The sequence below is a fragment of the Notothenia rossii genome (assembly GCF_949606895.1).
Source record: "Notothenia rossii genome assembly, chromosome: 5".
In the NCBI taxonomy this organism is placed as follows: domain Eukaryota; kingdom Metazoa; phylum Chordata; class Actinopteri; order Perciformes; family Nototheniidae; genus Notothenia; species Notothenia rossii.
Genome location: NC_136903.1, coordinates 54,773,470 through 54,917,648, shown reverse-complemented (window position 1 = coordinate 54,917,648; position 144,179 = coordinate 54,773,470). Strand labels below are relative to the sequence as shown.

At 42.9% G+C, this 144,179-nt stretch overlaps 2 protein-coding genes, 1 long non-coding RNA gene and 1 pseudogene across 5 annotated transcripts; 1 reads left to right on the top strand and 3 right to left on the bottom strand.

Moving 5' to 3' along the window:
- Positions 1-48,359: 48,359 nt before the first annotated feature.
- Positions 48,360-118,036, bottom strand: LOC307038840 (protein-glutamine gamma-glutamyltransferase 2-like; annotated as a pseudogene). Its single transcript, XR_013810658.1, has 13 exons — positions 108,900-118,036; positions 108,031-108,267; positions 104,776-104,904; positions 103,257-103,448; positions 103,016-103,055; positions 102,195-102,329; positions 101,913-102,022; positions 101,572-101,624; positions 93,273-93,396; positions 77,128-77,399; positions 75,411-75,554; positions 50,548-50,661; positions 48,360-49,988 (listed from the first exon to the last, which is right to left on the bottom strand). The product of XR_013810658.1 is annotated as a protein-glutamine gamma-glutamyltransferase 2-like (transcript).
- LOC307038568 (uncharacterized protein) lies at positions 68,048-70,238 on the top strand. The gene is made up of 4 exons (XM_079680070.1): positions 68,048-68,247; positions 68,520-68,797; positions 68,920-69,254; positions 69,390-70,238. Exons 1-4 carry the CDS (start codon positions 68,063-68,065, stop codon positions 70,197-70,199), a joined length of 1,608 nt encoding a protein of 535 aa, XP_079536196.1. The 5' UTR covers positions 68,048-68,062; the 3' UTR covers positions 70,200-70,238.
- Positions 81,685-89,912, bottom strand: LOC307038585. Its single transcript, XR_013808039.1, has 3 exons — positions 89,896-89,912; positions 89,386-89,407; positions 81,685-81,948 (listed from the first exon to the last, which is right to left on the bottom strand). It is a non-coding gene; the product is annotated as an uncharacterized lncRNA (long non-coding RNA).
- A 107-nt stretch (positions 118,037-118,143) lies between the features above and the next one.
- Positions 118,144-132,279, bottom strand: ccndbp1 (cyclin D-type binding-protein 1). Of its 2 annotated transcripts, XM_079680075.1 has the most exons (11): positions 132,131-132,279; positions 131,424-131,483; positions 129,169-129,248; positions 128,641-128,722; positions 128,101-128,197; positions 126,325-126,398; positions 125,932-126,008; positions 125,335-125,585; positions 120,316-120,376; positions 118,832-118,878; positions 118,144-118,580 (listed from the first exon to the last, which is right to left on the bottom strand). In XM_079680075.1, exons 1-11 carry the CDS (start codon positions 132,216-132,218, stop codon positions 118,472-118,474), a joined length of 1,026 nt encoding a protein of 341 aa, XP_079536201.1. In that variant the 5' UTR covers positions 132,219-132,279; the 3' UTR covers positions 118,144-118,471. The 2 variants fall into 2 exon arrangements, with proteins under 2 accessions (XP_079536201.1, XP_079536202.1); XM_079680076.1 differs by lacking the exon at positions 120,316-120,376.
- Between the last annotated feature and the right edge of the window lie 11,900 nt (positions 132,280-144,179).

Sequence of the window (144,179 nt, the reverse complement as noted above, 5' to 3'; positions counted from 1 at the left end):
AAATCCATGAAATTCTATTTAAAATCTAAATATAATAATGAAATACTCATGTTTCTGGTAAAGAAACACACTAATGTTGTGGATTCAAAAACAACTAGAATCATGATACTATCAAATTGAATGATTTCCTGGTGATACTGCTTCTAGCTGTCAGTGCTTGGATATTATCAAGCTGAAACATGAATACAGAATTCCAACATACTGTCATCAAATGTCTTTCTATTATGAATTTAAATTGCCCTTGTTAAACTAGTCTTGTGTTCATTGCTATCCCAATAATGACCTAAACAATAAAGTCTATGGCTTTTACTTCTAATTATTTACCAGGCTAGAGAAAGAATGTTGTCTAAATTAAATTCTGTCTCATTACATTACTATATTTTAGCTTAACTGTAATATGTTCGTTTTACATTTCAAACCCCACTTACTCTAATATCTGTTAAAATATCCACATTACAAAATTGTTTCATCATCACAGGTCAACTTCTTTGGTATTCCCATTCTGGACTTACATCTCTCACAGTAGCCCCTTGGCCACTGCATCTGCGTTACCTGTTATAATTCAATCAATATTTAGAAACATGTCAGCATTCATCAAACAGTGTCTTATGGACATGGAGCAGGTTCATTCTAAAACTGTCAATCAATGGTCAGATTGAACATCCGAGTTGGGGCGGCAGGTTTCTTTCAGTCCCTAAATGACAAATGTAGATCGTGAATTTGACAGCCATGTTGATATAATACATTATACACACACTCCCCTTTTTTACACATGAACTCATGTGTAACAAAATCCTGTATGGGAAGAAAACCTTCAGGTAACCAGTGGTTATAAGAAAATACCAAACATTATTCACAAATTTACATCCATTATTTTCCGGTGAAAATAAGTGTTTCTCTCCATCTTTCAGTCCTAAAAGAAACAGAATCTTCATTTTTTTTGTTTGAGCTTCACATTTTGCAAACTGCCACTGCCTGTGGGAGTACAATAGCATCAAGTAGATTAGAAACGGGTCACATGTGCGGTTTTCCAATTTTGTGGAATTTTAGGAAACCTCTCGTTTCCCACAGAGCCCCAGAATAATGTGTTAGTCCAAAAACATGCTTGGTTAGTCATTGTTTTAAATCATGCAGTTGCAATGATCACATGCAGACATACATTCACACTCAAACTGTCAGGTTGTAAGGTCAAGTTTGGTCAGATTCACCCCAGAGTCAGTCATTGACAGTGCCTACAAGTAACACTGTCAGTCAGGGTCAAAGGTAATTTGGTCTGGGATCTTTTTGGCCATGTGTCGTGCTTTGCAGAGACTTTGATATTTCAGCATAGGCCAGTAACCTTTGTCTACAAAAATCTGTCATATATGGAGCGCCATCATTTATTAATTCACGATTACAACTATAATTTTCCAGATGTCTCTAACTTTTCATTGGGACAGCTGTTTCCCACATTTCCTGAAATTTGTTAGCCAAAAATGTAACTTCCTTATAATACTACTACTGCAGTTTATTAACACCTAATCTATATTAAAATGTCTAATAGATCTATTTCAGAAACTTGTGCATATAATTATTTTCTTGAGTCAAAACATTATTAGGATCTGTAAAGCTCTGCCATGTATTTCTTAACTCATTATATTAATTTATCTTCAATTCTGGTCCACTTGAAGAAAAACGTTTAACCTCCCTAACAGTGCGTGAAACTTTGAGTGTCCAAACATGTAACAATCACTCCTTCCTTTATCAAGGATTTAAAAACAGAAGTAATTTCATCAATGGTTTGTAGTTGAATTTAGGAATGATCATTTATGGTAGGTATGTTTTTACTTTTTAACATCTCTAAATTTCAGGTCATTTCTAATTAAATGGATGGCCATTAGGAGGTGGTAACGCTTGTCTTTTGAACTCATAATCTGGTGCCGTGCGTTCCCTGTGAAACTGTAAGTAAGATTTTAAAAACCACTCCAGGGTGGGTTGCCTTCTCCTTATTGGTTGTCAATAATATGCACCTTTACAATGGGCGATCCAAGGCCCCACATTTGTTTACTCCCAATTATATTGCTTTTTCAAAATTAAATTAGCTGTTTTTAATTTAATTTTAAACTCTAAATTTTGGACGACAAATAACAGTTATTTCCCCATAAAAAGTTCTCCTGTAGTAATATATGCTACAATGGTGAAACAAATACCTCAAATTGAAATACTATATTTTGTTTAGAACTAGCTTTCCCTTCAACATGGCCTATATAAATAAATATTTGTTTGATTTTATAGAGTGGTTACTAAAACTATTACTTTAAACTGTAGATGAAAAATGTAACAAATTAAAACACTACCAAATTCACACATGAATAAGAATGTCTTAAAGAATAATTTGTTTACATGGTGAAAAGATTGAAGAATATGTTCTACTCTGTACTCTTGACTCCAAAACACCCACTGCATACAGTGTAATGAATATTTCCATCATGTCTCCCCCTTTATCCCACAGTACCCTCAGTGTTTTAGGTTTATTTTCTCATTTTCTCATAGTTTCCTCTTTACTGCTATTTTAAATTTACCAATTGATTAATTAATGGGTAATACAACTTTTTATCTTGACTTATTTATCAAGTCAATTCAATTTCTTTAAATTTGGTTCTTTTTATGTGCCTGACTGACTGCTCCCGGCCCGCGCGGCCTTCAACACGCACATCTTCGTCCGCACCTTCGGCCAGCCCGGAGAGAACATTTTGCATGGCTTTGCTAAATGCTAGGTCAATAGCAAACAAGACGTACCCGAACGACCAATATGGTCTAGCTGCGGCCGCGGATAGTACACGACAGTACACAACACGCCCCCTACACGACACGCCCACCTGAAACGACACTACGGTGGCTGAGAGGCACTACCGTACATGGCAGATTAAAAGCGAATTGCAAATGTTATTGTAGCATTTTAAGCAACTATTAGGCAAATAAATTAATAACCTATCCGTTTGAGAAACCCTTGGAACCCCTTAACCCATTTTGATGGTTGACATCTCATTTGAACAGTGAAAGCCAAAATGACAGCAGGGGTGAATTTCATTTTATAATTTTGCAATAAGTCAAAGATATGTTCACTGTATATTATAAAAAAGCTTGTCATGTAGGCATACTGGAGATGGAAAGGCTTTAGTCAGTGTTGTAGCTGAGATTCTTACCGTTCCAATGTATGGGATGTATTAATAATAATTGGATACTTGGATTTATATAGCGCCTTTCATGAGACCGAAGGTTGCTTTAAAAAGAAGAGCAGGAGTAGAAACAAACATGACAAAAGGCAGTCAGACAAAACAACAAATAGATTTGGGGCCAAAGGCCTTGGCAGACAGATGGGACATGAGGGCCCTTTTGAAGGCGTCAAGCGTGGGGATGTTGCAGATCTCGCCAGGGAGAGCGTTCCAGAGAGTGGGGGCTGCCATACTGAAGGCTCTGTCCCCGAAGGATCGCAGGTTGGTGCGGGGGGCCAGAGTCTGAAGACTGCAGGTTCCGGGGTAGGGCGTGTGGGAATTGTATTGATTTGATACAAGCAAGCCAGTGTTTCATTGTGCACTTTCAACTACAGTATGTGGTCCGGTGAGTTCAGCATTCACTGCATTCACTGTGATGGATAAAATAAGACGCTGATACCGTTTTCCTCAATGAACATTTATTGAACAGAACATCATGTGGAAAATCAGAGGGGCACCATTCAAGCTGGTCAACTTAAAAAAATATTGACCTGCAGGAGTTTAAAGCCTATTTAAAAACTCCTCGGAATCTTTAACTGAAATCCTTCAGCCTTTGGTGCACGTCCTCACTCATGTTCTTGGTGAGGTCATGAGAACAAAGTTCCATCTCACTGATAAGACAAGATGGTATAAAGAAGTCATATATGTAATATTATAAATTCACATGCATCAGGGGTCGTTGTACACTTTAATGTGTCCATTCACTAACCGACTCTTTAGGAAGGAAGCTGTAAGGCCTCCTGTTATAGGAGTGGTCCTCGTCAGTGTCCAGGGGCATCTGTAGACAGTCAACCATTATTTTGACAGTGCTTTACATGCGCGGTTTAACTCCTCCAAAAATGATCCAGGCTCGATTCAGAATGACACAGTACCACACAAAACAAATGTTGCATGTACCATAAGTTCTATGTAGTATGTGTTTTAGGAGTCATTTCATTTCAAACCTTTATTTACCCAGGTGTATCCCATTGAGATCATTGATCTCTTTTTCAAGGGAGACCTGCTCAAGTAGGTTCCACATGAAACATAAAAACATAAACAGAACAACAAAAAGGACATCTTACAGCATCATTACAGGGATTACAATTTACAATAACTATCCACATGAGCAGGTACCAACAGTCTCCGATTGAGTAGCATCCAACCGAGCTTTAAAAACATTTAGTGGCACCAGATTGCTCAGTTTACGTTTCAATTGCAGACTATTCCAAGACAGAGGAGCTGCGCATCTAAAAGCTATCTTCCCTAAGACAGTCCTAGCAGTTGGCACATTTAATAAAACTACAGCATGCGATCTCAGGCAGTAGCCACTGACAATTCGCCGTGAGATCAGGGAGCAGATGTAGGATGGAAGTTTCCCTAACATGGCTTTGTATAAAAAAATGTACCAGTGACTGAGCCTCCGTACAGTTAGCGAAGGCAAACCAGCCCTTGCATACAGGGTACAGTGATGGGTTAATGCTTTACAGTTTGTCACAAATCTCAGTGTGCTGTGATACGCAGCATCTAACTTCAACAGGCAATTGGCAGGTGCATTCATATAAATCAAATCACCATAGTAGTAGTAACCCATTCTGAAACAGGCACACAGGGTCATAGATACGTTGAGCGATACACTGACCATGGTGCTGCTTTAGTGCTGTGTACCTGGACTCACATTCAGGTTCAGGTCCGGACTCAAGTCCAGAGGTTCAGGTTCAGGTCCGGACTTATAAGTCCGGACTTGTGTCAAGTTGTGTGAGTAACTAAAGTGAACTTATTGTGAGCTAATTATCAATTGAAAATAAACTCATAATCAACTCAAATTCAAACTCGTCAGGTTTATTGTGCTCCCTTCCAACTTGTGTCTACACCATGTCTTTTCTACAACTCTACATGTGTTACTAACTACACAAGACAACTACATACATAGTGATGTACATACAAGACTCAATATGCAAGAGTACAAGTCTATGTGTTCTTGTTCAAGAACAACAGCATATTGACATTGTCTGGGTGAAGTGTGACTCTTTCGGCAGACACTATATATCACCAGCAGTGCTAAAGACACGCTCGCTTGGTACACTCGTACCAGGAACAATCAGGTATTTCCTTGCCAATGTACTGAGCAATGGTAGCTCATCAGATTTCCCCCCCAGAAAGCAATAATATCATCTGTTGATTTCATCTTTGGCATGCATTTGAACTGAGGTTACCTACTGTAACCCCAGCTTCTATGAGTAAATGGCGCAGCCCTCTAAGGCTATCTCTATTGGGTAATCCCCCTGCGCCCCCGCGCAGCAATGAAACACTTGTAGTCCACGCCCAGCCGTAAGGTGGGCCCCACCCTCGGGCCTCCTTCCGGTATAAATAGGAAGGTGGCCCGGCAATCTGCTCCCATACAACATAACTTTTCTTCAGCTATTCGTAGAGCCAGTGGGGCCCCGCACTTAGAGGGCTGCGCTATTTACTCATAGAAGCTGGGGTTACAGTAGGTAACCTCAGTTCTATTTCCTATATGGCTTCGCCGTCTAAGGCTATCGCTATTGGGTTAAGGGCGAAGCATGATGTAGTCTGCGCCCCACTGGGTCCGCCCGGCACTGGAAGCACAGACATACCTGCTCAATAACACCCCCCTGCCTGATGTGCCATGCGTAATGGCTCATCACCGTACCTGGAACATAGCAAAACATGCCTATCTTCCCGACGGGGTGAAGGCTGGGAACAATACATACCGGCCGCTGTGAGAAAGTAGAGACGAAAGTCCCACCTTGCGCAGCGATCATAGAGGGGGAACAGCAGCTCTCTGCGTGCAGACAGGCAGGAGAGCGCACACCTGGATCCCTGACATCACTCACTCTGACCAGGCACTCCGTACAAAGTGTGTTAGAGGAAAAAGGAACATCCCTCCTATAAGAGGGGAAATGGGCCGCTCTCCGCGTGCCGAGAGGCAGGAGAGAGGCGCACAGCTGGCTCCCTGACGTCACTCATCCCGACAGGACACCCAGTACAGGGTGTGTCAGAGAGGAATGGGAGACATCCCTCAAATAAAAATGAATAAATGAACAGGGGGAAGACCAAGATGCAGCCGTGCAAATATCTTCCACTGACATTCCTCCGTGCAAAGCCGTGGAGGAGGAAATTCCTCTGGTGGAGTGCGCCTTGATGTTCTCCGGGGGCTCCACCCCAGAGGAGACATATGCCTGTGACACAGCCTCACACAGCCAGTGTGACAGCCGTTGTGCAGACAGAGGTTGCCCGATCGAGCTCTCTCTATAGTGCACAAACAGGCGCTGAGAACGGCGCCAGGCCGCCGTGTGCGCCACATAGCAGTACAGCGCGCGCACCGGACAGAGGAGATGAGATGTGGCTTCTTCCTCCGATTTATGAGGAGGCGGAAAAAACCCATCCAGGGTGATCACTCTTGACCTAAAAGAGCTTGTGATGACCTTTGGCATAAAGGCTGGGTTAGGCCGTAGCACAGCCGAACTGCCATCTCCTTGGATCCGGAGGCATGACGGGGCCACAGAGAGAGCGGATAAATCACTCACCCTTTTTGCTGATGTTAGAGCCAAAAGCAGTACTACTTTGGCTTATAACATTTTAAGGGGAACCTGCTCTAACGGTTCAAATGGGGCTTTGCTTAGTGCTCATAACACCAAAGCCAGATCCCACTGAGGCGCCAGTGCGCATGACACCGGTCTGAGTCTTCGTACCCCTTGCAGAAAACGTTTCGTCAGGGGGTGACTGAACAACGTCCCGGCTCCAAAACCCACGTGACAAGATGATATGGCAGCCGCATATACCTTGATTGTGCTGAAAGCCAAATTCCTGTCCAACAACAGCTGGAGGAATGACAGCATGTGAGGCAGGGGGCACGTAGTGGGGTCCAGGCTTATTTCTACACACCAGCGCTGGAACGCTGCCCACTTGGCTGTGTAGGTCGCTCTGGTAGACGCGGCCCTGGCGCCCTGAATGGTGCGTACAACATCTTGAGAGAGACCCAACCTCTCTCAGTGTTCCCGTTCAGGGGCCATGCCCATAGGCGCTGGCCTATCACTGGGTAACTGTAAATCGCTCCCTCCACCTGCGACAGAGCTTACCCGCGCCACGGAATTTCCCACGGTCTGCCTGACAGCGTACGCTGTAGGCATGGAAACCAGGAAGCGCCCGTGGGGCAATCAGGATCACTGACAGCCCCTCCTCCTATACTCGGTCCAGAAACCGGGGAATCAGCGGGACTGGGGGGAAGGCGTACAGCGGTCCCCTGGGCCATGGACGATGTGCGAACGCGTCCACCCCCAGGGGGGGGAGGTCCCGCGCTGACAGGGAGAACCAGAGGGCGCATTGCGCGTTCCCGCGTGCGGCGAACAGATCCGCCTCCGCCCTCCCGAACCGGCTCCAAACCTGGGAGATCAGCTCGGGATGTAGGCTCCAGTCCTCCTGGCGAGGACCTTCTCTGGACATGAGGTCTGCCCCTTTTTTCAACTCGCCGGGCACATACAGTGCTCTGATGGAGAGTAGGTGCACGCGCGCCCAGATCAACAGCCGTCTGGCTGTGTTCAGAAGCTGCGCTGAGCGTACCCCGCCCTGGCGATTGATGTAGGCTGCGGCGGCTGTGTTGTCTGTGCGAATCAATACATGTTGATTCTGCAGCAGCGAGGCAAAATGCTGAATTACTCTCCGTACGGAGATCAATTCCAGCACGTTTATGTGGAAGGACATATGTCGGCCACTGTCCCCCCACTGCCCGCGACATGCACGTTCCTCCCCACCCTGAGAGAGATGCGTCTGTGAACACTGAGATGTGTGACGTAACTCTGCCCAGGGCCACACCCTCTGACAGGACGTGGGGACTTTTCCAATAGGTTAAGTCTGAACCCACGGACAGAGGGATGACCACCATGCGCCTCCTCTGTCGCCCGGGGTCGATGCGTAGGCGAATAAACCACCTCTGTAGTCTTCTCATGTGAAGGAGACCCAGGGGAATCACCCCGTGGTCGGCTGCCATCATGCCGAGCAGCCGCATCACGGAGAGGGCTGTCACCACGCTGCGGGGTGTTACGCGTCGAAGGAGAGCTGTCAGCGTCTCCACTGTCCGCCGTGAGAGTCGCGCTCTCATGCGGGCTGAGTTCAATTCCACACCCAGGTAAACAATACTCTGGGAGGGAAGAGGACAGCTCTTTTTCCAGTTTATCATGAAACCCAGCTTTGACAGATGCGATATGAGCTGAACCGTCTGTAAAGCCACTTCCTCCCTGGAGCGAGCCATCAGCAGCAGGTCGTCCAGGTAAAACAGTACTCTCATCCCTCCTCTGTGTAGCGGCTGCAATGCCGTCTCTACACACTTTTTGAAAAGGTGCGAGGAGCCAGGGAATAACCGAACGGCAGACTTTTGTACTGGTACGATATTCCCTGGCATGAAAACCGCAGTCATTTCCTGTGTTGTGGGATGATGGGTACGTGGAAGTATGCATCCTTTAGGTCTATAGAGGTTAACCAGTCTCCCTGGTGAACACACTCTAGCACCCTTTTGACCGTCAGCATGTGAAACGGCCCTTTCATTATTGCCTCGTTGAACGCTGACAGGTCGAGGATGGGTCTCATTCCCCCCGTCTTTTTCGGGATAAGAAAGTAGCGGGAGTAATACCCCTGATTTTCTTTCCCTCGGGAAACCCTGGAAATAGCCTCTTTCAACAGGAGTTCCCGTAGCTCTGCTTGGAGCGCCCGACACTGTTCCCGGGATGACAGGCGTGTCTCCTTTATCCCGTTGAACTGTGTGGGGGGGGGGGGGGCGAACTACAGGGTGTACCCTCTGCTGATCAGCCTGCTCATCCATCTGTCCATCAGACACACGTGCTGCCACTCCGAGAAACACTCTGAGAGCGGGCGCACATGCTCGAGATGTGTTGTGGTTGTCATGACAACGAGCCACGCCAGAGCCCTCGCCGCCGCTGCCCGTGAGGCAATCCAAGGTGGGCATAGAGCGAAAGGGCTGTGAGGGGGCCTCCACACGCTGCGTTTCACTTCGACTCTCATCGTGAGGCGCGTACACGCTCAGAGGATGAGTGGAGGTGTGTGCAGTAATATCCACATGAGGCGTTACCACGGCGCTCATGGGCTTATTGTGACCGTGTGTAGGTGGCATATCTCGGACAGAGGAATGCCGCGAGGTCTGTGGTTTAATAACCGAAAAGTTATAACCATCAGGCCTGCGCAGCGAACCCCGCTGCCTACTAATGAACAGATTGGAGGCAGCTGGCGTAGTTACTGCGCTCTGTAACTTATTAACCGATAGATTAAAATGTGCAGGCTTTTTGTAACGAACCCTGCTGGCTATTAACCGATAGGTCATAGGCAGCTGGTTCACCCAGAGTGGGGAATATGTGAAACACATTTGAAACTGATGACAAAAGGTTGGAAATTAAGCTTCTTTTATTTCCTTCACACTCCCCCCCAAACCGTCAGGGCCGGCTCTGCTTCCTCGGCGGCTCTCGTGGAGCAGACGACGAACGGGAGTACCTCACTCCCTTCTGACCCCCCCTCTCCACTGGTGGGGGGGCGGAGGCGCGGGACGGTGCCCCTGCCGACGGGCGAGTCTGCCGCCTCGGCTGTCTCTCTGCCTGCCGCTGTGGCCGGGTTGGCCGCTGCTGCTGCTGCTTGTGCCGCTGCGGCTTCGCCGCAGGCTGGAGCCAGCCAACGTGCTGGCGGATATCATCCGCCTGCTCCGCTGCCGCTATCATGGACTCTACCATGGCCAAAAACTGGGGTCCGAACAGCCCTTCCGAGCTGATCGGAGCGTCCAGCAAGACCTTCCTGGCCGGCTCTGTAACAGCCGCCTGTTGCAGCCAGAGGTGGCACTGGATCTGCGTCACCCACGCTTCGATCCTCGCCTTGGAGACAGCCACAGACGCGCACAGCGTGAGCGCCGTGCTGGCCGCCTTGCCGATCTCCTCCGCCTCCTCTGGAGCCACGGTGGTGGACCGCTCCACCAGCGTAACCACCGAGTTTGCCAGCAACGCGATGTTATTCGCCGCCGCAGACGCCTGAACCGCACACTGGTGCGCCCGGTCAGCCTGGCGGGCGACATACTGGTCCTTGGGGGAGGCCAACAAAGGGCGCTGTCCGGCGACCAAGTTGGCCTGCTTAACCCTAAAGACCGCCGTCAAGCTCGGCTCCAGAGCGGGGGTGGTTGCGAAACCTTCGTCAGTGAATCCCTCCACCTTAGTGAAGGGAACAAAGGTGGTCACCGGAGCCCTCAGGGTCCTCGGGTTCGCCGCAGCCCCCTCCTGGTACCTCCTAATGGCTGGGAAAAACGGCCAGATCGGGTCACTCCTGCCCGTCTGAACCCGGGAAAAAACTCCGGCCATGTCATGCAGAGCTACCCTTTCCCGTCCTAGGGGAACGAGGAGACCCTTGCAGGCTGCCGCCTTGCCGGTGATCTCCGGCAGCTCCAGCATGATGCTCCCCAGCGCCGGCAGTGCCGTGGCAACGGAGAAGGGGACCGCGTGCTCGGCCGCCACACCCGTTTCTCGCTCCGACCCCGTTTCCCTATTTAGGGGCAATGGATGTCCACTTGCGGGAGACGACAGACAGTGGTGCGGTTAGCCAAAGTGACAATGGATGTCCACTTGCGGGAGACGACAGACAGTGGTGCGGTTAGCCAAAGTGACAGACCTAATGTTAGACCAATTTACAGGCAATGGACGTCCACTCTCGGGAGAGAGACCTCCAGCATGTGTCCCTGACATGGAGACTCTGTTTATTTCACTCATCCAGGACAGAGACCGGGGAAATCTCCTCTCTGTGGCCCCTCCAAGACCCCCAAAGGACGGACCACAGACCTCCAGCATGTGTCCCTGACATGGGCACCTCCATAACCTTGCACACCGTGAGTCCCCGGACTCCCGGACTTAAGCACTCCCCCACGGACTAAACCCAGATGTTCACACCCTACAGAACTCCATGCCCCTGGTTAACCTAAAGGGGGTGGATTTTGCGGTGCTTTACCGTCCGCACATCGGTATCCATATTCGGCCTTATTCACGGCACCACCACCCCTTCTGTGGAGGATATTCTCATGCTCCTGGTAACCCTTTAAATAGTCTGATACTGTCAGGGCTCATCACCGCACTTTACAAGCCATAAATAATGTTTAAATGGTCGGGGAAAGTGTTTTTAAACGTCTGGAAGAGAGTTGTAGCCTGTCATTTTGCAGGATATCATTTAACATGTAACCTCTCCTGGAAATGCACAGAATATGTCCATTTCCAGGAGAGATTCCATGTTAAATTATATCCTGCAAAATGACAGGCTATAAGCCAGGAACAAGTGTTTGAAAGGCGGGGAAAAGTTGTTTAAAATAGTCGGAAAAGTGTTTTTAAACGTCTGGAAGAGAGTTGTTGCCTGTCATTTTGCAGGATATAATTTAACATGGAACCTCTCCTGGAAATGCGCAGAGTATGTCCATTTCCAGGAGAGGTTCCATGTTAAATTATATCCTGCAAAATGACAGGCTATAAGCCAGGAACAAGTGTTTGAAAGGCGGGGAAAAGTTGTTTAAAATAGTCGGAAAAGTGTTTTTAAACGTCTGGAAGAGAGTTGTTGCCTGTCATTTTGCAGGATATAATTTAACATGGAACCTCTCCTGGAAATGCGCAGAGTATGTCCATTTCCAGGAGAGGTTCCATGTTAAATTATATCCTGCAAAATGACAGGCTATAAGCCAGGAACAAGTGTTTGAAAGGCGGGGAAAAGTTGTTTAAAATAGTCGGAAAAGTGTTTTTAAACGTCTGGAAGAGAGTTGTTGCCTGTCATTTTGCAGGATATAATTTAACATGGAACCTCTCCTGGAAATGCGCAGAGTATGTCCATTTCCAGGAGAGGTTCCATGTTAAATTATATCCTGCAAAATGACAGGCTATAACCCAGGAACAAGTGTTTGAAAGGCGGGGAAAAGTTGTTTAAAATAGTCTGATACCTCCAGGGCGCATCACCGCATTTTACAAGCCAGGGAAGGTGTCTGAATCCTGGGTAAACATTGTTTAAATAGTCTGACACCTGGCACTGTATTTGCCCCTGGGAAACTTCAAGGTTATATTCATGTTTTATTATTTATTTAATAATCACATGATTTTTACAAAAACAGTATACACAGTATACATATATACAATAATAATAATAATAATAATAATAATATAACAATATACATAATAAAAACATGAAAAGTGGTGAAAATGAGAAAATGTATCCGAAAATAGTGCCTCCTAATGCGGGCATGTGGACAGTAGCCACAGACTCACAGGCACACACACACATGCAGAGATCCAGGGGGCGGAGCACATGGCTTTTTTTACCCAGAAATAAGTCTATGAGAGGCGGGGAGACTCAGAGGACAGGCTGCGTCACCTCACTTTGTAACCCAGGAAAAGAGCAGGAATTCTGGCTGCGTGAGTGTTAAAAGTGCATTCATCTGTGTTAATCCGACAGCCGCAGAGGTGCTGACGCAAAGCAGGCGGAACAAATTGATTATTTGAACCAGGAATAAATGTTTGCAAGGCGGGGAAAGTGTTCCTGCAGCCCCTCCATAACGGTAATGATTAGAAATGATTTCCAGGGCAGAAAGCGTTTTTTAAATGTGGAAAAAAATATGTTAAACTGTTTAAAAAGCACAAAGTGATTTGAGTGCAGTTCTCATGTGTCCCCACAGGAGGGCGCGTCGTCCCAGGGAGCACAGTGCATGGTGACAAGGTACGATTTATACCCTAAAATAGCATGCTAAGTGTGGGTGGATTAGTTTCAAAGCATGCACACTCTGCTCGTGTCAGACTTCCATCAAATAGACCGGGGAAAACACCTCTCATTAGCCCCTCACAGACCACCAAAGGACGGACTAAGCAGCTCCAGCACGGCTCCCTCACATGGAGCTCAGGTTATTTCATACCTCCAGGAGAGGGACCGGGAAAACCACCTCTCTGTAGCCCCTGACAGAGCCCCAAAGGACGGACTAAGGACCTCCGGCAACAGTGGCACTTCCATAACCTCGTGCACCGTGAGACCCCGGGCCCCCGGACTTAAGCACTCCCCCACGGACTAAACCCAGATGTTCACACCCTGCAGAATCTCATGCCCCTGGTCACCTTTAAGGGGGGGTGGATTTTGCGGTGCTTTACCGTCCGAACACAAGCATCAATATTCGTCCTCCTTCACAGCAGCAGCAGCAGCAGCAGCAGCAGCAGCAGCAGCAGCACCTGCCCTGCTGCACTTCCATAACCTCGTGCACCGTGAGACCCCGGGCCCCCGGACTTAAGCACTCCCCCACGGACTAAACCCAGATGTTCACACCCTGCAGAATCTCATGCCCCTGGTCACCTTTAAGGGGGGGTGGATTTTGCGGTGCTTTACCGTCCGAACACAAGCATCAATATTCGTCCTCCTTCACAGCAGCAGCAGCAGCAGCAGCAGCAGCAGCAGCAGCAGCAGCAGCAGCAGCAGCACCTGCCCTGCTGCACTTCCATAACCTCGTGCACCGTGAGACCCCGGGCCCCCGGACTTAAGCACTCCCCCACGGACTAAACCCAGATGTTCACACCCTGCAGAATCTCATGCCCCTGGTCACCTTTAAGGGGGGGTGGATTTTGCGGTGCTTTACCGTCCGAACACAAGCATCAATATTCGTCCTCCTTCACAGCAGCAGCAGCAGCAGCAGCAGCAGCAGCTGCCCTGCTGGAGGTTCACACTTTAACTTATTTGTATTCGTTTTTTTTTGTTCCCCTCCTCTGCCTTACACATCCTCCCACGCTCGAGCACTCCTCACTCGGACTAAACCCCTCCATGCACACCGCCAGAACCAGAACCTCACGCCCCTGGTGACCTTAAAGGTGTTTGTCTTTGTTTGTTTTTGTACTCCACATAGACAGGCAGGTGTTCAGCACCACGGACAGAGCGGGCCCGCTGCTGCTGCTGCTGGAAGGTGGAACACTTTGAGTCTTTTTATTTTCTCTTTTCTCCCTGCTCCTGCACACACCTTTTGTTACCCTCCTCTGCCTTACACATCCTCCCACGCTCGAGCACTCCTCACTCGGACTAAACCCCTCCATGCACACCGCCAGAACCAGAACCTCACGCCCCTGGTGACCTTAAAGGTGTTTGTCTTTGTTTGTTTTTGTACTCCACATAGACAGGCAGGTGTTCAGCACCACGGACAGAGCGGGCCCGCTGCTGCTGCTGCTGCAAGGTGGAACACTTTGAGTCTTTTTATTTTCTCTTTTCTCCCTGCTCCTGCACACACCTTTTGTTCCCCTCCTCTGCATTACACATCCTCCCACGCTCGAGCACTCCTCACTCGGACTAAACCCAGATGTTCACACCCTACAGAACTTCATGCCCCTGGTTACCCTAAAGGGGTGGATTTTGCGGTGCTTTACCGTCCGCACATCGGCATACATATTCGGCCTTATTCATGACACTACCACCCCTTCTTTGGAGGATATTGCAGGATATAATTTAACATGGAACCTCTCCTGGAAATGCACAGAGTATGTCCATTTCCAGGAGAGGTTACATGTTAAATTATATCCTGCAAAATGACAGGCACTGTATTTGCCCCTGGGAACCTTCAAGGTTATACTAATGTTTTTTTTTTTTTTTTTATTTAATTATCACACCACTTTTACAAAAACAGTATACAAAATAAACATAATAACAACATGATTAACAGGGGCCTGGGGGCCATATTAGCCGTCTAACTTGTACAGTGCACCGGGGAAAAAAGGTTGAGTCCACGGCCCCTTTCCCCTCATCAGGAGTACCAATCGGTCCTGAAGAAGAGGTATCGCTGCTCTCCGCCCCTGAATCCTCTTCGGAGGTAGCTGACGGTGGTAGACCTCCTTCTGATGATGATGCTGCTGCAGCTGCTGCCGCCGCCCTGAACATGGAGCGGATCTTCAATGCCTCCTTTATTCCAGGCGTATTCGCGTAGAACCGGTCTGCAGTGCTTACGTCGTGGCACATAAACCTAGCCAGAATCGACCTGCTTTCTGGATCTTGGTGATGCTTGATATTGTCAGCCAGGGCAGTGCGCAAGATGGTGAAGGTGACGGCTGTTTCTAGCCCAGCATCAGCCCAAGCCCTCTTCAAGTGAGCGTTCAGGTTCTTGGAAGCCTGCTTCCCCGATGTGAAAAGGAAGAATTCATTCTGAGGACCCGACAAGCCCTCTTTTATCCCCATCCACCGCATGACCCAGCTAAACTCCTTTATTGTAAGCACCAGCTGTGCTTCACCAAATGTCTTGGCAGTCTTGTGATCCTGCACGTGGATGATGTAGCCCTCAGCAGTGCCCCTTCTGTCCGCCTCAAAGACCTCCGTGTTGGTCATGTTTGCATACACACCCGGACGGTGGCCATACAGGAGGCTCCAATGGAGGGTTAGATAGCCATATAGCAGGTACTGGGTGATTGAGGTCGGATTGCTAGCCATCAGGTCAAGGAGATCAGGGATGCGCTTCTCAGCGGCCGCCATGGCGGCGAGAAGCTCCGCCTGGCTCGGCAGACGATCCAGCTTGTCCCTCTTCACCTTAAACTGGTGGAGAGTGACAGACTTTTTCAAATCGTTAATGTTGGCTTTCACCTCTCTGATGATGTTGGTCATATCAGACTGGGTGAGCCTGCACCCCCGGAGCTTTGATGCAGACAAGTACCTCAGGAAATGGTTCACAGTCTTCAGGAACAACAGCGATGTTGTGACTGTCCGGCCCGACTCTGAAATATACTTGCTCCAGCCACGGACCCTCTTTGTGTCTTTTAGAAACAGCCAGTCTGACAGCCGGTCAAAACCATGGGCCATGAATACTATGAAGTTCTTTATCCGGCTGACATTGGACATACAATTCTCTTTCCGTTTTACTGTCGGTGCAAGACCCTCACAATGACCTCTGTATGTCTGAATGTATGTCTCCATGCTTTTAGGCAACGTGATTTCACGCATGGTATTCCGCAGTCCCTTCCCAGTGCACCATTGATTTTGGGAAGAGGGCCAGTCCTTAGCCAGATTAGCTTTCAGCTTATTGGAGACAGACGCACGGGTCTTCTGGCATACAGGGGTCTCACTACAGGAGGCTTCTGGGGACCACATGACAGTCTTCACTGGGGTCTTGCTTCCGGAGGCTTCTGGGGATCGCATCACAGACTTGAGAGGGATCTCACTCGCAGAGGCTTCTATGGACCGCATGACAGTCTTCACTGGGGTCTCACTACCGGAGGCTTCTGGGGACCACATGACAGTCTTCACTGGGGTCTTGCTTCCGGAGGCTTCTGGGGACCGCATCACAGACTTGAGAGGGGTCTCACTACCGGAGGCTTTGTCGGACCGCATGACAGTCTTCACCGGGGTCTTGCTTCCGGAGGCTTCTGGGGACCGCATGACAGTCTTCACCGGGGTCTCACTACCGGAGGCTTTGTCGGACCGCATGACAGTCTTCACCGGGGTCTTGCTTCCGGAGGCTTCTGGGGACCGCATCACAGACTTGAGGGGGGTCTCACTCGCAGAGGCTTCTATGGACCGCATGACAGTCTTCACCGGGGTCTTGAGAGGGGTATTGCTGCCGGAGGCTACTGAGTTCATGTCGGGGGTACTTGGGATTGCTACGCCCTTAAATCGTATACATTCTTCGTCTTCCTCAAGCAGAGCAGCAGTGGCATTCTGCTTCCTGGGTTTTAGACCCTGTTTTAGCCTGGAGCGCAGGGTCTTCACCTCATCAATGAGGGCATCCTTCTGAGCCCTCAATGCCACATTGTCCAGCCTCACCTGCATGCAGTCCTCTTCGTCACACTCGGTATGTGGGGAGAAGGGTGGAGGGTGCACCGGGTATTCCTCCTCATTGTCTATATCCAATGATGTAGCCATTCCAATGATGGGATTAGTCTCTCGGAGGTCATGGAGCAACTGCAGGGCCACACTATGCTTCGGCCTTGCCATGACCTGATGTGCCTCATCTCGGGAGAACTCAGGGTGGTCACGAGTTACATGACGGTGTAGTTTCCTCCCAGCATACGAACACCCTGTGATGGGACAGGGTTTGGTCCGAACATTTATTCTACCACTGGCCATTTTAAGAATGATGCCTCTTTCATCCAGGTTCCGCACTGCATGTTTGTGCTTAAGGTGCTTATTCAAAGCCAGATAGCGGAGGCTGCACACCGGGCATTCGGTCAACATCCTTCCAAAAACACACACAATGAATTCTATTTAAATGGTTTTCTGTTTCTCCGTTTATATGCGTTAGCCAACTGCTGATTGCAACCATGGGTCCGATGCTTCAATGCAGGGAACACGGACCAAGGGGAGGACTTGGGTTACCACCTGGTTAAAATGGTCCCACCTCCGCACCAACGCGACTGGCGATGGGTCCGATACATTGATTGTTTTTTGTTTCATGGTTCTGCCACGAACTCACAAGACAGTTTTGGGTACAAAACGTGGGGGTAACAGTACCTCCGGGCGCTCCGTCCCGCTCCGGCTTTCGCCGCAGCGGGGGGAGGAGGCATTGAACCCCTCGCACCTGCCCCCGGAGGAGGCAGGGGAGTCAGGTACCCGGAGGCGCACGGTGGACGGCCAGGGCGAGACTGGAGTCAGAGTTCCGAGTTTTTCGAGCCAGGTCCCGGTGAAACGCAGTACGGAGCACCCGGCAGGAACCTCCAGCAGACCCCCCCGCGCGGTTCCCTCGTCCCTCGGAAGAGGCGGAGAGGTGGGTGTTTTTCATCTGCTGGCGGACTGCCGGGGAGAACGTGCTGCTCGGGAGCCAGGCTCAGAGTTAGTGGAAGTGAGAGCCCGTGCACCTGCCTTTTACAGCAGGCACGCGCTGGTATCGGGGTGGGGAGAGAAGGTAGATGCAGAGGCTGCAGAAACAGCCAGAGCCTTTCCCCTCTAACACACCCCTCATTTGCTTCATGAGCACTGGGCAGAGTCCCCTGTCAACTCTCCTTATATTCCTCCGGAGACCAGTTGGGAAATGGCAGCATCCCACTTCACCTGGTAGACCATATCGTTAAATGAGCTCAGTAATGTACTGCACAACATCACATGGGTAAAATGAGCTATATCATGCACTGCAAAATCACATTTGGTTTATTTCCAAAAAGCCTGGAAAAAACACATATCCATCATGTCCTGTAAAATATCATTCTTTGTGTATGTCCGCTCCAGGATTACCCGTAGTTTGGATGAACCGACCGCCAAGCACCGGAAGCTGGACCCGGGGGAGGAGGCCCTCCGATGGCGGGTCAAATTTGATGATACCGCAGCTGGCTGGACACTAGCCGTAGAAGAACACCTGGGCGGGACCAGGCATGTCCCTCTTTGCAGACAAGCATATGCGCTCCCAGGAGCAGAGTCAATCCCACAGTTTGGAGGAACCGACCGCCAAGCACCGGAAGCTGGACCCGGGGAGGAGGCCCTCCGATGGCGGGTCAAATTTGATGATACCGCAGCTGGCTGGACACTAGCCGTAGAAGAACACCTGGGCGGGACCAGGCATGTCCCTCTTTGCAGACAAGCATATGCGCTCCCAGGAGCAGAGTAAATCCCACAGTTTGGAGGAACCGACCGCCAAGCACCGGAAGCTGGACCCGGGGAGGAGGCCCTCCGATGGCGGGTCAAATTTGATGATACCGCAGCTGGCTGGACACTAGCCGTAGAAGAACACCTGGGCGGGACCAGGCATGTCCCTCTTTGCAGACAAGCATATGTGCTCCCAGGAGCAGAGTCAAACCCGCAGTTTGGAAGAACCGACCGCCAGAGCACCGGCACGAAGCCGGGCCGGCGGAGGCCTTCCGATGGCGGGTCACGTTTGCCATTCGATCAATGTCTTTGCAGACAAGCATATATGTGGTTGTTACGCAGGATCAAACAGGTAGTTTGATGAAGTAGGGTCCTGTGCCCGGAGCAAGGCCAATTGCTGAATGCCGCAGCCGACTAAGGCCGCTATGCCACAGTGGAGGATGAGAGAAACAGGTGTTTGTTTTGCATTCCGCGGCAAAGAGGGGAGGTGGAACTTCCACCCCGCTACGGAACCTGTGGTGGGACCCCTGAGTCAGACGGTTCGTCTTGGAAACGCTTCATATCGGTCGGCCTGGGAGGTAAGAGACACGCAGGGTAACGGACACGCAGGGTTACCCCCACGCAGCCCACGCAACACGGAGGAGGCAGGGGAGTCTGGTACCCGGAGGCGCATGGCCGCAACACCGCACTGGAGTCAGGGTTTCGAGTTTTTCGAGCCAGGTCCCAGTGAACGCAAGACTCCAGCAGGAGCCTCCAGCAGACCCCCCCGACGTTTCCCTCGTCCCTCCCGGCCATCAGAGTCGAACCCGCAGTTCGGAGGAACCGACCGCCAGAGCACCGGCACGAGGCCGGGCCGGCGGAGGCCCTCCGATGGCGGGTCGCGTTTGCCATTCGATCAGTGAGAAATCAGAAGAGGAAGGGGGGAAAAAAAGACTAACTTGTCTTTTTGGAGTTCCATAAAAAATGGGTGAAAATGAAAAAATGTATCCGAGAATAGTGCCCCATAAGGCGGGTAAAGTCCCCTGTCAACTCCCCTCACCTTCCTCCACACTCTGAAAAAGTCAGAGTTATTTTTTGGAGTTCCATCAAAAATGGGTGAAAATGAAAAAATGTATCCGAGAATAGTGCCCCATAAGGCGGGTAAAGTCCCCTGTCAACTCCCCTCACCTTCCTCCACACTCTGAAAAAGTCAGAGTTATTTTTTGGAGAACCATCAAAAATGGGTGAAAATGAAAAAATGTATCCGAGAATAGTGCCCCATAAGGCGGGTAAAGTCCCCTGTCAACTCCCCTCACCTTCCTCCACACTCTGAAAAAGTCAGTTATTTTTTGGAGAACCATCAAAAATGGGTGAAAATGAAAAAATGTATCCGAGAATAGTGCCCCATAAGGCGGGTAAAGTCCCCTGTCAACTCCCCTCACCTTCCTCCACACTCTGAAAAAGTCAGAGTTATTTTTTGGAGAACCATCAAAAATGGGTGAAAATGAAAAAATGTATCCGAGAATAGTGCCCCATAAGGCGGGTAAAATCCCCTGTCAACTCCCCTCACCTTCCTCCACACTCTGAAAAAGTCAGAGTTATTTTTTGGAGAACCATCAAAAAGGGCTAAAAGTGTTGAAATGTATCCGAGAATAGTGCCCCATAAGGCGGATTGAGTCCCCTGTCAACTCCCCTTACCTTCCTCCACACTCTGAAAAAGTCAGAGTTATTTTTTGGAGAACCATCAAAAAGGGCTAAAAGTGTTGAAATGTATCCGAGAATAGTGCCCCATAAGGCGGATAAAGTCCCCTGTCAACTCCCCTCACCTTCCTCCAGAGCCCAGTTCAAAAACTTTAAGTTTGGTAAGAACCATGCTGGGGGGTCTCCAGGCAACAAAATGTATCCGAGCCAAAGTGCACATACAGCGGATGAATTCCTCCATGAAGTTACACAGCCGTTTTTTATCTGAGTCCTCTCAAAAACCGGGTTTCCGATTTCGTGCAGAAGGTAGCTTGTAAAACATGAACGGTTTTTTACAACGGAGGAGGGGAAGTCTGGATTCCCCTCTCCGTTGTACATTGCAACGGGGGAGGGGAAAAGTGTTCGGCGCTTCGTCCCGAAGCGCCGAACACTTTTCCCCTTCTCCAATTCTCAGATCCCCTCTCCCATGTAATTTTAAAAGTTCATTTTTTGATTATTTTAACATATAATTGACCGTTTTCTTTCATTTTTTTTTCATTCCACGGGTGGGGGCCTATGGCAGGCTGCCTATGAGCTCCCAAATTTGGCCCGGATCATCCGGGATTTGTGGGATAAGCTCCATAAACTGACAAAGTCATCCAAATATGTCGCTTTTATAGCCCAAAGATATATCATGCAAATACATTAAAATAGTAAAAGGTACGATTGTGCTCGGCATTAACCGGAATTTGATTTATATAGCCCCCAAAAAATGATTAAAAATCATTTTCGTGGGGAAAAGTGTTAAAACGCCTGATTAAAGCATTTGCGGGACACCAGCGAGCTCCAGACTATGTGCATTGTGTCGGGGACCCTGGAGAACGATAAGACCCATCATTTAAATACAAAACCCACCATTAAAAGTCACTTTTAGGGGCAAAAAACAGCCTCTGTCCACTTCGTTAACAAACTGATAGGCAAATGGACAAAATCGTGATTAAAGCATTTGCGGGACCCCAGCGAGCTCCAGACTAGTTTCATTGTGTCGGGGACCCTGGAGAACGATAAGACCAATCATTTAAATACAAAAAACACCATTAAAAGTCACTTTTAGGGGCAAAAAACAGCCTCTGTCCACTTCGTTAACAAACTGATATGCAAATGGACAAAATCGTGATTAAAGCATTTTGCGGGACCCCAGCGAGCTCCAGACTATGTGCATTGTGTCGGGGACCCTGGATAATGATAAGACCCATCATTTAAATACAAAAAACACCATTAAAAGTCACTTTTAGGGGCGAAAAACAGCCTCTGTCCACTTCGTTAACAAACTGATAAGCAAATGGACAGAAGGGGGAACACGGCCCAGCCGCTGCTCCGCTGCTCCAGACTATGTGCATTGTGTCGGGGAGCCAGGTCAAACCCCTCCATGCACACCGCCAGAACCAGAACCTCACGACCCTGGTGACCTTAAAGGTGTTTGTCTTTGTTTGTTTTTGTACTGCACATAGACAGGCAGGTGTTCAGCACCACGGACAGAGCGGGCCCGCTGCTGCTGCTGCTGGAAGGTGGAACACTTTGAGTCTTTTTATTTTCTCTTTTCTCCCTGCTCCTGCACACACCTTTTGTTACCCTCCTCTGCCTTACACATCCTCCCACGCTCGAGCACTCCTCACTCGGACTAAACCCCTCCATGCACACCGCCAGAACCAGAACCTCACGACCCTGGTGACCTTAAAGGTGTTGTCTTTGTTTGTTTTTGTATTCCACATAGACAGGCTGGGGTTCAGCACCACGCACAGAGCCTACCCGCTACCTCCAGGGCGCATCACCACATTTTACAAGCCAGGAAAGGTGCATGGATCCTGGGTAAACATTGATTAAGTGTTTTTAAATGTGTGGAACAGTGTTTTGTCACTTTCAAAACTCTCCTGTCATTGACCGGAGAATTTGGGTCGATGTTGTATTCAATCTGGCCATTAATATTCCAGTGAGACGAAGTACGTACATTGACCGGAGTGATCCCATGTTAATGTTGTCCAAATACCGGAACATTCCCTAACCCCCGTCTGGGGGAGAGGGAGGAGGGGAGAGCCGCATGGCGAGCCATGGAGGGAGACGGGGTAGGAGTCGTCCGACTCCTGCCCAGCACTCGGCTCCAGAAACAGGCTGTCGTCCCTGTGCTCCTGGACGGGCCAGTCGTCCTCCTCCGCCGCGGCAGCTAGAGCGTCCGCTCTTCGCTGCCTATCGGCTGATGGGAGACGGGCACAATGCGAACACGCGACCTGCTGGCTGAGAGGCGCGTACGCGTGCTCTGGCCCCAGACAGGATTCGCATATCGCGTGTAGGTCATAGCTCATAATGTACCCCGTTTTACATGAGGGACAATCACGGACGCAATTGTTGCTCATGACTTTAATTCCTTTCCTGTGCTTCAGTACTGCTGACGGTTGCTGAAGAAAAGAGGGAGCAGATTGCCGGGCAACCTTCCTATTTATACCGGAAGGAGGCCCGAGGGTCTGGCCCACCTTGCGGGTGGGCGTGGACTACAAGTGTTTCAGTGCTGCGCGGGGGCGCAGGGGGATTACCCAATAGCGATAGCCTTAGAGGGCGAAGCCATATATGAAATAGAACTTCAGGATCTCATGTTGAATACGTAGTCGGACAGGCAGGGGTGGTTCAACGTGGGTCACCATGACATCGTCTTCATCTTGGAATATTTCCTCCATGGCTGTTAGCTTTGCCTTCTTAGCGGGAGGAGGTGTGTCAGTGTCACGAAGACCATCCTGTTTGACCTGTAGTGGCAACTGTGGCATAGCTCCCCCCTCCTCAGCTTCCTTCTTCACCTGTACTTGGGCCTGGGCAACTTCGATTTCTTTTATTATCCGATCCCACACATCCACGGTCACGACAGGGGAACCCTTGAACCTGGGGTCTAGGGCGGTAGCCTCTTGAAGGAATTCTCTCCTTGCATCATCCTGGTACCGGGTAGATAGATCATTCCTGATTGCTGATTTGATGTCTTTGATGAACTTCTCATCTTCTTCTTTTTCAGCCAGATGGACTTCCAGTTTGTCGATCATGGGGAGCACCTGTCCTGATGTTGGGCGTTTCTCAGATGACATGGCCACAGTTATCATGTAAGGGAGCTTCATCGCCTCCAGGAAGTGTTCCATCCTCTCAATGTCCTTGTCTGTGCATTGTTGCAGCTTCTTAAAGCTGTCTTTCTTCTTAAGTCTCTCATCAAATGATGCAGCCACTATTGCTGGGTACTGTTCCACAAATCTCTCGACCATCATGCAAGAGCTGTTCCAGCGGGTTTTGCAATCCAGTATTAGGTTGTGAGATGGTCTGTCCAGCGCTTTCTGTTTCTCCTTTAGCACAATCTTGCCAACATATGAGTTGCGGAAAAATATGATGGGAGGTCTGATGACAGCTAGCATTGCGCCTACAGTTGTCACATTCATGTCCTTCTGTGTGGAAAGATTCAGAGTGTGGGCAAAACATCCTAGAGACAGTGTAATCCCTGCACTGGTAGTAGCATTGACCATGGCTTTTGCATTGTCAGTGGTCATTACCTCTACTTTGCCCTTGAGGCTGAAGTCTTCCAAACACTGTCCAATCTCGGCCGCGATGTTGTCCCCTGTCTGGTAAACTTCTGCCTTCAACGTTTGAAGGACTGTTACTTTCATCTCCCAGTCTTTCATGTAGTGGACAGTCAGTGTTAAGTAATGGTCAGCCACCCTAGATGTCCAACCATCTCCAGTCAAGGCCGCATACTCCGCCTCTTGCAGCTCAGTCTTGAGATTGAGAAGGGATACATCTTGGGGAGGAACCTCTCTGATACTTCTCCACGACTTGGGACTTTGTAGGATGTGTTCAGCTCGCTTAGGAATGCCCGAAAGTATGTGTCTTCCACGATAGAGAATGGGTGCATTGATTTTACAATGTAATGAAACAATCTGCCGGTTATCTTATGCTGTTAATCTGCAGGCATCTTGGTAAGCTTTGCCAAGGTGAAAGGCGTTAAAGTGCTGGCCACAGTGGAAGTGGAACTTGACGTTGACGGTAATGAATCTAGTGATGGTAAGGCAGGTGTCCCAGTAGTGGCAGTGTGGGACGCAGGTGGGGGCTGTGGGGCACGTGGAGGTTGGGCCCTACTTAAAGCAAAATAAAATTGATTAACCAATTGAACCAAAGCATAGTCCTACTTTCTCAGGGTTACTGTGTAAATAATAAAGGAAATAAGCAATCTTTAATATATTATTACTTGTTTATTAGTTATCTTGCCAGGTGATCATGCAAAAATAAATAAGAATATCATAGATGTCATAATATCTACCGTTGCAAACTTGCCATGATTTAAAAGAAAATGTAGTATTTAAGAATAAGTTGATAATACTAATATATAATATATATATATATAATAATAATAATAAAAGATGACGCTGAATAAACGCCCTAGTCGGATAGTCGGACCGATGCTACTACTAGTATATCTTGCTATAATGCTAAGAATGCCAATTTTTTACAAGCCTATTTCCTGAACTGAAAATCCTCAAAAGTATTGTTCAGCTTAACTCGATCGTTGTTATTTTGGTCGCCAAACATTGCCGCCAATGTGGCTGAGGCCGCAAGTGGAGTAGTTTCTATTTTGTGGTTTCTCCTCAAGTGCCTCGCTATGTTCGATGTTCCCCCAGCACACTTGATCACGTTCCCGCACAGGTTACACTTCGCAGTATCTAGCGGCAGTTTCGTCACATGGTCCCACACCTTACTGGATTTAAAGCACCGCGGCATTATGTTTACATGACCCGGGCCGTGACGCCGATGTAGACCAAACAAAGGAGTTAGCTTAGCTACACTACCAAATATGGCAACCAGCATCCCACGCTGTCAGTGTCCACTATGTCTAAGCCAGCTTCCCTTGACGTGACACAGATCTCGCGAGCAGTTGCGATATTTTGCGAGACTTTGTGAGTTCAGTAATGGCCGCCATATCAGAAGCCGAAACAATGTTTTTCGTCCTTTCTCAGCGCAAATTTCTCGATCTATGGAAGGTTTTAGATGGTTTAGAACTAAAGGGAGAATATACGTAAGTACCGGTTCCCGACGTTCCGGTTTTAACCGGACTTGAACCGAAACTTTTTACAAGTCCAGTACCGGTTCGGCGTACCGGTACGCAGCACTATTCTGCATGCATGCGTCCTTTTACGACTGATCCTGAATGTAGGTGGGACATTGTCGCTAAGGGTTGCCCTGCCTTCCACACTATAGTGAGCAAACTTCTTTCCATACCTACAATTAAGACACATTTTCTTCACCAGAAGGTTGCATTTTAGAACCAGGTCTTCCCCCCAAAATCTTCTTGCTAATACATTTACAAATTCAAATGTTTTTGTAGCACTGCAGCATACCCTTCCAGTCCAAAGTTTTCCACTAGGATAACACACCACCACCTTCTCAGGAGAGACATGTCATGCTAAAGAAAGAGCATACATTTTCATTGAGTTTGTTATAGCATTTTAATGTGACTTCTTTCCTTAATACTTACAATGCTGAAGTCAAAGCTGGCCTCCATGGCAAAATACCAGGCATACTGTAATGAGAATTTTATGAACACATGCAAGACATAATATACACGTTACGGCTTATAACTCAGTGAGAAAGTAGTCACACACCTCCAATAAAATGTGGAGGTGATAACGCCACAAGAAAGATGCACGAGAGGCTGTTGAAGCAGAACCTCTGCTCCGCACGTTCCTCTATGAGTTTGTTTTAAAAGAAGGAAAAGTCCAAGCACCAGGATAAGGGTTAAACAATAATCTGCTTTAAAGGTAAAACATACAATACATCAAACTTTCACCTAATCACGAAGCACTCTGCAGAGTACTCCGGGCTCAGGTTCTACCACCGTGTGATATACTTACCACGACAGCCAGTCAGAAACAAGAACGCCGATCTTCAAAATGATCACAACATTTATACACAGGTGGGGAGGAGTTTTGTCGCTTGCTCTTCCCTAGCTATTTGTTATTGGCGAGTTCACTTCTGAGCGAGCTAGCCAGTGAGTTGGCAGTGTTCCATTGGTCGGTTTCACTTCTGGGCGGGACCCCAAGCAGTGAGTCAGCAGTTTGTTGATTCCATCTGTTTCTTCTGTGCGTGTGTGTGTGTGTGTGGTTCTGTCCCTCTGCCCTCAGGCAGTCCCCAAATCAATGATTTGGAGTCATGACAGAGGACTCTTTGACAGGACACATACTCATTCCCCCTAAACATCTTCAACACACACACACACACACACACACACACACACACACACACACACACACACACACACACACACACACACACACACACACACACACATCCTATCATGTATCTTATCACACAACAGTCACCTGTTTTTCTTTATGAAAGCCATATTTGTATAGATTCACCAGTCATCATCTCATGACATCTTTAGGATTAGGTAAATAACAACGCTTAACTGTTCCCATGGCCTAAGGCAGGGGTGGGGAACCTCCGCCCCCCGGTCCGTATACGGCCCGCGAGACAATTTGGTACGGCCCTCGAGTTAATTTATAAACACACGCAAAAAAGAAAAAAAATTGAAATCTAGACCGCAAAAAAATTAAACAAGCGAGTGCCTGTTTTTCCTAGCCAAGGTTAGGGTCCTTGAATACAACACGAGCCTAACGTGTCATCACGTGGCATATGTCTCGTTTGACAGGGGTGCAGTTCTGCCGGACAGCACCAGAAAGTCGCTCCGGCACTTCCAAAAAGCGCAGTACCCATAAGGAGTCGTACACATGCCGCTGTTTTTGCGTGGCTGTGTCTTTAGTTGAAAGCCCAGTGGCGATCTGTTCATCTGTCATACTGATCATACAGTCAATAGCTTTGTTGTTATAAGCATTTGGTTAGCTAGCTATGCTAACGAATATAAGAAGCTTTTTCCACAACCAGTGAGGTAAAGGCACATCTTTATATGATCATTATAGTTATAAAACAAATAAGAGAATAAAGTAAACAGGTATAAAATACTATATGACATTAACATAAAGTTGTTATTAATAAACACGAATACAGTTTGAAAGGGGAGTGATTTGTAAAATATCCATAAAGAAAAATAAATATGCTTACAGTTCTGTTTCATATGGATGTTGAGAGATGTATCCATAGATCTCTTAATGTTACTCTCAAAGTGCACCAGATTTATGCTTTTAACTTCAACATTTAAAAAAAATCTTCCCGGGAGAGCATGCCCCCCGGACCCCCCTAGAGGAGGTGAAGACCCCCCTTAGAAGATGTTAGGCCCCCCACCACTTAAATCATGTTCACATGGATAGGAAACTAAATACATTTGCATACATCTTGTATCCATATCTTTCTGTTGTGGTGGTCATGCCAAAACCGTGCACGTGCACGTGCATGCATGCGCGAGTCAAGATATCTGGATTAAGAGGTTTCTTTTTCTTTGCACAGCATGAGAGAAAGGTCAAATGAATGGGCTGTGATTTTAGTATGTTTAAGCAGAGGTCAATAACTTGTACGGCCCTCAGAGGATATTGTAAAAATGTAAATGGCCCTTGAGAGGAAAAAGGTTCCCCACCCCTGGCCTAAGGCCTTCCCTGAACTTCCCTTCACCCCAAAGTCAGCTTACTTTAGAATCAGAAGGACCATTGTCTCTCTAACTTGTGTGTGACCCAATCATCTCCTGATCTGATAAGAGTCTTGCAGGAAACGCACGTACATTTCAACACACCAACACCCTTATCGTTTCTTAACTAATGCATGCTGGACATGAATCACTAATTAACAGGACTTTAACTGCATTATATTTGAGGAAAATGTCCTTTGGCTTAATCAATAATAGTTTTAGCACTTAACAGAGGAAGCCAGAGACTCAGGGCCTCTTCAGAGGTCTGGGAACTGCAAAGCAGATGTCAAAGGTCATTTGTATTATTCTCAACCACAGATAGCCAAAAAACCACCCTTTTGATTACACATAAAAGTGGAAGAAAAGACTATTGCGCTATATTTATTATTACTAAGTAATGGGACATTGTTTCAGGAATTTATGAAAAGCCTTTCTATATTTAAAGAGGAAAAATGTACTTTGTCCCTTCAAATTTAACACACACAAATATATGAGGTGACATTAAAATGAATATACCAGAAATACACTATATCAAACTTTCTGCTATAAACACGTTATTTTAATACTTCAACTAATTCAAATAATACTTCAAGGCGTGAACATTCCTTAAATCCTTTTATTATTGCACACCTTTTTATTTGCAAGTGCATAAAGTGAGAGAACATTGGGATTCAAACAGAATGTTTGTCAGGTTTAAGTGGTGGTGAATCACTATTGCATGTATTTACAAATGAAAGGTGTTAAGGAGCAATCAATTGTGCCATATCACAGCCTTATCCTTACTCACCATTATCATGAAGACACCACAGTCATTCCCATGGGTCTGCTTCGGAAGCAGACCCAAGCAGTATGAAGAAAAGTTAGTAAGAGCATAATAGCCAATTGTGACATGGAGTGTTGTGTTTGTCTATAGGTGAATAAAATAGAATACAATTTAAAGAGCCTGTGACACGAGTTTCCCCCATCATCCAAACATCAATTTGAGTAAATATTGTCCCCTTGAAAACCGTTACCGAACTGATTTTGGATATTTGTACTTTGATAACCATTAATCTGCCCTTCAATGTTGACAATTTTCTGGACCTTCTCGGGATTCTTCAAGTCCCGCCAAATGATGTGTGACGTCATTGCGGGCACAGCACTCCAGCTGTGGGGGGGGCTTGGGGGACCTCTGTGTCGCCTGTCAGCGCAAATTACATGATGCCGTTTAGACAATATAATAATAAAGGGCGGTGCCGGCTGTCAGCGAACCGATCCGGCCTTTCTGCGCGACTATCACTCAAATGCGGGACATAGTCTCAATGTGTGGAACGCGGGACAAATAATAAAAATGCTGTGTCTGCAGTCCCGCACAGTGCGGGACACCTGGTCACCCTACACACACGGTTCTGCCCCTCACACACACACGCTTCAAATCAAGTTGAATAAATACTTGAGCTATGGTTTTATTATAATTACTGTGAAATCTGCCTATTATGTTTTCGTCATTATTACAACAAACACACACTTGCAACTGATAACACTGGCAATGATTTTAGATTTATTAGACTATTAAAAAAATAAATCATGCTTCAAATAAGTGGGGGTACGGCGTACCCCCACGTCCAACGCCCACTACACCACTGAGTCTACAACTACAAAAAGCATCGGTTTGTTTTCAGGAAATGCAGACCGGCTTAAACAAACGATTTTGAAATCATCATCCTCACGATCATTTAATGTGTCATATGTTTGCCGAATTGACATGAAAGCACTAATACATGTAGTGTAATCAACTTGAGTTTACAACTACAAAAATAATCGATTTGTTTTTATATCACATCCGAAGGGAGGAAATTCAGCAGCTCTCACTACCGATTTGTAATCCTAATTTAATCATCATCTTCACCACGATCATTTATGTTTATGTTCGCCAAATTGACATGAAAGCACTGACAAATATGAATATACTGTAGTCAACTTCATTAAAACGTTATTAACGTGCCTAAACTCAGTAATTCACCATTTCTACGCATGACAACACACTTTGTCCATGTTTGCCGCTCTCTCGTGTCACAGGCTCTTTAAGGAGTTAACTATTTCCAATATTAAAGTCACTTAAAGAGCCTGTGACAGCATCCCAACAACTGTTGTGCAATTTTATAATAAATATTGGACTACTAGTAATCTCGAACCGTTAGTTTAAAAAAGAAGGTGCGATACCGTTCCGATAAATATCAATAATTTCGAACATCGCGGGGAAATTCCTTCGACTCATTTTTAAGTTTTGGGGGAAGCCGGAAGTGACGTCAATGCGGGAACGCTTCACTGTGCGGCAAGCAGTAGCGTGGCATGGTGAAAAAATTAGGGGAAGCCAATAGTATGTCCTTTCTTTTGGGATGGGGGGGGGGTTGGTGGTCAATGTAATAACGTAACCAGATGAATGATTACAGCGCCCGGTATCATTTTACACACATTTGTATCATACAGATGCAAGACTTACACACGCCTGTTATCTGACCGACAGGTCCGCACGCACTCTCCAGCCGAAACTCTAATAAGCATTCATTCACAAACTAAATCAGGAGACCTTTAACGTTTTACGTCCGGTTCGCTCCTTTGTTCTTCGCTGTACACAGCTCCAGTTTGGGCATTGGCCTGTCATCAGATTGTATTTGTTGTTGCTGCTGCTGCAGCGCAAGTTTAGTACAATTATTTTTGATTAAATACTCCAAATCTCCACCCTCCATAATTGCACTTGCTTCGTTGCTTGCTACTTTCTAACGGCGGTGAGAGTGGTGCAGTGACGCTATCTATCTTGTATCGATTAGATTTATGATTCGAAAATTATAAAAGTAGGGTAGACATGTGGATATTATCCGACTGAACAAAACGTGCATTTACCTAACAGGTTCGTTTTCCACTGACCTTTTTTCGAGCTATTTTCCAAAATCCTATGGAGAAATCCCATTGCTATTTTGTCGAGGGAAACCGGGTGCAGCTTACTTCCGCTTTTTGGGACGCGTCACTGCACCACTCAGTTGATGCGATTTGTTGGATTGTGAGGCAAGGGAAGCCAGCCGCCTCTGGCTTCCCTTGGCATGGCCCTGACCAATCACAGGTTGGCAGGGGCATGACGTGAGCCTCATCTGATTGGTCAATCCCTCCATTTTTTTTCACCAAGGGAAGCAAATTTCGGCTGGCCTCCTCTCGCAACAGAGAGTGCAATCTAGTGTTTCACCATAACATCTAGAGGGGCGCTGTTTCACTCTTTGTAAAATACTCAATGAGAATGGGGGAGAGACGGGCCGACAGCAACACACAACAAAGAATTTCCGAAACTAAACGAAGTGTTTTTATTTATTTATTAAAATTATAACTACAATCCGAAAAAACAGGGGAAGCCTGGCTTCCCTTGGCATCCAGGAGAAAACGCCACTGGTGGCAAGAGAGCCAAACACGGACAAAGTGTGTTGTCATGCGTAGAAATTGTGAATTACTGAGTTTAGGCACGTTAATAACGTTTTAATGAAGTTGACTACAGTATATTCATATTTGTCAGTGCTTTCATGTCAATTCGGCGAACATAAACATAAATGATCGTGGTGAAGATGATGATTAAATTAGGATTACAAATTGGTAATGAAAGCTGCTGAATTTCCTCCCTTCGGATGTGATATAAAAACAAATCGATTATTTTTGTAGTTGTAAACTCAAGTGGATGAAACTACATTTATTAGTGCTTTCATGTCAATTCGGCGAACATATGATACATTAAATGATCGTGAGGATGATGATTTAAAAATCTTTTGTTTGAGCCGGTCTGCATTTCCTGATGAGAAAACAAACCTTAGCTTTTTGTAGTTTCAGTGGTGTAGTGGGCGTTGGACGCGGGGGTACGCCGTACCCCCACTTATTTGAAGCATGATTTCTTTTTTTAATAGTCTAATAAATCTAAAATCATTGCCAGTGTTATCAGTTGCAAGTGTGTGTTTGTTGTAATAATGACGAAAACATAATAGGCAGATTTCACAGTATTATAATAAAAACGTAGCTCAAGCATTTATGCAACTTGATTTGAAGCGTGTGTGTGTGAGGGGCAGAACCGTGTGTGTAGGGTGACCAGGTGTCCCGCACTGTGCGGGACTGCACACACAGCATTTTTATTATTTGTCCCGCGTTCCACACATTGAGACTATGTCCCGCATTTGAGTGATAGTCGCGCAGAAAGGCCGGATCGGTTCGCTGACAGCCGGCACCGCCCTTTATTATTATATTGTCTAAACGGCATCATGTAAGTTGCGCTGACAGGCGACACAGAGGTCCCCAAGCCCCCCCCCCCCCCCCCCCGTTGACAGTTCACGAGCGCGTCCATAGTGTCTCCCGTCCACCCACCACCCCGTCCACCCAGTAAAAACATCCCCACTATACCACTGGTTGTAGTAGTACACCAACATGGATTAAACGTGTGTTTTTTTTTACCACAATGTTGGGGAAATTAATGGATAAAATGCACGGATTATTATTATTATTATTATTCCCACTCCGATCGGAACACTAGGTCCACCGTTTCCCCGCAGCGAGGCTCCCCCCGTTGACAGTTTACGTGGGCTGGGCTGGGTGCAGTGGCGGACTGGCCATCGGGACGAATCCCGATGGGCCGGTACCGAAGTGGGCCGGTCGGATAAGTCACTAGCACATCCCCCACTCCCCCCGTTGACAATTTACTAGTGGTACCGAAGTGGGCCGGTCGAGAGTCCCGGGATGATTTTTAGTCCCAGTCCACCACTGGCTACATGACCGTATGATCGCCCATATTGACGCACCTAATTCCTAAACTTCTAACAGATACAAAATAAACCGATCCTTCAGCCTCATATGAGCTCTCAGACACGTTCAAATTTAAACTGTCATCGCTGTCTGAGCTTGCTGCTGTGTGCCCCATCGTGCGTTTACATGCAGATGCTGGGATCCTGAACGGTGCAGCTGGAGCGCTGTGCCCGCAATGACGTCACACATAATTTGGCGGGATTTGAAGAATCCCCGAGAAGATCTAGAAAATTGTCAACATTGAAGGGCAGATTAATGGTTATCAAAGTACAAATATCCAAAATCAGTTCAGTAACGGTTTTCAAGGGGACAATATTTACTCAAATTGATGGGTTTGGATGATGGGGGAAACTCGTGTCACAGGCTCTTTAAACAAGCAGCAATGGAGTGGCCTGTATAATCCTATGGGACAAAGCTGGTCATTCTTCCTCACTTTCAGAAGGTAACCCTTTAACTGCCAGCGCCACCATTTGGTAGAGCACATTTTGTGTCTTGATATCTTGTTGAAAAAAAATAAAAAAGTTTAACTTATGTTATGCACAAAACAACCTCTAGATGTCACTGTGGTTCGAACAGAAAGCCCTTCAGCTAGTTTAAATGTCAGGCCTACAGCATGGCCACAACCCCCATCTAAAAACAGAGGCTCTGTCCTAATTACCTGATTGCATCCACCTGGGTTACTTGGCTCTACCCAATAACTATCATTTAACTTTAAACCACACTTAAAATAATATAATTATACATATGTACATGTCTACAGTATAGCAGCTAATACATGTATCAAATAAAAAAACCTTCAAATGTGAAAGACACCTGAAATTAATATTTAAAACTTACACAAAATCAGATTCTTGTAAAAATTAGAGTACATTCCATCTGTCAAGCTAAGATATATACATATATCATGCTCGAGCATGTTCAGTTAGCATATATGCTAACTGAACGTCGAGCATGTCAAGCTAAGAGCTAAGATATACAGTATATATATATATATAAATATATGTATTCCATTCCTTTAGATTTAATATTTAAAATACAAATCAGCAAAATAAACACAATTATACTGCGCTAAACAGCCAAATCGACAAACAAACGAGAACCTAAATAGTATGTAATTATATCTAAAACCATAATACGTTAATTACCTGTACTGTTTGTTGTCTGTTGTCTGTAAACCTCCATGTCTCCTTAAATATCCTTGCGTCAGCGTCTCACGTGTTGGGCGTGCTCTCTTCTGACCATATTTGGAAGTACAACTTCCTACAGGTTCAACCTCCACTGTCCCTTCTCCGAACGACCCAAACATTGTTGTTTTTAATATTATTACCAATGCCTCTTTTAATTGTATTACCCTCACACTTGAGAAACTGCCTTATTGTGGCTGTACAACGGAACATGTCACTTAATGCCTGCATTTAAGGTCCATGAATAGCATAGTCAATGCTTTAGTGACAAGGAAATTATTTGTTTAAATATTAGATATGACGTTATCTTTGACTTCAGTGAACATTAAGCTCATCCATTGCATTGCATTTATTAAATAGGTTTGTCTCTTACCCTTACGTGTGTGATACGAAAACAAATTAATTGGACTGACTCATGAAAAACTCATCCAAAGTAACAGTAAAATAAAAAGGACCTACACGATAATACTCAATCAAGCTGATACAGTATAAGGACTGTGATATGCAGCAATTTCTTAAGTATAACAATAAGATTATGACCTGTTTTTAAAAGAAGATAAAAAGTTGTTTGCATTGTTGGAGATTAGGAGGATGTTTAAAACCAACCTCGTCTCCGTGTGTCGTTTGGTAAACTGGGTAAATTCGTAAAAAGGAAGGGATTAAGAAACACCAAAATGCAAGTTAAACAATAATCTTGTTTTAATGATACAAAGTAACAATACAAATACAAAGGAAGTACTTCCTTCTCTTTCTCCTGTCTTACTCTCTGGTCAGCCTGAAGAAAAAGAGATCGAACCAAAGGAAAACACAGGCTTTCATACTAAAAACACAGGAGGAGGTGTGTGCGTGCTTTCCCCCAGAGGTCATCTCATTGGGAGAGACCAACACATGGCCTGTCGCACCCAATCAGTGCGACACAGCAGAAGAAACCCGGAAACAAAAAGTCTCTTTCAGTTTGACGAAAACCAGATACCTTTTGGTGTCTGGTACGAACCTGCTCTAAACAACAAGTTTCCTTATCTTATTTCACATCTTGCAGCCAGCACACACACATCCCCTTTATGGCCCTTTGTCCCTGTGTCCATCTTCCCCCCCTCAGGTTACCACACACAAGTTAAAAGTATGTTTTAAGATATAGTTGTTATTGTTGGCTAAATATACGTAATACATGTAAATTAATTTCATATCAATAATAACGAGGAACACATTACCTATGCTCTTAAGTAGTATCAGAGATGCTTTTCAAATAGTCAAACTTCACACAGGCCCAATATAGAGAACACACTCATTTGTCCTGCAGCCTTTCCATTTGTTTGAGCTATTGTTCACATCTTTACTTTAAATAGAAGGTTTCACATTGTATATTTCCAGCTTCCTTTACACATACTGTTATTATTAATACAAAGTAATTAACCACACACCTCTATTTAAAACAAGTAGATTTCCCTGATAATTGACATGCTGAAAATCTTAAGAAGAATGTCCCCTCCCCCAGCTCTCTCGTCCCTGTCATAAAGGCTGCTTCCATTTCATATAGAGTAATAAAACATGTTTAAGCTAATTTCTCCACAACGTTTGTAGCCATTTAGTACCCACACATGAAAGAATAAAAACAGAGGTATAGTTGAACAGTAATCACGCAGCACATATATTTACTGCAATGAAAACACACACATTTGCCCTAAGCATGTGTAACGCACCCTCTTCTTTTATGAGGGAAACATTCCAGCGTTTTGGAGCTATCCCCAAATAAGGATGTCCCCTGCTCACATCCCTCTCTGAACACAAAGACTTCACCTCAATATATTGGGGAGGGAAAATATACTTTGTCCCTTCAAATTTAACACACATGAATATATATAAGGTGACTTTAAAATGAATATACTAGATTGAACTTTCCTGCCATAACACGGTACTTTAATACTTCAAATAATTCAAATAATCCTTCAATTCCCCCTTTTGGTCTCGCCTCACGAGACCAACACACATAAGACATTTGAAACACAACTACTGTCATCCTTTGATACTGTGTCTGTCCCCCTTCATTAAACCTTTGGGAACAGAAAACAACCTCCAATGACAGTGAAGAAACTATCAGAGTGAGAGCCTGAGTGCCAGAAAGCAGCATCCTTGCGTGTTGTTGAATCATCAGGGCCCCCCCCCCCCCCCCCCCCCCCCCTCAGCGGAATACGCCAACAAGGGCAGCTGATAGGGAGGGGAAATGCGGCCTTTCCTTCAAAGGTGGAACTGATGAATCTGATCAGAGAGAAGTAGACTCCTCTGCTGCCTCGAGAAGTCCCCCAGTCTGCTGACGCCAGCTTCCGAGTCGTCCGCTGTAAGGATGTCCGCGAGGTCCTTCTCCTCCAGTCCGCTGATGACAGCTTCCGAGTCGTCTGCTGTAGGGATGTCCTCGTTGACGATAGCCAGGTCCGTCCTGATGTGTCTGGGTCCTTCCAGGTGATTTCCTCGCCGCACAATGGCTCCAGTAGTACCAGATGTCCCCCTTTGCTCCTCGGCGGACGGCATGAGATGTCCTCTGGGTCACTCTGTAGAGGCCGCAGAACCTGGGGTTGAGCCACGTAGGCCTGACGACCTTCAGCCAGACGAACTCCGCTGTGTCGGCCTCTTGCTCCTCGGGTCCCCCTTTTGGCGTCAGGAACCTGTGTGGAGAAATCTGATACCCACCCCTCCAGTCTACGCTCAGGGCTTCTGGGCCCTCAGGTGTTTGACCCACCACTGGTAGGCTGCTTGGAGCCTGTTGGTGGGGTGTCTTAAAACAACAGCTGTCTGTGAACAGGCTTTCTAAATTAGTTGCAGACCTCCTATCTGCCAGTGCCGCTTCAGAATCTTAATACTTGGCCTGTGTCAACAAAATAAACCCCAACATCTTCAGGTGAACTAAATAACCTATTTGAATAGCTCTGAATTTCTGACAAGTATCTGTAAATGAAATCCTTGAGATCCTATTTAAAATCTAAATATAATATGAACTGCTAATGTCTCTGGTAAAGAAACACACTAATGTTATGGATTAAAAACAACTAAGATCATGATACTGACAAAGTGAATGATTTCGTGGTGAGACTGCTTCTACCTGTCACTGCTTAGATATTATCAAGCTGAAAAATGAATACAGAAATCCAACATACTGTCATCAAATGTCTTTCTATTATGAATTTAAATTAAATGTATCCCCATAATGTTACCTCAATAAAGTCTATGGCTTTTACTTCTATCAGGCTAGTTACAAGATGTTGTCTAAATTAAATCTCATTACATTACTATGTTTTAGCTTAACTGTAATATGTTCTTTCTACAGTTCAAACCTCAGTTATTTTAATACCTGTTGAAATATTACAAAATTGTTTCATTATCACAGGTCAACTTCTCTGGTACTCCCTTCTGGAATGACATCTCTCACAGTAGCCCCTTGGCCACTGATTCTGCATCTGTGTTACCTGTTATAACTCAATCAATATTAGAAACATGTCAACATTAATCAAACAGTATCTTATCCCCAGATATGGAGCAGGTTAAATCTAAAACTGTCAATCAATGGTCAGATTGAACATCTGAGTTGGGGCGGCAGGTTCCTTCCAGTCCCTAAATGAAAAAATCCCACACTCCCCCTTTTTACACATGTACACATGTGTAACAAAATCCTGTATGGGAAGAAAACCTTCAGGTAACCAGTGGTTATAAGAAAATACCAAACATCATTCACAAAAGTACATCCATCATTTTTCACAGTAAACACTCCAGTGAAAATAAGTGTTCATTTCCAGCTGGCAGTCCTAAAAGAAACAGAATCTTTAGATTTTAGTTTGAGTTTTACATTTGCAAACCGCCAACTCCTGTGGGAATTAGAAACGGGTCACATGTGCGTTTTTCCAAATGTGTGGAATTGTAGGAAACCTGTGTTTCCCATGGAGCTCCAAAATAATGTGTTAGTCTAAAAACATGCTTGGTTAGTTATTGTTTTAGAATCATGCAGCTGCACTGATCGCATGCAGAAATACATTCACACTCACTCTGTCAGGTTGTAATGTCAAGTTTGGTCAGCCCCAGAGTCTGTCATTGATAGTGCTTTTCTCAAGTCACACTGTCAGTCAGGGTCAAAGGTCATTTGGTCTCAGTTTTATTGGCCATGTGTCGTGCTCTGCAGAGACTTTGATATTTCAGCATAGGCCAGTATCCTATGTCTACAAAAATCAGTCATATATGGAGCGCCATCATTTATCAATTCACGATTACCACTTTAAGTCAGATATCTCTAACTTGTCATCGGGACGGCTGCTTCCCACATTTCCTGCAACTTGGTACAAAACTCACTTCATAATAGTACTACTACTACTGCAATTTATTTACACCTAAGTAGTACTAAAATGACTAATAAATCTAATTCAGAAACTTGTGTACATAACTATTATCTTAAGTCAAAACATTACTAGGATCTGTGTTGCCCTGCATTTCATAGCTCATTATACTAATTTATCTTCAATTCTGGTCTACTTAAAAACAATGTTAAACTCTTTAGCAGTGTGTGGAACCTTGGGTGTCCGAACATGCAACCATCACCCTTTACTTTATCAAGGATTAAAAACAGTTTCCATCCTAAAGCCCTCCTATGGTAATAACTATGCCACAATGGTGAAATCAATATTGTAACAAATGAGATCACTACTTTATTCACACATGAATAAAAAATCTCTTGAAGAATCATTTATTAATATGATGGAAAGATTGAAGAATATGGTTCTACACTGTGCTACTCCAAAACACCCCCTGCTTAAAGTGTAGTGCATATTTCCCTCATGTCTCCCCCTTTAACCCTCAGTGTGTTTTTAGGATGATTTTCTCATTTTACATTAATAGTTTCCTCTTTACTGCTATTTTGAATTTACCAATAGATTAATTCATGGTTAATATATCTTTTTATCTTTGCTTATTTATCAAGTAAATTCAAGTTCTTTTAATGTGGTGTCTTCTATGTGCGTTTTGTGAATAAGTGTGTTTATGTGTAAACTCACTCATTCCCGTTTTCCCTTTCTCCTCCCCTGGTTGTCTTAAGCCGTGACCCCGACCTCCTCACTTCAAATCGACTATGCCAACTCCTCTGATTCTGTCTTCTCTTCAGTCCATCAGCTCTTGAATCCATCCACTGTAACTGTTTTAGGCAGCCTTTGGCCCAGTTACATCTGCAGCCCACATCATGCCACTGTTCTTTGCACTGCTTTGCATTTCATCTCCTCCTTTACAGTCTCTCTGCTGCTTTATGGAGGGCGGATTCCTCTCTCATGTCCCCCACTCTGCTCCTGTGCCAAATCTCGTGGCTCAGCTTCATGCCCTGTCTGAGGGACTGATGAGAGTATTTCTGTATGTCAGCAAGCGGTTTGGTTCTGGATGCCTCAGGTAGAGACGGTTCAGCTCTGGTTCTCTGTCTGTTTGATGGAGAAGGAGGAGTCTCCTGTTGGGTTAGGTCTTTTGTCTGCTTGGAGGGACGGGGTCGTAGCCTTTCTAACTCAGAGGGGGAGTCCAGGTCCCGGGACGCATTATCCATAAGAAATCTAGCACACTGAGATTAAATCAATCCAACCCTTTCCACTCTGTCTCTTTCTAATCATACTATCTGTCTTAGTTGCTAAATGCCATCTAAACAACACCATTAATGTCTACTAATGATATTACAAAAACTCCCTCTATAAATTGTTTCATCCATTGTTACATATCTACCCAACCTGATTCTTTCAGGAAACCATTTTCTTCCATAAATTGAAATACCTGTTTCAAGCATCACATATTTCACCCACTACGAAAGAACATCTCCATACTTTCTCCAATATTTTAAATCCCACTGTTACTTAGAACAATAGTAAACCTGCAGAGCACACTGATCAGATCACAGTAATATAATTTGACTCAAGTGTAGGCCTATGTCTACTTTCCATTATACTTATTACTTTTGGTGAATATTTATTTATATTGTCTAAATTCCTTGTCTATAATGTGCAAACAGTTAGAGTATAAAAATGTGTTTTTCTCAATGTATTTACACTCCACGGATTCTTGAGTTTACTCATCTCCTGGTGTTGTCGTTCCTAAAAATGTTAGCAAACACAAAACTCCCACTACAACATTTATAGATAAATTGATCTCGCAAAATGAACTCTTTTCTAATTCAAAATGTGACAAAAGAACAATGATTTGTCTTTCACAAGATGGTGGTCTAACAGAATGACTCTTGACCTCATGGGGTCAAATAGATTTAGCCATGAGGTGGCTGACTTTAAAATGAACTGGGACAAAGAAACCACATGCATGTGGGTACATTATAGTTTAGAAATATAACACAAAACAACACTACTTAAAAATAATAACAATTCAAATGACTTCTGGTGAAAAGCATGAAGAACAAAACAACTTAATCTACTCTCAATGTTCATGTACACCATCACTGTGTATTTAATCAGTGGTTACCGGTTGTATCCTTAATCAAACTATTTCACCATCTTCATTTATTTTAGGTTACTCATTCAACAATATGACATTCTCCCGAATAGTAGTTAACTTTATAGAACTTTTACTCTCTATATTTTTCCAACAACCTTACCTTTCTCTCTCTCTCTCTCTACTTTCCAAAACATCTAATTTCTCCTGTCTACAAGTTTCTCATAAATCACCCCTTTGTGTAACCGTGTGAGATGGCTGGAGCAAAACCTCGTGCAGGACCTCTGTCATGCTTAAACATCAACAAACTTACAAAAACCTTCTCTTTACTTTCTACTCTTTTGTTCCTGTATTTAATATAATTTCCCCCTTGGAATATAATTAAGTACAATCCTTAGTTAATGACAACTACCATGAAATTCACAACGCAATGCAACGGTATCAATCAGTTCTCAAAGACTATGTTTAAATAGCAGTAAATCATTGTTTCTTATTTATTTCAATATATCTACCACTTCAAATCACACCTTGATCTGTTCATTTTTTATGTATTTCACTCCAACTTCAGATCACTAGAGAAAAAGCAAGCAGACACCCTCCGGGCAGCTGCTGCTCTCGAGAGGAAAAAGGGGGGGGGAACTCTCACAGACAAATACTGACACCCCCTTCTCTCTCCCCCGCTGTAGTTCTCAGCCTCTTTAGGAAAAGGGGGGCTTCTTTCAACAATTAACATTTCTGCTATCCTTTTATTCAATTGTTCTGCTTGAACCCACTGTTCTCGTAAGCTCTTAACTCACGCTCCTCTCGGTCAAATTCTCCCTTCATTATGACTTTGTATCTATTCATCTGACTTAGGCTGTTTCATGTTCAATAATATATTCTATTTATTCACAAGAAATATATCCTCCTTACTGTCTGTCCAGCTTTTAAGATGCGATATTTCTTTCAACAGAATGGGAGTTTAAACCCAACAGACTTATAACGCACCTTTTGGTTCCTATGAACCTCAGATTTGTTATTCACTTTAGCCATGGATAGAGACTCGATACTCTACTTGGCTTCCCCAGCAAGTATAGCCTGTGAGGACTCCCATACCTCCACTAGGCCAGGGACTCTATACCCTTCCAGCCGTTAGAGACTCAATACCCTACGCTGAAATACTTGCTGATTCACTTTTATATGTATAAAAAATTCCCCGTACAGTCTATTCAGCTTTTATTGTCCGATGTTTATTCCAACAAGTTTAGCAAGCCTCTCAGCGCGCTTCAACACCGTCTTTCAACAATGTGACGCTGACATGGAGTCGTAACCCAGGCTTACAGAACTCTTTATCGTGACGTTTGGCTTTATAGATTCAACCCCAACACAACAAAGGATATAGTGAGGCCCGGTCACTTCAGAATGACTTTCTGAAGTTTGCGTTACTCTCCTTTGGATCACTTATAACATAAATAACTCATCTCCAGCTCCGTCGAGCTGTGGATTTGTTATTTTGAGTCAGTCTTATATGGAGACTTAATACTACCATTTGACTACTCCAGACAGTATAACTGTGGGGACTCTATACCTCCACTTTTTTACCCTTCCAGCTGCAGGAACTCAATATCCGACTTTACAACTAAAACACGTATCCGTATTGTTACCATAAAAACACTGTAAACTTCGTCTGACAACCCTAAAATTTGGAATATGGTCAAATCACAGATTTCAAATTAAACTGGTGTCTGCTCACCTGGTATTGTACAGAGCTCTGTTTTTAGTTGTCAGAAGAGGCCGAGATGTTTAGCCCTGGACTATTCCGTCCGCTTGCCATTGGTGTTCTCTTCCCTGAAACACCCCACTCAGACACGTCGGGTCACCATTTGTTGGAGATTAGGAGGATGTTTAAAATCAACCTCGTCTCCGCGTGTCGTTTGGTAAACTGGGTAAATTCGTAAAAAAGGAAGGGATTAAGAAACACCAGAATGCAAGTTAAACAATAATCTTGTTTTAATGATACAAAGTAACAAAACAAATACAAAGGAAGTACTTCCTAATCTTTCTCCTGTCTTACTCTCTGGTCAGCCTGAAGAAAAAAAGATCGAACCAAAGGAAAACACAGGCTTTCATACTAAAAACACAGGAGGAGGTGTGTGCGTGCTTTCCCCCAGAGGTCATCTTATTGGGAGAGACCAACACATGGCCTGTCGCACCCAATCAGTGCGACACAGCAGAAGAAACCCGGAAACAAAAAGTCTCTTTCAGTTTGACGAAAACCAGATACCTTTTGGTGTCTGGTACGAACCTGCTCTAAACAACAAGTTTCCTTATCTTATTTCACATCTTGCAGCCAGCACACACACATCCCCTTTATGGCCCTTTGTCCCTGTGTCCATCTCCCCCCCTCAGGTTACCACACACAAGTTAAAAGTATGTTTTAAGATATAGTTGTTATAGTTGGCTAAATATACGTAATACATGTAAATTACTTTCATATCAATAATAACGAGGAACACATTACCTATGCTCTTAAGTAGTATTAGAGATGCTTTTCAAATAGTCAAACTTCACACAGGCCCAATATAGAGAACACACTCATTTGTCCTGCAGCCTTTCCATTTGTTTGAGCTATTGTTCACATCTTTACTTCAAATAAAAGGTTTCACATTGTATATTTCCAGCTTCCTTTACACATACTGTTATTATTAATACAAAGTAATTAACCACACACCTCTATTTAAAACAAGTAGATTTCCCTGATAATTGACATGCTGAAAATCTTAAGAAGAATGTCCCCTCCCCCAGCTCTCTCGTCCCTGTCATAAAGGCTGCTTCCATTTCATATAGAGTAATAAAACATGTTTAAGCTAATTTCTCCACAACGTTTGTAGCCATTTAGTACCCACACATGAAAGAATAAAAACAGAGGTATAGTTGAACAGTAATCACGCAGCACATATATTTACTGCAATGAAAACACACACATTTGCCCTAAGCATGTGTAACGCACCCTCTTCTTTTATGAGGGAAACATTCCAGCGTTTTGGAGCTATCCCCAAATAAGGATGTCCCCTGCTCACATCCCTCTCTGAACACAAAGACTTCACCTCAATATATTGGGGAGGGAAAATATACTTTGTCCCTTCAAATTTAACACACATGAATATATATAAGGTGACTTTAAAATGAATATACTAGATTTAACTTTCCTGCCATAACACGGTACTTTAATACTTCAAATAATTCAAATAATCCTTCAGCATGTAAAGAAGTCTGTAACCCACGCATATAACTTTACATATGTTTGTTCAAAGTCTCCTTAAGGCAGGGGTTTTCAAAGTGTGGGTAGGTGAGCCTCCCCTCAGAGAACATAAGAACAGCCGCGCCCCCCCTCCCAATTATTATTGCTGTTATTATTATTATTATTATTATTATTATTATTATTATTGTTGTTGTTGCTATAATGCAGGGGTATTCAATTGCATTTCAAAGAGGTCCAGTAAGAGAAAATGTAATTAAATGCTCTGTTTTCGCTGTCTACCTTCCGCCATTTTAAATAACTCCGACTGTTTCTCTCCTCTTGTCGTGTCTCTGTGTGTGTTTGAATCTATCGTGCTGAACTGCACCGATTTGATTGGCTGAGTAGCGTCACCTCCTTAAAACATTAAACAATAACTTTTTAAAACCTTTTTATTTTTATGTTTTAAACATATTGTATAAAACTCCCCCACTACTTGGACTATTCCTTGCACCCCTCTAGAATAAGCCCGAATGGTCTCAACCATATTGCATCAGTAACGTGCACTTGTTATTATAACAAGATCGCAAGTACGCTGGTAGCGATTGGAAAATTGAGTGTTGTTCAGTTTGTGTGTTGTGGAACATGCGTGTCCGTGCATGAAAATATACCACACACCTAGGCCTGTCACGATAATTAATTTTGTTGGACGATAAATTTTTCTGGAAATTATTGCGATAAACGATAATATTGTCGGCACCGTTTTAAGACCATTTTAGACATAATGATAATATATAATAATAATTCAAGTACATCCTTTCAAACATAACTTTTTATTGAACATTCAACATTGCAAATGAAATGTGAAATAATATTAAAATATATAAATTATATATAATAAATAAAACCAATTAATTAAATTATAATAAATTAATTAAATCACACACAACCAAAACAATAAATTAAATGAGTCAGGCTGGAAAACAGAGCTCTCTCTCTCATATATATATATATATATATACATAAATAAATAAATAAATATGAGCACACATTATCTCACAAGCAAAAAAAACCTCCTTAAAACAACAGTCAAGTGTACAGTCCACTGTCAAAGACCCAGATGCCTCAACAGGCCATATCCAAATCTGTTTTTCTAAGTTTTCGAGCAAGGAACACCAACATGTTTGCATTGTCGGGCGGGGGCTCTCCGTCTCCAGCTGCCGTGTTTGCTCCCAGCTGGGAAAACGGAATGGGGTGGTTGTGTTTTAGGTGGTTTAAAATGCGTGGTATTGCCTGCTTTTGTCGCTATCTTTTTTAAACCAATGCGACACACCGCCCGGCTCATTCAAGTCCGTAGGTTCGCCTCGTTGATTTGGTTTGAATCCAAAACACTGCCAGACCGGAGAATCGAGATGTGTCGTTAGGTTTTGTAACCAATTCCATTTCACTTTAAATTCCCCGCGAGTAAGTCACACGTTGTCTCCCGCTTGTCGCTATATTATTAATTTGGCTGCTACGCTGCTGCACGTGAATGCGGAGTGTCCTGACCTGGCTGTGTGTCAGCCCCGCCCCTCACAGCGCGCCTGGCAGCCACAGCGCTCCAGGCTAAAATGCTGGTCACATCTTTATGTAAACGGCAATTTATCGAGCTCAGAAAAGTTATCGAGTCCATTTTTATTTATCGTACGATAAGTCAATGTATCGATTATCGCGACAGGCCTACACACACCCAATTACAATTGCATGTTCAATTCACCATCCTGGAAGTTAATACAGTTGTTAAAGTTGGAACAGCCTGTGGACAGCCGTTCTTCCTTGCATGTCAGTCGCCGACACCTTCTTACAGAGGACAGGCACATCTAGCTGCAGCACGACCCGTATATTTGCGCACGCCGTGTTCTCAAGACATATTTTTTTTAATATTTTCAACATGGTGGATAAATCCTTATATGCTCCCGGTAACACACTGAACCTCAACTTTCCCTCCTTATTACACTCACCCCTACTTTAGTGGGAACAATGAGTCTGCGTCTTTGATGCACAGAGGAATAAACGCAGATCATCCTCTGGCTGCAGCCTTGACCGGTACTTGCTTTTGATCAAAGTCAATGCGGAAAACCTGCACTCACACAGGTAGGTGGAGGTGAAGGGAATGAGCACTTTTACAGCCTTTTTGGCGAGGTGGGGGAACTCGGTCTCCACAGACAGCCACAAGTGGGCAAGTGTCACTTTACTCGTCTTTTTCTCGTCCTTTTGTGTCTCACGCTGCGCCTCCACTGAAGCTCTCTGGCGCCCCCCAGGGGAGGCGCGCCTCACACTTTGAAAACCACTGCCTTAAGGTGATCCAGAGGAGGAGAGACAGATCTGGACTCCTAACAGCAGAGAACTTCAGCACGGATTCCAAGGTACACCTTTTTCATACTTTACAAAGAAAGCATAAAGTAATGACTCTAATACACTGATATACAGTACATGCCATTAAACATGACTAAATACTAGATCACCTACACATCAGTGATGTGGAGTGAACTTTCTTAGCAAAAGGTTACATTTACATTTTACCAAGCAACATAACTTTTTTGTTCAACTTTCACATTTCAATGTATTTAAGGCAAATATTAGTGAACATAGTGAGAGCTGCGACCCTTTGTCTCTGCATATTGACTGTAAAAAACACATGTTAAAAGTGATTTTTTTTCCGTCAACGAAAGTAGACTAAAGAGAGAGATTTTGGCATAGTTTTTATTAAGTAAACTACATTTTCGTCTCGTCACTTTTCGTCAATGATATTGCATGATTTCGTTACAGTTATTCTTTACTCTCGTTGGTGCCTTCTCGTCATCGTCTCGTTTTAGTCATGGAAAAAAAGGTTGTTGACGAACATATTTTGTCATAGTTTTAGTCAACGAAATTAACACTACAGCTGCCTTTGACACTGTGGACCATAGCATCCTGTTTTCACGGCTTGAACAGTCCGCAGGCATCACAGGCTCTGCACTTGCATGGTTCAGGTCCTACCTGACAGACCGCAGCTTCTCAGTGCAGGTGCCTTCTCCTCTGCTAAAGCCCCTCTTACCTGTGGGGTTCCCCAAGGCTCGATTCTGGGCCCCATCCTTTTTCTACTGTACATACTGCCCCTAGGTTCAATTATCACAAAACAAAACATCCCCTTCCATTGTTACGCCGATGATGTACAGATCTATCTGCCTCTCAATTCAAATGTCAACTCACTACAGCAGCTGAAGGACTGCTTAGCAGAGATCAAATCCTGGCTGAGCCAAAATGTCCTCAACCTCAACGAGAGCAAGACCGAGGTCAACTTTTTTGGACCCCAACCTCCAGCCTCCCCGGTTTAAATTCTGGGCTCCCTCAATAAAAACATCCTCCCCTCTGTCATGAACCTTGGAGTGACCTTCAATAGCGCTTTTAAATTTGATAAGCAGGCCAGCACCGTAGTCAAGACCTGCTTTTTTAAAATACGACTATTGGCCAAGACCAAGTCATTTTTATCTTTCAAAGACCTAGAAAGGGTTACTAACGCCTTTGTTACCTCGAAACTGGATTACTGCAATGCTCTGTATGTGGATATGGACCAGGCGTTAATTAGACACCTGCAGCTAGTGCAGAACGCAGCTGCACGTCTTCTCACTGGCCATAAAAAGCAGGCCCACATCATCCCAATTATTGCCTCACTGCACTGGCTTCCAATTCGGTTCAGAATTGATTTTAAACTCCTTTTTATTTGTTTTTAAAGCCCTAAATGGGCTGGCTCCGGCCTATATAGCCGAACTCCTCCTTCGCTACACCCCAGGCAGAGCTTTAAGGTCGGCTGACCAGCTGCTGACCAGGCTCAAAACCCGAGGGCACCTAGGCTCTGGAACACTCTGCCCCTCCATGTGAGGTCGGCCCAGACCCTAGGGTTTTTTAAATCAACACTTAAAACTCACTTCTTCTCTCTGGCCTTCTAGTCTGAGCGGAGCACGACGATCCCTGTGTGTGATTTTTAATTTATGCTGTTGTATTTGTTTTAAAAGTGTTTTTATTGTATGTACAGCACTTTGGCTCGCCAAAAAAATCGTTTTAAAAATGTGCTATATAAATAAAACTTGATTTGATAATTATATGTGCCAAATTTGAAATGACTTTCTCTCTCTCCATTGAGAAAAATGATTTAAGTGGCATTTTAATCTCAGATATACTGTAACGGCCTGTCCACACGACAGCGTGCGCTGAAGCTTCAACGCGTCTGCCCATTCACTTTGAATGGGGTGACGTCACGCTTTGCCGAACTGCATTGTGGTTCCGTTGCTTCGCTTCAAAAGTTGAGCAATGTTCAACTTTTGAAGCTTCGGCGGAAGCGTCAGCCAATCAGATCATATGCCAGTACAAGCTCTAGCCAATCAAACCGCATGCTTGTGTGTCCGGGGTGGGAGATTCATGTGATTGTTTGTTGTTCGAGTTTCAGACACGCCCGGATTACTATTGCAACAACACATCATCAGTAGGGTAAAACTAACCTGTCTCACGACGGTCTTTACTTCAACGCACGCCGCCGTGTGGACGCTGTGTAACACACCTTAAACTAAGCTTAGCTGGTTTCCATGCTAAACCTTTTCTGACATCCTTTGGCTGTAGTGTTTATAAAGAGTAATGAAAAAAAAGATTTTACAAAATGCACGTAGTGTAACATCAATCATAACTTCAACGATATATTTGTTTACATTTTTATTTTTAAATCCCACATTTCACATTTCTTTCTTTGGAATTGTGTTTTTTTTCTTCATATCAGTGCAGTTAGTTTCCATATTTGTCGTAAAAAATGTGAGTATTATGAGGGAAGAATTATTTTTCAGTTATTTCTTCCCCTTTAAAATGTTGATCATTGTTCTGCATTTATGCTAATAACAATAAAAAAAACCTCACTTATTTTTTATCTATTTTGAGTAACGATACGTGTAGACTTTTATGAGCAACCATAATCCTGTTAAATTAAAGAAACACGTTGGATTATATTCTCTAAGCAAAATGATAATTTAAAATTGTATCTTCACTTCTGAACAAAGAGGGGGCTCGACATATGCCTTTCAATTATCTTTATTTGTGTGATTCTGGCTTCAATAACAACATAAAAAAGATACAGTCCCACTTTCCCTTCATTTAGTCTCTTCTCTCTTTTTGACACAAGCTGACCGCGCATCACTTCATCAGGAGCAGGTCCGAGCATTGATAGATGATTAATAGATGGATATTTTTGTTGCAATTGAAGCCAACCGATTAAGACTAAAGTTCAAATTGGACCGTGAACATCCCTCTAAAGATAAAAGTTGAGAGTTTGTATTCCTCTAATGAGTGCATAATGTTAAGCTGTATTAGTTTGTGAATTAAACTTTGCATCACTTCCTCAGAAGAGTTAAAGGAGCAATGCTGGACATCAAATCATTTCAGTGTGTTTAAGTGTGTATAGAAGAATTAAAATGTTTATCCACTTTTAAATGTATGCTTCGGTAATCAGGTAAGTGGTGTTCATATGTGAACACAGCTTACATTTTTGGGAGAATGTTGCACATGTTAAGTATCATGCAATAATAAAAAAACTTTTTATTGACGGAATCATGGCGGTGCCAACTATTAGGGCTTTACAGGCAGACATTGTTGGTTATTTTGAGATGATAAATGTACATTTAAATTGTGGCGAGCAGTTTGCTTTACTTGATTTGTATAATTATAAATGATGACAGACCTACAGTACATTGTTTGTTAGATTTCGAAAGTTTAAAGTTTGCAATAAAAAAAGAAATTATATTTTTATATATATTCCATTATACCAATATTTAACACCACAACAGGAGTAATAGGTGTAGCAGTACCAAGGAAAAGGCCATAATGCAAAGTTGAAAGTAAACATGTTTAAATTAAAACCACAGTTGATAGTGTACGTATAACTACTTTTTATAAATACTTTAGCCTCCATTGATTAAAAATAATGTTGTCTTCCTTCTGAAAGTCCCTGAATGATTTCAAAGTAAAAACATCTCATAAAGAGCTATAAACCTGGTGATTTGTTTCGTAAAGAGTTTACGGCTGGACGTTGACGATGCAGCTGGCCTTGATGTCTCTGAAGGTGGAGCAGTCAATGTCGGCCACCAGAGTCCTCTTACCGGACTTGTAGTAAACGAAGGAGAACGTGACACACACGAATACGGTTGTTTGGCCCCAAGTCTGCCATCCTGCAGGAAACACAAAGTGTAATGAGATAAAAGAAGACTCAGATTTATTCAGAGTTTGGATGGGCAACACAACTTTTAACTTATGCCTTGAGAATTGAACCACACAACCGATTTTGGTGCCAATTAAATGTTGTCTATATTTAAAACAGTCAAGCATTACAAGCAGAAAAACACTGCAAGGAGCTCAAAACACAACAGAAACCAGGGGGACACTTAAAAGTGATGCACACTTGGTGACGTTTGGGTATTATAAAGTGCCACTGTTGGCAGAGTTAGTCTGTCCATAGTTGTAAGTGTTTTGTCAGTTTATCTGAAAATTACTAGGTTATCTACGTTATCTAGCTGGCTTACAGCAGATCTGCAATAATATGGGAAGGAATCATACGATTACATTGTTAAATAAGCTGATAAAACTAAGATTGTAGTTTCTTATGACAGTGAATGTTGCCAACTTTATAATCTAGTAGTAACCATCCTTTAATCTTTTATAGCATTTAACCGTTGAGGTTATGTCACACGCACACAAACACACTCACTTTAATACCACCTCGTATCTCACCAGTCCACTTCCGGAGAGGGTCAGAGTGCAGTTGGTCAACGTCTCGTTGCGCGTCGAGTTCAGGAAAGTCACTTCCGCTCTTGTCGTATGATCCACTTTGGCATACCTTAAAACCTGGGACACATTTGAACGGATTATTTAAAAACATTCGTCAGGAATCATCACTACCAATCATGTACACTGAACAAAAATATAAACGTAACACTTTTGTTTTTGCTCCCATTTTTCATGAGATGAACTCAAAGATCTAAAACATTTTCTATATACACAAAATAACCATTTCTCTCAAATATTGTTCACAAATCTGAAAAAATCTGTGAGCACTTCTCCTTTACCAAGATAATCCATCCCACCTCACAGGTGTGGCATATCAAGATGCTGATTAGACAGCATGATTATTGCACAGGTGTGCATTAGGCTGGCCACAATAAAAGGCCACTCTGAAACGTGCAGTTTTGCTTTAATGGGGGGGGTCCGAAAACCAGTCAAGTTTAACCCTAACCCTAACATGTCACCCATTGAGCATGTTTGGGATGCTCTGGATCGGCGTATACAACAGCGTGTTCCAGTTCCTGCCAATATCCAGCAACTTCGCACAGCCATTGAAGAGGAGTGGACCAACATTCCACAGGCCACAATCAACTACCTGATCAACTCTATGCGAAGGAGATGGGTGACATGTTAGGGTTAGGGTTTAACCCTAGGGTTTTCGGACCCCCCCAGACCCCCCCAATAAATCAAAACTGCACGTTTCAGAGTGGCCTTTTATTGTGGCCAGCCTAAGGCACACCTGTGCAATAATCATGCTGTCTAATCAGCATCTTGATATGCCACACCTGTGAGGTGGGATGGATTATCTCGGCAAAGGAGAAGTGCTCACTATCACAGATTTGTGAACAATATTTGAGAGAAATGGTTATTTTGTGTATATATAAAATGTTTTAGATCTTTGAGTTCATCTCATGAAAAATGGGAGCAAAAACAAAAGTGTTGCGTTTATATTTTTGTTCAGTGTATTAAGGTGAGAGAAAACAGCCTGTGTAAAATGTATTTTTTATGATAAGACGTTTCTAATAAAAGGATAGATATTCTTATATCAGGACTATCAACAGTCAGTGTTTGTTATTATGTTACTAGTTTGAATGTACCAATATTGCATGCAGCCTGTTCCAGTTAATCCAGCTAGATTTATACTATTTTCAACTTTTATCTTTCTTATTTGATCTTGCTTTGAATTTTTCTGTTGGTAAATTATTAAGCTTTGCCCTCTCTTAACTTTCTTGTAGAGAGATTTTTTGTCGTTTTTTTTTCGTTGTTGACTGACAGGGAGATGTTAGTTCGTTAAAGAGGGCTAGCATTGTGGTCGGAACGACCGCTAGCTACTAAAATCTCTAGCAGGATACAGTCAAGTACTTTGATCATTGAGTAATAATTTCCTTTGCTTCATGTCTTCCCCTCTCTCCCTATTTTCGCTTTGTCTAAATTTGCAAACTTCTGAACTTTGGGAGCATAAGTTCTTCCCAATGCAACGGCTACGCAACAGAAGTTACGTGACTATCCACGAATGCAGTTGCTCTAGGAAACACAGCACTTACATAGAACAGTTATACTGTACGTGTGTTTATTTCTATATTTAACAAACCTAAAATATTGTTATGGAAAATAAGTCACTGTTATATTGGGGGGTTAAATGTGCAGTTTGTCACCACCATCGGCCATAACCACATCCAGTGAGGACACAGTTGCCTAGTGCGATTTGAGACAACACCAGTGGCGTCGCCTGGCCTGGGCATTATTATTATTTTATTTTTTCTGCAGCCCCGGACAATTCTCCCTCAATAATATAAATAACACTTGAGAGGACGGCAGGTTTGTAATTTCCTGTGTTCAAATGCAACAGGGGCAAGACACCAGACCAATCAGAGAGTTGCATGGAAATAAACGTGTCTTATTGGCTGACAGGTACCTATGCTGTGACATAATGTATGTTTAAACTGTCTTATTCAAGATGATGGACATAAGAAGAGGTTTCCTTAAATAGAAGTCAATTCTCAGGTGGTGGCCCAAACAACAATATCAGAGCCACCACTTGAGCCAGGTAAACAAGATATGTAAATGTCAGTAAACTTCCAAGTTATGCAAATGTAACAGGCCCTGCTATGCAGGGCGTGATGACAGATAGTATTGCTGTAAAACAGGAGAAATTATGAGCAGAGAATTCCTTTTACTGCTCGTTTGGCGGGTCTTGCCAGAATAGCAAGCTAACGACAGCTCCGTCATCACGTCAGACATTTTACGGCAGACGCGTAAATAATAACAAACCCCTTTACGGCACGGCAGTGTTACTCTGCCATCTACTGCCCCTTGCTGTCCATTGTTAAACAGGTAATATAAAATGATATTAAATATAAACATAAAATTGTGATCACACACTTTGTATGTTACACACTCCCCGACAAAGAAAAATGGCTCCCGACATTAACCATCAACCTCTTAACTTGTGACCCTTCTCTTTGAACTTAAAACACTTATACACACTCTCATAAGGGCAGTTCTTTAAATTCACAGGTGAATACAATATGTATGAGAGTGGGTGTAACAATCTCTCCTTATCAATGTACATGTATGTATGGTAGCATTACAGTGTAAGGCAGTGTCTGGTGTGTAGTGTAAGGGAGTGGCTGGTGTGTAGTGTAATGTGGCATAGGAACGGGCTGCATTCCCCAGAATGGCAGGGCTTGTAGAGTATAGAGTCCCGCTGGGTCTGTAGGCCCACATGATCTGGAGGATGGCTGACCAAGGGAGTCATATGTCAGCGTTTGAGGAGGTCTCCGGTCCCATGTGGATTTCATCACTGGCTCATCCTGAGGTGTCACAGGTCGGTCATAGCCATAGGGTACTTGTACATACTCATGCTCTTGCGGTGCTTCAGAATCCACAGGCAGGTCTTCCTCATCAGTCCGTTCTTCTGGATGTTCTTGTCTGGTTTCTCTCTCAGGTGTAACAACTCCATATCTCGATGGCACTCTATATCAATGTGGTTCAGGTACCCTTTTCGGACCGTCTATGTTTCGCTGAGATCCAGAGCTAGGTTCAACATTCTGTGAGCGAAGTCCAGCTTGTGGGGGTACTCTTAGCTAGTATCGTACTCTAGGTGCCTCATCAGAGTTTTCTGAGTCACTGCTTTGTGATGTCTCTCTCTGTCGTTGTTTCTCAACATAATGACTCTTGCTCTTCCCTCTAGGTGGTAGCGGATTTCCTGTTGGTTTAGGCAAGTTTACAGGTAAGTCATTGACAACGTGTAGGAGATTTCGATGGAGGGTACGGATCTTATCACCACCTGTCTCAGGGCACACTTTGTACACAGGAATTTCAACAACTTGTTCTTTGACAACATACAGAGTTTGTTCCCAGTAGGACCTCAATTTTCCAGGTCCACCTCTCTTACTCGAGTTGCGGACTAGGACTCTATCACCAGATTGGAGCACACCTCCCTTGATGTGACAGTCGTAGTACTTCTTGTTTCTTGCATTGGAGTGTTAACTGTTTTCAGATGCAATGCGGTAAGCCTCTTTCATTCTCAGAGCCCATTTCTTAGCATAGCCCTGTGTTGTTTCAGTCTGACCTTTGGCTGACAGACCAAACATGAAATCTACTGGGAGACACGGGTGCCGTCCAAACATGAGGTAGTGGGGTGAGAAGCCTTTTGCCTCATGCGTGGTGCAGTTGTATGCATGTACAACCAGGGGTAAGTGGTCTTTCCAGTTGCTCTTTTCTTTTTCTCCCAGGGTCCTCAACATTTGGAGAAGTGTTCTATTGAACCTCTCAGCTGGGTGTCCTTGGGGGTGGCATGGGGTTGTCCTCGAATGAGCAACTCCAGCCAGATGCCTCAGGGTCTTGAACAGGTCATTTTCGAACTCTCTGCCTTGGTCGTGGTGTAACCTGGCCGGCGAGCCAAATCTTGGAATGAAGTCATTATAGATTTTTTCAGCAGCTGTTCTGCCAGATTTATTTATTTTTGCGTAGACTTGAGCAAATCTGTTAAATGATCAATAACTACTAAAATGTACTCGTAGCTCCCTTTGCTAGTTTCCAGGAGCATATAGTCTATAGACACAAGCTCAAGTGGTGCAGATGAAGTGATGCTGCCCATTGGTGCTCTGACGTGTGTCACAGGTTTCTTTTGTTTGATACAGGGGCACTTTCTGGTTACATAGGTTTCAATGTCTTTTTTCATGAAAGGCAAGTAGAAACGGTCTCGAGCCAGGTGGATGACCCTCTCAGCCCCAACATGTCCCATGTCATCATGGAGATGCTCTAGTACCAGGGGGTGGTATCGTGATGGTAAGACGAGCTGCTGCCGCTGACTGGCTTTCCGGTACAACAGTTGATTTTCAATGTGCAGTTTTCCCCACTCGTGCATGAGCTTCCTGAGTGTTCCACTGGCTCTCTTCCTGTCCTCATTGGTCAATATTGCCTTGGCCTCTTTAAGTTTGATAAGCTCACCGATTGCATGGTCCTCCCTTTGGGCATTGACTAGCTCACTGTGGTCAATGGTAAGGGTTGACACATTCACAGGTGACTCTGAGCATGAAGCCAGGTCCAATGCAGCAACATAAGCAACATCCTGCCTCTTTGCAGACTCACAACCATCCCATGTGGTTTGGATGATTTCTCTTGTGAGTTCCTCAGTACACTCTCTGACGTAGGTGTCAATGTGAAGAGGGAGACGAGAGAGCGTGTCTGCGTCTATGTTCAGTCTTCCTGGCCTGTATTTGACATCAAACCTAAAGTCTGCTAGCTCACCTACCCATCGGTGGCCCACAGCATTCAGTTTGGAAGTACTCATCATGTATGTGAGGGGATTATTGTCTGTGTATACTGTGAAATGGGGTGCATAGAACAGGTAATCCCTAAATTTCACACATATCGCCCACTTAAGAGCAAGAAACTCCAGTTTCCCTGAGTGCATCTTGTAATTCTTCTCAGCGGGAGACAGAGTTCTTGAACCATAGGCGATAACCCAATTTTCCATCCTGTCGTTGATACAACACAGCGCCGAGTCCCTGCTGAGAGGCGTCAGTGTGGGGCACAAATGTCAGTTCGAAATCCGGATAGGCCAACACAGGTGGGTGTAAAAGCGTGTCAATCAGCTGTTCAAGGATCCTTTGGTGATCATCAGTCCACAGGACAGGTGTCCTTGAGGGCAGCTGAGCTCCTTTTCCAACCTTATGTTTCCCCTGTGTCACGGTAGAGTTTCCTTTCCTTGGCAGCTCATAAACTGGTTTGCAATGCTTGAGAAGTTTTGAATATAGGCTCCGTAGTAGCTTAAGAAACCCAGTAACTTCCGCACTTCTCTAATTGTGCTTGGCCTCTTCTCTTTCAGGGACATGATGGCATCAATGTCTTTTGGGTCAATCCTGACACCGTCTGCAGAGACCAGCCTCCCAACATACCTGACCTCTTTCTGGAACAGCTCACACTTTGTTGGTCGAAGCTTGACACCATGGGACTGCAAGGATCTCAGGACTTGACGTACTCCCTCAACATGGCTAGTGAAGGAGTCGGAGTAGCAGAGGATGTCATCGAGGTAAGGGATACAGCAGTTGTCACGCAGAGAGTCCAACATTTCCTCCATGCTGCGCTGAAAAGCAGCAGGGGCGTTGGAGAGTCCAAAAGGTATCCTCACCCACTCATACAGCCTCCAAGGGGTGATGAACGCCGTCATGTGTCTGGATCCTTCAGCGATGTAGCCTTGGTGGTAGGCCTTCCTTTGGTCTAAAATGCTGAACCAGCTTTGGCCTTTTAGGATGTCGATGAGTTCCTGGATACGAGGCAATGGGTGACGGTCTGGTACTGTTTTCTGGTTTAACATTCTATAACCGATGCATAACCTTAGGGACCCATCCTTTTTCCTGACGCAGACTACAGGAGCTGAGTAAGGAGATTTGGACTTAACTATCCACCCTAATACAAGCAAGTCTTGGACGTACTCTTTAACCTCTTTATAAAGGGGCTTGGGCACTGCACTGTATGTGCGCTGAACTGGAATGTTGTCCTTTAAGTTGATGGACATTTGCAGGCTGGGAATGCAACCTATGTCCCCATCATCTTTAGCAAAGGCTGCCGATTCCTCGTGTAACATCTGTTCCACCTTCATCTGTTGCTCATCACTCAGGTGGCTGACATCCACAGGTGGGTGCCACAGTGCAGAAGTGGGTTTGTCACTGTTAGAGTGTGATGATGTGGAAGAACTGGCTATATTTGCCTGGCCTTGATTGTCCTTGCTGCTTGGGTTGTCTGTCTCTATCACTCTATCAATGGTTTCGATGTTGCCTAGAACAGTACAGCTCGGCAGAGTCACAGCACTTCTGGAATGGTTTGACACAGGCACCTTTACGAAAGGTCTCTCTGTCTGTTGGATCGCCATTAGTCCTTCTCCAACACTCAGCTGTGCCAGTGGTGTAGCTTCTAGATTGGGTTCGAAAAGCACAAGTGAGTCAGATTCACTAATATCCACTGGTACCCTGCACTTAATATAAGCTACCTGGCCAGGATAAATAGTGACTTCTTTCCTGCCTATCTTTACTGCAGCATTCTGTTGTTCCTGTTTTTGCTCAGTCTTTATGAAACTCACCATAGCACTGTCAATCTCCAAAGCACCCGTAAGCAAGTTGACAAGGATATATATCACTTTGAGTCTACTTTCATGACTCCTAAAGAGTTCCTGGATGACATTAAAACCAACTATCGGTCTGTCTATTTTTATTCGACTCACTAGGAAAGGCACCCGAATAGATAAGTCTGGATCATCGTTTCCCTGCAGGTTTACTACCACTTCAATCCATCCTTCATAAGGTACTGCATCTCCTGTGACAGCCGTCACGTAGAGATCATCCGCCATGAGTTCACTGAGGGGTCTAATATCTTGTCCCGGTAAGTATCTGTCTTTCCAAGCACTGTCTATTATGCTCACATCGGCCCCAGAGTCTAAAAGAGCGGTTATGGCGTATCCGTTCATGCTACATCTCAATAGCGACTTTCGGCCAATTAGCGGAGCTATCTTTTTGATTGGGTGTTGTTTGTTATTTTTCTGCGTGTTGATAGGTGTATAACCAGTGCTTTGTCTTGCTGCTGCAACCTCCTGGGGGTGGGACTTGTCCTTTGGGTCGGTGAGTGGTCGTCCCGTTGCCCTGACCGGTGCCTGTTTCTCGCCTGCTTCTGTCTTTTCAAGCAGCCTATAGCACGATGACCCTCCTCCCCAAAGAAAAAGCAGTGGCTACAGTTTGGTTGAGCCTGAGCTATGCATTGTGGGCACCCATACGGTCTCCTGGTCTTTTTCTCTGGTCTGGTTTTGTCAGAGCAACACTGGTGGGTGGTTTGATGTAGCCCCTCAGGCACCTGGGTTGTTGTTGATAGCCGTTTCAGTGTTTCCATTGCCTGTGTTAAAGCCTCAACCTGAGCACTCAATCTCTGGATGACATTATCCTCACGGCCCTTCCACACAGCAGCTTTGAAAAAATCGAGAAAATCTTGGAGGTGGGCTTTTCTGAAAGCTTGGGGATTTTTTGCGACCAACAACCAATCACATGAATCTCCCGCCCCGACATACAAAGCAATAGCAATGTTAAAATGAAGTAAACTGGATATAAAATCCCCAAAAAGGCGAAAACCTACCAGTTTCACCCACTGTCTCTGCCACCTCCCTCCATGCCTGGTTCCTCCAGTTTGTATCCCTGTAAATAGTTACTGGTCGTAAAGAACCGGGTGATTTGCTACCGTAATTTCTCGTTTGGAATATGAGGAAATGAACTGCGGTATGTCTCTCCCAGCTTACACGTGGTTTGATTGGCTAGCGCTTGTACTGTCAGATTTGCATAAACGGGATTTGATTGGCTGACGCTTCCACCTCAGCTTCAAAAGTTGAACATTGCTCAACTTTTGAATCCTGAAAATCCTGGAAATCTTCGCTTTGCTTCCCCACAGTGCAGTTCGGCGAAAAGCGAGGCAAAGTGATGTCACCCCATTCAAAATGAATGGGCAGAGAAGCGTTGGAAGCGTTGGAAGATTTTGTTAACGCTGCTGTGTAGACGGGCCGTTACTTTTGATTTTAGCCTTTCCCACACTGCTGAGTATCTCTTCAGGTTCAGCGAGTATGCTGTGTGCTTGAGTTAACTTGCGGTTGGAACTGCTTCCCAGTCTGTGCTTTCTTTCACTTTCTTCCATCATAGTCTTGATAATCTGCTTTATCGGAGCTTCATCAGACACAGTGGGGTCAGCAAGCAGTGGTTTCAGCTCCCGTCTGACATCCTCATGTCTCTCTCCCATGCCTTGATAGACTGCATTCAAAAACACACCCTGCAGTGTAGACGCTCATACTTAATAAGTGCATTTGCCTGCCTGGAGGTGAACATTATTTTTTGTTTCAGTCCTATCATGCGGTATAGGAATTGCTGTGGAGCTTCATTTTCATGCTGTCTAGCACACATCAATTCCTGGAAGAGCTCTGTGCTGCTCTTCTCGCCAAGGTGGGACTGCAGGAAAGTCTTCAGCTCGGTGACTGTAAGATCTTCCTTGTTTGTCAGCATGTCTTTAAAGTTTCCACCCTTTAGTATACGTAACACCCCTCTAATGATCTCGTCGTCAGTGTGTTGCTCTCTGCAGCCTTCCTCAATCTGTTTACATAAGCTGTTAAAGCTAATGTATGATGAAGTGTCAGTTATCTGCCCTCCATGAATCTTAAACTTCCTTCTATGCAGAAGTGAAAGATCTTTAAGGGAAATCATGCTCTCTCGGGTGGGATTAGCAGGGGTGGCCAACCAGTCAGAGGTTAAGAGCCACATTGTTTCTATATTACTGCAAAGAGCCACATCAAACACACAGTCACTGATACCGCTTGTGTCAGTTTTTTGTTTTCTGGAGACAAGATTTCAACCACGTCACTGATGCATTGTTGTGGCATTGGGATATATATTTTTTAAATCCTCTGGAGCAGAGAGAGGAGTTGTGGATTATTGTTATTGATTAATGCATCAGTGTTTCTTAGGGTCAAAAACACTAAACTCACAACTTAAAATGAAAGTGTTTAGTTTATTTAATAAAAGAGCACATGTTCCATGTGAAAAGGGACAGTAGTTATAGATTATTTGCAATTTGGTGCTATATATATATTTAAAGAAAAAACAATTATATATACAGTGGGGCAAAAAAGTATTTAGTCAGCCACCAATTGTGCAAGTTCTCCCACTTAACAAGATGAGAGAGGCCTGTAATTTTCATCCTAGGTATACCTCAACTATGAGAGACAAAATGAGAAAAAAATATTGTCTGAATTTTAAAGAATTTAATTGCAAATTATGGTGTAAAATAAGTATTTGGTCAATAACAAAAGTTCATCTCAATACTTTGTTATATACCCTTTGTTGGCAATGACAGAGGTCAAACGTTTTCTGTAAGTCTTCACAAGGTTTTCACACACTGTTGCTGGCATTTTGGCCCATTCCTCCATGCAGATCTCCTCTAGAGCAGTGATGTTTTGGCGCTGTCGCTGGGCAACACGGACTTTCAACTCCCTCCAAAGATTTTCTATGAGGTTGAGATCTGGAGACTGGCCACTCCTTCGTTGCCCGGGCGGTGTGTTTGGGATCATTGTCATGCTGAAAGACCCAGCCACGTTTCATCTTCAATGCCCTTGCTGATGGAAGGAGGTTGTCACTCAAAATCTCACGATACATGGCCCCATTCATTCTTTCCTTTACACGGATCAGTCGTCCTGGTCCCTTTGCAGAAAAACAGCCCCAAAGCATGATGTTTCCACCCCCATGTTTCACAGTAGGTATGGTGTTCTTTGGATGCAACTCAGCATTCTTTCTCCTCCAAACACGTCTAGTTGAGTTTTTACCAAAAAGTTCTATTTTGGTTTCATCAGACCATATGACATTCTCCCAATCCTCTTCTGGAACATCTAAATGCTCTCTAGCAAACTTCAGACGGGCCTGGACATGTACTGGCTTAAGCAGGGGGACACGTCTTGGAGTGTCACTGTTTGAGGTTGTGGACAGGTGTCTTTCATACTGATAACGAGTTCAAACAGTTGCCATTAATACAGTTAACAAGTGGAGGACAGAGGAGGCTCTTAAAGAAGAAGTTACAGGTCTGTGAGAGCCAGAAATCGTGTTTGTTTGTAGGTGACCAAATACTTATTTTACCAATTAATTCATTAAAAATCAGACAATGTGATTTTCTGGATTTGTTTTTCTCATTTTGTCTCTCATAGTTGAGGTATACCTAGGATGCAAATTACAGGCCTCTCTCATCTTTTTAAGTGGGAGAACTTGCACAATTGGTGGCTGACTAAATACTTTTTTGCCCCACTGTATATATTTTTTAAACACCTTGAATTTCAGGGGGCTCTGTTGGCGCCCCTCCGAGACAATTGTAGGGGAAACAACGATAGGTTTTGCCCCCATCAAAGGTGATTGGTTCTCTGCATCCAGGTATTATTGTGATTGGCTCTTGGGCCACATCAAAATTAGACGCGCTGTCATCCTCTCATACTGACACCTGACACCACACATACACACGTAGGGAGAGCCGGGACGAAAGTAACACGGGACGAAAGTAACGGAGCGATTTTATCCGAGCCCAAAAAACTTTGACCGGCCAAATTACGTCAGAATGATCAGCAATCAATACTTAAAAGACCTACTAAATATCAGGTTTAACTGTCAGGAGTAGTGTTGTCACAATACCAACATTTTGGTTTCGATACCAAGTCAAGAATTACGATTCCGATTCTTTTTTGATACTTTTCTTAAAAAAAGGGAAACAGTCTTAAATGTAATTAGTGTGCTTTATTTCACACCAGAACCATAACACAAACTTTTAAACAATGAGAACAATAAATAAAATAAATGAAAAGAATTCATATTAAATCAAATTAATACATTTCTTACAGACAGGCCTCGTGGTGTCCGTAGGCTTGCCCTCACTGTCAGAGATATAGCTAAAATACATCAAAATTTCACTTCTGGCGTCTTTTTTGTCAACAAGCCGAGGCGCAGCGGCAGTTGCACTCCCACTTGCAGCCATGCTTCTCGTTTAGTTTTCTCAAATGCTCTGGCAGCTAGCGCGTGCATGAGACAGCGGAGGCGCTTGAGCGTGCTTGAGAGGGGTGGGACTGAAGGCACGGCTGCAGTGCAGGGATTGGAAGCAGAGCGCTGAACACACACGGCTCTTATTAAAACGGCGCATTCTCACCGGAGTACTTTCCCCCGTCATTCTTAAAGTACCGATACTAATGAAACTGAGGAATCGTAAAGTTTTTAACGGTAGGGTATCGCGGTATACCTTTCAAGTATCTGTACACCGTGCAACACTAATCAGAAGTCAGTGTCTCTCCCTCAAACTCACACATATATGAACTGAAGAGCCGCATGAAACTAGGCAAAGAGCCGCATGCGGCTCGAGAGCCGCGGGTTGGCCACCCCTGGATTAAAGAATCCTTCTGTAAATGTAGGTGGTGAGTTAGGTGTATGCTGCTTACTGGGTTGGCGAGAGTGAGGTTGCGGTGTATCTGAACTAGGTGTGGTGACACCGTGTTGAAGTTTGTTTTGCACCTCCTCTAAGCCCCTTAACAGTTTTTGTATGTCTGTCATGAATGCCAGTCTCAGTTGGATTGTCTGATGACTTAAGTGGTTGGTTAGCGTGAACAGTAGCAAATAACATCAGAGGTGACTTAACAGAAGTATCAATTTCACCCTCTTTGGAACACACTGTACCACTGCTACGGTTTGCAATAATCAAATCAACAGTACCTTGTAGACACAACAACATTGACACTCCCTCATCTTATAGGTTTAGTAGAGTCATATTGTCCATATTCGCAGCAATATACTCAACACAGCCCTGGTCGTCGTCCCTGTTTAGCTCTGATGAGTCAAGTCCTTCCACTGGATCGAAGTGTGTGGCAACTTCATACGCTTCATCTGCTGTTAGCTGATGAAGTCTTTTCTCGTCAGTTGCCTGTGTTGTGGGCAACTGTGGCAAACAGTTCTGCACTCCTAGGCGTAGATCCCCTTTAACCTGGTCTCTCTACCTCTTGAGTTGCTAACTGGAAGCACCTCCACTCCGGCAACACGTCGTCAGTCCGGTCCTTTAGGTCCAATATCACTGGATCAGCATATGGTCGTCTCAAACGATGCTGATCCCGGACGAGCCCCAAATAATTTGTAACAGGCACCGCTATGCAGGGCGCGATGACTGATAGTATTGCTGTAAAACAGGAGAATTTTTTTTTTACTGCTCGTTTGGTGGGTCTTGCCAGAATGGCAAGCTAAGGACAGCTCCATCATCACGTCAGACATTTTACGGCAGATGGGTAAATAATAACAAACCCCTTTACGACAGTGTTACTCTGCCATCTACTGCCCCCTGCTGTCCATTGTTAAACAGGTAATATAAAATGATATTAAATATAAACATAAAATTGTGATCACACACTTTGTGTGGGTCACACAAACATGAAGCAAAGCATATGTGACCCGCTCTATCGAAATCAGTCGGAAGTCGCAACGGCTCATTTCAAAATAAACGTGGATTTGAGTAAAAAACTAGTTTTTCGGGGTTTTGGTGTTTTGTTTGATTTCAAATAAACAACGTCTTGGCTTTCAGAATCTGAAACTTTTATTTCCAAAATCAAACGATAAATACATGTTTGAAGCTTGTAATGGGAAGATGACAGCTCTCACGCTGCTCTTCCGCAGCGCTGCCCCCCCTCCCTCCGGCTGACATTATGAATGAAAAGCGTATAGTAATCATAAATAACACGGCAGAGTCCGTGATAGTTTATTTTCATCTGATTTCAAATAAACAAAGTCTTGGCTTTCAGAATATTAAACTTGTTTTGCCAAATTCAGATGATAAATACAACTTTGAAGCTTGTAAAGGCATCATTACGAGCGGAGAACGGAGTAACGTAACGTCACAGCTGGCATAACAACAGCCGGTGTTTCTTGTGAGGGTTTTCCCCGGGAAACCAACACAATACACACAAACGCAAAATACACAAACACACACACACACACACTATATAAACCAACATTATTCCTCGCGACCTTCACCCAGTAAAACGAAAATATTTTTCCTCCGTACTTTGACAATTTATTAGCCGCTAATCAGATCGATGGATTCCAGAGAAGATCAAATCGCAAGACTGTTGAACTCCAACATTGTGAGAGGGACAGCCTCTGATGAGCAATGGGTTCAGCTGATCACTGATTACTTTTTGACGGCACCGGTTGAAGTTTCCCCGTTATCCGGCTCCGATTTAGAGTCAGACAGCCCTGACACTGACAGCAGCCCTCAGACCACGGATGCTGAAGAGGATGAGGACACCACAGAGGAACAACCACTGCTGAACGACCCGGTGGCTGAGACACTTCAGTCCGTACGGCATTATGTGAGCGAGGACAGCGCTCAAGAGATTGAGAGGGCCTATGACTACAGGTGTAGCTGTACATTTAATGATGGAGTTCCCTGTTACACCCGTTACACCCCTGAGGAGATGGTCAAGAGACGAGACCAAATGAATGAAATGACTAATGGTAAGTAACGTTATAACGTTATATTATTTAAATACCTTTGACTGTGGTAACGATGTGTGTGTGAGTATGGGTTAGTGTTAAAAACATAACAACAATTAAAAATAATGCTCACATGACCACCTACAACTTAAAGTTGGCTAATACTCATTGAAAAATTATTGTGGTGAACATTTTCATAAATGTTTCAACCCTACATTTTATCCACATGGGGAGACATATTTTTTTGGCTACCCCTTAAATCACATGTGGCCCCAGCCTAATTATCTAAAGATGTGCAGAGATAGGCAGCTACAAATGTATTATCTCATGTGAGAGCAGTTTACTCTGGAGTCACTGCCAGACTAGCCTGTACTTATTATTACCCTTTATAATAGATAGAATATGTGTGTATGGGAGTGTGTTTAACATAATACTATAGGCAATGTGTGGGGGGTGGGCCTGTGTGTTCTGTTACACGTTAAAGATTTAAGTTGTGCTGTCGCCCATCAGCAGAAAATAGTTAACTAATTACAGGGGCGTGCCCCCAAAGCTGTGAGAACTGAGCAATCAGGTATCCATCTTAGGTTGCGTTTTTCCTGCAGCGTCAGCTTCAGCGTCAGCCAGACGAAGACTGACAAAGACATTAAGAGTCCTGTGGGAGGCAAAGAGGAGGCAAATCCTACTCTGATTGCGCCAAGTATCGCTGGTGTTATTTAGTTTTATTCAATTCTCTTGGGTTCTCTAGCCCCTCATGCTATAATCATGTGTATTTTCTGCATTCCTGTTCATGTGTCTTCTCGCAATTATCACTGGCCCCGTGTTTCTCCTAATCGATCTCACCGGCCTGCTCTCGTCTATCCCACATGCTCCACTGAGATCCAGCATCTAGTTTCAGGGGGCCTGTGGAACTGCCAGTCAGCTGTTCCTAAGGCTGACTTCATCTCTGGCTACGCTTCCCTGCAGTCTCTGGATTTCCTTGATCTCACGGAGACCTGGATCACTCCATCCAACACATCCACCCCAGCAGCTCTCTCCACAGCATATTCCTTCTCCCATACACCCAGACCCTCTGGCAGAGGAGGTGGCACTGGTCTCCTGCTCTCTCCCAAATGGAGCTTTTCCCTCTTCAAGCTACCTAATTTCACTCCTTCCACCTTTGAATTCCATGCCGTCACAGTAACCCATCCTATACAATTAACCATTGTTGTTCTCTACCGTCCACCAGGCGCCTTGGGGGACTTCTTGGAGGAATTAGATAATCTCCTCTCACACATCCCTGAAGCTGGCCCTCCCGCTGTACTTCTCGGAGATTTCAACCTCCAGACAGGGAAGATATCTGAACTAACATCTCTGTTAACCACCTTTGCTTTCTCACTGTCTCCATCCCCACCAACTCATAAAGCTGGCAATGTCCTTGATCTCATATTCTCAAGGAACTGCTCTACTTCTAACCTCTCTGTAAACCCGCTCCACACATCCGATCACTTCTTCATTTCATTCTCTCTACCCCTTTCCAAACATAACAACCTCATCTCTTCTAACTCTGCTCCTGTCCGCCGTAACCTCCGTTCCCTCTTCCCCTCTACCTTTGCCTCATCGGTGCTCTCAGCCCTCCCTTCCTCTGACTCGTTCCAACTCCTGCCTCCAAACACTGCTGCAAAAACTCTCCTCTCGACTCTCTCATCCTCTCTGGACTTTCTCTGTCCTCTCACATCGCGGCCGGCTCGTCAGTCCCCTCCTGCTCCCTGGCTAAATGATGCACTGCGTGCTAATAGAACCATCCTTCGGGCAGCAGAGCGGAAATGGTGGAAATCCAAACACCATGACGACCTCCTAACCTATCAGGCTCTCCTCTCCTCTTTCTCTGCTTCCATCTCTCAGGCAAAAAGCACTTTCTTTCAAGATAAGATCCAATCTTCCTATTCCAATCCCAAAAAACTATTTTCTATCTTCTCCACCCTCTTGGACCCCCCCAAAGCACCTCCCCCCTCCTCCCTTCTGTCAAGCGACTTTGTTAACCATTTTGAAAAAAAGGTTGATGATATTCGCTCTTCTTTTTCTGACTCACCTTTACTCACCGCTGGGTCACCAGACCCTCCCTTCACCCACACACTGACCTCCTTCTCCCCTCTCTCTCCAAGTGAGGTTCTTACCCTCGTTACCTCTGCCCGTCCTACCACCTGTTCTCTGGACCCTATCCCCTCAAACCTCCTTCAGACTATCGCTCCTGATATTCTACCATTTCTCACCCATTTCATCAACACTTCTCTAACTTCTGGTCACTTTCCAAACAGTCTCAAGGAGGCAAGAGTAAACCCTCTCCTAAAGAAACCCACTCTCAACCCGTCTGATGTTATTAACTACAGGCCCGTCTCTCTCCTCCCGTTCCTGTCTAAAACACTTGAACGCGCTGTCTTTAAACAACTCTCCTCTTATCTCCATCAGAACAACCTTCTGGATCCGCACCAGTCTGGTTTCAAGGCAGGTCACTCAACAGAAACTGCTCTCCTTGCTGTCTCTGACAAACTGCACACTGCTAAAGCAGCCTCCCTCTCCTCTGTCATCATCCTTCTGGACCTGTCTGCTGCATTCGACACGGTGAACCATCGGATCCTCCTTCACACTCTCCAAGAACTTGGAGTTTCAGGCACTGCACTTTCCCTCCTCACCTCATACCTCAACGACCGCACCTACAGGGTTACTTGGAGAGGGTCCGAGTCCGACCCTTGTCAATTAACTACAGGGGTCCCTCAGGGCTCGGTTCTTGGTCCCCTCCTCTTCTCCCTGTACACAAACTCGCTCGGGTCTGTCATTAGCCCGCATGGTTTTTCATACCACTGCTACGCTGACGACACCCAACTAATTCTGTCCTTTCCCCGCTCAGAGACCCAGGTCGTCGCACGCATCTCTGCTTGCCTAGCAGACATCTCTCGGTGGATGTCTGCTCATCACCTCAAGCTCAACCTTGACAAGACTGAACTGCTCTTCCTTCCGGGAAAAGATTGTCCCACTCTTGACCTAACAATCAACATCGGCACCTCTGTTGTTTCCCCGACTCAGACTGCAAGGAATCTGGGTGTGGTCCTAGATAACAAACTGTCCTTCACTGCAAACATCGCTGCTACAACCCGCTGCTGCAGATACACGCTTTACAACATCAGGAGGATACGTCCCCAGCTGACCCAGACATCAGCGCAGATTCTGGTCCAGGCTCTCGTCATCTCACGCCTAGACTACTGCAACTCCCTCCTGGCTGGTCTACCTGCATGTGCCATCCGACCTCTGCAGCTCATCCAGAATGCAGCGGCTCGTCTGGTCTTCAACCTTCCCAAATTCTCCCATACCACACCGCTCCTCCGCTCCCTTCACTGGCTTCCAGTAACTGCTAGAATCCACTTCAAGACACTGGTACTTGCGTACCATGCTGCGAATGGATCTGGCCCTTCCTACATCCAGGACATGGTTAAACCGTACACCCCAGCACGTGCACTCCGCTCTGCATCAGCCAAACAGCTCGCTGCACCCGCACTCCGAGGGGGACCCAAGTTCCCGTCAGCAAAAACACGTGGGTTTGCTATCCTGGCTCCAAAATGGTGGAATGAGCTCCCCATTGAAATCAGGACAGCAGATAGCTTACACATCTTCCGACGCAAACTGAAAACTCATCTCTTTAGACTCCACTTCGAGCGATAAAATTACTAACAAAGCACTTATATACTAATAAAGGGCTGGCTTTCTAAATGCCAGTTGAGTAGCACTTGAAATGTTTGGCTCTATGAAACCTGATGTACTTATATGATTCTGTTTTCTTAAAGGTTGTATCTTCCTGGTCGAATGCACTTATTGTAAGTCGCTTTGGATAAAAGCGTCAGCTAAATGCAATGTAATGTAATGTAATGTAATGATGAGTGATTGACACAACACATTATGTAATGTTATATGATTTTCCAGGTGAAAAGCATTTGGTGCTACTTGGAAAGATAAGCTCCAACATAAACCTCTCCAAAGAGACCGCTTGTGCAAAGAGAGGACACCAAAAGGAGCGGAAACAGCAGAGAACGTCCTATTTCTTAGATGGGCACAAAATCTGCCGGGAGACTTTCAAGTTTCTACATGGGTGAGTTTGATTTTGAAAAGGCTACTTCACTTTTGGTAGTGTTACTATTTTCAAATGAAGTGGTAATAAGCCATGCATGAGTTGAACTGAGTTTGACAATAACTGAATAGAAGCAGAATTTACAGCAATAGTAATACATAAATAAATAAATATATATATATATACATGCTTTTACATAATGAAAAAATACAACGACAATGTATATACTACAATGCATACATTAAATAAAGCCATAAAAAACAATCAAAGACTGATGTTTTAAACCATTCCAGAATTTCTCAAGACAAGCTGACAGGCATCATCAAGTTCTACAAGGAACATGGCTTGGCCCCAAGGATAAGACGTGGTGGTCGTGTGGTGACCAAAAGGGTGTTGTCCTTTGAAGACATCCAGCGAATTGTACGGTTCATTACCAACTTTGCAGATGTCTTTGCCATGCCACTTCCTGGACGGATTCCAGGGTTTAAGAGGACGGACATCAGTGTTCTACCAACAACTGAGACCAAGTCCTCTGTGTGGCGGAAATACAAGGTTCAGATGCAGGAGAAGGGTGGGTATTTTCTTATATTTTAATCTTGTTTTTTTGGGGTTTTTTTACACGAGGAAACCTCAATGGAAAACTAATGATGAGTAATCTAACAATGCTATCTTTGTCTTTAATCACCTTTCCAGGTCACCGTGCTGCTGGCAACAGCACATTTAGGAAGCTGTGGAAGGAGCTGACTCCCAGTGTCATTATTGGGAGGCCGATGACAGACCTATGTTGGTTCTGTCAGAAAAACAACATTGCCATCTACCGCAGCTCCAACTTTCCCGACTGTGTCAAGTCAGCGAAGCTCAGGAAGCAGGAAGAACACCTCCGCACCGTGGGGGTGGAGCGTCAGGCTTACCAGGAGATGGTCGCCAGCTGTAAAGAAACAGCTAGAGAGCTGGGTGTCAAATTAGGACCCAACCAACCCTGTAGCAGAGACATCACCATCCACTACAGCTTTGACTATGCACAGCAGGTGAGGTGTGTGAATGTGATGAATGCTGTGATAATCCAGAATGTTTGGAATGTAACAATATGAATATTCACACATTTTTAGAATTAGAGTATAGATCACTCATTAGTTAATTCATCTGTTGGTCTGGTGTTACAGGTTCACTACCCCAGTGACCCTCTCCAGCCCGGGCCCATTTACTTTATGGTTCCCAGGAAGTGTGGACTGTTTGGTGTCTGCTGTGAAGGTGTTCCTCAGCAGGTAAACTACCTCATAGATGAGGCTCATTGCAGCAGCAAGGGTTCCAATGCTGTCATTGCCTACCTCCACCACTTCTTCTCTCAGTATGGGCTTGGGGAGAAACATGTTCACCTGCACTGTGACAACTGCTCTGGTCAGAACAAAAACAGATACCTCCTCTGGTACCTTGCTTGGCGGTGCATGGTGGGACTCCATGAAGATATCTCCCTCAACTTTCTTATTGCTGGCCACACCAAATTTGCACCTGACTGGTGCTTTGGCCTGTTTAAGCAGCAGTTCCGCCGCACACCAGTGTCCTGCCTGAAGGACATCAGCCAGGCTGTCAGGTCCAGTACCGTCACTGGAGTCAACATCCCCCAGCTGGTTGGCAATGAGTCAGGGGAGACCTTCGTCAAAACAGACGACTGGCACAACTTCCTTGCCCCCAGCTTCAGACCGCTTCCAGGTATCAAGAGGTACCATCACCTACGCTTCACCAGTGCCGAGCCTGGAGTGGTCTACGCCAAGGAGTTTGAAGGTAAAGAAGAAGAATCCTTCATGCTGCTACGCACAGGGTGCTTTACTGACCAGGAGGCACGTCCCACTGAACTGACTCCCCCTGGGCTTGATGAAAAACGGCAGTGGTATCTTTTTGAGAAGATCAGAGAGTTCTGCACTGAGGAAACCAAAGACATCACCTGCCCCAAACCCTTAACACCTCATCCTTAATGAGTGAGAGTGCATAATACATCAACACTATGTAATTCTTCTATAAATGCTGTAAATATTTCAAATTGGTTTTAAGTACTGTTAGCTACTCTGTTGATTGTTTGCTATTTTTATATTGTGTAGTATATTTATCTGTTCTGTTGCTTGCTTCTTTCTCTAAATTAGCTTTTGTGGCAAATGATTCTAATGTTGTTAGAGGTTAACATGCAATCAGTTCATTTAAGTATTTATTCATAGTGTTTTTCATAAAAATTGTATATTGATGATTCTGCACGTGGGTATGGGTGTGCACGTGAGTACGGGCGTGCACGTGAGTACGGGTGTGCATGTGGTCTGGGTGTGCACATGGCCATGTACATGGGAATAGATGTGTGCGCATAAGCATGTGCTTGTACATAAATTGATGAACGTGCACGTGAGTTCGGGAGTGTACGGGAGTGCACGTTGGTACGGCGTGCATGTGTATGTGAGTGCCTTTGTTCCATGTATTGATGTATGAAAGTGACAACAAGAGAACAGTATATTGTGTGTGTGTGTGTGTGTGTGTGTGTGTGTGTGTGTGTGTGTGTGTGTGTGTGTGTGTGTGTGTGTTTTTGTGCAAACAGCTCTAGATGAATTCGTTTTATGGTATGGTTCATTTGAATAAATACCTAAGAAAGTACTGCAAACTTTGAAGGCCTTTTTCTCAAAATCATGGTTCGATGACATTCATTATGTAAAGTGACGTATTTTGCTTAATATTTGGAGGACAAAAACAATATTGATATCATTAGAAAGCTAAGAATCTCATCTTTCCAACAGTGTATCAAACTCAAAATGTGTTTCAGGGTCAATGTGACTGAAAATGATAGAGCAGGTCACATATATTAAAGCTTTGCTGACGTTACTTTGAAGTGCGCAGGTAAGCTAAACCGATAGCAAGTAGCTATAGCTAGCCAGAGATATTAAATAAACACTTTGTCATAAAATCAAAATGTTATGTTCTTTAGCGTTACCCGGTGATTTCAAAGAAAGCTCTTTGGAAAATGTTGACTTACTGTTCGACATGAAGCTACCTTACAGTACACAGTTGATCCAGAGTCCTGTCAGTTAAAGTGTTTCATAGTTAGCTTAGCTAAGCATCCACCTAGAACTGAAAGATATGGATATTATGTGACAGTATTTCTGAGAAAAAGTCAGCTGAAATGGTGGCATAGTTGCCACTGCTTTACGTGCCGACAGCATGTTTGACCGTATTTGCCGCAGTAAATGTGGCTGTTCGGCCACTGACTTTGCCATTACAACACCTGAATTTAAATGTGGAACCTCTTTTTGTGACAGATTTTTTCATGAAATTATAATTCTTCTGAATGATATTCCTATTGACAGCTAGTTTCTATGTGAACATTATGAGATGGACAGCCAGCTAACAAGCTTTTTATATACAAAGATTTCAAAATCAAAACTAATCCAGTGGGGCTCCTGGAAGGGGGGGCCACTATGCTCCCAAATATTAAGCCTTGACCCCAAATCTTAAAATGGCTATGGTTAAAAAATGATCTGCATTGTCAGAGGCCTTTTTCCTCCTTATCATGTCAAATTGTACAGCTTTCCTTAGTTTTGAATGCAGAAATGTTACTTTTTTATACAAATTTGGACATTTATCACATGAATATAAATTAATTTGAACAGAATGCTTAAATATTTTCCGCCCTTGAGGACATGCTCATTGGCCATTATTATGTGACTTTATGTTTCCATCACTATTTGACTCATTGTTCCAGAGAATTACAAAGGGGTATCCTAAAGAACACAAAGTTTCACAATGAGAATCATTGGCCTGTGTTTGACAGGCTGTCAATAGCTTTGATGGAGACAACATTTTGCTTGAGATAAAAAAAGATTCCTTGCCATTATGTTAATGTAATAACGACATAATTATTGTTGTTTTAGAATAGTTTTGCGTATTTCATGTATGAAAAGACCCAGACTGAACAGACTATGTTGGAAAGCTGGAAAGTGAAAGGTTAAACTGGAAGAGTAGGACACATAGCGATGAAGCTTAATATTTAAAAGAGGTATAAACTACAAAATGGTGTGTGTGTGTGTGTGTGTGTGTGTGTGTGTGTGTGTGTGTGTGTGTGTGTGTGTGTGTGTGTGTGTGTGTGTGTGTGTGTGTGTGTGTGTGTGTGTGTGTGTGTGTGGGGTACATGGACCAGGTCAAGTATATCAAATACCAACCACTGCTCTATGTGATAACCAGCTTTGGGTACAAGTGTAGACACAGCATACTCATATTCTGAAGTCTTGGCCATGTATATAAATGCACCATGATTGGTCTGAGAATTGCTGGAATGTCAAAGAGAAAAGCCAAACAAATTGCCAAATATTGCTCTGTTTCAGCTATTAGAGATGCTATGTGTTCCCCTAAGTGTTCTGTGCTACTTAGCCCCGATATATTTGATTCGCTGTTTTATGTAATATAATTTGTGGAACCAAATAAAGTATTCAAATGTGTGGGCATGTCTGCTCTGATTGGATGATGTCACTCAGCTGTGTCTGCCCCAATCTGCCCAGTAACTGGTTACCATGGTCACCTGCAGCAGGAGAGGGAGGCTCCTGTTCAAAAACTATGGCTCCTATCAAAAACATGACCTGACCAGGAGATTGCGGCAGTTGCGGTTTGTTTAAAGTGTACTTCTTTCTGATCTGAAGAAAGATCCGGACAAATTTAACATGGGAGTCTATTGGGAGCTTGGTGATCACTCAGATCACTATTGGGCCCGAATGATGGGTCCGTTTGATATTATGAAGGCATATAGGCAGACCAGACTAACTTGCTACTGAAATCTTTTGAAATTATTTGAATAGAGTGTATATTTTGGGTTTTAGAGCAGTTTTAAAATATTTTTTCTGAAGGTTTTAAGGAGCCTCTACATTCTAAGTGATGTCACGTACTCTAGCCCCGAAGAGTCCGTCCCATAGATAACCATTATAACATCTAAAACGGCCTGAAAAATGTAACACAACTTAAACATTTTAAAAACTGTAAAAGTCTTTGAAATAATTAAAAGTTTCCCATCATGTGCTGAAAAGGCTGAATGTTTTGATATTCTAATGGTTTCTGTAGCTGAAAGTATGCTGAAGTTATTGAGAGCCAAGAAAGTAAAGAATTTAGATATAAATGATACATGAACACTGGGGGCTTGAATGCGGGATAAGAGAAGAAAACTAGAAAATGCATTTCCTGCTGAAATTGCGTGCGGATGCTGTAAGCCGTGTACATTTGTTGCTGAATTTAGCTGAAAAGGCAGAAAAAGCTGAATATTTCAGTTTCAGTTCAATGGTGTCTGTAGCTGCTTTTAGAAGCAGAAACCAAGTAAGATTGTAGCTTAACCTCGAGAGAACAAATGCAAAAACATTATGATTTGAATCAAAATTGTTACAGCTCAAACTGCCCTGACTGTTGGAAAAATTGAATGTGAAATGTAAAACTGGCTGAGAAGGAACAATTTTGAAGAAGCTTAATATTTAAAAGAAAACGTTTAAAAGAAGGTATAAATAACGTATATAATGTATAGCCTCAATGTCCGGAAATAGCTGAATAATTTAATAGCTGAATGGTTTCTGTAGCTGAAAGTAGGCTGAAGGAGTTAGATATCAGATGTACGTATTAGTATAAGTTCAAGTAGCATTACATCTATAGGGCTTTTATTTTGAAGCGGTGTGTGGTTTGGGGGAGTGCGAGGTGGAGAAAAACTAAATGAGATGTCTGACGTCAATCTGCCCAGCTAAATCACGGTAACCAACTGCAGCACTGAGTCCCATTTAAGAATGCATTGAGGATTATATCTGACGATTTTGCCACCTGTTCAAAAACTATGGCTCCTATAAAAAAACATTACCAGACCGTGAGCATCAGGGAATCCCAATGAACTGATGTATTGTTTTTTGGGGGGGTATTGTGTGTAAAATGTGGAGATGGCAGCTGGAGTTTGTCTAAAGTTCACTTCTTTCTGCTCTGAAGAAAGATCCGGACAAATTGGCAGATCACTATTGGGCCAGAACGGTGGGTCAGTTTGATAAGATGAGATAAGTTAGACCCTCCAGAAAAACGCGGGCAAAAATCCTTGATTATGCGGGCTAAAATCCTTGATTATGCGATTAAACATGCGGGGTCTTTATGTGATTTTATGCGGTGAAATTGCGGGAAGTGGTGAAATATGCGGAAAGTTGCGAAATATGCTAAATATGCGGGGGAAAAGAATAACAATTTTTTTAAATATTGGGCTGTCTTATTTATTCTCTCTAACACACAACGTGCCACTAACGTTAAACCCCTTTCCTATTCAATTAAACACATTCAATGTTTATTTATTGTAAAAGCAATTGGGCTATTTTAATCTCACACACCCCCCCCCCCCCCCCCCACACACACACACTTCTCCGCCTCATTCTGTTTTCATTTACTCGTTCGTTATCTGACCAACTTCAATCTTGTAGGCTACCCACTTCGTTTCTTGTAGCCCTCGAAAGGGTTTTGGAGGTTGATGCCTCGGTGCCTCGGTGAACGTGAGTTGAATGGCTTTCTTGTCCGCAGCAGCAGAAAGCATTTTCGAATGTTTGAATGAATCAAAGTGGGTCGCCACCGTATGCTCCTCCAACACACAGTTGCACGGGGTGCAGAATAGTTTCCCCCCACTTTTTGCCCGGTCTTTAGTAGAAATGTTCGTCGGTAAATGAGATGGATTAGATTTTTTCATCTTGGTGTTTTCTCTATCGTGTGAGCTCCACACGTTCACTCTATACAGAGTTGTTTACATTCTGTGATGCGCGAGCTGATAACGTCACGTCAAGACGAGTTAACTTTTTTTTTTCTCAACTTTGTTTGGAAAAATGCGAGGATTATGCGGCCTTTTGATAAATATGCGGCCTTTTAAAAATCTGCGTCATTTTGCTGATTATGCGGTAAATTCTACGATCGCAGAATCGCGTTTTTCTGGAGGGTCTAATAAGTATGTCGAATACTATACTGTGTGTGGCTTCGCCAGTCACACAGAATATGCAAGGTGATGCCAAAAGCCTAAAGGCTTATCGTGGTTCTCCCTCAGTTTAGATGAAGAAACAAAAAATTATAAAGTTTATTTGAAATGGTTATTATACTTTTCTTTACAGAAAAATATCTCTAGCAGAAGAGTCACTTCTCCTGGGCAACAGTATCTTGTCCTTCACCCTTGTCTGGATGTTCATGGTTGGTACACCGTCGTATCTCATGGCCTGGACGCTGATGTTGACGGAGCGCGATCTGTCTGTGCTGCTCTCACTTTTCAGCACCAGCTTCAGCCTCACATCCTTACCGTTCCTTGGCGGAGTCACCTGTAGCGCACACGTGAGAGGACATAATATTATATATACTGCTGCAGCACCTCTTTTCACCCTCTGTCTGAAACCAGAGCCCAGTCTGCTCTGATTGATTAGCTGGCCGGCTCACGTACAATGTGTTGGAGGGCTAGCAGATAGAAGCATAAGTGTTATGTGATGTCGCTGTGTCACGGAAGTAAACAAAGGAGTCCAATAGAGCGTTTCAGGCAAGGTGGGAGTGTCTGGGAGAGAAACTCCCTCTGGAGGGAACACATGTATTTCAGCCTTTGCAGACCATTTACATGCACAAAAACCTATAGAACACAATACAAGAAAGAGAAAACCTCCTAAAGCATACAAGGGCCTCTTCAAACATAAGAGTAGAATGAGAACAGGTAATATATAATAAGTAGAAGTCTCAAAAAACAAATACAGGGTACGCTACCATTCAAGTCAAAATGAATGAATTCAACACCTTGAATAAATCCTAAAAAACATAAATCATAAATCATGTTACTAAAGCACCACGCTCAATAAGTGAGTCTGTATTGGTGCCAAAACATGAGTCTAAATTCTCAAGAAGTAACTCAGGTCATGTCATTAAATCACGTACACCAGCCAAGTTTCTAAATAATTTCTACAGAATTTCAAAGAAGCTTGGTAAAGAAAATGAAAATATATTTCATGTTCAAGTAAGAATCTCTGTAAGTGCCCATAATGTAATAAAGGTCTGAACGTATAATAATAATAATCATAAAAATGGTGTGCAAATCAATTTTTAAGCTTTTTATGAGAAACATTTTTGACAAATATTTTTTTCCAAGACCTTTGGGACCCTTTTGAGCAACAATAACAATGGAATACCCTTTGATTTATAATATGCTAAATGGTCATAAATGTAATATTTTTCCAATGTTGTCAAAAATAAACTGCGTACCTCATGTCTTTCTAAAAGCAAAAAGAAAAAAACAAGACAAGAAGTACTGTATTTTTGTCGGCCCTCGACAAAAAATAAAATTGGATTTTTCCATTGGATTTTGGAAAGTTGCATAAAACGAGACCTTTGGCAAACACACGCTTTGATTTGTTCAGCAGGATAATATCCACATTAACACCAATTTCTAAAAAGCTGACATTAGGCAATACATTAACAACATCACGGTCGCATGGCTTCACTTCACCATTGCCAAGATATTGAACCACAAAATAATTAAACAAAACAATGGCTTGAAGTCGAGGTAAGTGGTAAAAATGAATAATGAATACACTCTGAATGTTAGGACTCAGTCATGCACCACTCTAAAGGGAAACTTCATGGGGTTTCTTTGATGCAAAATAAAAAAACCTGAAATGTTGAAAGCAATAATATTAAGTTTAACCTAATATTTTTGTATTTAAACTTGATATTATTGCGTTCAACTAACCAAATACAGTTATGTGAAATATGTTGACATAATACATTTAATTAAAGTCAACATCTCCTTTTTTTCTTTTACAGTTTGAACTGTTATTGATTTAAGTAGTAATTCTGTCTTTTTTCTCAGAATTCTGCTCTAAAGGGAAACTTCTGGTAGTGTATGTGACGCACCTCTTCAAAATGCATGATCACTGGCGGGGTTACTGCATCCAGATTTCCTGTGGTCCCATTCCCTGCCTCTTCCCCATCCTCCTCTTCACTCTCATCATCGACTTCCTCTTCACTCTGGGCGCCCTCATCAGTCTCTTCAACCTCAACATTGTCGTCTGTCTGATCGTCCTCCTCGTCCTCCTCCATCACCTCAAACCTCCCCAACTCCTCATCAGCTTTGGAGTAATCTTTGGTGTTGGCATATTTAAAGACAGCCCTCTCCTTCTCTGGTCCTGCAAAGTCAATTTCCAGAGATACCTTCAGCACAGACAGCTGTTTAGAGTGGACCTATCATGCCATATTTGAATAATATAGTGTAGGACCATACCTATATAAGGCATATTTATACTTTTTATTTTTCAAAATACCAAACAGATCATGCATTTTAGCCATTCCTCATTTTGCTCAATTTAACAGTCTTTTCATGGGCTGATTCTGTGAGAACAGCACTATCTACAGGCCTGGCATATGCTCTACAGCGTCTCCAGCGCTTTCGAACTGCAATGTCCGTGGCTGTCTCCTCGTGATTGGTGGAGTTGGCCCAATAGCCGTAGCGCCACTTCTGTGACATCACAGAAGTTTTCAAATCTGGATCAGTTTATATCAGATACGTTGCAGCCCCTTTTTAAGAGATTTGGGTATGGAGGAAAATAGAGAGGGTTGTGTTTTCTGACACTTGGTGAGTTCCCTGGAACACCGGGGACACATTCATGTATAAAAGACGTACAAAAGTGCATTTTTCATGATAGGTCACCTTTAAATAAAGCACTTAGATCTTTTAATTCAGCAAAAGTAGGAATAATAAGTGTGGAAATTATCGCAAAAGTCCTGCAATCAAAACATTACTAATTGTAAAGTAAATGTATACAAGTATTTCCATCAAAAGGACTACTACAGAAAGTATAATTTATCATACTGCACTGGCTCAAAATAACATTTTACTTTATTTTCATTTACTATATATTCTGCCAGGTAGCTTGGGACTTGTATAAATAATAATAATAAAAATATACTGTTGACAGATCTGCTGTTTAAGTGGCCGTGACAGACCTCACGTACCTCACCTACCTCTATTAAACTTACCATTGATAAAAAATGCTAAATTGGCTTTAGTTTGGTTTGATGGAAAGGAAGTATTTCTCACTAATGTCTAACTAGACCAGTGTTTCTCAAACACTGGTCTAGTTAGACCAGTGTTTGACCTTGCTTTTTCATACCAAGGACCACTTAACCAATAAAAAAATACTTGCGGACCACCTAACTCCACAAATATCCAAAATCACATCGTTTTTCTAGAACAGATTACAAATCGCCTGAAAATGGTACAAACAAGTGGCAACATGTGTGATGAAGGTGTTGCGCTGAAACTTAAACTCGCTCCATTGCGGAGATATTCCCGCGAGAGGGCGGAAAACTTAAATGTATTTATTTCAAATGTGAAATTGTACCAATATACCCACGGACCACTAGGGGGCGCTCACAGACCACCAGTGGTCCACGGACCACACTTTATAAAGCACTGTACTAGACATATGAAACCAGACAGAACATCCTGAACTTTTGACCTATGCTCTTTGTGCATTTTAGAATGTGCAAGCAAAGCATGGGCGTACGAAGCATCCTCAATGTGGGGGGGACAAAATATATATATATATTTCCTGTATTCTGGTAAATGGTAAATGGACTGTACTTATATAGCGCTTTATCCAGTCTTTAAGACCCCTCAAAGAGCTTTACATACTACATGTCATTCACCCATTCAGACCCATTCTTACAGAGCAGTGTACCTTACTCTAGGACCTAACATTCACACACATTCACACACCGTTGGCCATGCCATCGGGAGCAACTCAGGGTTAAGTATCTTGCCCAAGGATACATCGACATGTTGACTGCATGGGCTGGGATCGAACCCACAACCTTCTGGTTGAAAGACGACCACACTCCCTCACAGCCACAGTCGCCCTGGTGCATTTTAACAGGTGGTTTGATACTTTTATGTGGCTATACTAGCATGAGGAAATGAGGGTACATTTTGTAATTTCATCCAGTCGTAAAGAAAGGAAACATATTTGATGCAATGTCCGTGGCTGTCTCCTCGTGATTGATGGAGTTGGCCCAATAGCCGTAGCGCCACTTCTGTGACGTCACAGAAGTGTTCAAATCTGGATCAGTTTGTATCAGATACGTTGCAGCCCCTTTTTAAGAGATTTGGGTATGGAGGAAAATAGAGAGGGTTGTGTTTTCTGACACTTGGTGAGTTCCCTGGAACACCGGGGACACATTCATGTATAAAAGACGTACAAAAGTGCATTTTGCATGATAGGTCACCTTTAAATAAAGCACTTAGATCTTTTAATTCAGCAAAAGTAGGAATAATAAGTTTGGAAATTATCGCAAAAGTCCTGCAATCAAAACATTACTAATTGTAAAGTAAATGTATACAAGTATTTCCATCAAAAGGACTACTACAGAAAGTATAATTTATCATACTGCACTGGCTCAAAATAACATTTTACTTTATTTTCATTTACTATATATCCTGCCAGGTAGCTTGGGACTTGTATAAATAATAATAATAAAAATATACTGTTGAAAGATCTGCTGTTTAAGTGGCCGTTACAGACCTAACGTACCTCACCTACCTCTATTAAACTTACCATTGATAAAAAATGCTAAATTGGCTTTAGTTTGGTTTGATGGAAAGGAAGTATTTCTCACTAATGTCTAACTAGACCAGTGTTTCTCAAACACTGGTCTAGTTAGACCAGTGTTTGACCTTGCTTTTTCATACCAAGGACCACTTAACCAATAAAAGAATACTCGCGGACCACCTAACTCCACAAATATCTAAAATCACATCGTTTTTCTAGAACAGATTACAAATCGCCTGAAAATGGTACAAACAAGTGGCAACATGTGTGATGAAGGTGTTGCGCTGAAACTTAAACTCGCTCCATTGCGGAGATATTCCCGCGAGAGGGCGGAGAACTTAAATGTATTTATTTCAAATGTGAAATTGTACCAATATACCCACGGACCACTAGGGGGCGCTCACAGACCACCAGTGGTCCACGGACCACACTTTATAAAGCACTGTATTAGACATATGAAACCAGACAGAACATCCTGAACTTTTGACCGATGCTCATTGTGCATTTTAGAATGTGCAAGCAAAGCATGGGCGTACGAAGCATCCTGAATGTGGGGGGGACATAATATATATATATTTCCTGTATTCTGGTGCATTTTAACAGGTGGTTTGATACTTTTATGTGGCTATACTAGCATGACGAAAATGATGGGTACATTTTGTGATTTCATCCAGTAGTAAAGAAAGGAAACATATTTGATTATTAATTCAGAGCCGTCTTTGAATGAATAAAAAGCAGTTTAAATGCCCATTTTTTGTACGTTTATATACAACAATAAATATTTATGAGTGCGTTGAGAGATATTGTTGTGGAGAGTCATTTATATATAAATCGCAAAACACATTTGTGAATCCTTCTGTGAGCATTTATTAATATTGAGACTGATCTGACTCCATACAGATGTTAAGTTCACCTAGGAATGGTATCATTGACTTAAATGTTCAAATAAATGTTGCTCTTCCGTCTATATTGATCATAGGATGCCCCTTGACTGAAATGTTTCCTGTTCAATATCCCCACTGATTTCCTTAGAATTCTGGGATGAGAGTCCACATCACAATTTACTCTAAACTGTCATTTCCCTTTCGTCACTCACCTCAGCAATGGACCTCTCTCCACTGTCCCTGTGTTCTGCCTCTGACTCACTCTCAAGCGCCTAGATGTCAAGAGAGGTGGGGAAGTGATCATTATTTATTGAGCAGTATACTCTTTCACATTGAATCATAACAAGTCATACTGAATGTAAATACAACTGACTCTAAAGTAAGTCCCAGTCTGTGACATTGGACATTTTGAAGACTTAAACTCCCAAGTAGTAGGTAGAATATTAGCTATGTAATGTGCACAGAAAATAAATAGTTAACTGAATACTGGGATGGAAATTGCCAGTTAAACATAAACACACACAAAAAGCTTCTGAATGATAAGAAGTATAATTAAAATATAATACACATTACCATTTTGAGAGAGAGTACCGAAGTTAAAGAACTCAGAAAATAATCTCTCACGGCCCGTCCACACAGCAGCGTTAAAAATATCTTCCAACGCTTCTGCCCATTGACTTTGAATGGGGTGACGTCACTTTGCCTCGCTTTTCGCCGAACTGCATTGTGGGGAAGCAAAGCGAAGATTTTCAGGATTCAAAAGTTGAGCAATGTTCAACTTTTGAAGCTGAGGTGGAAGCGTCAGCCAATCAAATCCCATTTATGCAAATCTGACAGTACAAGCGCTAGCCAATCAAACCGCGTGCAGGCTGGGAGAGCCAGACCGCAGTTCATTTTCTATATTCCTGAAAATGGAGGAGAAATTAGTTATTGCGGTAGCAAATCACCCGGTTCTTTATTTCAATCAGGAGAGACGTTGATGTATGAAATACATATTTATTACTGGGATACGTCATATGAATGAAATAATGATTGCCAGAATTGAGACAGGAGAATGGAATGGTGTTTGGCGATTAGGCCCCGGTTTGCAGGATTATCATTCAGGAGGGGAAGAACCGCTCCAAAGAAACCCCCCGGGGTCTAGACACTGGTGGTGGTGATGGGAGAAGGATTAGCTTGGTCCTGTAGGAGACGGGAGGCGAGAGGGGTGGAGGAGGGTTGCGTATTGTCATCTGGAATGACAGCTGACAGGAGGGAAGAGCAGATATAAAGGGATTAGGAGTGATTGGTTAGCTGGGGAGTGATGCCTCCGATCACCTAATGAGGGGGGAGGGTAAGGAAGTGACGTGAAATATGAATGAAGAGCTTGGTCTACCTGCTTGAACTTGCGCTGAGCTTCATTTCAATCAGTAGAGACGTTGATGTATGAAATACATATTTATTACTGGGACACGTCATACAGATGTAGCACTGAATCTCAGAATCCAGCTTACAGCTTCCTGCCTACGACCTGCCAAAGACCAGTATAGAGGAATGTTAAGCCCTCCCACTATTTTCCAAGAGTGCGTTGCCAGATTTTCAATTTCAGGTTTTAACCAGGAGATGGCGCTTCATTCACAAATACAGAAAGACAAGTTTCATGGACTTTCAGTTGTGTTTTGAAGAGCATTTGAACACATCAATATTTTAGATCAACTAAAGTATATCTAATCTTGTAATTCAATAATATATAGTCTTTATATATTAAATAATCATAATTATAATGTAAATGTTTACATTACACTTCTTTATTTGTTATGCTCATACTTTAACCTTTACAATTGTTTGCTTTAATATGCAGTATATTTTTTGTATATTTTTGTGTTTGCTTCCTCCTGCTCCCTTTCGGACATATACTGTATGATTTATTATTATTATTAATATGAAGATATTATTAAGATAAGATAAGATGTTACTTTATTGATTGAACATTTTAGTTTAGAATGTGCTGTCCCACGGTAATTCAGAAGGCTCAAAGGTCACATTCCGACCATTATTTAAAACAATATAGGTGCTTTCACACCGTCTACAGTTTGATTTGTATAGAGGGAGCTCTGTGGCTGAATGGCCAGATTAGGTGTGGCACATTTATCATAGGTGATCAGAGCTAACTGCCTGCCGTCAGATTTCATTTAAAAAACAGATCTGATTTTAAGACTACTTCAGCGCTCATAGAGAATGATAAGAATAAGAATAATGCGTATTGAACTGGTTTCATTAATTAGTGAGTTTATTTAACACTAGAACCGCCAATCGGGTCAATTTGTGTGATGTGTGTTGTGTGTGTGCAATGTAACTTTTTTTCAATAAAATATTAAAGTCTCCCAGTCCATGACTTTTCCTGAAAGTGTGTTATGTAGCACCCTATGTTGTTAAAAATTGCATTCTAATAGCGGGATTTGACAGGTTTAGGTAGGCCTATACAAAAACCTCTGGCGGTTCTAGTGTTAAAGGCCCAGTGAAGTGTGCACCTGTGCATGATCTGTTATGCTAATACGTATAGTAATGACCAAAATTGTCCATTGGAACCCATATCAAAAAATGTTGGAATAGCAACAAATTTGACGAGTTTTGAATTTTCCGGGGAAATCTGCAGTCGACCTTCGCCTTCGTGGGCGTGGCTTGCGATCTACTGCGTGACGTCACGAGATGGACGCCGCTGCACTGTTTACATTCACCACCGTTCGTTTTTTCTCTTTTTCAAAGTCGAATTTCTCAACGTTTTTGAGCTAGTATTTTCCTGGAAAGTGTGTCGGAGTCGACTGGAAGTGATTGCCAATCGAGAAAACCTGACAATGGAGGCGACAGTGAAGAAAGAGGGATGAAAAACACAGGGGAAACGATGCATTGCCGCTGGCTGTAGTAATGTCAAGTCTGCCGAAGTGGCGAAGTTTCTGTTCCCAAAAGATGAAGGTGAGCCTGGCTGGTGTCATTGTTTCGGAGATTCTTTGATTGATCATGATAAATAAAGGCCAGTGGTCGATTCGAGAGAGAGAGAAAGAGAGACTGACAGAGTTACAGGGTTGTTGTTAGCATCTGGTGCTAGCTCGGAGCTAACGGAGATTAGCTGTTTCAACAATAAGGAGAGGGAGAGTGCTCTCCTGTGGGACTGAGAGAGATAACGTCAGCTCAGGGAGGTAAACTGTAGCCTAAGTTATCTCAGTGGGTTTGGTCATCTATGTAAACAAATATTTCCATCTATGTAATATTAGTTGTATAAAATAGGTTAAGAAATCATTCCAATGTTTTTTGATTATTGAAATATATGTTTCATATGAGTGTTGAGAGCTGTATCCATAAATCTCTTAATGTTGCCCTCAAAGTGCACCAGATTGATCACTTTCCTCATCTATCCTGTCCGAAAAGCTGTCCAAATCAATCATTTCTCTCACACTAGTATCACTTTCCAGAGTCTCCGCCATGTTTACAATCGCAACTGGGTACATCTTGTGACGTCACAGCCACTATCGTCTGCAACTTCCGTTAGGCTCAGACGGCAAAATTAATAATTCATTAATTCATTAATTATGAATTATTAAACATTATTTTAGCCATGAACAGGCACAATGATATGTAAGGAATGAAACTGCCATTTCATTTTGGTGCAAAAACATGCACTTCACTGGGCCTTTAAGGTAATTAGGTACAGAAGAAACCCTTTTTTATCAGTAACGAATTTAGCAGTTGAACATAAAAGTCAACTAACTGAGGGTCACTTGCAATGACAGTGTTGTGTCTAACTGTAAGCTTGTCACTCAGAGTAACCTACAGTTAATTTAGCTGCTGGAGAAGAAAGATCAGAGGGGGAGGGGGGGAGAGAGCTGTGGTTGATGGGCCATTAGTTGTGTAAATACACAGCTGAGAGCTGCCGTTTCATTCAGACTGTTTAAAAAACGGTAACAACGGACTATTTTTCTTAGCGGATGCATGTCAATTTAAATCAATACATACAACTATTTGTTAAATCAATACAACTATTTTTTAAATCAATAAAAACATTTTCTAAATCCATAAAAGCATTTAAATTAATATTGGGAGTCATGTCGTTACTTTGTTGAGAATGTGGCCATGTAATAAGCGGGATAATTTGCAGCGACTTGTTCCTTATGGGGAAAATAACACCCGTCATGTGTGTGTAGAGGTGTGTGTGGTTAAAACACTTTCATGAAGTGAAGGAGGTTTTCCTTCTATAAAACAGCTGTGGGCAGCAGTGAGTGTCACGGACATGAATTCATAGATCAAGGCAGACTGGTGCACAGACTCTCCTGTCCTGCCAGGCGACACGCCCGTTCTAAGCCGTGTCCCTCACTCCTCACATCCCAAGCATCCCCAAAAAGTGTATTATGTTGTTACATCGTTTCAGATGTTATGTTTCAGTTGTGCTCTGTCTCTGTTCAGTGATGCAAACTTGTCACCTTTCGGCGAAATTCGCCGTTTTGAATCCAAAATAGGTAGTTTGTGTGATTCATGTAGATCTGCAATAAAAATATTTTTGGGGTATGGGGGGGTCTGGGACCCGGAGTAATCTGCGGCCGTGAGCTGTTATGTGACATCATGACACGCATGGTGTTCTTTTTATATATATTATAATGAAGTGCGAGCTGTGTGCTCGAGTCTTCCTGCCTGTCGGCTCTGCTCCTGAGATGATGATGGTCTAGCTTCAGCAGCTACATTACCTACGGGTGCGTTCGTTAATATTAACTGGGCGTCCGGAGTCACTGTGGCACAGACTGGACCGCTGGTGAACAGCTGTTAGAACGGGCCCTTCAGGTGTTCAGAGCAGAGCTCCCTGATGGAGCGGCAGAGCGTGATGTGAACTGAATTTTTTTTCTGTGGCAATATTATTTAAGGAATCGTTGAGCTAGTTAGCTAGCATACATTGTCACTATCTGCTAACGTTAGCTTTAGCCTTCTATTTCTAATAGTTTTTTCATAGGCTATAAACAGAGGTGGTATAAGTATATATATATATTGTACTTGAGTAAAAGTAGAAGTACTCAGATCTTGTACTTGAGTAAAAGTAGAAGCACATAGATCTTGTACTTGAGTAAAAGTAGAAGCACACAGATCTTGTACTTGAGTAAAAGGAGAAGTACTCAGATCTTGTACTTGAGTAAAAGTAGAAGTACTCAGATCTTGTACTAGAGTAAAAGTAAAAGTACTCAGATCTTGTACTTGAGTAAAAGTAGAAGTACCAGAGTGTAGGAATACTCTGTTACAGTAAAAGTCCTGCATTCAAAATGTTCCTCAAGTAAAAGTAGAAAAGTATTCTCATCAAAATATAGTGAAAGTAGCGACAGTAAAAGTAGTCATTGTGCAGATTGGTCCATTTCAGAATAATATATATGATATGTTTTTATAATGATTTATCATGAAAGTGTTCTCAAAGCTGGTAAAGGTGCAGCTAGTTTGAATGACTTTGTATACTGCAGGGTAGCTTGTGGATTTACTCCAGGTGGAACTAAAGTCTGATTTAACACTTGATTATATTTCACATCATTCATCCACATCTGTAAAGTAACTAAAGGTATTAAATACATGTAGTGGAGTAGAAGTACACCATGTACCTCTGAACTGTAGTGGGGTAGAAGAACAAAGTAACAAAACATTGAAATAATTAAATAAAGTACAAGTATCTCAAAATTGTGCCCAAGTATAGTACTTGTTGAGTTTATGAACTTAGTTACTTTACACCATGTGGCTATAAAGATAGAAAGACTAAGCCTTGCACAGAGGCATGAAAATACATTTTCAAAATGCTCAACAGTGCTGCCAAAATTATAAACTGACTGCTCCACAATTTGAAATAAATGCTTTTATATATTTCTATTAGATGTGACTCTTTGGCGTTTCTGTTATTATTAACACTGCTGCTTTAGTTGTTCTGCTAATATCCTCTCTTATTCCTCATTTTAAAGCCGATATTCTGTGGGGTGGGGGAGCCAGGGGCTCGGATCCTTGTCACCTTTTTCATACCTGATGAGTTTGCATCCCTGTATGTTAAAAAGCCTCAGTCACCTTAATACATGTAATAAAAACATCTCAGGTCAGTAACACTCAAAGCTAAATGTGCAATACCATCTTCAGCTATGTTACAATTTATAATGTTATTGTTGTTACATCAGAAGATGTACATATTGGAATGATTTCTTAACTTACAGTAGGCTATTTTTTACAATGTGTGTTGGAAGGATTTATTAAATTACTATGAATATTGTCATTGTTGAAGGCTTTTAGAGAAGGGTGAACTATAAGCCTGAATTACATAACATTTTATACCTAAAAACTAGGGCCGGGACTCGATTAAAAAAATTAATCTAATTAATTGGAGGCTTTGTAATTAATTAATCGAAATTAATCGCATTTTTAATCACATATAAATATTTGACCTGAGAACAGTGAGAAGCAATTTTTTTCACATGGATTTTAGTATACCATTGAATAATGACTGAATACATAAGCTTAAGCAACAAAACATTGTTTATTTTTTTCAAGGTGGTACTTAACCAAGACCAACAGAAAAGAGCAATTTTTGCCAGAAAGTGTAGCAATACCATATTTAGGAATATAGTACATTTCAGAGATTCAGGTAGTCTATAGGTAGGTAGACCTTCTGTAAACTATAACACTTTGTTTTTTAATTAAAACACAATACTTTCAAGTACATTCAGAAGATTGGAAACCCTGACTATTAGAAAACATCTCTCTGTTGCTTCAGAGGCCATAACAGACTTTGTTGATTTACCAACAGTTGATTTAAAAAATCTCATACATTTTAGTCCAACTATCTCAATAACCTTGGCCAAAACAATAAACAGTTCAACATAAAGTGCCAGTTGCACCAACAACATAATAAATAGTTCAACATAAAGTGTACTGTACCATTTAAAATAAAATAAAAAAAGTGCCAGTGATTGACCTCAATCCCTCCTATTCTTCCAATATCCTGATGAAAAATAAAATCTCTCTGTTGCATAGGCCACTGTTTGATCAACGCGAATTGGGTGTGGGTCCTTGTACTCCGAGTCGGGCTAACGTCCACGCTAGCTGCTATATGTTTTGCATTGAGCTGATACTTGAGGCTTGATGTGCTGCGGTGATATGCGAATTCCTTTTTGCATAATTTGCAAACAACCGTGCTCTTATCGACGCTTCCATCCGTCTATTTTTTAAAACAAAATGTCCCATCCACGGGGCCAGCCAAAGCGGTCTCATCAGCTTCTTCGTTCATGTTTGACTATTGTTCACTGTGGTTTGTTGTTGTCTGAAGTCATGAACGTTAGTTGGTGCTCCACTATAATCGGTACCCCTGAAACTCATCCAGTGAGAAATGTTCCACGGTGCAAAAATAAGTGCGATTAAAATGCGTTAATTTTTTTAACGCGTTAATTTTTGGGTAATTAATTAATCTTAATTAACGCGTTAAAGTCCCGGCCCTACTAAAAACATAAAAGCCATAATAAATGAATCACAATTATTCTAGTTATTTTTACCTCCCGTATTGCTTTCAACCCACCAGCTTTTATGGTGTTGTTACGTCACTAACTGTAAGCCTGTCACATACAGTCTATGGTCACTCAGAGTAACCTACAGTTCATTTAGCTGCTGGAGAAGAAAGATCAGGGGGGGAGGGGGGGGAGAGAGCTGTGGTTGATGGGCCATTGGTTGTGTAAATACACAGCTGAGAGCTGCTGTTTCATTCAGACTGTTTAAAAAACGGTAACAACGGACTATTTTTCTTAGCGGATGCATGTCAATTTAAATCAATACATACAACTATTTTTTAAATCAATAAAAACATTTTCTAAATCCATAAAAGCATTTCAATTAATACTGGGAGTCATGTCGTTACTTTGTTGAGAATGTGGCCATGTAATAAGCGGGATAATTTGCAGCAACTTGTTCCTTATGGGGAAAATAGCACCCGTCATGCAGATCAGGATCCCTCCGCCACGCTTTGGGATCCTGATCTGCCGACGAGGCTCCATTAAAATGTAAATATTTTTAGTGAATTACTGAGTTTAGGCACGTTAATAACGTTTTAATGAAGTTGAATACAGTATATTCATATGTGTCAGTGATTTCATGTCAATTTGGCGAACATAAACATAAATGATCGTGGTGAAGATGATGATTAAATTAGGATTAAAAATCGAGACCTGGGCTGCATTTCCTCCTGTTCGTTTTTTTCGACTAAACAACATTATTTTGTTAAATAACAACATGGTGATGTTTTGTAAATGATTACACGTCTCTTATTTAGCACAGAGTATGATATCCGTGACATATGGATCTTAAAAAAGTTCCGCTGTACATCCAGCGTACTGTATCTGACTTTATTTCACATGAGCTCCAGTGTGGAACCCCACTGCACCCCCTGGTGGATCAATGATCCATTGCAGCTGGCTTCATTAAAATTACATTTATCTATCACGGGGGCCTCGCGTTTCAAACTGTCTGAAATGAATCGCTACATCTGTATGAATTAAATAATGATTGCCAGAATTGAGACAGGAGAATGGAATGGTGTTTAGCGATTAGGCCCCGGTTTGACGGGTTTTCGTTCAGGAGGGGAAGAACCGCTCCGAAGAAACCCCCAAAGAAGTGAAGTATGACATACTGAGCTGTAATGAGTTTCTTACCTTGTGGGCTGACTGTGGTGATCTATGGATGAAATGAGAGATTAACATGTGGATTAAACAATCGTCCAGAATCACTGCCGGGCTTACTTTACATCATAAGATGCTGACCCAAAGGTCGACGGCCGGAATCAGCGCCGGACTTACGAGAACACTACCACTAAACAACGGCCGGAATCACTGCCGGGCTTACTGTACATCGTAAGATGCTTGACCCAAGAGTCGATGGCCGGAATCAGTGCCGGGCTTACTGTACATCATATGATGCTGACCCGAAGGTTGACGGCCGGAATCAGCGCCAGGCTTACGTGAACACTACCACTAAACGAACGGCCGGAATCACTGCCGGGCTTACTGTACATCATAAGATGCTGAACCAGAGGTCGACGACCGGAATCAGTGCCAGGCTTACGTGAACACTACCACTAAACATTGCCGACACGATGGTCGATGACCTGCGATGCAGGGTTAAACATTACACAGATGAACACTACCACTAAAATGCATAAATACCAGGTTAGGGAGATCTTTGGATGGCCGCGCGGAGTTGATGTCCGGCCGAATGTAGGACGTGAAGGCAGAGGAGGACCACCGTCCTGTTGTTTTAGGAATGAGGAATAATTACCTTGATTGCGGCAGGGTTGCTGCACCTATCCTGAACGAGCCCTGAAATGTTCTTAAGACACCACCACCAGTTATATGCATGTTTACCATAGGTAAACTGGAGAGATCTTGGATAGCCGGCACGAGCCGATGCCAGGCAAAGAGGGAGATGTAGACGATGTAATGCAGCTGTTAGCTTGAGTACAGTAATACATGAATATCATACCCTGCTTAACATAAGCCATATGAGCATGAAACCAAAATATATGAGGTGCAATATGAGCAGCATAAATAATTTTTGCTTAGGTAAATACTGAAACATGACTCATGATTTAGGACTAGCTTAATTAGCAGTTTAATTACGCCACGGTGAGAGATAGATGCTGATGTGCTTGGTTGGGTGATTAGACTGTCTTCTATCATCTTACATGAACTTCTCTTTCTCACTGAAGAAACCCCCCCAAAACCACGGATGGGGCAGCATCCGTGAATTTAAAAAAAAGAAGCCTCATTGAGTGAGTTGATACGGCCGCTGCTAATGTGTGGCGTTAATGGGGGTGATGGTTGGAAGGATTATCTGCCACGTGGTTCCTTGAGCGAGGTAGTGGCAAAGCTGCGGTTGCGCCTGGGGCATACAGACCTCGGATGAGCATCCTTGCAGGAACTGCAGATGTGGAGGAATGTACAATATGGGTGGGAGTAGGGCTGCAACGATTAGTCGACATAATCGACGACGTCGATCATAAAAATTCGTCGACGCGGAATTTTAGTGTCGACGCGTCGTATAAAAACAATCAGAGAGCCGGTAACGTTAATTCAAAACTGCGCAAATGTTCATTTGTAACTGCAATGCACTACAGGAAGTGTTGGGGGCAGTATACTCTCCATTGTCTGCCATGACTGCATTCTGTACTAACAACAAAGAAGAAAGAATACGAACGATGGCGGAAAGGAGAGAGAATGAGGGTGATGAAGAGCTCAAAAAAGCGAGACCGAGAGTTTCAAAAGTGTGGGAGTATTTCACAGACGACAAGCCAAAGAAGTCAGTGAAATGCAGAATTTGTAAAGGGGAATTGGCATTCCACGGCAGCACTACAGTGATGCACGAGCATTTAAAACGCAAGCACCCTGGAACCGTGAGGACTGCTACTTTGGATCATGGGTAAGTTTGAGCAAGTTAGCCATAGTCATGTTTACGTTAGCTTACATGTTGGAAAACAGAACGTCTCATGGTTAATGCTTGCTAAGCAAACGCTATTTCAGTTATGTTGAGGTTGCGTGTCCACCAACGAGCTGCTAAACAGCGCCAAGCTTACAGCGTAGTAGAGCACACTAGAGCTTTATGGACGCTGTAATTAATTCCAAACTTAAAATAATAATTAACAAGGGTCTGCGAAATGACAAGAATAAAATGCGATTGAATTGATCCTGGGACTGGACAACAGGGTGACATTCACAGGTGTGCAGACTTGAGGTAAAACATGCACTGGAGCCCGGAAAAGGAGCCGTGCCCACAGGAAGCAGAGATGGAGGGTGTGACAGAAATAATCGTTAGATTAGTCGACTAATGGAAAAAATAATCGACCGATTAGTCGACTACCAAAATAATCGTTAGTTGCAGCCCTAGGAGCAAACATTTTCATTAAAGTTATGACAAATCTTCTCGTCTTGCTTATGCTGCACCTGACGGCTTTGACTATTATTCCCGGAAAACGGCGTGGGGAAGACTCTAGGCCCGGAGAGAGGCACTGAAGGGCAGAAAGGGGAGGTGTGGCACTGCGCCAGAAGCTGTTGCACGTAGCGACTTGATGGCCGCCGGTAGCCATCACGAGCAGCTCGGTGTCCAGCACGGACCAATCCAGGCGAACGTTGTGATGGGCTAAGTGAAGCGCTGCTTTGCTTGAAAAACTATTATGGTAAAAGTAGAAAACGGATCTTCCGTATTTAAGGCGAAGATCGCCGATCATGGCCAGATAAGCATCTAATTCGATCCTTCTTTCGGGGTAAACTGAACAGAGAACGTCCCGAAAGATGCTGAAAGCAACCAGCAATTGCCCTATGCTGAGGTCTTTGAGGAGCCGGGGGTCTGAAGACTTGAAGACGGCAGTGATGTTCCCTCCAGTCGCAATGTACTTGTCGCACTCCGGGGAAGGCAAAATAAGGTATCATTGATTTGGGCATTCTCTCAATAAGCAAGTGGAATGGATTTGATAGTGAAGCGCTGACACAGCGCTCTACAAAGTGCGGCGAGTGGATAGACCGATTCACGGACTTTCCACATGGTAAAAGTGGGGGCGTCTAAACTAATCATTTGAAAAAGTGGGAGGGACTTGTCCCACCCTCATATAATGGCTGTGACGCCCATGAAGCAAAGCATAAAGTGTCCACCACAATTCTAGGAAGGGCTTGTGGTTTTTGACACCTTGAGAGCGGTTACAACGGTTGACGAAGACAATGTGCACAGGATGCAGGTGAACTACGTAAAAGACTGAAGTATGAATTAAAAACAAAACAATATGCTAAAGTTAAACAAGAGGTAGTTGATTCTGCGTGTACAAATGTGATGCAAAGGTTGTCTTCATATGCACATACAGTACAGTTGATGGAAATAAAAATGATAATTCCCAGGTTCCTCCAACAATGCAACATACAATATACTTAGGTGTGAAAAAAATACAGCAAAACAAAGTGTTAATGACACTATGGTGTAAGTAGAAATGCAGGAATTATGTACTTAAAATATTGTGTGTTATAATGTCTATTAGCAAGTGTGAGTAGGTACCAGAGGTCGCGTTAACCGAATATATTCCATCTATGAAGGAATTATTTTGACAATTAGGGAAAAATCTGAAAGCTGTCCGTCATTTTGACAGATTAGAACAAATTCAGAACAGCGCCAAAGTTTCCCCGCAGCAGGGCTCCGGTGTTATGCCCTTATGTCGTTTCCAGACCTAACTATGCCGTACAAATCATTGAAATGTCTGGGAGTTTATGCTTTACACTGTGGCGCGCTCCCGCGAGGTGCAGTGGGCATGCACAACACGGCATAACACCGGCGCTAATCCCCCCCCCCGTTGACAGTTCACGAGCGTGCTCTTCCGCCCCCCCGTCAGTTGTGTACAGACCTATGGTACAGACCGACGGGTAATAATGGAATTTGACGGAAATGTTACGATGCTGTCCGTCAAAATGACGGGCAGCGAAAAAGTCTAGCGCAACCTATGGTAGGTACATACGGTGTAGTCACTGCCCCCCCCCTGCTGTTAGTGTTCTTCAGGCGAACTCACCCTCTCTGTGTTTGTAACTGTCGGTGATATCCATCCTCTTCCTTGAACCGACAGACTTGGTGATATTTTGACCCACTCTGTTAGTGTTAGTGGAGATTTTCACCTCTGAGTTGTCAGCTTTGACCTAACAGAACACAGAGAATTGACACAAAAAATATTAAATCATAACGCAATCTCAGGAAAAATAAAGTTTTTTTAAATTCCCTCAAAGTGTGTTTGAGGCTAACTGACCAGCCAGTCGACACAGTCGGCATTGACCTCGGAGAAGACAAATCGGGTATCATATTTTTGGTTTGTCTCTCCTTTAAGCCCCTGTCACACTGTTCCGAAATTGACACACGAATATGGAATTGTGAATTTCGCACGAAGATGGCCCCGAACCAAGGCAAGGCAAGGCAAGTTTATTTATATAGCACCTTTCAACACAAGGCAATTCAAAGTGATTTACAAAAAATGAAAGACATGAAGAAAATGGCATTTAAAATCAGTCATTAAAAAGAAAAGATAATAAAATAAACATTAAAAGAAAAAATACATGGATAAAAGTTACAGTGCAGTCTAAGATATGAATAGTTCAATTAAAAGCAGCGACAAAAAGAAAAGTCTTCAGCCTGGATTTAAAAGTAGTCAGAGTTGCAGCGGACCTGCAGATTTCTGGGAGTTTGTTCCAGATATTTGGAGCATAATAACTGAACGCTGCTTCTCCATTTTTAGTTCTAACTGTGGGGACAGAAAGCTGACCCGTCCCTGAAGACCTGAGAGATCTGGATGGTACATAATTTAGCAGGAGGTCAGAAATGTGTTTTGGGCCTGAACCATTCAAAGCTTTATAAACCAGCAGCAGTATTTTGAAATCTATTCTTTGACATACAGGAAGCCAGTGTAAGGACTTCAGAATAGGAGTGATGTGATCCACTTTCTTAGTGTTAGTGAGGACTCTTAACACTTTCTAATAGATGTTTTAGTGAGACCTGTGAAGACACCATTACAGTAGTCAAGTCTACTAAAGATAAAAGCATGGACAAGTTTTTCCAAATCCTGCTGTGACATCAGTCTTTTAATCCTAGATATATTCTTTAGGTGATAGTAGGCTGATCTCTTTTAATGTGACTGTTGAAACTCAGGTCAGAGTCCATGGCTACACCTAGATTTCTGGCTTTATCTGTTGTTTTGAGCATTGCAGACTGAAGCTCAGCGCTAACTTTTAAACGTCCTGCCTTGGCTCCAAAAACCATTACCTCAGTTTTATCTTTGTTTAATTGGAGAAAGTTCTGACACATCCAGTCATTGATTTGTTCAATGCACTTACTCAGTGTTTGAATTGGAGCATAGTCTCCTGGTGAAATTGTTACGTCAATTTGGGTGTCATCCTCATAGCTATGGTAACTTAACGGACAGTAGAGAAAGCTGTGGGGTGAAGGAACCACACACGAAGGCAACATTTACATTACATTTAAGACATACAACTGCAATGAAAGTAAAACAAACAATTATTTTAAAGTATTATAATACTGTACTGATATTTTCCAACTTTGTTCTTTACTTTCTCCGTCTTTATATGTAGGAGATATTAAGTTTTCTCCGTCATTTTGTTTCCATAGCAACAACAACTTCCTCGCCTTCAAAATAATATATTATATCCCTTTTAGTTTCACAGAACACAAATTGAGTTATTTACATAATATGTTTACATAATTTTGTTGTGCAATAAAACAACCAGATGGACGCACGATAAAGGAAATGTTCAAATTCGGCTCTGATCGTAGCAACATCGGGCCATTCGTGAGGGCATCTTAAGCCATCTTTGGCATGCCAAAGATTCTGCCACCGCTCCCGAAGTTGCTGCCGGAGCCTGATAAATTCCACCGGCGGTCATACGATGGCTTAAGATGCCCTCACGAATACCTTACGAAAGGCAAAATGGACACACAAAGTCAACACGAAAATGAACCTTCACAAGGTCCTTCGGCAATGCTTTGTGATGCCAAAGATGTTGCCACCGCGCCCGAAGTTGCTGCCGGAGCCTGAGAAACTCCACCGGCGGTCATACGATGGCTTAAGATGCCCTCACGAATGGCCCGATGTTGTTACGATCAGAGCCGAATTTGAACATTTCCTTAATCGTGTGTCCATCGGGTGTCAATTTCGGGACAGTGTGACAGGGGCTTTTAGGATGGCTTTCACCGGAGTTGGACTACAGCAGTAAACCTCTGAAGGGCAAAAAAGTAAAAATCAAACTTTGCTTAAATAATCACTTTGGAGCCAACTGGTGTTTTCATTATAAGAGTGACACACAAATAACATTTATTTTGCAAATGCACTGCAATAACCTACATGTTTTTATTCATAATCCTACAGGAACTTTCTCCAGAAACTATGGACCTTTAGAAAGATGTTTCAGAAATATTTGGGCCATGAGGCTTTCTTGATTTTAAAGGATGCAAGAACATATGCAGCTGAATTCTTAAAATATTCATTCCTGTGAAAGAAGAAGAAGAAGAAGAAGATTTTTGATTTTTAAAACAAATTTTATTTCCATTTGTTTCAACTATACACCGGAACAAAAAACTAAAAACATTACACAAATCAAATAAATAAACAGATTTTCACGTCTACCAAATAAATGTCATTTGAAAACGTTTTACCCATTTAAAAACATCATCTTTTACACACTTTAAAAACAAAAAACTTCACCTACCCTTTAAAACTTCAATATTAGAGTCATTTTCCCCCAGTGAGCACAGAACCTGCCCAACAGCCCACACATCCAGAAACCCCTGTAGATGATTGATCAGCGTATAGTACGCATGCTCCACCCTCAGACGCGCTGCCACCAGCCCCCTCAGACAGAGCACTGCATCCGTCCACCCTACTCCAGCAAGTTGGTTCTTCCTACTTTTCCAGATTGCTAATTTTGCATTAGCAAACAAGAAATTCATCAATAGTAGGATTTCCTTCTTTTTCAGGATGTATTTGGGGCCATGGACAAAAAGTGGAGAAAACCTCCCCGAACCCCTCCACCCACTCCTGTAACATTTTTTTAAGACCAGCCAACCGGGGACAGGACACCACTAAATGCTCCAATGTTTCTGCCATAAAACAGAACGGACAGCCCCCCCTTGTGCCTGGGTCAAAATGAGCCCTGTATTTGTTAGTGGCTATTGCACCGTGTATAATTCTCCATTGGATGTCAGCCATCCGTTTTTGAACGGGAGATTTATACAGGATCCGCCAGCTGCCCTGAGGGGAAGAGCCCAAACCAAACACATCTGTCCACCTCGACTCGCTGACGCCTGCGAGCGAGCTGAGGTTTAGCACCTTTACGCAGCTAAGATATAGCTTCTTCCCATTGCAGGAGCTGAACATTCCAGGTGTTAGAGTCTCCAGTGATAGCAGGAGACCATCCTCCTTTCTCCATTCCCCCACTGCAGGACCCACAATCAAGGCAGGAAAAACATAATCATGTCCCTTTCTCCACTGGTCGGCCAGATCTGCATCCAGAGCAAAAGTCCGGTGGGATGGCGACAGCGACTGCCACACCTCTTCTACCAGGTTCTCCAGAACTCGAGTTGATCGAATGCCCGTCACCTCAGCCAGTTTTTCTGTGGAGATCCCTGTCAAATGGCCAAGTTTTACCACTCCCGCTTCAATGAACGCATTTTTTTGGGCGGCTGAAGAGAAAATGGTTCCAGAAAGAAAACCTGTGTCAAACAGGGGCTCCTCAAACAGCCACATCCCAGGCCGGGGGTCAGGTGGTCTGGTAAAACTCAGAATCTTCCAGGCATTGATGACTGAGCAGTACAAAGGTGCAAGTTCAGTTATCTTGTACGCAGGGGCCTTCAGCAGAAACAGGTGTTTATCAAAACCAAAGCCCCCTGCCCTCCAGAGCAACAGCCGGGCCATAGCCAGCCAGCAGGGAGAGGCACCATACAGCAGCCGCTGAGCTGCCTGCAGTCTAAAAGCAGCAGTCCTCGCAGTAATGTCCACAAGGCCCTGCCCCCCCTCCGCCACAGGGAGGTACAGGACCGATGCTGGCACCCAGTGATGACCCGACCAGAAGAAATCCACGAGGAGCCGCTGCAGTTGTTTCATGAGGCCCGGCGGTGGGGTTAACACCTGGAGTCTGTGCCACAAAGATGAGGCAACCAGATTGTTGGCTACAAGAACTCTTCCCCTGTAGGACAGCCGGGGTAGCAGCCATTTCCATTTGGCTAATTTTGCTTGCACCTTTCCCAGCAATCCCTCCCAGTTCTGTGCCACCATGTCCTCAGACCCCAACCAAACTCCCAGGACCTTTAAACCCTCGTTTCCCCAGCTGAGGTTACCAGGAAGACTGGGCCTATTTTCTAAACTCCACTGACCTACCAAAACTGCCTCACTCTTCTCCCAGTTAACTTTGGCTGAGGCAGCCTTCCTATACAAAACTAAACTGTCCTGTAGCTCCTGGATATCTCGCTGACCCTGGATAAAAACACTGACATCATCAGCATAAGCTGATACAACCACCGGGGGGGCCTGAGCTGACACTGGCAGACTCAGGCCCCTCAGCCGGTTTCTAAGTCTGCACAAAAGCGGCTCGATGGCAATATTATATAATAGGCCTGAGATAGGGCAGCCCTGCCTGATCCCCCTTTTAACTGGTACAGGTCTGCTCAGCCCTCCCCCCACTTTCACAACACAACATGCATCACTGTACAAACACTTCACCCAGGACAAAAAATGCTCCCCAACACCAAAAGCCTGCAATGTGGCAGCCAGAAAAGTGTGATCCACACGATCAAAGGCCTTCTCTTGGTCAATAGAAATAATACCAACATTTATATTGTACAGTTTGCAAACATCAAAAGTGTCTCATCAAAAACAAATTGTCCACAATTGATCTGCCAGGGATGCAATACGTCTGATCAGTACCAACAAGAAGTTCGATAAAACACTTCAGTCTATTAGCTAAAACCTTTGACAGTATCTTATAGTCCGTACATAAGAGAGCCACAGGTCTCCAATTCTTCAGCAGGGTTAGATCTCCTTTCTTAGGCAACAGTGAAATCACTGCACGCCTACAGGAAGCTGGAAGAGTCCCTTTCCCAAAGGACTCCATCAATACATCCAACAAATCATGTCCTAAAATGCTCCAAAAATGTTTAAAAAAGTCTGCAGGTAAACCGTCTATGCCCGGAGCCTTGCCGGAGGCCATCTGTGTCACCGCAGAGGTCAGTTCCTCCAGCGTAATGTCAGAGCCCAAGGTGTCACTTTCGGCTGGACTCAGCTGTGGAAGACCCTGAAAAAGTTCATCAGCGGCTTCCACGTCACAACCTTCGGCTTTGAACAGGTCCGTGTAGAAGGACACTGCATGTCTCCTCATCTCAGCAGGTTCAGAGGTTACCTGTCCATCGGGAAGACGCAGACATACCATCTGCTTCCTTTGGCCCACAGACCTCTCCAGGTTGAAGAAAAAGGTGGTTGGTGCATCAATGTCTCTCATGGAAGTAAAACGGGCTCTGATCAGAGCTCCCTTGGCTTTCTCCTGAAGAAAACAGTTAAGCTGTTGTTGTTTTAGGAGGGACTGTTCTATATTTCGAGCAGACACACTCTCTAACTCTCTGATCTCTTTCTCTAACTGGTCTACAGCTCTCCTAGTGTTTGCAGTGGAGTAGGCTGTATGCTGTTGACAGAACACTCTAATCTGAGCCTTTCCTACCTCCCACCACTGACTCAGGGAGGGAAAAGACTCTTTCTTTGATTTCCAGTTGATCCAAAACAATTTAAAATTCTCACAGAAAATCAAATCTTGTAAAATGTTAACATTAAACTGCCAGAACGATCTAGGTTTCTCTGTGTTGGATAAAAACAAATCCAAAGAAACTAGCTGATGATCTGTAAAACCAACAGGTTGGATGTGACAGTTCACTGCACGAGTAATAAAAGAAGAAGACATGTAAAATCTGTCTAGCCTGGCTGCACTGACGCCCCCATCTAGCATTCTCATCCAGGTGTATTGTTTAACGGAGGGATGCTTCATCCTCCACACATCCACTAAGTCAGCCTCTCTTATCACCTGTGACAGTAAAAGGGACGACTGAGGATGAGGCTCCCGTCCTATTCTGTCTAAAGTGACATTAGTGCAAACGTTCCAGTCCCCCCCCAGTATAACACACTCCCCCTGTACACTAGTGTCTAGCTTGTCTTTTAATAACTGAAAAACAGATACACGTGCAGGGCCCTGATTGGGTGCATACACATTAATAAAAGTGAAAATGAACTCTAACAGTTCCACTTTCACCATCAAGGCTCTACCTGCCACTATCTCAGTGCTGGATAAAATCTTTACATTTAGAGAGGAGGAGAATAAAACAGCTACTCCAGCACTAAGGTTTGAGCCATGACTGAGTACATACTGACCCCCCCACCACATCCCCCAGTCTGTCTCATTCAGGCTATCACTGTGTGTTTCCTGCAGAAATATCACATCTAATTTTTTCTGATTAAAGACCTCTAACACTAAAGCTCTTTTCTGTGCACTTCTACCCCCGTTCATGTTCAAGGAAGCAACCCTTAAAGCCTGCATTAGAGGAAGGAGACAGAGAGAAAGAACAGACAGGTACACACAGCAGAGAGGAGACACCCAGTGTTGCATGATCATGTTGAAATTATTTAGACCTTTTCAGTTTCTTCCCTCTTTTGCTTCCAGCAGTTACATCCTGCCTCCTGAGACGATAACGTTTCTTTTCATCCAGCAGGTCTATCCCTACAACTTTCTGAAGAGTTCTCACTGTATGAAGAAACTTGTCAATGTCAGGGAAAAAATCTCTCACTTCCACTGACTTGCCAAAAGACTCCTCTAAAAAGACATTAATCTCTTCCAAAGAATATATCTCTGCGTTCTGAGAGAGACTATCTGCAACTGAAACACAGTCAGAATCCCCCTCACCGTCTGTGTCCATCTCTGTCACCTCATTATTGTCTGCAGCCTGTTGAAGCTCTTTTTGCCGCCCAGAGCCAGACGGCAGCTCCTTCTGTGTGCATACAGCCTCCACCTGTCCCACAGCACCAGTCCTCACCTGTCCTGCTACATCATCTCCCACCCGTTTACCTGTTTCCACATTGTTTCCTCTCACACTCACCACACTCTCTACAGTCCTTGTTTCATCTCTCACGATATTCATCCCTACTTCCTCCGCAGCCACCGGGGCCCCGGCGGGTGCAGCAGCAGCCCCAGCGACACCGGGTCCCGCTGCCGCGGACCAGGCCGCCCCGGGCTCGGCCGCCACAGCGGCCCCGGCCGCCCCCAGCTCGGCTGCCCCAGCGGCCCCCGGCTCGGCTGCCCCGGCGGCCCCGGGCCCAGCCGCACCCGGCGGAGCGGCGTGCCGTCTCTGTGGACATGCAACACGTTTGTGACCCGACTCCCCGCACTCAAATCACTTTACGCTCCCTGAGCTCGCATAAACCATATAAAAACCCTCTTCGTGCCTCACCCGGAAGGACACATCTAGTGTCTGAGTGGGACAATTCAGAAACATAAAAACCTGTCTCCGCAGAGATTGGACATGTTTTAACTTTTCATCCTTACACCCCAGAGCAACAGTGCGGAGATTACTGGCAAACTCACCAAAACGCTTCAGCTCCCGTTCCAGCGCCTCATTCGGGATGAACGGAGGAACGTCAGACACAGTGATCCGCGTGGACGGTGTCGCCAGCGGTGAAACTTGAATGTATTCCACGTTTAGCATTAATCCGCTCTCGATAAGTTCCGTCACATATTTCTGGTCTTTCAAAAAGACCACGACCGCTTTGTTCATGCGGGAAGCATAGGAGATGTTTACATGACCGACCTGATCCCCCACAGCCATCAGCACCTGCTCCACTGTGCTTGCGGCCTGAGCCACCAGCCGCACTCCGTGTCTCAGAGACACCGGCGGGCCCCGGAGGACGCCATCCCCGCCACGAGGCACGGAAAAACACTAAATTAACAAATTAACCGTACTTGCAAAGGGCACAAAAATCCCAACGAAAGATCATACAGTTAAAGAAACGATTGAAACAGAAACAAAAGAAATAAAGTTGAAATTCCCTCTTCCATCTTCAAACACACCTCCACCACCGAAGAAGAAGAAGAAGAAGAAGAAGAAGAAGAAGAAGAAGAAGAAGAAGAAGAAGAAGAAATACATTAAGTACTACAGTACTTAATGTATTTCTTCTTCTTCTTCTTCTTCTTCCATACTCCAAAAAGGAGCTAGAGTATAACCATTTCTCCTGAAAAACACACAGGATTTATGAAGCGGTGTAAGAATGAAGCGCCTACCCTGGTTTGGCTCCCCCGAGCATTTGGGTTTTCGATGCTTTGCTCAAAGACACCTCAGCAGTAGGGATGTAGATTTGTTTGATTTCAGAAAAGGTTGGGAGCAACTGTATATATATGTGATATATTTCTTTTTGAGATCTGACCAAAATTCAATTATTTTCCCAAACTGTCTTCTCGAGTACAGTTAAAATGGAAATACTTTTAACCAAATACAGATATTATAGGGTATAAAAATATAACCGGGGAGGCATTTATTGTTCAATTATAATAATACAAAGTTATCAAAGCGGGAAAGTAATGATTCTGTTAACATTTCTGGAGATTAAGGGAAGTATCCTCACTGTTGCTCTTCTCCTGTGGTGTTGGATCCAGAATCTGCCAACCGTCAAATGTTCCGTTATTTGCAAGATCAGGCTGCCTCATCTACGCCTCCGTCCACACGTGGAAGTTCCTAAGACACAAAGCAAAATTCCTATTACAACTGGATGATAATTCCTTAAGGTAATTCTCGCGGAAACAGCCTCAGACCTCCTCCTTGACACTGAGATAGACTAAACTTTTTGGTGAATGAAGTTGTGTGTACTGGATAACAGTTGTTATAATAAGATATTGCCACCTCTCACCAAATGCTGTCTGGGGATGTTTTCTTTGCGACGCCGTAGTCGGAGTGGTACTCGTTAATGGTCAGATTGCTGTTGGTGTTGTGGGCTGACTGAAAGTTGGTGACCACGCGGCAGGGAAGCCCAGCAGGCGCATCACTGCGACCGTAAAACGAAGGTTTGAGTCAGAATTTGTCGTCAGTTGAACACATTTGCCCCTTCAGAGTGAGCGAGACCCCTCCACTTCCCATCAGGATCCTGCTCACATGTTGGGGTTATTTTTTCCTTAACCTGTTAAGCCCTGAGCCTGTTTTTCAGATCTCGGGCTCGAAAATGACATTCCCAGAACAAATAACTATATCTTCACTTCTAAAAGTAAATTAATAATCTTTTTTCTCAAAGCAATGTCAAACCCGTGAGTTGGGTGTAGAAAAGTCAGAATCAATATAGATGTTTTTATTGAAGTAAATTCAGATTGAACACAGTAAAACATTTTAAATTATAGTGTCCGTCCAAAAAAAAACATTACTTATTGTGAAAACCACCTTTGAATGATGGGATAGTAGACTAAAAGCTTTGGGAATCCAAACTATAACATATAACAAGTACCCTTTAGCAAGACTGATTCAAAAAAAGTGGCATTTGACCTTTTTAGAGAGATTTAGCACAACAACAAAAAACCCACTTCTGGGGTCATTTGGGTGGATTTGCCATATCTCTGGCCCCCCTCGGTCGATTTTGATGATTGACACCTCTTTTGAACCGTTAGAGCCAATAGAATTGAGGGGAAGTTCCTCAAATCCATTTAAACATTACCATTGGTAAATGTATATTAAAACTGTTACCTGAGCACATGACCCCGGCGAACACCCAGCACTGTCCAAACTTCACGTGGTGGGATCCAAGGTTGTACCATTGCCGCAGGATGGGTTAACTTCCGCTCCAGTGAGTGGGGTTTTGGCCCCCAACATATGGAGGTGACCAATTTCCCGCCAGGACCCCACGATCATCCACAGAGTTGATCTTGAAGAAAATAAGGAATTTCTCTTTTAATGTGGCCTTGTCTCTTCAAAGTTACAACTTCACGGACTGAACTGGAGGATCAACAATGACGCTGTGTACAAGAAGGGGATGAGCAGACTCTATTTTCTGAGGAAGCTGAGATCCTTCCACGTGTGCAGCAAGATGCTGGAGATCTTTGTGGCCAGTGCACTCTTCTTTGCTGCGGTCTGCTGTGGGGGCAGCATCAGAGCCAGAGCCAGCTGGACCCCATTGAAGCTGTGGTGTAGAGGAGGACACTGAACAGGCTGTTGTCCATCATGGATAACCTCACCCCCCTCTCCACCTGCAGCTGGACAGACAGATAACCCCACCCCCTTCTCCACCTGCAGCTGCACAGACAGCGAAGGTCTTTCTCCAACAGACTGCTGCAGCTCCGCTTTCACACAGGAAAACATTCCTGCCCACTGCAATAACACTTTACAACAGCTCACCTCTGGCTGGCAGATTACTCACTGCTACATAGTAGAGTTTCTCCTTTCTTTGTTTCCTGTATTAATTTTGACTATTTATTTTAATTATCCAGAATATTTTATATGGTTTATATTTGATATGATACCTTAAAAACTCCTTTTATTTTTTAATTGTTAATTTTATTTTTTCCACTTTTTAAAGTATTTGAAATATTTACATTTTAATGTCTGAACACACTTCTGCTTCTGTAACGGAAGTTATATTAAGGTATTTTATTAAAGGTAAACTTTGAATTGTGATTGCCAAAGTAGAGTGCTGGCACTCTTTGTAATTAATTCATAATTTATCATTAAATCTGCACGAGCAATATATACTACACAAGTTATTTTACTTAAAGGTCGCCTATTGTACAAAATGCACTTTTTTATGTATTTTATTATTATTACTATGTATTTATTTCAACATGTGGTTTGGAACATAATATGGCATTTAGTCACGGGCTCACGGCAGCATTTAGCTGGGAATCTGATTCTCTCTCTCTCTGCAGCTCTGCTGCATGTGTGCTCCAAAGGGGGCGTGGCCCCGAATCAGTACTTTAGTAACAGGGCTGAAATAGAGGGGTATGAGACAGGCTACAATGGGTGATATGTTTTGTATTTTGAGCAAAACACTTCAGAGACATGTTTTATATAGATATGGCCCAATAATATATTGCTCAAATATAGCATAATAGGTGAGCTTTAAGGTTCATGTAATGCTAATACTTCTATAGTTTTTGGTTGGACTTGTAACAGAGTATTTCTAAGCTTTGGTAATGTTGCTTTTCTAAAAAGTAATAGATGTGAGTACTTCTTTCACTTGGTAAATAGCATCGTTGCATTGGTGCTGTGCACACAGCTGCCTGTTGCAGCAGCTCCCTCAAAAAGGTCCCAAATTGGGATAAATAAAGTTCTATTTTATCTTACTAAACATCCAGAAGACAACTCTGCCTGTGCTGTTGCATAAAACAAACTGACTCCCAACATTTCTGAATTTTGGATCCCAACAGTCTAAAATGTCAGCCAACAAAGGCTTAGCTGTTATTTGAGGGATTGTGGATTTGTGTGTAAGAAATAAACGCAGTATATCATACCATGGCGCTGACCACGCGGCTGACGTAGATGGGGTTACAGCGAGCGGAGACATCGTCAGCATGGTCTTTAGCATGTTTGAGGTTACGGTCCAACATCCTCAAACAAATGTCCACCATGTTGTCCTCAAACTGGAAGAGGGGAGAGCATTTTGAGTGTTATTTTATTTATTATAATGCAGATGAGAATGTTGTTTATACTTTAAATGAGAAATCATCTGCTCTTGGCAAGACATTCACATTGATCAAATTCAAACTTTGGCTACTCAAAAGACACAATGAAATGTATAACCTCTTCTGAATGTGGAATATTGGTTACATCAATTCTAAACAATTATATATAAAACTAGAAGTTTAAGAAATGTACACAACTTGAAATTGAGTGGTTTTCATTTGCTTGTACAAAACAATGTTTTTGGACGTGTCTGTCTGTCTGTCTGTCTGTCTGTCTGTCTGTCTGTCTGTCTGTCTGTCTGTCTGTCTGTCTGTCTGTCTGTGTACTTGTCCAAAGTCCCAGGCTAAAGGGAAGATGTAGTTATTACTTCCTCTGTAGATTACTCCTTGTTCATTCCTCACATACTCATTTATCTCCTTCTCATCCTTCAGATACACCCAGTCAACTACAGACAGACAGACAGACAGACAGACAGACAGACAGACAGACGATAGTCTTCGGTTATATAGTATTGAAATACTTTGTTGAAAAAAGTCCTGCATTTAAAATCTTACTTAAGCAAAAGAAAACAATAAATCAATGTCAGTGGTGGTCAAATGTAAGTAAAATATATATAAAACCTGATTTTTAATGTGATTTTAGTTATGTTTTAATGTGTTTAGTTGCTGGTTTTATAGTTAATTTCATTGTCTGTGTGTTAAACATGCTCCGTTTTGATTGGAAAGCACTTTTGAAATGTGTTTTCTCAACTGAGTTTCAATTTTGCGAGTATGTTTTATATCTAGTGTGTTGACCATTTACAATATAATTCACCAACAGTTTTTTCAAATGAACCTTGAACCACTGAATTAAATGACTCTTTCTTCTTAACCATCAACGTGTGTCTTAGATCTGATTCCAACTGAGCTGTTAAAATAAGTTTTCCCATTAATTAAAACGTCTTTATTCAATATAATTAATATGTCCTTATTATCAGCCTACGTATCACAATCCTTTAAAGTAGCAGCTTTTGGTCTATAGTTTTAGCCAACTATAGACCTATTTCTAATCTTCCGTTCCTCTCAAAAGTTCCTTAGAAAGCAGTCGCAAAACAGTTGTGTGATTACTTAAAAAACAATGATTTATTTGAAGATTTTCAGTCTGGCTTTAGAACACATCATAGCACAGAGACAGCTCTGGTTAAAGTCAAAAATGACATTCTAATAGCCTCAGACAAAGAACTTGTCTCTATTCTTGTCTTGCTCGATCTCAGGGCTGCATTTGATACTATCGACCACTGGTGGCATTAGACTTTTTCGCTGCCCGTTATTTTGACGGACAGGATCTTAACATGTCCAGTTTGTATGTGTCAACAATGAATCTTCCATGCAAACCAAAGTTAGCCATGGAGTGCCACAGGGCTCAGTGCTTGGACCTATTTTGTTCACATTTATATATGCTTCCGTTAGGCAATATTATAAGGAATCACTCTGTACATTTTGATTGTTATGCGGATGATACTCAACTATATTTATCTATAAAGCCTGATGAAACCAATCATCTAAATACAAATTCAAAACTGCCTCAAGGACTTAAAAACCTGGATGACCTTACATTTATTTATGTTAAAGTTATTGGGCCGAGTTATTGTACTCAGCCCAAAGAATCCAACTATCTAAAGATATACTAACTCTGGATGGCATTCATTTGGCCTCCAGTGAGACAGTAAGGAATCTTGGTGTTTTATTTGATCAGGATTTATCCTTTAACGCACACATAAAACAAATGTCATGGACCGCCTTCTTTCATCTACGTAACATTGCGCAAAACAGGCATATCTTGCCTCAAAACGATGCAGAGAAACTAGTCCATGCATTTGTTACTTCAAGGCTGGATTATTGTATCTCTTTATTATCAGGGTGTACCAAGAAGTCAGTTAAGTCGCTTCAGCTGATTCAAAATGCTGCAACACGTGTATTGACAAGAGCACGGAAAAGGGACCACATTACTCCTGTTTTGGCTGCTTTGCGTTGCGCTCCAAGAATGCAGGGTTGTTGGTTGTTCCTAGAGTCTCTAAAAGTACAATGGGAGCCAGAACCTTTTGTTATCAAGCTCCTCTTTTGTGGAATCAGCTTCCAGTTTGTTTTCGGGCGGCAGACACCCTATCTGTTTTAAAAGTCAGCTTAAGACCTTCCTTTTTGATAAAGCTTATAGATAGGGCTCACTATATTCAGCCCCTAGTTTTGCTGATTTAGGCTTAGTTTGTCGGGGGACACCTTACTTCTTCCTTCTCGCTGTCTGTACCTGTGTACTGTCATGTTTCGAATAACCCAGCTTCCCAGAAATGTGTTTTTGGTTTCTGACTACGCCGGGATCCTGAGTCGTGCATGTTGCTGTGGTCCTGAGTCCTGGATTTTGAGTGGTGGCTGTGCCTGTTGCTGTGGTCCTGCCTGATTCTCACCATACTATTTCTCTGATGGAAGTTAACGGCCGGCCCGGCCTGCTTTTTTTTCTTTTCTTAACGTCATCATTTAAGTTGCGCTGACAGGCGACTGAGGTCCACAGTTTCCCCGCAGTGAGGTGCTAGCAGTGCACGAGCGTGCCCACCCGCACAGTCTGTGACGTCACAGTATTGAAAATCATACCGACGGTATTTCGAAATACCCTGGTATACCGTAATACCGTCATACCGCCCAAGCCTATGGGCTATATAAATAATCCTTGATTAATTGATTGATTGATTGATTGATTGATTGACATGGTAATTTGTCTGGCAGTGGCTCAGTCAGTATGGACTTGGACTAGGACCTAAATATGGTGTGTGGACTGCTACTTGGAGGGGTACAAGTTCACCTCCTGCCCTGCCGTGTTGCCCTTGAGCAAGGGACCGGACACCCCCCCCGCTCCCATTGCTCCCCGGGCGCTGTACAATAGCTGCCCACTGCTCCTAGTACTAGGATGGGTTAAATGCAGAGGTAAAATGTCACTGTGTGTGCTGTGTGCATGTATGTGTGACAATTAAAAGAGGGTTTCGTTCTCCAATTCTGATAAATGTTCCGAGTAGCTTTAATAAACCTTCAAAGAATGACAGATGAAGCACCTACCGGGACACCAGGGGTTGTTGAGCACCACCAGCATCTCCTCCCCCCCGAGTTTCACAGTCAGGATCCACTCCCCCACAGGGGTGACAGCCGGGGGGGTGAGGTTGAGGACCAGAGTTTGCAGGGAGGAGTCCTTGTGCAGATCCGCCTTCCATACTGCTATAGCTGAACGGGAGCGGGTCACCACATCTGGGACGCCGAAGAGTGAAAGAATCCCCTGTTTCTCCGTTGGAATTTGTCCTGCAGAGGAGCCAATGAAGTTAATAGATGAGATGCTCAAGTCAAGAAATATTACGATAGGAGTTATATTAGAAAGCTCAAAAAGGAGCATGTTTTTCAAAACACAAGCTCCATAGAGTGAATGTATCCATACAGGAAGCTTAAGATGAGCCTTGTCTTTTATACCAAAAGTCCTCTAAAGCAACACAAAACACAAGCACCATAGAGTTACCGTATACTTACTGTATGCTCAGAATGAAGCATATTTATTAAAAAAAGACCCATGGAGTGACTGTATTCTTACAGAAAGTGCAGGGAGAGGCAGGGTTTTCAAAATAAAAGCCTTACAGGAAGCACGTTGTTTTTCTAAAGTCACAGATAGCAACAATAAAGCCACTCAATCAATGCAGTCACTGAACTTCCATACTTTTTTCAATGTAAGGCTGAAAATGAAATGAAAATGAAATGAAAATGAAATGAAATTCCCAGATGCATTTCTTTATTATTTATTTATTAATTATTAAGTAATTAAATGGAAAGGCAGATGCCAGAAGTCATATCCTGTCATAACTACATTGAGTGAGTAATCAGTATTGGCATTGTATGAAAAACATATACATGCAACAATATAAATAATTTAAAGAAAGCCTGACCTGTCTTTGCAGTGATGTGCAGCTGGTGCAGTTTAGGGTCGAAAGGCTGCGTCAAATTCAGGGTCAGTTTGAAGGGCTGACCTCGCCTCAGCTGATCCATAGAGATATCACCGGTGTGGTGGAGGAAGTTGTTGTTCCTAGGGTGGAGGTCCACTCCCTTAAAAAAAAAAAGAAGAAGATTTTAAGATATTTTTACGAAAATTGTTAATTATATGTGAAAGAATGTGGAAAAGTAAATGGATAAATTGCATGTTAGTTATATCTAATTCTATTATATAAATATATATATTTTCTTATTCCTGCAACTCATACCATCATGTCAATTGCCGTCTTTAACATTTTTATGTCACTTTTATTCATTTCATTTCATTTCAAACCTTTATTTACCCAGGTGTATCCCATTGAGATCATTGATCTCTTTTTCAAGGGAGACCTGCTAGGGACCACATTACTCCTGCACCATCTCTCTGCACTTATTATATGTTGCATTGTTGGAGTCTGGAATTTTAGATTTTCATTGCAGAAACTATGCTTCAGCCATCGTGACGAATAAAGTTTTTGAATTCTTCGAATACTTTGGTGTTCCTGCTCTGCACTAAACGGACAGAAAAGTTACCATCTGGTGGAAAATAAGGTAGCTAGAGAATTTCCCTAAGGCATAAGAAAATAGCTGAATTTGTAAAAAATAAAAAATGCTTTGGTTTGTAGAGCTGTAAAAACCAGTTATGTTTTCATTAATGTTCACTCATTCATTCCAGAGGGCTGAGAAGAATGCCATCTGCTCCGACAGCTAAAAATGAATATTTAGAGCTTTTTTCTTTAAAGATATTTTATCAAATGTTTAACTTGTGCAAAATCATATTAACACAGTGCTTAGCCAAAAATAATCCAGTTTGGGATATATTAAATAGGCCTATATTTAATCTAATATTGTTATCTGGGAAGGGCTAATTATCATTAATTTAATTCAGTTTCACATTAAATGTTACGTTTTATGGCATCATTTTGAAATTTGAACACAGTGTTTGCTTTTTTCAACATATGCAACCAACACAATATTAAGGATTCTATTCATATTCATATGATGTATGCAAAAGTCGAACTGTACTTACCAGAATGTCCAAAATATGCCATTTCACAAACAGTTTCCCTCCTTAAAACCTGGATGTAGCAGACAGTTACTGAGAGCAGCTCACTGACAGGTGAGCTATGTATGAGGTTTAAATACTCTGAAGCCCAGCCCATCTCACATTTAGATACAACACGTTTTGCAACCTGGAATTCGAATTTCCTTTGAGATCAGATTATAGGTTCCTGTTTTTCAGCTGACTTGTTAAAGATCACTATGCTGCAAATATATCATGTTACACTTCCTGGCTTTTGTTGAGAGACTTACAATGAGTGTGTTTAAGTGGTATCCCCCCACATTTTATAATTGCATTTCAGACTTTTATTTAAAAAGGTGTTCTGATGCTTCTTCAACTCAGATTATATAAGTATCTGTGAATGTTTTTAAAAGAAGAAAAATAAAAAGGTAGCACTTAAAGAGTTTAGCCCATTTGAAACAAATGCACTATTACAATGGTTTGGCTACTTTGAAGCGTATAGTATATGCATGTTTCTTGTTGTTCTAAGTTTGTGTCTTTATGGTTTATTGCGCTTATTGTAAGTCTCTTTGGATAAAAGCGTCAGCTTCATAAATTTAATAATGATATAATAATAAACAATGTAATGAGATGTGCCACAGTACAGAAGGGAGTCCTGTCTGGAGGTTCGGATGTCTAGAGCAGGAGTGGTGACCAAGCTCATCCGAGAAGGCAGAGAGAACAATGGAGACCTGACAATGCTCCGGCATATTGTGCGTATGGCTCAATACCAGACAAGCTGAACCAGGCAGTCATGGTCAAACATCATGAGCCGGGCCAAGTGGTAGGTCTCATTCTGGATTATTACACCCAGTTCAGTGGTCAGTAACATCGGAGTGGCATAGACTAGAGGTTGGAATCATTACTGGTTGCACCATCTCTGTGATCCTCTTTGCTGTGGCCACTCATGGTTGTGAAGTCTGCTGAACCACAGTGCTGGGACCCGTGGTCCAAGTCAGGGATACGCCAGCCACCAATCAGGGCATTCATGGATGACCTGACTGTCACACCAGGAAGCAGGTGGATTGTACAAGGGCTGGAGGGAACACATTTATTTGGCAAGAATGAGGTTCAAGCCGGTAAAATCAAGATCATTGGTGCTTAGGGAGGGAAAGGTCATTGACAGGTTCCGCTTCAGCATTGAAGGGGCACCAATCCAAACTGTCTCAGAAAAGCCAGAGGACATTCTTGGCAAGATTTTCAACAGCAACCTGAAGGACACTACATCAGTCCAGGCAACCGGTCAGGAGCTGGAGAGATGGTTGAGAGAGGTGTACCGGTCGAGACTTCGTGGCAAATGCAAAGCCTCCAGCTACACCTGCTCTCTGAGAAGTTGTCAGTGCTGCAGGTGGATCACAGCCTGGTGGCCTGGATTACAGACTCCTCACCAGCAGACATCAGTATATCAGGCTACAGGGCAGCGTGTCTGATGTGCTGGTGAGCAACACTGGAGCCCCCGAAGGAACTGTGCTGTCACCATACCTGCTTAAACTCCGGAATTTCCCCACTGGGATTAATAAAGCCTCAAGTATTATTGTAAACTAGCTAAACTGGATCTTCTTGATCTGCTGTGGAAACTCACACTTATTGTGAAAATCTGGATAAATAAAAAAGGACTTACCGAAATATAACCATATTCCCCAATCATTTGTTATTCTTTTCAAACGTGCATGTTTGCGCAAAAGCTTTAAATACAGCTATGAAGTGTGTATTTCTAACTAATCATTTTGTACTACTATTTCAACAATAACACTTTTTATGTAAGGCACCTTTCATGGCACAAAAATAGAGACAATAATAACACATTCAATATGTAGTAGAGCACCAGTTATAAACTTCAACGGAAACAACAATAAAATATATCAAGCAACCCAAAAAGTTAAAAAATGTGGTAATAAATTAGAAGCAGTTGTGGTTTAAATTAAATACGCGTATCCAGGGAAGAAAACTGATAATATTATTGTTTTAAAATGACTAAATTACTTAACGATGCTTCAGCTTTGTCTAATTTTAAACCAACTGTTATATGTATTGAATGGGGGGAGTGTGTGTGTGTGTGTGTGTGTGTGTGTGTGTGTGTGTGTGTGTGTGTGTGTGTGTGTGTGTGTGTGTGTGTGTGTGTGTGTGTGTGTGTGTGTGTGTGTGTGTGTGTGTGTGTGTGTGTGTGTGTGTGTGTGTGTGTGTGTGTGTGTGTGTGTGTGTGTGTGTGTGTGTGTGTGTGTGCGCGTGTGTGTGTGTGTGTGTGTGTGTGTGATGGTGGTAAGGTGAGAGCCATGGGGAGTTGGCAATATCCTTTCCAACTGGATATGACCACCAAATCGTGTTTCTAATTATTCTTCAAAAATAAATAATCGGTATTTCTTTCTTGATGCTATAAATTATCCTATTGTATTTATTAAATTATGCTCGAGTATTATATAATAAACTAAGTTAGTAAGGTAATACAACCATAACCACAGAACAACGGAGCTAATGATTTCCAGTTAATAGTTAATTTCCAATACAAGAAATAGAAGACTTTTGATTGTTGTTCTGCATTTTTGTTGATAAAGACAAAACCTGACACTTTTTCAATTATTACAAGAAAAGGTTTTTATTTACTGCGTAAAAATTATTGCCACATTACGATTTCAATTTCATTTAGACCACCAGGAGGCAGTTTGAAGAGATCTGGCTTTTATATTTGGACTGGGGAGGAAATAAAAAATAAAATTCTCATTAGGAACTCCCAGTGTGATGAAAGGTCTGTCTCAATAAGACAAAGGTGAACGGACACTCCCTTTAAAGAATTAAGCAAGTCCTTTTGAGCTCAGTGTATTTTGCAATTCAATTCTCATTCATTAAATAAGTTGAATAACCAATAAAATAAGAAGAAGCTTCTCACCTGATCGGTCACCTTTTTATCTCATCTGCTCAGTGACTTGTTGTGATTTGCTCTGTCAGTCATGCCGGATGTTGTGTCTCTTCATTATGAAACAACATGGTTGACATAACCGCAGTGACATTTGGATTCCTAATTTCCTGATAAATGTCAGTTTCTATTGACACAGTCATATAATGTAATTATGCGTTTTAGCATTGAGGTCATTCTTAGTGAAGGTTTTGTACTGGATTGCTATAATACAAATACAATTAAATGAGAACAAATGTAGTGTGATACATTTTGACAAGAAATTGGTAAAGGGAAATGGTCTGAAAAATATGTAAAAATGTTAAATAGATATGATAATGAAAAGAAAATTGTGAAATGTAAGGAAAATGTTGGACCAAAAACAATAAAAATAAATCTTGGAAATATATGGGAATTGTACAACTAAAATGAAATAAATCTAAATCCTAAAGCAGGATAAACAAAGTTGCAAATCTAATGTGTGACACTTAAATTGGTCTTCATGGAGCAACACTGTAAAGATAACTAGAGAATGCAATTCCTGAAGAAATTGCTATTGGGAATGCTTTATAATAATAATAATAATAATAATAATAATAATAATAATAATAACAACACATGGGACTTATATAGCGCTTTTCTGGAGACTCAAAGACGCTTTGACAGAGAATTAAAAAAGACAAAAAAAAAACAAAGACATACAAAAAAAGAGATAAACAAAACAGAAAATAGGGAGGGGGGTCAGTGGTTGAATGCAGTGTTGAACAGGTGGGTTTTGAGTGATGTTTTGAATGCTGTGAGGGAGGAAGAATCTCAGATGGATTGGGGTAGTGAGTTCCAGAGGGTGGGTGCAGCAACGGAGAAGGCTCTGCCGCCCCAGGACTTGAGGTTGGTCCGGGTGGGGAAGGATAGGAGGTTGGCAGCAGCAGAGCGGAGGGAGCTAGTGGGAGTGTGTCTGTGGAGGAGGTCAGTCAGGTAGGATGGGGCCAGGTTATGGAGGGCTTTGTATGTCATGAGGAGGATTTTGTACTGAATTCTCTGGGGGATGGCGAGCCAGTGGAGCCTTATGAGGACGGGGGTGATGTGTTCACGGATTCGGGTGTGGGTGAGTAGGCGGGCGGCGGAGTTCTGGATATATTTAAGTTTGTTGAGGATTTTTGCAGGTGAACCATAGAGGAGGCTGTTGCAATAGTCCAGACGGGAGGTGATAAAGGCGTGGATTAGGGTTTCGGCAGCAGTGGAGGAGAGGGATGGACGTAGACGGGCAATGTTTTTGAGGTGGAAGAAGGCTGTCTTTGTTATCCGTTTGATGTATTTGTTGTAGGAGAGGGTTTGGTCAAATATGATGCCTAGGTTCCGGAGGTAAGCTATGGATAGATGTGGTGAGCTTGTTTGGTCCAATGATTATTATCTCAGATTTATCGCAGTTGAGTTTCAGGAAGTTGAGTTGCAGCCAGGATTTTATTTCAGTGATGCAGTTTGTCAGGATGGAGTGAGTAGCAGTGGAGATGGACTTGGTGGAGATGAGAAGCTGGATGTCGTCGGCAAAGCAGTGTAATTGAAGTCCATGACGGCGGATTAAGTGACCAAGGGGAAGCAGGTAGAGGATGAAGAGGAGGGGGCCGAGAACTGAACCTTGGGGGACACCTTGGGGGAGAGGAGCGGTGGGGTTTGCAGTTATTGATGTAGACGAACTGTCCGACAGGTATGATGTGAACCAAGGGCAGTGCCGGTGATGTTGAAGGTGGTTTCAAGACGGGTGAGGAGGATGGAGTGATTGATGGTGTCGAAGGCAGCGCTGAGGTCAAGGAGGATGAAGATGTTGAGGCTACCAGCGTCGGAGGAGAGGAGAAGGTCATTTGTGATTTTGAGGAGTGCGGTTTCGGTACTGTGGTTTGAGCGGAATCCGGATTGAAAAGTTTCATAGAGGTTATTAGCAGAGAGATGATGCTTAAGTTGTGACGCTACAGCGCGTTCCAGAACTTTTGACAGAAAGGGTAGGTTCGAGATTGGTCTGAAGTTATTAGGGTTGTCAGGGTTGAGTCCGGGTTTTTTCAGAATAGGAGTAATAGCAGCTATTTTGAGGGATGGTGGGACGGTGCCAGAAGACAGGGAGGAGTTGATGTTGTAGTGATGAGTGAAGAGAGAGTAGGAAGGCAGGCCTTAACAAAGCTGGAGGGGATGGGGTCCAGGGTGCAGATGGCACTTTTCATTCCTGTGAGGAGATCAGAGAGGTCAGTAGTGGAGACAGGGGAGAACTGGGACAGGGGTTGGCAGGATAAGGGGGGGCAGGTGGCTTGAGGGGGAGCTGGTGTGGTAGTGGTTAAGCTGCTGTAAATGTTGTCTATTTTGCTTTGAAAAAAATGTGAGAAAAGAGCTGCATTTGTTGACTCTGAATGACTGAGTGGTGGTGTCCAGGGGGCTGAGGAGTTTATTTATTGTGGAGAAGAGTATTTTGGGGTTTCTGGAGCCAGTGTGGATTAACTGAGAGTAGTAGGTGGTGCGGGCATGGGAGAGGGCATCTTTATATTGCTGTAGGTTGTCCTTGTAGGTTTGAGAATGAATCGTGAGACCTGTTTTATTGTGGAGTCTTTCAACTTGCCGGGCACGGGTTTTCATCAGACGGAGTTCAGGGGTGAACCAGGGAGCAGAGTGGGTGAAGGAAACTGTTTGGGTTTTTATGGGTGGAAGTTGGTCAAGGCAGGAGGACAGAACGTTGTTGTAGTAGTTGGTGAGATCAGAGGGGCTATGGAGGTCCACAAAGGGAGTCGTGGATATTTTTTCAGAGAGCGAGGATGAGAGCGAGGTAGCTGAAACACAGCTTAGTTTACGGAAGTTGATTTTGCGTTTGTGCTTTGGTGGTGGGGTGGGAATGTTGATGGTCATGGTGATGGCTAAGTAGTCGGAGAGGAAGAGGTGAATGGTGAAGGTTTAGTCCAGTCGAGCAAACAAGGTCCAGAATGTGGCCACGGTTATGGGTACGAAAGTTGACATGTTGAATGAGGTTGAAGTAATTAAGCATGTCCGTGAAGTCTGTAGTTATTGTAGAGTCAGTGGAGTCCATGTGGATGTTGAAATCACCAAGTAGGAGGACTGAGGTGGAGAAAGAACAGAGCTGGGTTAGAAATTCAGAAAAATCAGAGAGGAATGATGGGTTTGGTTTGGGAGGGCGGTAAACAACTGCCAGGACTGTGTGTGACCAGAGAGTTTAAAAGCCATGTGTTCAAATGAACGAGCAGATGAGATGGGGATGAGGCTGGTTTTAATGTCCTGTCGGTGTATTACGGCAATTCCACCACCTCGGCCCTCCGAGCTTGGTTTATTTATGTATGAGTATCCATTGGGTGTAGTGAGGTTGAGTGAGAGATAATCCAGAGGTTGTTGCCAGGTTTCCGTCAGACAGAGAAAGTCCAGTTTATTGTCCAGAATTAATTTGTTGAGAATGTGGCTTTTCATAGGTGTTACGACATCGGGTTTTATGGTGAGGGATGCATTTCCATGGAAACGGCATATGGTGAGAGGTCAGATTTGACGTAGAGCTGTTGAGGCATGGAGAGGTAATATACAGGTGAAGATTGTGGGACGACCGGACCGTGTCCATTGGAGCTACAGCGACATCGTGTTTTATGGCGAGGGATGTGTTTCCATGGCAACAGCGTATGGTGAGATCTCAGATTTGGCATAAAGCTGTTGAGGCATGGACCGGTGATATACAAGCAAAGTTTGGGGGACGATCGGACCGTGTCCATTGGAGTTACAGCGGCATCGTGTTTTATGGCGTGGGATTTCCATGGAAACGGCATATGATGACACCCCATAATTGACGTAGAGCTGTTGAGGGTAGGAACATTAACCATTATCTGAAGTCTGCTGCTCTGAGCATGTCAGTTGGAGTTATGACATCATCGTGATCCATGACACAGGTGTTTATATTTGAGCTACCAATGTGTCTAGAGATCAAAGGTTTCCATGGTGATGTGCAGTAATCAGTGAGAGGAGAGCATTTTCATTGTTCTGAATGAGAGATAAACCTGTTACATGTGAACGTTTTGTTAAAGAACCGTAACAGATATCGGTGAAATTTCAAAGCGTGAAGCATGTCATGGAACTTGAGCATCTGAAGTGTACTTTTTGTGTACTTTCGGGTCAATAATGTGGCCTTTTTGGCAGATTAACTAAAGGTGTGCGGCTGCTGTGGTGGGGAAAGATGAGGCTGAAATTACAATGGGCTTTAATGGAGACATGTTGAAAGTTTTTGTCACTTCTTGCCCTCAAGAGGTATTTTGTTTCATTATTTTGCTTTTTTTTTATTTTGCTTTTTCTTCAAGCTACGAGATGTTTTCCTACGTTTCTCATGAAAAATTATGTCTCAGGAGTGTAGGGTTTGGGAATTATGGCAAGTTTAAAAGAAAATATGAAGGCAAAATTAAATCTGTCCTCCACTCTAGCTGTGACATCACGTACTCTAAAATCTGAAGAAGGCCTCTTTACCAAGGTCTGAACAATGTTTAATATCTCTAAAAGTAAGAATCAGATTTAAAAGTTGTTTTGCACGAATAATGTCAGAAAGATGTGTAACATTTTAAAGTTGGAATGAGGTTTTTGAGTGAAAGTATGAAGGAACAGTTAGCAGTTGAAGAAGGAGCAGTTAGCAGTTGAAATTGCATGAAGATCGTTGAAGTCTGAAGAGTTCTCCATTGACTTCCATGTTAAAAATGTGATGAATTATGGGATGTATCTCTGGAATTATGAAAGTTATGAATGATAAAAGTAATAGCCATCGATTCCCGACCGAGCTGAACGTTTTGATGTTTGAACGGAGTTCCTGCGAGGTTCAATGTGGGAGAAGAAGAGGTGCAAAATAACCCGGCGGAATAATAAAGAATTTTGTAAGTAGATACTGTATAAATAAATAAAAGGGGTTTTCTGTTTAGTTTTTTATTTACCCTGTTAATAACTGATATGTTTCGTTTGGTAACAAGCTATAAACCAACAGTTACTGGCAATAAGTATGTGTGTGTGTGTGTGTGTGTGTGTGTGTGTGTGTGTGTGTGTGTGTGTGTGTGTGTGTGTGTGTGTGTGTGTGTGTGTGTGTGTGTGTGGGGGTGTGTGTGTGGGGGTGTGTGTGTGGGGGTGTGTGTGTGGGGGTGTGTGTGTTTCTATTTAGCAAGTAGATTAACTAAAAATATGACTATTGAAAAACAAATAGTTAATTTAAGGAGACAACTCCTCCCTTTTAATTCTTATTTCTTGTACACACACGTCTTACACACATTAACACATGTTTAGAAATCCATACCTCTTATATTTCCTCACAGACGCAACTGTAGACACACACACACACACACACACACACACACACACACACACACACACACACACACACACACACACACACACACACACACACACACACACACACACACACACACACACACACACACACACACACACACACACACACACACACACACACACACACACACACACACACACACACACACACACACACACACACACACACACACACACACACACTAGCTGTCCTGCTGAAGGAGGTCTTTGGTTTTTTGCAGGTTGTGATCAACAGCTCCATCTAAGAACTGAACCCAGGTCAGCTGAGATTCCCCGCATACATGACTGCACCTGAACAGAAGCGGGTAAAAAAAAATATATATCAACATTATCTACAGACATAACAAAGACAATAATACTGAATGAAAAGATAATACAAATTAAGTTCATTTCTACTAGGCTTGAGATTTTTATCTTTAAAATTCCCATTTTATATCATCCATATTACACATGAAATAAAGTTTGAGCAAAAGAATACTACATATTTACAAATATGAACTTCAAATATCAGAAGTATTATAATCACTAAACATTAATGTTACCTGATGATCTCAAGAACTTTCTTTAACAGTGCTCCCAATTTAGAAACCTGCAGAGAGAAAAGAAAAGTCCTTTATATGTTAATATGAATATTGAAAGACACGTTTCATAATATTCCTTAATGCTGTATATAAAGGGTAAAGACCACCTTTAACTGCTCTAAACATGCTCTTTTGAAATGTGCATATTTTACCAGGGTTTGTCTTAACCCTGTCAACAGAGTTTCGAGTTATGTATGAAACTTTAAAAAGGTGCGGCTCAGCAACTCAAGCACACGCGTTGAGCACCAGGAAAAGCGCTTTATAAAATGTAATGTATTATTATTATTACTAAATAACTCTTTGTCTGTAACCAGGGTTAATACACTTTTTCCCCAATGATTTTCAATGACTTTTCCATAACCAAACAATTACTCTTTCTCAGCGGTAACACTGAAAATGGTTTATTTTAACATGGAACAGGAAAATAAGGTCTGCATATGAAACATGTTTTGCCTATCTAAAACAAATCAAATCAAATCGTAGGCTTACTAGCTTCTACAGGCTAAAGCAACTCAAATCTCTCACCAGCAAAACCAGCAAAACACCGCGTCAGTTAAATGCCATTTTACGTTTCATTACTATACGATGCAGTATTTATTATCGTTATAGTATTACTATTTCGGCGATTAGCTAAAATATAAATGATATTTGATGCAGTTACATTTCCATGACTTTTCCAAAACTTTGGGAAAGATATTGTATTCCATAACTTTTCCAGGGCCTGGAATTAGCATTTAAAATTTCCATGACTTTTCCAGGTTTTTAATCACTGTAAGAACCCTGTGTAACACACATCTGGTTTTCATTTTTCACAATTGCAGGAACACAGTCAAGCCACACCATGCCTGAGAAGAGCACAACATTTACATGGTTGTAATACAATATGGCAACACTTTTCCAGATTACTGGCATCATTTTTAGGTGATTTGAAATTAAACTAGATTCATTAAGCGCTCATCATAGCAACAAAATATATATTTTTAACCCTCAAAAGCCTGAAACTTTGTCTCATTAGTAACGCAAAGAACCACCTCGTAGATAAATGCTTTCAGAAAACATAAAGTTGCAATTTACATCAGTGCACATATTGCATACTGTATATCAAAATATTACAGGCGTCATGAGGGAGTGTGTGTGTGCGTGTGTGAGAGTCTTGCATTGTCTTGTTCCATTGTCAAAAAATATCGCATTTTGATGATAAGAGAGAGATTACTGATTATTGACATGGCTGATCCCTCATTAAGAACCCTTTGGTATATTGTAAGCCGAGGTCCATTTTTTATTAATAAAAAAAGCATACTCGTAACACAAAACATGAGACTTTGTCTCATGAGTAACTAGGATTAACACGTGGTGGTTTAATGCTTCAGACAATATACTATATACCATCAGAGATTGGCGTGACATTTTTATAATTACAAATGTTACAGGTGTGTGTGTCTTACATTGTCCTCTACTCCGCTATAGTCCATGGGTGGATAGAGACAGAGAGCTAGATCATCGACACTGAGGAGGAGACAGGAAGAGGCAGAGATTTTTTTTGACTGTTTCATTATTGGACAAAAATGTTGATTGAAAAAAAGAAAAGAAAAAAAGCAAATTGATCAAAAGCTGGCCAAAAGTTAAATGAAGATTGGTGTTGGGAAAATACAAAATGTACTCTTCTAATATCAGAGTAGCACATGATAACAAAGGCCCTACGTAGTAGCTGTGTACGTAACAGGATGTATGATTACCTAGAAGAGCGTCAGGACTGTTTTAGGCATATAAAAAACGTTGTTGTTACAATAGTGACAACGATTCACATGATGATTCAGACTCTATGGAGATAGACATATGACTGTCATGTTTATTGCTTACGTGGGCCTTAGCTAATGAACTTCGAACCGGTATTCTGCATCTTGAGACTGTAACACCCTCTCTTGTATATAAGCATGTCAAGGACTCTGTTCTGAGAACTAGTTGTCCCACGCAGCCCTGTGTGTGATGACTACTTCCATTCTTGCAAAGATAATAAATAGATGTATCCTGATATTGAAGACCAAGCTAACAGTTGGTTTTATTATGAACAGAGCAAATCAAACAGACCAACCAAAGGCTTTTATGTAGCAGATTTGTGCTTTTATCCATTTGTCACTATGATAAACATACATTGAAAATGTGCAATAAAGAATTCATAAAATACAAATAACTATACAAACTAGGGCTATCAATCGATTAAAAATATTTAATCGCATGATATCCATTGTTAATCGCAAATTAATTGAATTTCTGCATTGTCTGTTCTAAATGTACCTTAGAGGAATATTTTTATTAGGTTTTTAATACTCTTATCAACATATGAGTTGACAAATATGCTTTATGCAATGTTCATCATTGGAACAATGACAAATATTCTCCTGAATATTCTCCACACAACAACCTGGAACCTCTCTCTCTCTCTCTTACACTCTCTCCCAACCCTGTGTACTTCTCTGCACTGAGCCAGTTGCTCAAACAGACAAGCCTGTTTACAGTTGTCGGCGAAATGCCGCTCCTCTGTCTTCATAACAGTCACAGCAGGAGACTGAAGTTCCCACTGTGGAGCAAAAATAATGCGCTGTGATGTGCAGTCGGCACGTTGGATGCGACCCGAATTATCTAACGCAGCCCCTCGTCCTCCACATTGTTAAGCTGTAGCCATACTTTTAACTATCGCTGTTGTTGTCCAGGCGTCTCCCCGGCAAACTTTCAAGCGTGGTCTGCCACAAGCGAGCAGCAGGAGCGGGGCTGTCGGCATCAGCTGTGTGCTTGGCTTGCTATTTAAAACACCTTTTTTTGTATCAATCTCTCGCTAGAATCTCCCACAATCCAACTAAGAACAACAAGTTTCAGAGCCTTTGGGCTCTGAAACTACAGGACGGGCTGAGGACAAATACACGCGTTAATACTAGGGCTGTAACGATACACTAATCTCACGATACGATACACGATATTGAGCTCACGATACGATATATATATCACGATATTCAGCCAACGATACGATTCGATACGATATAATTCGATACACTTACATCATTTTCTGAAAGATTTTAAAGGGACAGTGTGATTTTGGTGACATCTTGTGAGTGTTCCATTGACTTGGATTGAATGAATTCAACTGAAAACTGAAAGCATCAATTATACAATATATGGCTCTGACTAGACAGAGAGTCTACAGCTTGCAAATGTTGGACAAAATGACTCAAAAGATGTGGTGAGAACATTTGTTTCATTTATTGAAACAGTGCCAACTGTAGTTTACAAGCCTTTGAAACGTAAGTACATAAAGTGCAGTATCACAATGGACAATGGAGAATTAAAAGGTGCAGCAGGTGGCCTGTTCTGAACAGATTCTTTTACAGCATTTTTAGCTTAACACAGAATATGAGGTAGCCAATAATTCAAGTCACGAAGAACAACATTTAATGTAAAATGTACCTGCCAATAATTCAAGTCCAAAGGAGTAACATTTAAGCCAAAAACACTAAACAGAAAGGCTCCTCTCTACATAACTGCATCTACATTCTCTTCAGATTTTTGTTCAGGAATATAATCTGATCAACGTGGTCTGGGAGAAGTGCACTTCTCTGAGCAGTGACGATGGCCCATTCCCAAACCGCCCCCTACACCCTACCCCTCCGTTTGCGCGTTCACGCGGAGGGTCCGCCTACGAGTGTGGAGCAGTTTGGAGGGGGAGTGGGCTATCAAGCCCTCAAACAGCGAGTCTGCAGCGGTGCTGACTTGAGACCGGTCTCTACCTGACCAGTAGCGTGGCGTGGGGAAAAAATTAGGGGAAGCCAATAATACGTCCTTTCTTTTGGGGTGGGGTGGTCAATGTAATAACGTAACCAGCTGAGTGATTACAGCGCCCGGTATCATTTTACACACATTTGTATCATACAAATGCAGGACTTACACACGCCTGTTATCTGACCGACAGGTCCGCACGCACTCTCCAGCCGAAACTCTAATAAGCATTCATTCACAAACTAAATCAGGAGACCTTTAACGTTTTACATCCGGTTCGCTCCTTTGTTCCTCGCTGTACACAGCTCCAGTTTGGGCATTGGCCTGTCATCAGATTGTATTTGTTGTTGCTGCTGCTGCTGCAGCGGAAGTTTAGTACAATTATTTTTTGATTAAATACTCCAAATCTCCACCCTCCATAATTGCACTTGCTTCAGTTGCTTGCTACTTTCTAACAGCGGTGAGAGTGGTGCAGTGACGCTATCTATCTTCTATCGATTAGATTTATGATTTGAAAATTATAAAAGTAGGGTAGACATGTGGATATTATCCGACTGAACAAAACGTGCATTTACCTAACAGTTTCGTTTTCCACTGACCTTTTTTCGAGCTATTTTCCAAAATCCTATGGAGAAATCCCATTGCTATTTTGTCGAGGGAAACCGAGCGCAGCTTACTTCCGCTTTTTGGGACGTGTCACTGCACCACTAAATTGATGCGATTTGATTGGATTGTGAGGCAAGGGAAGCCAGCCGCCTCTGGCTTCCCTTGGCATGGCCCTGACCAATCACAGGTTGGCAGGGGCATGACGTGAGCCTCATCTGATTGGTCAATCCCTCCATTTTTTTTCACCAAGGGAAGCAAATTTCGGCTGGCCTCCTCTCGCAACAGAGTGCAATCTACTGTTTCACCGTAACATCTAGAGGGTCGCTGTTTCACTCTTTGTAAAATACTCAATGAGAATGGGGGAGAGACGGGCCGGCAGCAACACACAACAAAGAATTTCCGAAACTAAACGAAGTGTTTTCATTTATTTATTAAAATTATAACTACAATCCGAAAAAACAGGGGAAGCCTGGCTTCCCTTGGCCTCCAGGAGAAAACGCCACTGTACCTGACCGGAGTCGCGCTGTGTGTGTCCGCTGCTGTCAAGCTGTTAACAAGTAGTTCCAGCAAACATCCACTGACAAACTGCGATGTTAACAACCTCATGATAACCTCATATGTTTTAACTTAGGATCATACCTATGTTTAGTCTAGAAAAAGGTAAATGTGTGCATTTTATTATAAAGTTGTGTATATTTACAGACCGTTGCAAAAACTAAGAAGCTTATAAACATCAGGTTTAAAACTAAAAGAGCTTTGAAACACAATGAAAGATGTTAGGAGTTTTATTTGAGTTATTAATTTAAACTTTTTGTCTAAGAGATGCTGATTTGAAACCGTTGTTACATACAGTTACGGCATTTTCTGTTTCTGCCGGAGATAGGGGAGGCCGTCCCAAAGCTTGCTGCTGTATTTACTCCCTCCATCTGACAGGAGCGAGCCTCGTTGAGCTGCGAGTGTGGCTACAGACGGAGTTCATTCCGTCGAGGGAGTGGTTTGGGATTGGGCCGATATCTCCGGCGGTAGAGAAGACCCTCTCCAGTGTGGTTTATGTTTGCCGCCATTCTCCTGAACCGCTTCGCACTCACTGCGAGAAGAAGACACCGGCGTCTGTGTATCTAGAAATGCTCTACAGCGACACTAGCGGCTCGGCTGGCTGACGTAACCGCTCTTCATGCAAAGCGAACGGGGGGGAATGGGCAGAGAGCAGAGTGCCAGGCGGAACACGGGGGATTTGAATGGGAGTTAATGTATCGATACCCGCTGCTGAAATATCGATACTTTCTCCGAAAACAAAATATCGATATATATCGCAGGATCGATTAAATTGCACAGCCCTAGTTAATACATGCGTTAATCGCACGTTCAAATAATTAGTGGCGTTAAAAAATGTTTGCATTAAAGCGTTAACTTGACAACCCTAATAGAAACATAAAAATGTAAGTTGATATAGCAATGAAATATGAAATTTCAAGTAAAAATGTGCGATAAAATAATGTCATTTAATTGAATAACGATCGGTCCTGACAAAACAGAAAACTACACTGTGTTTCCCACCGCACACATTGCATTATGGGAACTCAGACTGAGAAGTTCCGTGTGTGTGTGTTTGTTTGTGTCTGTGAGGTTCTGGGACTCGTTGATTACTCATCACCCAGCTAAGACAGACACACACACACACACACACACACACACACACACACACACACACACACACACACACACACACACACACACACACACACACACACACACACACACACACACACACACACACACACACACACACACACACACACACACACACAGTAAAGCCTGTGTGACTGATAGGGTTTCCTAACACGGCAGCTCAGTTCTGACTCGGTGGTGGTTTTATTTGTTTATTTGTGTGTGTGTGTGTGTGTGTGTGTGGGGGGGGCAGGGGACATGCTGGTTCACTAGTTTATATTATTTTATTTTGTGTGTGTGTGTGTGTGGGGCAGGGGACATGCTGGTTCACTAATTCATTGTGTGTGCGCGCGCGTGCGTGCGTGCGCGCGCGCGCGTGCGCGTGCGTGCGTGTGTGTGTGTGTGTGTGTGTGTGTACCCACCCAGGACTGAGTTCCTTGGTGATATCGGCCAGGTCGTCGAGCTGAGCCACGTTTTGAGGCGTGGAGACATCCCCTTGGGTTTTGACGGCAGACGTCAGTTTCCTCAGGCACGCCGCGGATGCCTTCATGAGGCCCTGACACGGACCAATCACACGGCGGTCCTTCTCCGACCAATAGGTGTCCTGGTTTCCTCGAGGATCCTGGTCATCGTCCAGGACGTCACTGAAGGGGTCCTGAACCTCCGATAACGCCTGAGGGGGGAGGTATTCAGAGTACTGGAGTAGTATACAGTTACAGTGAATCTGAATACTCATGGGAAGCAATTCAAAATGTATTTGATGTCTGTTGTATGGCTTTAAAGTGAAAGAAATACTCAGATCTTTTGACTTACATTCCAAAATGTTACACTTTATGAATAATGGCTACTTTCAGAATATTATATATTCAATTACTTGATTATTACTATTATTATTGATGCATGATGTTACTGTGATTCCTCTCCCACCTGCTCCTGTGTATTATAAAAGTGAAATTGACCTCATGCGCTGTGGGATCCCCGAAAAAATCTGCCTCTAGTGTGTGAGTGTGTGCGTGTACCTGTTCTATTTCCTCTATGGCATCTTTAACAACTCCAATCTGGGCGGACAGAACCACCAACAGAGCTGCCTTATTGTCTGCAGAATATAAAAACATTTCCATCACAAAGCTTGAAATTGAAAAACTAGTTATGATTCCCTGTAAATGATTAAACATAATGACAGTAAAAGCATGTCGACATACATTTGACAATATTCATGTTTTATGTAACTGGTGGAATTGAAATGCTGGTTTTTGCTAGACAGAACATGAAGACTATAATACTTGTATATTAAATTGAGTTTAACTTAAGAAAACTAACTATTAATAAAATGATTTCAAATTGATCAAGTTAAAACTGTCTTTGGGCAAGTAGATGATTTTTTTTTTGTTAATCCTGTTCAGACTACTGACCTCGGGGCAGCTGGGTTAAGCTGTCGCAGGCAGACCAGACGCCTCCGGTTGAAGTTAACTGTTCATGAGACAGACTGAAGGCAGGGAGGAAGAGATTGGGAGGAATTTAAATTAAATTAAAAGCAGAGTAGCTGTAATACTGTAACTGTAATACTCCTGGACCCAGGGTCTTCAACTTCAATCTTTTCTGTTCTTTATTATCTTAAATCAAAGTGCATTTAATGTGTGTGTTAGGATGCCAGCTTATTAACATAAATACATAAGTGTATCATTTAATATTTACAATAGGTGGTTATGTTATACTAATTCAGTTCCATGACTAAAATAAGAAATGTTGTAAGAGGTCTGTTAAGGACTAACATTAGGGGTGCACCGAATGGGAAATTCTTGGCCGAAACCGATACCGAAAATAGGAAACAGTTGGCCGAAAACCGAATGCCGAAAGGCCGAAAATGATTAATAGAAATATCTATATATATAATGTATACATTTTTTACCAATGTTGTTCAGCTACCTGATTATGGAAAAAGACATGATTATGGCAAAACTTAACTTAAATAATAATCACTATTATGGGTCCATAAAACATTTATTCAGCACTTTTGAATGCATACAGTACATTAATTCCAAGTCAAGTGCATTTTCTTTTCTCTGTAGGATAACTACAACAAAGTGCATTCAGAACAAAGCCAAGGTGCTTTAAAACTGCATGAACATCTAGGCCAGTAGGCCTACAACAAAATAGTGTAAATAAAGACTGTAACAGCCAGGCCTTCAACAACAACAAATGCACCTATAAGTGCATGCATACAAATGTGCAAACTGGATAAATCCAGATGAATGCAACTATTTACAAATGAAATTACAATTGAATTTCAAGAATCTGTAAATAAGGCTGTCTGTCCTCATAAACAAAGTAGTAAACATTGTATAAAGATACATAAAGTGAAAACTGGATACAAAATCCACAATCAATTACAAATTAAATTACAATTTCATGAGCAATGTAAACAACATTGTATCATTTAGATACCGAAAGTACAATATATTGAACACTGTGCTGCTGTCATTTCCCCCTAATGATAACCTGAGAATTATAACTCACAATGAAAATTGTTCAGGAAAGTGGGTATAGAGTAGACATGTAGAACTAGATAAGCTTATGATAAGCCAGCCTTGTCTACTTATTAAGGAAAAGTGGGAGGTTCTTTTTAATGAACAGTAGCTTCTCTGCTTTATCAGCCATAAGTCTGTTCCTCTTCTCATCAAGCACATGAGAGGCAGCGCTGAACAGTCTCTCGCTGTCAGTGCTTGTGATTTGATCTTACTCCGCATATTTTTCCGGGTGTTTTGATTTCAAGTGGTGGAGTAATCCCGAAGTGGTGAAAGTCTTTGCAGTTACACCCCCTCGAGAAATGTCAGCTGAACACGTTTTACAAATCGCAATCCGCGCCTCTTTCTCTGATATCTTTAAATATCTCCAAGCGCCAGACATGTTGGCTGTGAGCCAGCCGCGAGCATGGTCGCGCTCCGTGTTTGTCGCCGCGTTTTGATTACGTCATCACAACAACACGTTAGCTTACCAACGTAACCCTGTTCCCTGGCAGAAAGCCGAAAGGGCCTTTTTAACCATTTTCGGCCGATAATTTTCGGCGGCCGAATATTCGGTACATCCCTAGAAAACATGTTTGCAATAATAATAAACTACTGATTAAAATGTTATTATGGAAACACCAGTGTAACTATGATATATGAAATGAATATGTGTGTGTGTACCTCTGCAGTGGGGAGCTCAGTATGACCTCCACCAGCTGTGTGACTCCCTCCAACACATCGACTGTGGCGTCTCTCACCTGTCGTCGCAGACTCACACCTGAGGACACACACACACACACACACACACACACACACACACACACACACACACACACACACACACACACACACACACACACACACACACACACACACACACACACACACACACACACACACACACACACACACACACACACACACACACACACACACACACACACACACACACACACACACACACACACACACACACACACACACACACAAGATGACACAAATAAATTAAGTAAAGTGAGTATCAAAGCAGGTATACAAGAAGCTTCATGTCATCCAGTCTTTCATGTTAACTCTTAAATCAATCCCTATTCAAAGCAGACTGGATGGAACATGATGACCTGAATGTATAGAGCAAATGTTATGAAGTAAACGATCATCAGCATAAACCGAGGGATCGTGCTGTTCTTCTGAACAGATTCCTGATTGTTCTGGTGGGTTTACCTTGGCTCTTGGGCAGCCAGTAATACACAGTGGACAGAGAGAGGACACTCTTCAGGACCCACTCTGACAACTTCTCTCCATCCTGCAGAGACAAAGGACAGGTAGATTTAGAGAGAGAGAAATGGAAAATTAATGTTGGGGGCGGCAGTCGCTCAGTCTGTAGAGACTTGGCTTGAGAACCGAGGGGTCGTTGGTTTAAGATCGGACTAAAAATAGGTAGCTGGAGAGGTGCCAGTTTGCCTTCTGGGTACCGAATTTGAATGTGTGTGTACCTATGTGTGTAATTGTAAAACAATGTGAAAAAAAGAATTGCCTCTCGAGATGAATAAAGGTGATCTGAACCCTTAAGGTACTGCCCATTATATCCATAACTACAACCGTAAAGTGTTTTACTATTTCTTGATCTGTCATAAACATGGTGATGACGTTGGAGCTTCATTCAGTACCTCTAATCCAAGCTTTGACTGTAAAACAAAAAAAGGAAGAAAAAAAGACGTTTGGTACAGCCCCACCCGAAAATGATCTGACCTGTTGTGATGGCAGCAGGGGTTTGGAGAATGCCACGCTGAGTTTAGTGGCTTCCTGCGACACTGCCTTCACCGCCTGGTCTGAGGACAGGAGACACAGTTACATCACAATAAAACTATCCCAACACATGAGTGGGCTGCATCCTCCTGAACATTACATTAATATTGGTAGGTAAATATTTGCCACACAATCCTGAAGTCAAGGCCATAATGAACTCAAAGTCTGTATTAAAGAGCAACTTCCAGGTTAAAGACACCTGTGAATAAATGTGTAGGAAAATGATGAATACACTAGATTTTCAAAAAATATATACAGAAATATACACTACAGTGACATCTGGCGTTGTTTTTGTAAGAAATGTTCACTTCCGCATAAAAAAGCCTCGGCACATGAGCTCCCGCGTGTGACGTAACAAGGGGGAGAGCGGCCGGTGTAACGTATTAATAAACATGGATCCCAATGCTAGTTTCGACACAGAAGACAAAGAAGAAGTTGAACATGAATATTCGAATGCATATGACGGACCACAACCTTATAATTATGAGCCTGCTAGGCGTCCAACAGACCAGGAGCAGCCAAAGATTAAAAGAAATAACGGCCATCGGAGAGAAATTGAGCTGTGGTGTGAGGAGAACCAGTGGAGAACTGGGCAGCTATCTTGGTGAGTGACCAACGTCACATCACAACATTGTGAAGTTAGCTATCATATATCAGGCTATAACTAAAGTAGCATTGATAATATAGTAACGTTACTGGCAGGACTGTTGATACTGATCCATCACAGAAACTAATGCGCAAGTATCAGCCGTATCTCGTGTTACCTAATGCAACTCCACACTACGGTCCACACTGCTGTGTACCGGAGGGGAGAAGCAAGATACGGCTGATACTTGACGATCTGGCGGAGAAAGGTTGTGGAGCCTCCGTTGATATGTCGTTATAAATGGCTTGATGGAAAGCAGGTGTGTAGTCGGGGAGGGTGCACAGCTGATTGCAGCAGGTGAGAGGAGGTTGAGCCGGGAGCCAGGAGTGACAGCCACCACGCACACACAAACAACACAGACAGGGGGAAACAAACAAACAAACACAAAGGAGACGGCTGGAGCAGTACAGCCACCACAGCGTTACCTAATGCAACTGCACACTACGTCTTACGGTGCTGTGTACCAGAGGGGAGAGAGAGATGTAATACGGTTTCCTGATAAAGCTGTGGAGAGTATGTGCTGCAGGGAGATGGATGCACAATGCACCCAGGAACGAACGCTAGCTCCGGTCCTTTTCCCGTTAGGGAAACTGTGGACTCGATGTCCTGACAGGCTGTTATTTGTGCAACCAGCACAAACACAATACTGCACCATGATTACAAATGGTGAAATACAATGTAAAACTACCGAAAAATACCAGCTCACTAAAACACAACCGCTCAACTCAATGCAACTACTAACTATACCCGCGGTCAGAGAGCCGAGATGTTTACCCTTTGTGATGTAATATGACGCGTTTGACGTATGACCTTAAAAAAAGCCGTTTTTAAGAGCAGAGCTCAAAATTGCTCCTTTTCCTCCTTTTCCTGCCCTTATGTCTCGTAAAACATATAAAATCCTACATTCACTTTTTTAATTGTAATTTTCAAGCAAGTTTAAGCATAAATGTAGAAAAAAAAAATCCTGCAAGATGCTCTTTAAGAGTAATAATATGTGTTTGATGGAATGGTAATCTTTCATTTAAATGGCAAATTTCTATTTTGGTATTAATTTAAGTGACGAGCTGGGTAATGACAACCAATGAAACAGAACAGTTTTTTTACCTTGATCTAAGAGTGCAAACTATAGTGTATACAGTCCAAAATATACTTAATTTTCAGAGTTTTTTTTAAGTCGAGATATGTTGTTAATTATATACAATTTTATCTAAGACCTGTGGCTGCTTATTATTTTTGGATTGTGTGTCGTCGTCCCTGCTCTATAGTGGCTTTATGGAAAGCTACAGTACTATACCTCTGTGTTGGCAACGTCCCCCTATCTAAATAAATAAATACAAAAAATAATCACCAATGAGCCTGTCATCTAATATTAAACTCATGAAAACATTATTAGAAAACATTTTTTAAATATATGATACGTAACGGGTGATATCAGAAAAAGACATCAAGGATAACAAAATGGGAAATGTTGCTATAGAGAGGGTCTTAATGGCAGCTGAACAGGGAGCCATCATATTATGGATGACGGTCATAATAATAAACCAAACCCAACTCAGAGTGTCCCAGAAGTTGGAGAGGTCAAACGCTCCATCGGACTCATTGGATTCTCCATCTGAGGAAGAAAATAGTAATAGTTTGGTACAAATCTTCCCTTTTCAAGATAAATTGGCAAATTTAAGAAGAGAAAAAAAAAACTTTTACATTTTAAGACTGATTTTGTTATTTACTTTTGAAGTCTTCAATGAATGACAAATAAAAAAATTAACTCTTAAAAGTCTTACCCTTCTATGCATAAATCTTAATTTGTAAAGTACAGTTTTTAGACAAATGTAGTGAACACAATATTTCCCTCTGAAATGTAACCGAGTTGTAGTAGAAATTGGCATGAAAAAGAAAGACTTAAGTAAAGCACACATATCTTAAATTGGCACTTACTCCCCCAACTTAATTAACTGACAAGTTGAATATTTATGTCAAGCTGCTACAAAGACTTAAGAACATTTGACAACTTGATAACAGTTAAGCATACAGCAAGAAGGCATACAACTGAATTTATAAAATGTTTAAAACATTTATCCATGCGGAGAAACCGAGCCCAGCATACATTATAATGTTTGCATGTAATGAAAAAAATAAGCGTTTATGTGCCTATATTTAGAGCTCGGTTAGCACGTTTAGCTTGAGCATGCTAGCTATATTAGCTCCATCTAAAGGCCGTTATCTATGTGCGCTGCGTCATTTCTAAAGCGTCATATTTACCTCTGACTCGGTCTCTCATACACTTGATGGTGTTCAGTAGATTTCGTAAAGGCACAGACACATTTCCAACTGAATTATCAGCACTCATGTCATCAAAGTTTTTTTAACAGCGTGATACATGCGTGTTGTGGAACTACAGAAGAGCAGTATTTTTGATCCAGGGACGATTCTAGATGAAGCACCGACACTGCAGTCTGAGAAAAACACGCTTTTGCGACACCTAGTGGTGAAACAGGAGTACTGCAAGAATAAGCATTACTACAATACTACATTAATACATGTTTTTTCATTATTCAAACTACCTAAAATATTGTGTTTTAAGAAACCGTTTTAAATATGAGCAATATTAGAGTATATTTTCCAAAGTAAGAAAAGTTGAACAACTTTATTTTGGAAAAAGCTACTAGTAATTTGGCACAGTATTACATTTTTAAATAATTCCACTGTACAAGTCTCTATAGGCTAAATGCTTATTTCCTGTCTTGGTAACCGTAATTTATCAATGATGCATTGTCAGATAATAAACATAAACTAGAGAATGCAATTCCTGAATAAATTGCTAGTGGGAATGCTTATATGTTGAAAACCTGACGCTGAATTGCTATGCTGAAATGTAATGTGTAAGAAGAAAGTGAAGAATTTAGATTTAAATGAGACATGAACACTGGGGGCTTGAATGTATGATAAGAGAAGAAAAGAAAGTAAAAAGGCTTGGAAAAGCAGCAGAATATTTGAACTGCAAACTTTTGAACTAACTTGATAGTGAATTATCTGTCGCCATGGCAACGGCCAGTGGCGGCCGGCCGCACTAGGGGCGCCGCCCCCTCTCTTCCCACATGTTTGATCGTCATTACAAATTACAAATAAATAAACAAATATATTTCAAAAATATATTAATTTTTTTATTTTTAATGAGCAAGGTAAATATTATATACTGTAGTTGGTATCAATAAAATGTATAATCTACAATAAAATCTTGTTTTCGTCAGATCTGATGCTCACAGGGCGGCAATTTCAGCGCCCGATGCAGTCTGTGAGTTGTTTAGACTCGTATCCAAGGTGACGCTACAGTATAGTTGATGAAGATGGCTGCGTCTGCAGGTGGAAACTCCGGGTACTAGTGGATCGCCGGAGCTGTATTAAAGTCTGAGTGGAAACAGTCCTGAGTAAATCAGATTTTGTCAGAAATCGGGAGAAATACGGGAGAAATATGACCCCGGGAGGAAACCGGGAGAGGGCAATGAAATCGGGAGTCTCCCGCGAAAATCGTGAGGGTTGGCAAGTATGAGACACACACACACACACACACACACACACACACATACACACACACACACACACACACACACACACACACACACACACACACATAAGGTTCGTATTCAGTCTCCTGATTTTAAATGGGAATTAAATAATTTGAGCGTTTCCAAAGCACCAGTGTTCTGCAGTTTGTGTGGGCCTAATTTATGCTGTAGAAACTATGTCCAGGACAAGGTGTTTGGAAGTTTTGTAAGTGTCATTGCTAACCACACTGAAGATTATGGATTATCTCATATTTTTAAGCCTCAATTTGTCCTCCCCCCACCCCCTAACATCACCATCATTTATAGGGGTAATTTCTCAAAATGTTCTTCCAGGGGAGCGTCCCCCCAGACCCCCCTCATATGGTTTGGTCACCATTTCCATAGCCCCACCAAAAATATTTTCCACCAGCCGCCACTGGCAACGGCATTTGATGAAACCCCATAATACGCTTAGATGTGTTGATGGCTGCATCGTTACCAAACCTGTGAAGTTTTGGGCCATTTCGAGCATTTTCACTGAAGTTATGAGAAAACCGTGTTTCATGGTGAGCATTGTGTTGCCATGGCAACGGTATTTGAAGAAATCTCAAAATAGTCCCATAGATATCTTCACGGCTGGAGTTATACATTAGATTAGGAGGTTAAATTACTGTCTCTCTTCTCTTGATCGCCCTCTCTCTTCTCTTGATCACCCTCTCAATCTTCTATCGCCCTCTCTCTCTTCTCTTGATCGCGCTCTCTCTCTTCTCTTGATCGCCCTCTCTCTTCTCTCTCTCTTCTCTTGATCGCCCTCTCTCTCTTCTCTTGATCACCCTCTCACTCTTCTATCACCCTCTCTCTTCTCTTGATCACCCTCTCTCTCTTCTCTTGATTGCCCTCTCTCTCTCCACTTGATCGCCCTCTCTCTCTTCTCTTGATCGCCCTCTCTCTCTCCTCTTGATCGCCCTCTGTCTCTTCTCTTGATCTTCCATGGAAACGGCATATGATGACACCCCATAATTGACGTAGAACTGTTGAGGGCAGGACCATTAACCATTATCTGAAGTCTGCTGCTCTGAGCATGTCAGTTGGAGTGATGACATCATCGTGTTCCATGACACAGGAGTTTATATTTTAGCTAACGAGGTGTGCAGAGATCACAGGTTTCCATTGTTCTAAACAGTGGCGAGCCGTGACTTTTATACCTAGGCCCTCTGACCCCCACCCCTTCCCTCGAGTTATTACGTCACAGCGTATACTTCAGCGGAATATCAAAACAATGGCCCGGGGTGCAAAACGCATCAATGAAAGCGACCATCTACCACACAAAACAACACCTGTAAACAGGGCCGTTTCTTCCTATAGGCGGACTATGCAGGGGCATAGGGCCCCCGTGGCCACTAGGGGGCCCCCAAGCTGAAAGTCTTTTTTTTTTCTTTTTTTTTTTATTCATCCGAAAAACAAAAAAAGTTTAATTCATACACACAAAGATGAACACAATTAGTAGAAGCGGGAGGGCTGAAGCATAGCTTGTGGAAAGTAGCCTTCCCGTGCATCATCCTAATACAGCGGCATTATTGCGTCAAAAACGTATAGAAATGAAGGAGTACAAAGAAATAAAGAAAAGATCAGAAAAAATTAAATAAAAGTTAGGGCCGGAAAACAATAAATGCATATATATATACGAAAACTAGATATTGGGTCATTTTCTGCACATGTCAATAGCAGTTTCAACTATCTTTTTGTGGAAATGAAAATACTATAATACATATGTACACATGTACTTGGCAAATGAATAATAACAATAATATATGCATAATAATATATGCATAATTGCATATAAACATTGTGAACACTTATTTTCAAGTGACTTTTTGTTCACGCTGTGGTTTGGAACTGCTTTTGAATGTTATTAAGCATTTTGTTATGGAAAATGTTGTGCATAACCAGTACTGTTTTCAGCTGTACTATGTCAACACATTTTAATAGATTGAGTTTTTTTAAATATGGGAGTTGTGTGTTCATATTTACCAACACCACAGACTATTCGTAATACTTTTTTTCGGGATTGTTTTTTTTTTGTAGATTCGCTGAGTACGTGTTTCCCCATATTTCGGAGCAGTAGTAAAGGCAAGGGAGAAATAGACTGTTATAAAGAGTATTTTTTCTTCAAGAATGTTCATGATATAAAATACCTATTGTTTTTGACAGTTTCGTCTGTCCATAATTTATATGATGCTTCAAATTGAGTTTTTCGTCAACAAGCAGTCCTAAAAATGTACATGCACCAACTTTTTCTATCTCTGTATTGCAAATCCGTATAATGCAGTCATTTCTACTCTCAGACTTTGTATTGAATAACATGTAATTTGTTTTGGCCACATTAAGGGACAATTTATTCACTGCAAACCAGTTACATAGTATTTCTAATTCTGCATTCACAATTTTAACGAGATCGCCAAGATTATGATGGGAGCAGAGAATTCAAAGTTCAGGTTCAGCCTCAATATATTTGGGGAGAATTAAAATGAGCCGTCTTTATTTGTAGACAGCCAAGCCCCCTCCTGTGTTCGGTGAAGCATTATATGCTTAAAAATCCAATGTAGGATATTATCACGACTAAACTGCAATGATAGCAAAGCTGTGGCTTGTGTTTTTGGGGTAATAAAGTCCAAATCATCGTTGGGCTGTCAGCCAATGAGTGACGTATGAGGAAGATGAAAAATGTAAATTAAACATTGTTGAGAAAATGCTGCATCTCATGCATTTATTGACATAGAGGAGCCTTATTGTTTACCTTTTTAATATAATTTTTTGTAATTTTCAATTGCTTGGTTTTCGTGAAATTAGCCTGTTTTCCCATTAAAGTGTAACAGATCCCCACGGATCATCTTAAAGGCTTCGGAATCCCCCCATTGTAGTTAAAAAACTTTAAAAACTAGGGCCCCCAAACAGCATCTTGCATAGGGCCCCCAAAAAGCAAGAAACGGCCCTGCCTGTAAATAACCCTATTTGTGTTCTTTGAAATTGAAAAGGATATTGCATTGTGTTTGTTACTTTCGTTGCAGTTGTGTGTCTTAAGTGTAATTTGGCATGCTTTTATTTTGAAGGCGAGTTAACGCCATTGACAGGAAGTTGTTGTTGCTATGGAAACAAGAAAAGTTTCACAGCGGGCGGAACTTGTCATAAAGTCCACGATAATAACACCCACCCATTTAGAGGGAAGATATGATTGGTCAATTGTACTGTCATTTGACATTACTCTCTCGTTCAGTTACTATAGCTGGGCCCTCTGTGAATTCATAGCTGGACCGCCTGGACCTCCAACAGCTCCTCTCTTCACAGTAACGGCCCGTCTACACTACAGGCATCGAAAAATGCTTTCAACGCTTCGCCCATTCACTTGAATGGGGTGACGTAGAAGATTTTTAATCTTCGCCGAACTGCATTGTGGGGAGCATGGCATGGCTTTGCAAGCATCACGAGCATCTATCGGCATCAAAAGTTGAACAATGTTCAACTTTTGAGGCTTGATGCTTGCAATCAAATCCCGTTTATGCAATTCCCGCCAGTACAAGCGCTAGCCAATCAAACCGCGTGTATGCTGATACCGCAGGTCTTGACTATTTTCCATATGTCATAAAATGGAGGATAAATTAATCATTGCCGTGGCAAGTGTCCCAGTCCTGTATGAATGTACTCTGTTCACCTACCGGGACCTAAACCGGAGGAACCAGGCATGGCGGGAGGTGGCAGAGACAGTTGGTGAAACTGGTAGGTTTTCAACTGTTTGGGGAGTTTATATCCAGTTTACTTCGTTTTAACATTGAATGGACAGCTAGTAATGTAGCATAACATATAATATATATTAATAAAAAAATAATATATATAATATAATAAGTATAAGCATAATATATAACATAACATATAATACATGCACAGCTATCAAGCATAGACAGTAGATTTAGCCAGCATGGAATGTAGCATAGAAATAGCAGTCATTGATGGAGGAATAATTTAGTAAATTCAAGAAATTAATTCTATTATTTCATTTCATTTTATGTGTGCAAAAAGAGATGGAAGACTCTGAAGGACAGGTTCCGCAAGGAGAAGAATATGGAGAAGGAGGCAAAAAGAAGCGGGGCAGGGTCTGCAGGGGGGTACAAGCCCTGGCGTTTCATGGCAGTGATGGGGTTTTTAACCCCATTCATCATAGACCGTGAGACGTCCAGCAATGTCCCCCGGCAGACCCTGCCTCCATCCACCCTGGTGGCAGAGGAAGAGAGCCAGGTAGAGAGTGAGCCAGCCAGCCAGTCAGCCAGCCAACCCGCCAGTCAGCCAGCAGAAGCCAGCCAGGAGGAGAATGCTGAGGTCCGGGGCAAAAAACGGGGGAAGGAAGAGGGAGATGTCCTCGTTCGAACGAAGTCTGCTGTCAGCAATTGCCCAGCCAACCCCACCAGTGGTGGAGGAGGAGGATGAGGACTTGCAGTTTTTTAAGAGCCTCTTGCCCACCATGAGGCTGATGACAAGGGGACAGAGGGCAAGAGTCTGCCTCGGGATACACCAGTTAATTTTTTGACGTGGACCAGGACAATTTATAATTTAATAATTTTTTCAAACATACTGATCCACATTACATTTTTTTACACTCATCACACACACTTCACTCACAACATTACCAAATAAAACATGATTTAAAGTATGTTATTGCTATACTGTGTCTTCACTTGTTCATGTGGTTTGTCAGTTGCAACATACCAGAAGCTTCATGTATGTCGGTATATATACTGTAATGTGCTTTCTTCTGTAATTGTTCATGTGAAAACCTATTGAAATTATGAGTGGTTTATCAGTAAAAACAGGGCTGAAAGAAAAAGGTTGTTTGTCATATCATAATATAATAATATCAATTCAAAAAACATGTTTATTAGGAATGTTTGATTTTAAAATGGCTCATTTGGAATATTTGCTCTTTAAAGAAAATGGGTAGCTCTTAAAAGAGCTTTTGGTTTGGAGGAGCCATGGTGACCCTACACCACTTTATGCTGCCATGACACTACACCCTCCTCATTCAAATAGGAGCCGAAGGTCTCCCGCAGTTGGATGGATCGGCGTGTGGCGTTGTTTGAGCCCATCCTAGGTGCATCGCGCAGGGTTGGAGCTTCATCACTCGACTCTGCAACGACAGGGACGACAGGTGTGCGTGATGGCCTTCCTATTGTCTTCCTGCGGAGGAAGTTGTGCAAGACACAGGTGGCCTTCACACACAACTCTGTTAACTCCGGGCTGGTGGTGATGACACGCCGGAACATTCTCCACTGTGATGCGAGGACGCCAAACGCACATTCAACCACCAACCTGGCCCGGCTGAGGCGGTAATTGAACAGCCTCCTTTCACGCATGAGCTGACGTCCAGGGAATGGACACAGCAGGTTTTCCAGCAGCGGAAGAGCCTCATCCCCAACAAACACATGGGGAAGAAGGCCCAGCCGCTCTGCTCCTGGGATGACGGTGTCAGGTGGTAGCTGCACACTGCCATCTCGGAGGCCCTCTCCAAAAGCGGAATTCCGCAGGCTCCCACCGTCGCTGCTCCTTCCAAAACCTCCGACATCCACTACCCTGAAGAGTTACTGGGCATCCACTACAGCCAGTAGTACCAAGGAGTGGGTGGACTTGTAGTTGAAGTACAGGGACCCAGAATTTGCCGGAGCCTGGATCACCACGTGCTTCCCATCAATGGCACCAACGCAATTCGGAACCCAGCAGCGATGGCTCTCCAGTCCTCCGTCTGTGATACCGGCATGGTCTCCTCGACCAGCGTAGTCCAGATGGCACCCGCAACCTCCTTCACGATGACAGCCACTGTTGCATGCTCGACCCGATAGCTGAAGGCTATGGTCCTGTACGAGTCACCGATTGCCAGGTACCTGAGAAAAAAGTAATATACAGGATTTTTTTTTAAAATGTCATACGCCACGCAGACACAGATCCCCCCCCACACACCCCAGACACACACACACACACACACACACACACACACACACAAACACACACACACACACACACACACACACACACACACACACACACACACACACCACAGACACACACACACACCACAGACACACACACAGACCACAGACTAGGGGTTTCACCAACTAATCGACTAGTCGAATACCTTTACCACAAGTCGGCGCTGTAGGCCCTAGTCAAATAGTCGTGAAAAAAATGGAGGTAAACGAGGTGCTGCAAAATGCTCCAAAACACGTCCGACATTCTTATGTATGGCAGAACTTCAACGAAGATGTAACCAACTCCACAGTGAAGTGTCAGTTGTGTACAGCTGTACTGAAGTACAATACAAATGCATCTGCTATGCGCAACCATCTGAAGATGAAACACCCGCTGCCGACAGCTAGCACTAGCAGTAATGCTAGTACCAGTGAGCAACGGACCGGCGTCAGCACTGAACAGAGGCAGACGAGCAGCAAGAAAACACGGGTCAACAGTGATGCGGATGATGAGCTACGGGATTACTGCCAGCGGACACCGCATATCCCCACAATGGATAATCCACTGGAGTGGTGGGCAGAAAAACGTGCACCGCTTCCCCCGCTTTCGAGGAGCTACTTGGCTATTCCAGCCACAAGCACCCCGAGTGAGAGGGTTTTTTCCCTGGCTATTCCAGCCACAAGCACCCCGAGTGAGAGGGTTTTTTCCCTGGCAGGCAACACTGTCACCCGAAAGCGGTCCAGCCTCCTTCCCTCACATGTCGATGCGTTGGTGTTCAAACCAAACCAAAAATATGGAAAGGTGGACGTTATCGTGGAGGACAGCGAAGTGTTGCGCAATGCGCTGTTGCGCACTGGATTTACGTGGCATTTATGTAAACAAGAGTTTTTTGCTGTCGATTTTGGTGAGTCCAGTTACTGTTTGTTATTTACTCAGCCATGTAACACAAATTAAAATGCAGTGTTTAATGTTACTGTATGAGTTCCAATAGAAAATACAGTTGTACACCTCTCTTTGTGTGTCTTTATTATGACGTAACGACTAGTCGACTGCTATTTTGAAAAACGTGTCGACTAGTAAATATTGGTAGTTGTGAAACCCCTACCTACCACACACACACACACACACACACACACACACACACACACACACACACACACACACACACACACACACACACACTCACACACATACCACAGACCACAGACACACACGACACACAGACCACAGACACACACACAGACCACAGACACACACACATATACCCCAGACACACACACACAGAGACCACACACACACACACACACACACACACACACACAAACACACACACACACACAAACACACACACACACACACACACACACAGGGGAGCAATACTGTGTTTACCTAGCTATCTTAATTAACGTCATTCATCTGAACTAAATCACAGACTTCATTCATCATTCATCCATTGCATGCATTCTCTCTCTTTATATACAGAGTCATATTAAAGAAGTAGAAATACACAAAACGTACCGTAGGCAGATGGCGAGTCGCTCGGCGGGTCCGATTGACAAACGCATACGGGTGTCTGCCTTTGCAATCAGTGGACCCACTTTTCCGAGCAACTCGTCGAACACGTCTTTGCTCATCCTGAAGTACTGCTGAAACAGTACACCATCCAGGCGGAGCTCTTACAAGAACGTGGTATTCCCCCCGTTGCAGACGTTTTCTGAGTATCGGATGTACCCAACAGCGACGCCCAATACGTGGCCTACTGCGAGACATTGCTTAAACCAACGCTACCCTTGCTACAAAACCGGCATCCATTTTGGCAATAGTGGAGAAGAAGCGGGCTTTTTTTTGCTTTGTATGCCGGGGGCGGGCGGGAGATTCCTGATTGGTTGTTGGTCGCCTTGGGCGCGAAAAATCGCGAAGCCTCAGACACGCCCAGCTTCAAGAGTTTTTGATGCCTGTAGTGTAGACGGGCCGTTAATCGCAGAGACGAGCTTTTTTCATTTGACCCTTCACATTCCAACAGAAACTGAATAGGCAGATTCGAAGGATTTATTTCTTTGGAAATGTTATTTTAAATACAATTAAATCAAGTTATTTTGGTAAAACTAATGAAAAATATAACTAAAACAATTACAACAAAAAAATATTGAAAAAAATATATATATATTTTTAATGTTTTTAAATATTATTTTGTAGAATATCTTAGGCCCTCACAGGCCTAGAGGGCCCTGATGGCTCGCCACTGGTTCTGAATGAGAGGTAAACCTCTTACATGTGAACGTTTTGTGGAAGAACCGTAACAGATATCTGTGAAATTTCAAAACGTGAAGCATGTCAAGGAAGTTGAGTATCTGAAGTGTAATTTTTGTGTACTTTCGGGTTCATAATGTGGCCTTTTTGGCAGTTTAACTAAAGGTGTGCGGCTGCTGCTGTGAGGAAATATCAGCCTGAAATTACAATTGGGCTTTAATGGAGGAATGTTGAACGTTTTTGTCACTTCATGCCCTCAAGAGGCATTTTGTTTAATTATTTTTTGCTTAATTATTTGTCATTTTTCAAGCTACGAGATGTTTTCCTATGTTTGTCATGAAAAATTATGTCTCAGGAATGTAGGGTTTGGGAATTATGGCAGTTTTAAAAAAAAATATTAAGGCAAATTTCAAGATGTTCTACCCTGTGACATCACGCACTCTAGTTAATGTTACAATCTGAAGAAACCCTCTTTAACAAGGTCTGAACAGTGTTTAATATCTCTAAAAGTAAGAATCATAGTTTTACACGAATAATGTCCGAAAGATGTGTCACATTTTAAAGTTGGAATTAGGTTTCTGAGTGAAAGTATGAATGAACATTTAGCAGTTGAAGTCGCATGAAGATTTGTTGAAGTCTGAAGAATTTCTCCATTGACTTCAATGGTTAAAAATGTGATGTATTATGGGATGTATCTCTGGAATTATGAAAGTTATGAATGAGAAAAGTAATAGCCATCGATTCCCGACCGAGCTGAACGTTTTGATGTTTGAACAGCAGAGTTTCTGCGATGTTCAATGCGGGAGGAGAAAAGCGGCAAAATAAGTCGGTGGAATAATAATAATAAACTTTTTGTGCGTAGAATAACATATAGTTGGAATGCTGTATCAGCATTCTCACTAAATAATATGTATTTTATTTTACTTTATATCAATACTATTTTATGAATCACCTGAAGCATATTCTTCTTCACTGGTCTTTAGTTCATAAAAAAAAATGTCTCTGTAATGTTTACAATAACTATCATTTGTTCATGGTAAATACATAGTAGAACAAACAAACTTTTACAAACAAAATGATAATAAACAAAACGTAAAATAAAAACAAAGATTTGAGTGGGTAGTTTAATGCTGCTCGAGCTGCTCTGAGTGAAATCTCAAAATGAAAGGCTCTAATTTGGCTGCTTGGTGAAAAAGAAAGCTCCGGACCCGATTCCCATCAAGCACAAAACCAGACTCGCTCCAAAGAATCCAGCAGCAGGACTCAAGCTGCTCTGCCTCTCCTTCAGCTCTGTGGAGTAGAGATGTTAAGATTCACCGATTCGCATCGGTGCACCGGCATAAACGTTCAAGATGCGAGTGCACCGGTTGAAAGAGTGCACATCGGCTACAGTTTGGGTTGAACTCGCGATGCATCGATTGCGTAGCGTCTTTGCATCGGTAAAAAACCGATTCATTCATATAAAATCCCCTTATCTTGTCAACGTTCAGCAGAGACGATCTTTGATATTTGCTTCGCCACTACGGAGAACGAGAGTCTCAGTTATCAACACACACGGAAGTTGAGGAGAAAGAGAAACACAGCGCAGCGAAAAATACCTACAAATCAAACGTTTGGCAACACTTCGGATTGTTCAAGAAAGACGGTGTAATAGTCATTTATGCTATATAGTTGACCGCAGGTCATGGAGAGTAATAAGGTATCCGTAGACCTTTGTATGAGGTATCTTTATTACTTAACAGGTCTACAGCCATGATACATAGATCCGTCCTAGATGCGGACTTGCATACACACAGTATCACTCCGCAGCCGCACCCCATCAGTAACGTCCTGATGGTATATGTGCGCGGCACTATTACTACAGACGGTCAACTTGAAAAATCACTCGCAAATTGTTAACGATGCCGAGCCGCTTTAAAGTACACAAGTAGTACGAGGAACTTAGCGACGCACATAAAGAGGCGACGTGGGGTCTGCGGCTGAAAAGAGAAACCTGAAAGTGAGACGTATGAGTTAAATCATTCAGTGAGGTGTTCTGTCAGAGAGAGGTGTTTAGCTTACAGCAGCCTGTGACGGCCAATAATAATTTAAATGTCTTCCTTACTGTAAGCAGTTATGAAATACCTGTTTGTGAAAGGTTATTTGTTTTCTTTATTGTTCAGATAGAAAACACTGCTTTCTGCTCAATGGTGAGTTAGCCTCTGAGTGTTAAGCACATCAGGCTGGCAGCTGTATGGGCATTGCTCTATGGTAGCTGTTATTTGCACATTGTTAATCATGAGCAATGCATCCTTACATTGTTTAACTGTGAGGTGTTATACAATTGTACTCTGGAGAGCTTTTAAAGGTAAAAAAATAAACGGCATGATGGGATGTGCAGTACCAAATATGTAAAGCACTTTTTTGTTAATGTATGATTTGCTGCATATAAGGAATAAAACAAAAATCCTCTGTCGTACCATATTGAAGTATCATTATTTTTGCATCCTGTTGAATCGCATCGT

What these genes read in the sequence shown, in the direction of transcription:
- LOC307038568 (XM_079680070.1), top strand. Translation starts at nt 68,063, where the DNA reads ATGTTATATGATTTTCCAGGTGAAAAGCATTTGGTGCTACTTGGAAAG. An exon ending in ACTTTCAAGTTTCTACATGG is followed by an intron (nt 68,248 to 68,519) that starts GTGAGTTTGATT and finishes AAACCATTCCAG; the next exon opens with AATTTCTCAAGACAAGCTGA. An exon ending in GGTTCAGATGCAGGAGAAGG is followed by an intron (nt 68,798 to 68,919) that starts GTGGGTATTTTC and finishes TCACCTTTCCAG; the next exon opens with GTCACCGTGCTGCTGGCAAC.
- ccndbp1 (XM_079680075.1), bottom strand. Translation starts at nt 132,218, where the DNA reads ATGAGTGCTGATAATTCAGTTGGAAATGTGTCTGTGCCTTTACGAAAT. An exon ending in CTGGCTGCCCAAGAGCCAAG is followed by an intron (nt 128,198 to 128,640) that starts GTAAACCCACCA and finishes GTGTGTCCTCAG; the next exon opens with GTGTGAGTCTGCGACGACAG. An exon ending in ATAGCGGAGTAGAGGACAAT is followed by an intron (nt 118,879 to 120,315) that starts GTAAGACACACA and finishes TTCTCTCTGCAG; the next exon opens with GTTTCTAAATTGGGAGCACT.